General features: G+C 40.7%; 2 protein-coding genes and 1 long non-coding RNA gene across 5 annotated transcripts in view; 1 reads left to right on the top strand and 2 right to left on the bottom strand.

Annotated features, from left to right (window-relative positions):
• Positions 1-2,498, bottom strand: part of LOC139630683 (uncharacterized) — a 7,780-nt gene extending 5,282 nt beyond the window's left edge. The window contains exon 1 of the long non-coding RNA XR_011693204.1: positions 1,763-2,498. This is a non-coding gene — a long non-coding RNA (uncharacterized lncRNA). The remainder of the gene's footprint in view (positions 1-1,762) is intronic.
• Positions 2,499-64,813: 62,315 nt separating this feature from the next.
• Positions 64,814-73,910, bottom strand: LOC139630108 (eIF5-mimic protein 2-A-like). Its single transcript, XM_071493268.1, has 12 exons — positions 73,771-73,910; positions 72,987-73,060; positions 72,320-72,496; positions 70,896-70,990; positions 70,724-70,789; positions 70,424-70,559; positions 67,334-67,443; positions 66,946-67,116; positions 66,474-66,620; positions 66,070-66,208; positions 65,768-65,890; positions 64,814-65,531 (listed from the first exon to the last, which is right to left on the bottom strand). Exons 2-12 carry the CDS (start codon positions 73,048-73,050, stop codon positions 65,500-65,502), a joined length of 1,260 nt encoding a protein of 419 aa, XP_071349369.1. The 5' UTR covers positions 73,051-73,060; positions 73,771-73,910; the 3' UTR covers positions 64,814-65,499.
• Positions 73,911-74,773: 863 nt separating this feature from the next.
• myo1b (myosin IB) lies at positions 74,774-133,830 on the top strand. Of its 3 annotated transcripts, XM_071492959.1 has the most exons (32): positions 74,774-75,052; positions 83,912-84,060; positions 87,307-87,422; positions 102,696-102,790; positions 105,749-105,853; positions 107,320-107,366; positions 109,138-109,201; positions 111,626-111,724; positions 112,805-112,908; positions 114,412-114,559; positions 115,602-115,720; positions 116,213-116,299; positions 116,441-116,506; positions 119,026-119,130; positions 120,823-120,885; positions 121,042-121,242; positions 121,381-121,607; positions 122,158-122,358; positions 123,309-123,402; positions 124,450-124,599; positions 124,700-124,768; positions 124,889-124,975; positions 125,328-125,414; positions 126,384-126,470; positions 127,403-127,489; positions 128,901-128,975; positions 129,147-129,281; positions 129,484-129,590; positions 129,769-129,901; positions 130,242-130,394; positions 131,358-131,488; positions 131,589-133,830. In XM_071492959.1, the coding sequence occupies exons 2-32, from the start codon at positions 83,935-83,937 to the stop codon at positions 131,719-131,721; spliced, it is 3,501 nt and encodes a 1,166-aa protein (XP_071349060.1). In that variant the 5' UTR covers positions 74,774-75,052; positions 83,912-83,934; the 3' UTR covers positions 131,722-133,830. The 3 variants fall into 3 exon arrangements, with proteins under 3 accessions (XP_071349060.1, XP_071349247.1, XP_071349156.1); XM_071493055.1 differs by lacking the exons at positions 125,328-125,414; positions 126,384-126,470 and having other exon boundaries at positions 74,913-75,052; XM_071493146.1 differs by lacking the exons at positions 125,328-125,414; positions 126,384-126,470; positions 127,403-127,489 and having other exon boundaries at positions 74,794-75,052.
• Positions 133,831-144,179: the final 10,349 nt, after the last annotated feature.

The following is a 144,179-nucleotide window of genomic DNA, read 5'->3' as shown; positions in this document are numbered from 1 at the left end:
ACTGTCTATAATGCCTTCCTAGCTGTAGCTTTCCAGCTCCCCCCCCCCCCCCCCCCCCCCCCCCCATTTGCATTCCGCCTGTTTTTTCCCTGCCTGCCAGTTTTTGATCTCCTGCCCATGTTTGGACTTTGCCTTTTTCCTGTCCCCTTTGTCTTGCTCTCCTGGTTTGGTTGCCTGCCTGTTGCTGACCTCCATCCTTTTGCTGACTTTGCCCCCTGCCATTCCTCTCTTCCTGACTTTCTGCATCTCAGTAAATAAAAGTGAATTGTTATACAGTGTCACTAAGTCATGCAGTGTTTTTCTGAGCTGTGACATTTTCTGGGTGTGTGCAGTATTGTACTAAGTGTAGTCCTTAGTACTTCTGCCAAGGTCTCCTACTGCACTGCAGCTTTAGTGATGTCCCTCACTTGTAAGCTGCTTTGGGTAAAGTAGTGGTAAGTAATGTATGTAAATATACATGTGTGCACATGTGAATAGTTAATCAGCAAAATCACAGCTGTGAATTCCAGTACATTAACCTAACTCATGTTTAACCATCCATATTCTCTGTTAGGGTGTCCGTAGCAGCCTTAGCATGCTAGCATTAGCATGTTAACATTCTTATAATGGCAATGACAACATGCTGATGATTAAGCAATTGTGTTGTGAACATATTCACCCAATTATGCATGTTAGCTTTCTAACATTTGCTTATTAGCATAAAACCTACAGCTGGGATTGGAATCTCATTAGTTTTGCACGTGTCCGGTCCTAAACAAATACCGAACAAACGGGCATTGTGATGTTAGCCAGGGGGCATAATAAATCATTCTGTGTTCTTCTCTGTGCTTGTGTTCTTGTGGACTTGTGAAGCGTCATCAGTCACAGACCAAGTACTGTTCCAATTCAAAGTCTGCATCCAGCCAAGTACAGATCAAATATCCCGAAGTATTCTTGCTCCTTCCATCTTATTAAGGTTACTTTGCTATCTCACGCTGGTGTTTGCTCTGTTGTCTGTAGCATTGTGATACATTATAAACATTCCTTTTGGAAAAGGAAATTTGGAGAATGAATGGTGAATTGTTATATTTATTGATGCTAGTTAGTTTGAGAAGATGAAGTTAAATAAATAGGTGATTTGCTTGACAGTTTAACAACAGCGCTGCCTCTGTGGCTTTCTTATAGCTACAGATATACCGTCACAATTCAATCAAAATAAATAAACAAAAATGAACGGAGGCAACGTCCACATTAAATTTTGTTCGATTTAAAAAAAAAATATTAGATCGGATATGTTTATAAGTGTATCTTTTACTGCACTCACTGTCATTTCTGTTTTTTCCCTGAGAAAGTTTGTTTGTGGAGATTATTTACTCACACGACAGTCAGGTACAGTGGTGTTGAAGTGTAACCTGTGCCTAGCTGAGCTGCTGATATACAGAAGAACGGTGCTGTTCCAGTTGCAAATAGTCCTCCCATCCCTGGGAGTCTAAACTACTGAGTTGAACTAGTGAAGTTCAAACTCCCAAGTGCAGGGCTCCGAATTTGGTGTAATCTGCATTAATGAAATGACTCAGGACTTAGTACATGCGCACAAATGCTTAAATCCAGAAGCACAAATTAAGTAATTTGAGAGTGCAGATCTTTTTTCTTTTCTTCCTGAGACATGCAGCACCACAGTGTCTCAGCAGCATTTTTCAGTCATCCATCTCACCTCCATCTAAACAAATACGCTCATGTTTTAATCAATCCAGTTGTCTACGCAGGCAGTGTAGCTTCTCACCTTTTTCCTGATTTGTCTCTGGGCGCTCTTGTTCCCTCCTCTTGACCTGCTTTTCCCTCCAGCACAGTCACCTGGCTCTCCCTGCCTATCTGCACGCCTGCTCTCACTCTGCTAATTGCCCCTGACAGTCACAGCTGTTTGTGATCTACAATCAGCCATCGAATCTACATACCTGCCCCCTGCCCACAGTCATTTGGTTTCGTGTCTCTGCCACTCCTGCGTGCATGTGTTTCCCTGAGGTTCTGGACTTTGTTGTTCTGTTCCTGCCGGTTTCCCCTCTGGTTCATGTGCTCTTTGCTTGCCTTCTTCCCTGCACTGCCTGTATCCTGTGACACCTGCAAGTTTGAAGTCTCACTATTAAATCACTTGACTGTTCCTGCCTGCCTCTGTCCTTAAATTTGGGTCCTCCTGCCTGCCTCTGCCGCCCCTGGGCGGGAAGCTTGCGCTGCACAGCCGTAAAAATGTTTTACACTCTAAGGCTGTTTTGCTGCTATTTAGGTGTGTGTATGATTGTGTATTGGGCTCTGAATGCTTCCAAAACGCATGTGACTTACGACTTACAACACATCTTCTGGAGACAGAGACTGAGCACTAGAGTGGGTGCTGATGTTCTGCTAACATACTGCTGCACTACACTGAATTTCAATAGGAAACCTTCCATGTAAAATACATGTGTGCTGTGTGAGAATGAAAAGCCTGACAGGCGTAGTAGGGCTTAGCAGAGGATTATCTTGGTTATCAAGACATTTACACTGACATTTCACACTATGAAATATTCTGACTTATTGTCGGACGTGACCTCCCCAGACCAGCCACAACATGAGATATGAGTATATGCAGTTGGACTTTGAAGTGATGTAAACATCATCTTGCATGACCTCTCCTTCATATTTATTAATAAATAAATTATCTATCTATCTATGGATTGAGATATATATATATATATATATATATATATATATATATATATATATATATATATATAAATTTTATTTTTCTGCCCTTTCTACCCTCTGAGCCACCTCATTCCTGCCTTTCAGTCTCAATTATCAGTCATTCGATGCGGGAAGTGTTGACAAAATCCCCCTTGTGCTGTCTATCTATTAAACTCGAGCCACCGGCAAATCCTCAGCCTCTCCCACCTCCTGTCTCAGTGTGGGCTGGAGTCTGACTGACTGGTAACAAATGATCATCCTCCTGGCTGCTCTCTGCACCCAGCTAAAACAGCCCACAGTGGCTGGCTACTGCTCCCGTGCAGACATAATGGAGGGGGGTGACAACTGGAGATGGATTCCCTCTGTCATTTTCCAATTGGGCATGTTTTGTCGACTTGCCATGTAGAGAGGAAAAAAGGAGACTTTGCAGAATTAAATCTGTAACCCCAGTAATTGGTTTGCCCAGAATCTACTGGGGCTGTATATAGCAATGTCTTTCTTTTCTCTCTTTTGTACAGTTTGAACATGAAATGCAAAATCACCATTGCAGATGGTGCATGAAGTAACTGGATTTAATTGTATGATTTTCAGAGCCATTACATCATGTAGTTAGGGTTCCACAAAGATGCTTTTTAACAAAAATGGTGACACACACACTCTCTCTCTCTCTCTCTCTCTCTCTCTCTCTCTCTCTGTCTCTCTCTCTCTCTCTCTCTCTCTCTCTCTCTCTCTCTCTCTCTCTCTCTCTCTCTCTCTCTCTGTGGAACAGATGTCTGCTGTTATTTAGTCATGTATATTAAGATGCTCTGCCAGTGTCTGATGCTCAAGCCACAAAGCAAATTAAATTTAATTAAATCAAATTTAAATCTTTGTATCACATCGTCATCATTCACAATGTCCAAAACTTACTAATTTAAACACGTGATTTCTAGCAAATGTAAACGATCTATAATTAAAAAATGATACCCTAGTACACAGTTGCCAACTACCATTCAGTGCCCACTGGCATCGGTTTCATTTGAGTGATATTGTCAGTGCCAGTCTTTTTCAAAATTAGGAACTAAGCTATTAAAATTAAGAACTTTACTGAACATGTAAACATTGTCCATTCCTTCCCTCCACCACCTCCAAAACCTGTGAAAGCTTTACTGCCTCTCTTCCTTTTTGTGCTGCAGAGGACATTTTCTCTTCCTGGGTGCATTCATTGTGGCGCTGGGCAACAAATTTTGTCATGTAAGCTGTCACACAAGAACATTTGTCACATAAATTAGCTTTAAGTGTTTGAGTTATAGTCACTCAGCTGTGCCCATGGCCGGTGACCCCTGCACACCTTCTCAGTGCGAGGTGAGCGAGCTGCGGTGAGAGAAATGCTAGAAAACTGGGTCCCTGATGATTAAGTGCTGCCTTTCTCCCGAGGCGTCTTTGCCTCTAGAGACACATCATCTTCCTGACAGTTCCTAGACTGAGCTTTGGCCCTTCAACAGATGACAGAGGGAGAAGCCCAGCCACTCTTCCAGACGGCGATTTATTGTTTTAGTAATCTCACGTACATACAACTTCATCAGCGGGTGTCGATGTTTCATGTCACAGCTGGTACTAGTGATTGTAGCAGCTGAGCACCAGATATTTTCTTACCATTTGGTTTTCTAAATATAAATCTTTTTTTTTTTTTTTTCTCTTTTTTTAATTTCAATTCATTGCCATTGGCCATCAAGCGCTCACTTTGGCATGGCAAAGTGATGGCATGAACCCTTTAACTCTGAATAAATCCAGTCAGCTCCTGTAGGCTCATCAGTGTCAGGTGGCAAGCTAAGGCGCTACATGTAAATAAAACAACTTTAGCTCGACTCCAAATGGCTAGCACTGTTAGCATGTTGCCCATGCTGCAAGATACCGTGCTCCAGACCAGTGTCTCCACTACACAATAAATGGAACGAATTAGATATTAATCGTGCCATAAAATTCAAGTCCTGCTGGGCCAGAAAACAAACCACCCAAAGTGTCGAAATGACAAAGTAACTGTGCTGATTACTGAGTTTAAAAGTTTACTCCATATTCTGCTAATTACTGTATCTAGTCACATTACTGTATGATTTACTTTGTCTTGTCTTACTGCCGAACACTGTGTGTACATTTTGGCAAGACTGAGCTAATGTGGCAATAATGTTCTCCAGCAGCCTGCACTAGGGTTCCTCTGCGAACAGCTGGAAAGCCTTTAAGATACAATATGTTCACAAAAACAAATCCAAAAAAGAAAATGGATCAGACAAGTAAATGTCACCATCCATCTCCTACATGTCAAAGAACAGAAACACCAGCAATAGTGTCACAGCTGTGAAGCACTTTCAAAATTTTGGATTTCATTTTGTTCACAACGGAGAGACAAAAAGGAGCAACATGAAAAATTTTCCCTGACTGCCTTCTTCACCAAAAAGAGAAACTATAAAGGGAAAGAGGGCACTATTGTTTCATGTCCATGTGGGAAGGAGAAGTGAGTGAGGGGAGGCGTAACTAGCTGGACACTGACAACCTGGCCAAAACATTCACATTTCCCTTTGCAAGAACTGATCACTGCCATGAAACCGGCCATCTGCAAAAAACAGTATCTCTGACACTAAAGTCAAACAATTCCTAAAGGGGATATTTTTCAACATAACCCACTCCAACAAGGTTATCTAACCTTACAGCACAATAGGAGAGAGCCTTGACCTGCCTCAGTATCAGCCTGAGTAAAGATGAACAGCGTTGTTGAGGAATATAAGCCTCCTAGAATATGCCCAGGAATCCACTTAACTCAACTAAACACTGAAACAATGTTGCACCAGTACCTATAAAAAAGATGGTTATTTATAAGGTTAATTGAGGTTAGTTGTTATTCAGAGCAAAAACAGAAACCCTTCATAGCACACTTAGATGCACTTGAATTTATAGTTGTTCCTGCTATTTCAAATGTCAGGTTCAAGTGGGAAAAGCACAAATTTCCCAATTAGGAGTTTACAACTCATGTATGAAAAGCTCAGCATCATTAAAGATCAGAGAAACTGCAAGGTTACAGCTCTAAACTTCTGAGACCAGTATGGCTGATCTCACAACTGAGGCGGGGTATCAAGAAAGTGCTGCAGTGTGATGCTCCAAGTCCAACATGACGCCTAAAGGGATGTCGAGAGTTACACTGATTTCTATACATTTTTCATCACGCTTCTCTCTGTTTCATCTCAGTTAAGCTGACAGTAACTGCTGTGGGGGTAACACAGCAATTCAACTGCAAAATAAGTTTTAAATTCCATCGCTTAAGTGGTATGTGTGAGACCGGAGAACGCTCTTCTTCATTTGTGACATGATTTTCCAACTCACCGCTGCTCTCCCATAATCCTGCCACAATGATGACTTTTTTTTTTTTTTTACGTGTGGGAGACTTGATGGTGACTGAAAGAAAACACCAACAGCTCTTCCTATTGTTGATATTTTCAAATATGCCCTTAATATCATTATCTCTGCCCCCGTACAAAGTATAAAGTATAAAACCATCAAATTAGAGTCTCAAGACCTACTTGGTGACTACTCAGAAATCCATTACTGCTTTGATGTCTGTGCTTCAAATGACTCTATTCCCACGAGCTGAGCCCCCTGTCTTTTGGATGCTCCATTAAAAGCTTCCTTTGCATTATGGAGAATAACGCACACCTCTCTGACATATGATAAAGAGCCTTCCCCTCGTTACTGTGTACATGTAAAAGGAAGAAGAAAGGTTTAAGTATTTCCTGCTCTCAGATGGATCACCTGCGTATTGTTTCATAATTAATTAGCCCATAAACAGACTGAACAAAAGAAAAGGAAAAGGCAGCATCTTGTGTATCCACTAAGGTAATTAACATCCCTTCCTCAACCTGTAACATTGCAGCTTTCTCCAAATAATTGCTTCTTGAACCCACAGGGGCTCGGTGGTCCTGTGTTTGCCTGTTTACACAAAGAAAGGTAAGACTGAGTGAGATATATTTAGATCAGGACTTCATTTCAAAGACTTGGCTGTATAACCACCTTGTGAAAAAGGTGTGTAAAGATTCTGCTTGTATTTCTCTTTTTTTTTTTTTTTTTGTTTTTTTTTTGTTTTTAAGTGGCTACCAAACAACAAGGGAATGAGACAACTGTACAACTTCATCATATATACACCATTCCAAAAACACTTAAGAGCTTTCTTGTCCAATATGTGCATGTACAGTATACAGCTATCCAGCTTCTGAAATTTGTATTTGTCAGCAGCCCAGGGAGAGTTGTCAGAATGAAATGGTTTAATGCAAAATAGATGCATCCCCCATGGTTTGTTTAAAATAGCTGCAACCATTACCACGTAGGATTCAGCCGTAGAGCCAAGCAAAGATCAAGGGAGTTAGCAAGTTGCAATCATCCTTGCAATGCATTCTCCATTTGGATACACATGGGGCCCCACCCACTGAAATATGGCATACCAAATTTGATCAAAAAATATGGGCTCCAAAGGCAAATTTGATGTGGACAAATTAAATATTGATGGGTCATTGAAAGAGCTTTGCTTAATGTCACAGGGTGTGATTTCTGTATGAATGATGGGACACAAAATGCATTAAATAATGTATTTACCTATTTTTTTTTTGATGGGGAGCTCCATTAATATTAAGGGTTTCAAAAAACCCAAGTGTAAGTGACTCAGCTTTTATATCTTTGGAGTCATATAGGCACTTATATCTAAGAATAGAAATAACACTTTGCTGTCAGACGCAGACAGGCTAGTGAATCAGGGCCTTATCAGGGGATAGTTAGATATTTTGGGTTACTTTTGACTTATTCACTTATTCATTTTGTGCCGAGAGTTAAATGACATGGTCAATAACACTCTCATGTAAACATGAAGCTACCACCAGCAGCTGATAAGCTGAGCACAAAGGCTTGAAGTGGTGGAAAACAGCTACAGCCTGAATCTGTCAAACTCTCACAAAATCTACCAGTGCCTCTGAAGCTCAGTAATTAACATCTCATTTGTTTAATCTGTACAAAAAATAAAACCTAAAAATGACAATTTCTGCAAATTTTTGCAGGGTTTATGTATTTATAGCTGGTTCAGCAGTAGCTTCAGATTTACTATAATGTCCAGATATTGCAAAAAAACAAAACAACAACAACAACAACAAATGTAGAGATAATAGTCTTTCATATTCAATGTAAAATTATGCATAAGACATATTCAGCCGGCTTGAATTACATATTGGCCTCTGCATATTACCTAACCCAACACCTGGACTGTCTCAATCTGACTTTTAATGGGCATTCATGTTTCTTGCCTCAATCCCCAGCCACCCTTTGCCATGCACAAGTGAGAGTGAACAGTCAAGGTCAACAGCTGATAACACTCTTAACCTGAGACTGACCTCATGGCGGCTTGTTTCACTTGAGGGACCTCGCTGTGGTGGAGGCAATTTGTCATCTTCTCAATGTAACCGGCAATTACCCTGCATCCTTATAGGCATCATGTATCATTGACTCTCAGCAACTATCTGTGGACCTCACAAATCCCAGCTGATCCAAACAGGACAAACATAGCCACCACATTAGAGTTTGACCTTAAATATGGAGTTTTTTTCCTCCTCTGGAAAATGTAAAAACACACCAGACTGGAAGAAGGGTATTGAGGAGCATACCGTACCCTGACAGTGGCTGTCAGAGAGTTTTAAAAAAAGTCTAATACTGAGTCTTTGTTATTTGCAACCACGGGGCTCAGTTTTTGGTCAATAATTCATTGCTGTAAGTCATTACATTTTTAATATTTTATTACTATCATTAAACCACATCTCCCACTCTTTCTTGATGTGCTACAATCCCAAGAAAAAGCACAACCATCCGTTTATTGAGCTGCTCTTGATTAAGAAAGAAAGAGGATGATGTGCCCGACATGATAATTTTCTGCTGGCGTTAAACTTGAACAATAAAATCTTGGAGGGAAATCCAGGCAGTTTTTCTTCTCTTTCACAGCTCACAGTGCCTCATTCCTTGCTCCCCAACATCATCCATACATCACCTTCACACATGGGTCTAAAGTGGGTCAGCCCCTGCTTTCCTTGTTCAGTGGAAAAGAGCATCCACATTCATCATTGTGCTGTAAGCTCTTTGTTTCTGGACACAATTATCCCCAAACAATGGCACTTGCACACAGATGTATTTTGTTTCGAAACATTTACCAGGTTATATAAATGTCTGGGTCAGTGTGAACTACCTTTGACTTTTGTACAGATCCAAGTTGCAAGTTTTGTGATCCCTAAATTCTACATTTCTGTATTTAGTCCTGGCCGGGTCACTGGAGCATTCAGTCATTTGACACAATATCATAAACACTCGCCATAATGAAACACGGGATATTTATTCCTAAATTACCATAGTGTTGAATCAACACGTCTCTCACACATTCTCAACAGCTGTCAAACAGTTTAAATGTCCTCAAGCTAGTGTTTTGTATTTCATGATATCATGTCCAACCAAACCAGAGAGCCGCTGGAGTTTATTATTTGGGTTTTTAGACATTTGTCATGAATAATTAATGTCGACACCACTGGTTGGATTTTGAAGATACCTGCAGAAATTGTGCCTCTCACAACTGTGCCAAACGGTAGCACTGCAACTTCAGGTTTAAAGACGGAAACATAAAACTCTACCCTACAAACGCAAAAATGCAGCAACTACATATTTGGTCAGAATTCAGCTATAACCTGTATGTGACTTTCTGACATCTGTTTTAAAATGAAAAAAAAAAAACAAAAAAAAAACTTTCATTAATAATCATCTATCTAATAATAGGTTATTTTTCTTTATCACACTAGTTTCAGTGGATTAGAAAGCTGAGAGAACACAGTTTGTTTGAAGATGCTGCAGTTTCTCTGAGCATTCCCTGAGGACTATGCAAAGGCAGAGTGCAGTTTCTGAAAAATGACATAAAGACATAAAACAAAAGCATTGCAACCTTTGTATCTGTATTACACTTTGCTATCCAGCCTGAAAACTTCAAACCCTCTTTCCTCAGATTCACTGCTTCAGTAGTGACTGCACTCTGCCTGAACGCTAAGCGTGACTTGGTTAGTGAACGTCTTGTCTGTTTCTACATAATATAATATAATGTTTGCTGAGCGGCGTGCTAAAAATCAACTTCACCCTCTGCTCACTGCTGTGACACAGTACAACCAACCAGACTGACACTTATTATACCAAACAAACTAAGCATTTAAAATCCCGATTTAAATATGGTTTTGTCAGCATCTTCGGAAGACATCTCCAGCCAAAACCACAGATTACAATATACATAAGGAAAGGAAATAGACTTGTCTCCTCAGTTTCATCAGAGCTGAGCTCGCAGGCTGTTCTCTGTGTTCCCTGTGCTGTCGTCATGCCTTGCTGCGAGGGAACATTTCCTCCCAGATAGAGATCCAGTCTGAACCGCAGGGGAAGAGGCAGTCACCCTAAGGCTACCGCAGGCAAGACACAAAATGGCAAGTGTGCCTCCACAGTCTAGAGACAGTGTTCTCCATTTTTGAGAACAAATCATACAAGTATGTAATGACCAGCAGGCGTTCCAGCTCACTCTGTGGGCTCCCTGGCGTTGTGTTTTCTTCATTTCCGCCATGGCCTGTCAGTGGCCCCTTTCTGCAACACAGGGCTGAGCAGTTTTTCTTTTCACTTAAATGTCTGACATTTAGGCCAAGAGTATTTTGAACATAAATGTGTGGAAAAAAAAGCTGTTCTGACAGCTTCCACTTCATGTGTCCCTGCTAAGTAAAGGGTTAGTCAAGGTAAGCCTTTCTGAATAAGGACATAGTTCTTAGTATTAAACTGAATTATTCTGCTTCAATATGACGGCAGAGTTTCTGAGATCTCTGAATCTTTCAACATGCATTACAGAGTTTTTGTGACATTTATTGGAGCTATAAATATCCTTTTTTTTTACTGTATACATTTTCATTATATAATGTATAATTATATACATTTGAACATTAAAACTTCTGCTGAAGTTCATACTGTAGTTTTGTAGACGCTTTCTTTCTGTGTACATTTTTCATTTACACAGTAATATCATACAGTACATATGGTATTATTATAATAGTAATACCAGCTAACATAATTGGTATGATGAACTGTTAACATGTGTCAGAAGTGTGCTACAGAAAATGATGCTTTGCTTCTGTTTCTGCTGGGAAACATGTTTAAATACAGTGGATTTTCACATGTTCTATATTTGTGATCAGTGGGCTTTGGACTTACCTTTCTGGGGCCTAACTGTTCATGCACATATACACAATATATTATATTCAATATATATACTACATATATTTTATGATGCCCATGACTTTTTAACATTTCAAATGGGTAAGAAGAAAAAGAAGGGAACATTTGAAGGGGGAAAAAACCTGATTATTATTATGATTTATTTATTTATTTATTTTTTAATTATTATCATTATTACACTTAACATAATTACTTCTGCAGGACCTCAAACAATGAGGAAGTGAATGCAAAGTCAAGAAAACTAAATCAACTTGCCACTTTGCTGCAGTGTTTGTAATGTAAGGCAGACACAAGCTAACAAACACTGAACCACTGGCATCATCCAGTCACTCACTGTTTTACTGAGTCCTTCCTTATACAAACAGCAGCAGCACCTCAGTGTATGAATTAGTGGAGGCAATAAAAGCACCTGTAGCGAGGTTGAAAGTCAATATACATTGTGGAAAACATTGTCAGGAGAGGAGAAACTGCAATAAACCATACTGAGTGTAGTTTCTCAGAGAACCATCAAAAACTACAGTAAGATAAGCTGAGCTAAGGCAATTGGAACAAGGACAGACTCTTCTGATGGCGAAGAGATGAATAACTGTTAAAGTAAAATTAAAAGCATGCAGTAAAATGGATGACAGTTTAGTAATAAAATTTGATGTTAATTGTTTAGGAAACAATAGAGGACAAAAAAAGTAAGCCACCTTAAGGCATTCTCAGGCAAACAGGGAACGATAATGAGGCCTGGCAGGTATTTAAAGTCACTTAATTATTCAGAGCCATTAAAAGTTTAGTAGAAAATCATTTTCAAGGAGCCTTCTAATAATTCTTCATCATATTTGCAGCAGGTTGCATCAGACCTTGAGTGACACCTTCTACAGTCTTCCACAACACTCACACATTTCATTTATTCCAAGAAGTCCCCCATCTAAAACAGACAATGCAGCTTGGGAAATATATATATATTTTTTAAATATTCAGGTAGTGGAGTTTGGTGACATGAAAGGCTTGCAGTGACAGCTTAGTCAGTCTGTATGGTGTGTAAAAGGCTCAGATACAAAACCAAAACTGTATTAAATCCAAAAATTGGAAAATAAGTTCTTAATAGAGTCACACATTATTGTGAACGGCTGCAGTTCCTGAACAGCCCTGTACACCTAGAATGAAATTTATTCACACCGTCTCATTCAGTGCACATCAATTTGACGCAACACTGCAGCAATCATCCCTCATTGACATTCAGATGGTTTCACGTCTCCATCTTTAACATCATTGGCTCTGACATTTCAAGCCTATTTATGTAACAGATGACATCATATGACACAGATGACTTTACTCCCCAACTAGGGGAGTTGAGCATGCTGCCACTGCGCTAACACATTTATACCCACAATATCGGCTTATTCCTGTCCATTCATTCCAACTCTAAGCTCTAAGTGAAATTCTGTCCTACTGGCATTTTATGGCATGTCAGTCAGAGCCTGACATAGCAACAAATTCTCATGGCAACTAAACGTGTTCATCCAAATGACTGAAGTTGCCATCAGTGCGGCCCATTGTAGACAGAGATGCCTCAGAATATAATTGCAGGGTTATTGACAGACTGACACCCACTTATCACATTTAGCGACATACAAATATAAGATAATCAGCAATGTTCTTGTCATTTATGAATCATCAGCAGCATTTGCAAAAATGCTTTTTATCCTTTATTAAATTTTGTAGTTAACAGACCTTGATTTATATTCAATTATCCATTGCACTAAAAGTATTTGTGTATTATAAGTTCACAAAGTTTAAGTCCCAAATCTTCTGAAGCTGGAACTGTACTGAGGCGTAACAGTGGTGTTACTGTACCAGTATAAACTCACTGCTGAGTCCGTTCGGTACTACGAATCTGTACAGTACTACATATCTGTGCAAACAATATACTCAACACAGCTCGGCTATTTACTGCCCTTGGCACTAACTGTGCGGACTGCAGCCTGTACACTGAAGAGAGTCAGTTTTAGCACTTGCCAGGTTCATTTGCTTATTAGCCTGTTAGCTTGTTAGCCTGTGGATATTATTCCCAGATGTCTGCCAACTTGGATGATGCTTGTTGCTGCAGTTTGGTTGTTAGACTACTTTTAGTGCCTGTTACTGTTTTGCATTTTGATGGAAATTGTTTTATCATCTCCTTTTCTGCTACTGTGATGTAACATACACATATGTTTCTGTGTTTATTTACCACACAAATAATAAACATGCAGCACTACGGTGGTAGGTGGTGGTGGCTGGCAGGTGTATGAAGTGCATGATTGTCACACCACAGACCAGGGTTTCCTGTCTGTAGTTAGGTCTAAGCAACAAAGCACTTTGGTGAAGGCTAGGGAAAGATTGTGGTTGTGTCTAAAGCTCTATGCACTTTCAGTGCACTCACCTGGTCTCCTTGCACTTCTTGAATAGTATTCAGTACTTACACCAAGGTCTCCCACTGCACTGAAGCTTTACAGTTGTCCCTCACAAGTCGCTCTCTACAGAAGCGTATTGCTGCCACGCCAGAAAAAAAGAAAAAAAAAAAACTCAGTATAATGTGAAAGGTTTATTGCTAAAACAAGACGTTTTTCCACATCAGGACACATTGTCACATTACAACAATATATTGTCACGTTATTACGACATGCATACTTATCAGGGTATAACAACAAACTTTTGACTTATGACTGATATTGTTATTACATGAAAAATCTCATGTTAAAACATGATAACTTCAAATTCACGTTTGAATTACAAAACATTGTGGGGAGAATAAATTCAGAAATATGGCTCATTTAAAGGATTTTTCATGCTTGGGTTGAGAGACATGGGGAGATTCTGTCGTTATGACATCAACAACCCCTCTTTCCTGCTGTAGTAAGGTAGACAACAAGCTACAACCTAGTTTTCATCAAAGGAGTGTGCAGGCACTATCTACTAAATACAACACTGAAAACAGACAGGCCTACTACAAAAATATTTTATATCTTCCTTCTGATACGCTGTGGTGTCACGGAAATCAGCTCACACATCAATGGTCTCCTCTTGGTTGTACTTGAACACTCAATTTGGAAAAATGTGCTTTCACATAATTTTGGGTATTCTTTATTAGGAATAGTATTTAATAACTTAATTCTTTTTCTTTGCTACGCTGGGGTCTGTGTTTGGCACAGCCAGGGAGGCTGGGTTAGAAACTGTTCTGCAGGTTCGATAGGCCAATGATGCTAAATTGTAGTCATTGCTTTAAAGTTTCACTTAACCGATGTAATTGTCTGAATGAACAGTTGGAAGATTTTCAGTCAAGGATGACAAAAAAATCCAGATAGAGGCACTCAGTAGGTTCAAAAAAGTTAAAAAGCCTTTATTTGTAGGGGCTAAGCATTAAAAGACCAACATCTACACCTATCGGCTCACAGCCTTCATCAGGGTGTGGGGAAACAGAAGAAGCCAGCAGGTAATTGTAGCTGCAACTCAGAACAGGTGTGTATGCATTGCATTTCTTTGACCACTGGGGGCAACAATCAGAACTGTAACATCCTTGTGGCCTTGAGAGACATTAAAAGCAGATAAAGCATATACAGGTATCCAGGTAGGTATCCATTGTTGTCATGTTGTCCAAAACTTTCCATATCTTTACTGTGAACTGTGATATGTGGATAATGTATTCATATTTATTGACATTATGTGCGCTCAGTATACTTAATTAGTTATATTTATTCCATGTTTATTTTTTGTGGAACATTTATCTATTGTGTAATCTATCTTTTTGTAACTAACTTTTCCCTTCCAAGAGCACCAGTGGTTTCAGGGACACGAGCAGTGCTCCAGTTCACTTTTCTTTCTGAGGTAATTTTCTGTTGATACAATTTCTGTGAGTGAGAATTTATTGAAAAGAGAAGTTGCTGGGTAGTTTGGATGAATTGACGAGTGAATTCTTAATTCACTTCAATATACGCTTCTAGATTTTTTTTTTTTTTTTTTTTCAAAATGAGTCAGAGCAGAACATAGGGGCTCAACTCTCACATTGTTTGCAGTTTAGACTAAAATGTTTGTAAGTAATCCAAATAAAAAACATCTTACCTGTTTGGACAGGTAAATGTTCATTCTGTTATGTGCAAACACCACAGTGGAATAATTCTTAAAGTCACAGCATTCAGTATTTATGTAAATCCATTAGCGATGTCCATTTCTGAGATAATATCATACAGTTGGGTTCCTGCTTATTTACTGTATGGATTGATGAGTGCTACAGTGGGAGGCCCTCCGTCTGATCTACTCGTGGAACCACACAAGTATGAGCAAGACAGAGGACAAAAACAAAGTGCCATTTGTGGAGCGTCCCTCTTTTCTCACACCAGCGATCTATGAGCATCAGGGACTTAAATCTTTATTCATATACCCCCTCAGGCTGACTCTGCGGGCTAGCTGGTTAACCTACAGGGCTTCTGCTTATTCATAAAGGGCACAAATATTTAGGAGCTCAGTCAAAAAAAAAAAAAGTCAATGCCTGTGAAAAGTCTTTTGAACATCTTTATTGATTTTATTGAACATCTTTGTATAATAATACAAGTATGTAAAGATGAGAAAGCTGTGACATTTCATGTAATTGAACCTTACACATTAACACCATGCAGAGTGCGAAAGCAGAACAGAACAAAATACAGCAGGATTTATTTTTTTATTTTTTATTTTTTATTTTTTCATGTAGCCTGAATGTAGCTGAATACCTTTAATGTACATGCACACTGTGTTCTACTGCAGGCTTTATATCACACCATGGTCTACAAATTCAAGTTCTTCACTCATCCATTAAGTTCTCATTAACCAAGACAAGGTTCATCTTCAGCCTCATGGGGTGTGAGTAGGGAGCTGTTACTTTGCTGCAGGTTTCATGTTTATACAGTAGACCAATATGTCCTAATACACAAGTGGATGGGAGCAGACTTGCTCTCAGCTCTGATCACATGGTGCATCAGCAGGAGTGAAATGTGTATTTTGAGGCTGACTGAGAGCATCAACTGTGAAGTGCAGGGAACACAATGTGCTTAGCAGTTCTTTTTACCTCATTGGGTCATTAATTAACAGTTCGTCGTGGTGCTGCCAACGTTGCTGTTCTCTCTTCATTTGGGTGTAATCAGCTCTGCTTTCTGGGTGTTTTTTTTTTTTGTTTGTTTTTTTTTTTTGTTTTTCTGGGCACTCCTGGTAGCAAATTGTATCTTATTAGTGAAGTAACTGGAATTGTTTGAAAAAGAAATTATAATTATCTGAGGAAAATTAATCATCAGAGGTCATTTTTTTTAATACTGTAATCATTCTATCACTTAAACACCTGCATTTAACTCATATTGCATTTGAAAAAAACAATCCTCAAAATATAATGTGTAATATGGCAACAAGGCAGTCGTATTGAGCTCAGAAAAGCCTTCAACAGAGATGATGGAATAAATAACTGAAATTACAGCTCACTTTGAAAGGAGGCGGAGGAATTAATTCAATTTTGATACGAATCAATTATGTTTTTGCAAATTAATTCCTGGTGCAAAGGCAGTCACCACAATTGCCCACAACCGAGACATGAAGTTTGTCCCTATCTTAAATGGCTCCTGACCCCAGGAAAAAATAGTCTTTGTAAATTAAAACACATAAACACACACACGTACATACACCCCACCCACAGACCCTTTTTAATATCCAATTATTGCTCTCGCTCTCTTGCCTATCTCAGTTCTAAAGGCTTTTTTTGTTTTTTACAACAGCTATCAACAACAGTCCTGTAATTTCCTGTTGAAAACAAGGCTGCGTATCTCCATCATTCTTCACACTTCTGTCTAATCTAAGCTCTATCTGAAAAACATTCTAACCGTACACAGAAAAAGTCCGCATCCTGGAGCAGTTTTGAAATGGCAAAATGGAGGCATAACAGTATCAAGGAACCTCACTGTGACTCCAGACATGCAGCGCAATCTTCCCTCACAACACAATTCAATTCCATATCACCACAGGACAGGGCACCCAGGGCGTAATCTGACAGCCATGAAAGGTTGGCAGGGTGGCAAGCATGAGGACGCCTTAAATAAAGGCAAACTGTTGCTTATAGATTCTCATAGCAGCATGATTATCATTATTATTTTCTGTAAATGAAATGACAGAAATATACATGGAACAAAATGCAAAATACTAGTGAATTAGTATGAGTTCAAAATGAGCAGTGAACCGAAAACAAAGATCACGCCAATGACATGTAGCAAGAATAAATGATTTTTTTTTTTCAACACAGCTGTTGCCAGTCAAACCTCCTCAGGCAGGACTTTCCCAGATGCTCTGACTGTTGCAGCTCAGACACCTCTGATGTTTCTCTGTTTCATCCAGACCGAACTTGCCAGCAGCCACCTTTAGGACTGTGAGCTGGCCCATGATGTAACTGGGAGCTACAGTACAACATGCACTAACCTTTCACCTTAAAATCCAAAGGAAAATGCACATATATTCAGTGTCAGGGGGATGGAGGATGATAGTATGTTTCTGAGGATGCTCACCATGTTGCTTTCATCCTGCAAACCAGCCTTTGATCAACGCACCGGACAGCAGCGGTGTCCGGTAGTGTCAAATTTACCTACTCTACTCTAACAGCCTGTGCTGGGCTCAGACCACCACAGAAACTGTCAAACATGTGAAATAACTTTTTTCCAGCCAACACTAACAAATCAACACAAAGTTAGCTTACACAGTGTGTCAGTAAGCATAGAACAAATAGCCATCAAGAAAAGCACAACAACCCATTATAGGTCTACACAGTGTGAAAGAATGGGTGACAGCACCTCATCTCACAATCTCTTGCATTTCTAAAATTCAGCACTGTTTGCACTGATCATTGCTAATGCTGTTATTTTTCCAGAAAGGTCAGTTTTCAGTTTAACATTAATAAAATCAATGAGTGCAAATAAGTCACATTCATAGTGTTGCTATTCACAATCTTTTGCTCAAGTCCAACTTTAAGTTGCCTAATGCAATCAATACCTCAGCAGATTGCTGTTGGCATGAGTGGAGGTCTAATCAAGGTCTCATTCATGAAAAAATATTGAGCTTGGCAGAATCATTCTGGATCAATGTTCTTTTCTCAGAAATACCCAATACACAATCATTGTCTTAAACAACTATCTCCCAGCTCATTTTTGATAAAACACAAGACAGTTCATACATTTTGGAATCTGGGGCGAATATTAACTGCTATAACACAACCGGATAATGTATCGGACTGTCTGTTTTTATGAATTATAGTTTGACCTATACAGAACAAGAAGTACCTTAAGAAGCAGTGGCCCACGAGCGGGTCGGCTAATTATTGCACACACTCTCAGAATTGTATTTTATGTATTTTATACTCTAGTGACGATCCCAAAGTTTTCACAGATATGAATTTTGGTGAAATGTGTATAAAATGATGCACATAAACACAGACTTAGGTTTGGTTGTGTTGTTCATCATCAACTACTGCGATGCCATGATACACTGCATATAAAATATTGTCAGACAATAAATTTGAACCTCAAATAGAGCTGCAAATTGTATATTCCATACCATATGTGTGTTGAGATTCTCACCAAGTATAATAGGACCTCTCGGAGATCACCTGTCAATCATACAGTGCTCTATGGTGACTTTCCAGTGCTAACAGCAACTATGCAGTTCATTTTTTATTTCATCCAGACAAACCACTTTTCAATTTTCTGCATTTTTCTGCCAACTTGAGATCTACTTGATTCTTCATGTAAAATAGATCATAGGTTTATAAATTGTATTATATAAATCATATTAAAATATATCACACTTATACTTTAAATGTAAATACATTTATTCACAATAATTTCCATTTTTATGGTGTATGAGGATTGAAGAAATAGGCCTATTCTGTTCATATTTGTTCAGTTGGAAGATTGCTGATGCAAGCAACATCCCAAACTGTCAAAAGTTTCTTCTTTAATAAAAAGCTGATCTATTTCAACTCAGCACATTCCAATTTATATTTTTCCTCCACATTATGTCATGTCTCCCCTGCTGTCACTCTGCTGACCGTCTTGCAGTGCTTTTGAGCTGCTCATCCCTATCGTAATGACCTCCTCGGGGACCCAGAGGCGTTGTCTACAATGCCCCGGCTGTTTGGTGAAGGACTTCACCACTTCATGTGAGACAATAAAGAGTGGTGACAGAGCGTGGTGGCGACTGTCCTCTTGTTAAAAGCTCCGAAAGCAGAGTGCATACAAAACCCGCACGCTGAGATGAAAAGAACAGTAAGTTGCAGGGTGAAGCCCCCTCTCTTGGTGTGATGATGGGGTGGGATGGAGAGCAAAAACTGTCTGTGGCAGGAATTCTCTTTGACAGTTACTCATGTTAGCCTATGAAATATGTCTGCTAAACATATATACTGTGATTAAAAAAGAAACTATACAGTTATGAATACTATTATATTCAAAGTCTCATTGATGTTTTGAATGCAGCTTTTAAATCCATCATTAATTACTTGACTATTAAGGGTCCCATATTGTGTAAAATGAGATATCCATGTCTTTTCTGATTCATATGGTTATAAATGTTTTGTATACAATAATCTAGAAGATGCAGAGACAACACAAATGCTTTCAAGCAGACTGTAGGTATCTATTGTATATGGAAGTGCTCAAAAAACAAAGTTGTTCACTCAAGCAAATTTTTAGACTAATATTTCAGTGTGCTGGCCTTGCACTCTGCAGAGATCACTAAAACATGGCGCGTCTGCTAGAAGCTGACTTTATGCAAGAATGGTGTGGGTTTTTTTTTTTTTTTTTTCAATTTATCATATGTACGGCAACCTCGACTCTGCTGCACTTAGATAACCACTTTGGATGCAAATATTTCCTCAAGTCTGAGACTTTGTCCCACAGCTGTGCCCTGACTTTCCAAAAGTGGCAACTCTAGCAAGAAAAACACACATTTGTTCCTTCCTTTCACAGCACTTCTGTGGCGATTAAAATCCAACAGAATCATTGAAATCAATTAGAATCACATCCCGGCTGTCATGTGGCAACCCCCCTCTGGCTTCAGCTCCAGATTGACTGGTCTCTATTATGGTAATAAAACTGTCTATTTTGGGATAAGGTTGTGACAGTAACTCTTCTTGCGATTCTGACATCAGTCTGCTAGTTTGGCATTAAGCGGTTAGGAAAACAACGATGGTGGTTCAAGTGTCTTGTATGAAGTATTGCTGGTGATAGCTTCCCCTGTGGATGCGCTTATTTGTACTTGTATTTGACATATTTCAGGGCGATGTGGAAACACGGGAAGACTTGTTAGGATAGCTGAGTTATTATTTGACATAAACAATGCCTAACAACTGCATTATTTCATGCTGTGTCCTAAAACTATACATCAGCTATGATAAGAAGAAGAATAGATAACATAAAGTTAAAAAGTGCTCTATGGAATTCAGTCTAAGGCAGGGTATTGTACCGTCAGAATTAGGTCTGCAGTTAGTGAATTAGCATACGGTGCAGTACAATAAAAATCCAATTTTTAGGGTCACCTGATAGCTGAGTGTTTGGGGTGCCTACCACATGAGTGCCAATGCCCTGAGCAGTGAGTCCTCGGTAGTTCCTGGTCTGAGTCCTGGGTGGCTGGCGTCTCTGCTGCATGTTGTTCCCCTTCTGTCCATCCCCACATTTCCTGTCTCTCTACACTGCACCACTAGACCGGTTTCTACAACCAAACATTCTGCGATCTAGATGTTCCTCCTTTGGTTCTTAGAACAAAACAGGTATCATGAAATATGCATAAGAAGGAGGAGGAGAGCAACCCCTCCAGGCCTCATAAACAGCAGTATTAAGCTCTCCCAATTAGCCTGACTCTCTTTCCGTCTGAACAACCACCATGACTTTGGGGACATGAGCGAGCCCACTTTCAGCCTTTGCACCAGCTCCTCTGCTAAAAACACTGCAGGCTGCAACAATCAATAAAGAGCTACTTCATGAATAGAGAATATTTACTCCGTTAGCAACAGATACTATGTTAAACAGGCTGGCCATAGTGGAATGCCTTGATTTGAATGCACTGAATGAAGAATGACAGTGTAGCTTCCAGCTGGTAAAGGTAATCTGTAATTCTCTGCAATGGCCCGGAGAAAAGAGACAACGTAATGTTTCCTGTTTTCTCAAGATGCTGCTTGTTTTCCCTTTACCTTGTGTTCTGTTTTGTCGCTGTGAAGGAGAAATCAACCCAAATGATTGATAATGTACCATATGAAAAACAAAACACTTTGCAGTGAGGTCAATCAGTTTTGCCAGTCATTTTTTCTTCTTTCTAGACAGTGTAAAGAGACCTGCTTTGTGTCTGTCCCACTCATAAATACATGTCAATACTAATAAACTGCTGGTAAAGCCAAAGCACACAAAAGATGGCACCATTAGAAGCTGCATGAGAAATAATCACTCCTAAAAGCACTATGCACTCCACTTTCTCCAAATAACTATCCAGTCTCTTCATGAGGTAGATCAAGTTTTGTGAATTTTTATGGGGGGGAACATAAAGTGCAGAGGTTGCCAGTGTTCTGCACATGGATTCACACATGGAGTAGTTCTTATCGGGGCAAAAACAAAAACAAAAAAACATCACAGACACAAAATAGTAATGTAAGGCTACATGTTTTGATAACATAACATTTTAATGTTATAAAGCTTCCATATTTATGAAACAACAAACACTGCTCATGGTGACGCACACTACAGTGACGATAATGAGCCACACGGCCAAGTTGAGATATGATCAGACAAGAACAAACACTGCATGACAGAGAGCCCAAGTGTGTGTGTTTACTTGATGACAATAATTGTGAAGAAATTGTGCCAGAGGCACCATTTGTTCTTTGTGATGCTTAGTAAGTGTTTTTTTAACCTTTAATGCACAAAAGTAAAAAAATAAAATAAATAAATGGAATAAAACAAAATAAAAACGATGTAATTTGAGAGCGTATTCAACTCTGTTGCACAATTCATTTCATACGAAAGGATTCTGCCAGATGCCTCGATATTGTTTTAATAAAGAAATGAATAATTCGACATTGAGTTACAGTACAGCTTTAATGAACCAGAAGACTTAAATGAATCATTTCATAACTCTGTATCTAGCTCTCCTCTCTTTCTCTCATCATTATTGAACATCACCCCACCTCATCATTATCTAGTGTTACTCTTTCCTCATTTTTAATTCACTGTTAGGAGTTAACTAAAGGCAAATTAGCAGTACCCCCCTGATGTTGTAATTGTTCAGTTCTTGGTAAAAAAAATTTAATAAAAAAAAAAAAAAAAAAAAAAAAAAAAGTCATTTCATGTTCCTTATTGCCATGTGCTATGGTGGGAGATAAGCGCACCACAGCAGCACTAAAGCAGCTTTAACAGGATGGCACAGAGACAAAGTGAGGTATTATTGCTGGGTCAGTCCAAACATTTATTAACACACAGAAAGCAGCACGGCAGAAGAAAACCAACCCATCTCTGTCTCCAGCTAGTGCTCAAGCCATAACTTAGATCGGCTTCTTTCTTTTCACTTATTGATCTTTTTGGTCATTTTAATGTGGAGCACTTTGCGTCGTAACCTCGCACGAAAAAGAGCTATAAATAAGGTTAGCCGAGATGATTCGATTCTACAACATGCAGCTAAGTACATGTTGTAACATAAAATATTTCTTATGTCCTCCTCTACAGAAGCTGCTCCCTATTCTCCCTGTGCTGAGTTGGCGATCACTGAAACTTTCCTGTATAATACAGCTCGCAAATGCACTGCATCGCTGGGCCTGTGTCACTAAGGAACACAGGTTGTTTTAAACTTTGGCTGCTGTCTGGACTGTTCACAACCAAATGCTTCAGAGCTAAGGGTTTTGGTTAAAGCTGATCCCGGTCTTTACCACTACATGTGTTTTATTCATATGCAGAATGTAGCTGCTGGTTAAAAGGTTAATATCAAATATAGATACTTTGTGTTTGATTGGATTTGGATATAAATATAAACGATGTTGTCATGTTCTCCGTTCAGAATAGCAGTTAGAGATTCCTCATGTAAACAGCTGATGATCCAATGTACAGCGTTTTTGTCAGCTACTTAAGATCGTGTCGTCTGCAACTCATCCACTTTAGACATATCTGTGGGAATAATCATACCTTGCTAAATTCTGTTGCACAGATGTGTAACATAGATAAAAAGTGACATAATATTATTGAAGTGCTAATGAAGCACGAGGCTGGCAGTCATTACTGCTTCAGCAACAGTCTGACGTGTTGAAATTGCATCATCTTCCATTCTGGTCGTACCTCAGGTTCCAAATGAAAAAAAAAAAACTAATCACACTCAGTATCAACCTTCTCTCATGGTGTGTGTCAGTTGATGTGGATGATGCAGACTTCTGTAAAGAGAGAGAACAGTGACAGCGTAGAAAACAGCTCAGACTACTGGCAAACAAACATTGATCACAGCTGTAACAAATAAAGACAAGTGAAATTACGTTTCTCCCAGCACTGATATCCTTATTACTGATATTAGTCCAACAAACCAGACACTTCTCTGTTTGGTCAGGTTTCTCCACCAGCACCTAATTACCTTCTGTGATTGTTTATGTTGCCTGGACTATACTTCTGGCAGATAATGAATGAAGGTGGGAAAGACCTTATGTTTAATAAAGACCACAAAGTGATTATGTCCCCTGTTGAGGGACTGCATGACTTTTGTCCCTAAGTCTGACTGTGCAATTTGATACATGGCCAACCACCTCCCACGTGAGAATCCCAAGACCCAAACCTGTAATCTGGGTGTTTAATAAGATGCACGGACTGCAGAGGCTCCATCAGCTTGATTTAGTTTACAGAAAGGTCTGTAAACACATGGGCTTTAATGTTTAACTGTATTTTCTCCCATCTTATTGGTGGACCCTTTTACCTTTAGTGTCTCTTTGTGTGTAAAGAGGATCTATGTCTGATGCTGGGTATAGCTATGTTTAGTTTTCCATTAGTTTGAGCTTCCCAGGGTTTTATTCCTGGTATTGTTAAAATTATTATTATTTGGGGCTTTTTTATGCCTTCATTATAGCTTAGTGGAGACTGACAGGAAAGGGGCTAGAGAGAGGGGAATGACATGCAGGAAAGAGTCAGACCGGTCGGGAGTCGAACCGGTGACTGCCTGCTAAGAGCATCTTGCACTCAACATGGTACGCGCCCTAACCACTTGTCTACCGGGCCGCCCCTGGTATTGTTGAAATTAATAAAAGATTACTGGTGAGATGTTTTGACATTAAACTCAGCCCTCTTCTTGCTACAGTTGGGGAGCATTCACTTAATGAAAAAGAGGTTCGGTGGGTCAAGGCAAAATTTATGTGCAACCTGGGAATTCAGTGGCTAAAGCAACCAAGGTTATCACCATCACCTTTCCTTTAGACACGCTTATCTCACCCTGTTGCCTTGCATCAGCTGCCAACAGCATTTCACTGTGAAGAAGGGATTTCTAACTATTCCCATTGCTGATTATATTACTGGATGTTTATCTGGCAAAATTGAATTATTTTAGAAGTTTGACGCATAATATCAAATTATGAATTCTCACCTACAGTTATTTCTATGTATGGAACCAGGTTCCTACCTAATTAGGGCAGAATAATTACTTTGTGAAGTTATTTTGACGCTGGATCCAAGTCCTCTGCTCAGGGCTCATTAAGAGCTGTGTCTCTTCATGTGAGGAGACAATGATAGCACACTAATCAAAACAAAGTGTGTCAACAGTTTCACTTTTCATCACTTTCAGAACTTTTGCCATAATTGAATTGTAAGTCAGACAAGGATATAACAGGTATAGACTACAGTACAGCTACTTCACATAGCACTAGCACAATTGCCCTCTTACGCCAACTGCTGCGTTCAATTTTCACCAGACTATGGGCATAATTAAAGTTGCACTAATCGATATTTTATAACAATCGACCGAATAATGTGGACTGAAAAAGGGGTCACTTGTGTTGATGCATTGTTTTCAGATGCAATGGGCAGCAAAAACAGTGTGACTACCTAACCAGCACCAAAATGCAAAGTTAGCAATTAGGTGAACGTTGTGAAGCAAGCTGAAGATTCCTGTCTTCTTCTCAGGAGCTGAACAAAACAGACGTAAATGAACAGTGAATACTGGAACTATTTGTCAGGTGGGCAGAAACAGGCCACCAAATAAATGCTAATGCTGCTCTGTTTCTGCTGTAACTGTATTAATAACTTGTTTGCTAACACATTAACCATGATAACTAAGGACCATGGTAATTTGTCAGTATATTGTATTCACAGCTTATAACACTGGCCCCACATGGCGAAACACAGTAACAAAAAACTAATGCAGCTTTAAAGATGAGTTGGCCTCATCAATGCATATCATTTGACAACACACTCACCCACAATGATTACACGTAGGCACTTGGATAAAACAACACAATACAAAGAGCTAGTTTTAACAGCATGACAGCTAATTAATGGTAAATAATATATAGCCTGTAATCTAACAGACCACACAACAGCAAGCGAAAAAGCTATGCCACATTACCAACAGTATACACCAATACAACATAGGCCTCTGTGTTCATCACTACATCACTGAATCTGCGTAGATAGTTTACATTCTGAAACTGTTTCATAACATTTGACTTGTTAATATTAATCTCTGAGTAGCAGAGTTGCAACTAATAAAATTAATAGTTAATCGGTTACCACTCTTTCTGTGTACTATGTGTCCCCCTGACTCATCTGTGATTCAAACAATAGGTGAGTAGTTCTGTTGTGTGTAAAGGGGAAGTGTTATTAAACAATAATAACGTGGATAATAAAATGGATAAACAAAACACCGGCACTCACAGATAAATGATCTTCTTGTTTATTGTGGAGTAAAAACTGAGTCTACCCCTTCTGAACCTAGCGCACCTATGTTTGGCCTTAATTTAAAATCTAATAGTAAATTTAAGTACATTTATTGAACTTTCTGTAGGATAGTAAACCAGTAGCCCAGGAGACATCCTCTTTATTCCAAAGTGATAAAAAGAAAGATTTTTCGTATTTATCCTTGAAAAATCATCAGTTTAATGCCAACATGGAAACTGTGATTTTTACAGACCTCTAAAATGCGACCCCAGTTTTCAGTTTTCTCAAGAGATGAATAGTTCTCTTACTAAAGATTTACAGGAGCAGCTCATATAAAAAACACTAATGATAAAGTTTGATTTTATGTTGCAACAACACCCAACATTATCCTATTTTTATATACACCCTAAACTTCCCAAATCGTGTATATAACCTGTATAACCTCTGTTTGCAGGAAACACAACTCAGAACCCATTTCACAATTTATATATAAACAATTTATATATAAAGGAATTGGTACATCAGCCTCCCACTTACCTTAAACACCCCACTGACTGCCTCAATAAAATTTCTTTGATTCAAGATCTTCAGCAGACAGACTACCATGGAGACAAGCCTCTAACATTGCATATAAAGAATGGTGAGGAGCATTGCTCATCCTATTACATTTGAGAGATAATCGAACTCCCACACAGTTTTTTTTTTTTTTTTTTTGTAGAACTTAAACTTATCCTCAATGTCAAGAAGTCAGCATGGACAGTGCATGTTCAGCAGCTACTGGCAGCTGCGGGTGGGTGTTAGGTGTTAGGACAGTGAGAAGCTATTGTCCGTTAACAACAATGACAGCTCCTAAAGAGGTTAGCGTTGTTGCTAATATAGCATCGGTTATATCAGTTTGGAAAGTTTTGGAATTTGGAAAGTTTCTTTATTGAAAGAAGAGCAAATAACAGAACTGGATGGAAATTTCTTGGTGGAAAAGATGTTCACGCTCTTTGGTAAGAGTTGGATTTACCATCTGGCTCCACCAGTAGTGAAAAACATGGGAAAGATGCAGAATGTGATTGGATGAAGTTAGCCCATGATAGATGATGATAGACAGATGGTTCATCCACCTGCCAAGTATTCTTTGAAAGCACCTGCCCTTTTTCGAAAAGTTTGCAATTCCCACATAGTTCTGTGTAGCAAACCATCTGGCACATTTGCTTCACAGTGATGAGGTGGTCACGAGCATCTTTGATTGAAAAATGTGGACAGAAATAATTAATTCCCCTTCAGCCTTCCTCGAAGAGAGAATCAAAAATTTAATTGTGTCGCCTGGTATGTTTCCCCTGTTATCCAATGAAATTTTAAATTCTTTTTAAGATATGCCAATATTTGACAATAGCTGCTGATGATGGCCTATCGCTCAAACGCTCAAAAGGTTTGGCGCTGCGCATGCTGCTACTCTCTACAGTAACAGAAAGCACATCGACCTTAAGGGAAGATTAAATCCTACAGTGATGTAGTGTACTTGTACATCAAGTACTTCAAATTTTCATTTCAGCCTGTACTGTACTTTGTTGTCTCTGAAGGACAATATGTGCAGTGTGAGGGATGTGCAGCTAAAGATGAAGCGAGGGGGCACACTTGGCTACCAATGCACGAGTCGCTTTTTGCATAAATATAGGCAAAAATAAAGGCATCAGTGGGCGGAAATGTGTTTAATTCAATTCAGTTCAATTTTATTTGTATAGCGCCAGATCATAATACACATTATCTCAAGGCACTTTACAGGGTAAGGCTGAGACCTTACTTTGTTATAGAGGAAAAACCCAACAGTTCCCAAAAAATTCCCTTTTAACAGTAAGAAACCTCCAACAGAAGGGCGGCCGTCTGCCTCAACCACTCCATAACCCTACAATCTTAAAGAAGTTACTCCATATAGCACAACGTGTTTTTAGTTCAAACCCAAATAAAATTCCTTATTAGAAAGAAAATGTGATTTGTGCGTCACAAAAAAAACGACCGTTGCTAAACATTAGAAAACATGGGTGTGCATACAAATCAAACATGCATCATCCTTACAAAAAAAAAAATGCATGAGGTATCAAAACAGAGATCTCATTGAAATGAATGAAGATGCAGCACTTTTTGCATGCTGTACTTATCATGGTCATAGACGTGCATGCACTTACTGCATCCTCTGCCCACGCTTCTATTGTAGATACATTCTTTTGTACAGCACAGTTAGGAGGGATGCATAATGGACTATATTTCACTGGCACAGGAATCACAGAAAGCACTAAGTCTTGGGCTCACCTGATGCTTTTGTTGTTATGGGCAGAACAAGGTAAATCAAAAGGGGTTAGGTGAATCATCAAAATACATATACTGTATTTTGATACTACAGAACCAACTTTCATTTTCAGTATTGACTTGCAACAGAATCTCAGAATCATTTCTGGGAATCTCGCTCAAATTTAACCTAGAAGTAAAAATCACTCCTGCCTCAGACCAGGGCTTCAGTCATTTATGAAGCATCTTTCACGTCCTGACAGAGAGTGCGATATCAATGTTTTACTACACTCAGAGCCACAAAGTAGAAATTATGATGACGTGCTGTCGTGTTCTCCAGCACATATGCCATTTAAACTGTCAGTAAACATTGCCAAGCCACTTTCATGGCTTCAAAAATACCTGTAAATTAAGATTGTAGGTAATAAGACTCAGCTTTTATCCTATCAGCCCTATCATGTTATATTGTTTTACAGCCTAATAGTGCAGCATCTTACACATATGTATACGTTGCACAGGCACAGGCAGCCATGATGTTGAAAACTCTCTGGCTGGCTATATCCAAATCTTCTCTGTCATTATCCAATTTCTCTTTCTACACCATATTTATGTTCCCTTCATGGAAGCAATCTTTTTTTTTTTTTTTTTTCTGTAATGTCATCCAGTCTTGGGAAATGCACTGTAGCAGGACCCTATATCTCACATATTGTAACCCCACTATAATGTAAAATAAATAGAATAACTGGGTAACTAAGACTCGATAGTAAATTTTACCTATACTGCAATAAATATGCTGGTGATGTAATCTGTTTTCACTGAGGAACCTCTTTGCACACATTAACCTTTAGACCTCATGTGTTCTCCTCTTCAATCCATACAGTCAGTTATTCCGTTTTTGTCAAAACAATCTCAACAGGCATGTTGTCATCAAGCATTTCAACACATCTCTCTTCCTTTTGACGAACTCTGCCTGAAAGACATCTCCTGGCAACTCCTAACAGGTAAGAAGTCCTGTGGATCTTTCCTAAATTTGGTTGGAGATAACTGATTTTCTAAGGAAAGCTGATGAAAAGATTTTATTTCTAGTCCTACAAGTAGGACAAAAAACAAAACAAAACATGTCACTCTGAGAATTTGTAGTCCAGTCAGGAGTGATTTCCTAATGTGAGACGCTGTTTGTGCAAACAACTTCTAAGACCACACCAAAACACCAACAACTTGCTTTGCACAGGTTCATTTGAATTGAATTTTAATATCCAAACCAAGTTTGATGAAACAAGTTGACAAATGCCTAGGTATAAACAGGTTTTTTTTGAACCTGCTAAAAAAGGCTATTAACTCCTTTTACACTGTTAGCCGAGTTTGCCGGAGAGGACACACACAATGTCACCACATGCAGTTAAAGAGCACATACACACACCAACAGACACAGACACAGGGGAGACAGAGTGAGCTGTTAGCCACTGTGCAAACTGGTAAAATGGATACATCGCTTCTCATCCCCGGATTGGAGCTCCTGTAGGTGTCAGAGCCTCAGTGATCGATTGTGTGTTTTGAAAACTTATTTCGGGGCGGCAGCTCACTCCTTCATCCCTGAGCACACTGTAGCTGAGGTGTCTCTGGTGTAACAGCACCATGCTGGGCAGGTGACAGGTCTGTTGACAGGTCTGTTGACTGTGTTTGTGTTCTTAAAGATGTCACAGCTCAGAAAAGGAGCAACAATTAGCGTGTTCACCCGGGCATTGGGTTTGCATCACTGCCAATCAGAACTGGAGCCAATAAATATCTGCGTCTACTGCAGAGTCATTTGACTCAGGTTCTGAATGCCAATTGTACCATTTTCCACTGCTGACAAAAACTTGTTGGCGGGTCTCTGTGGATTTTTTGACAAGTGGAGAGGGGGCTAAATTGACCCCTCATTCATCTAAAGCCTCAACACTATCTCAGCATCTGAAACGACTTGTTCTGCTTAAAGCCCAAGCGGTAGGTTGTTAAACTAAGGTACTCATCTGACTTCCAACAGTGGTTCCAAAATGTGATCCAGTGATGTGGGAGCACTGTCCTCTCCTAACAGTGGTCTGGCCCCTGTCTCACCCCAAACTTGATTGACTACCTATCTGTGACTCAGTCAGAAGAGGGCATGACCAGATCTTTTCACAGGCCAAATTATTGACGACGTCACTATCTTTTTGCCCTTAATATGAACCCATACGTATTCGATCAAATTGCTACTCTAGTCTCTACCCCGACACTGAAAAACCATTCAGATATGACAATGTCTGCACTTGTTCTGATTGCAGTAATATCCATGACCTCTAAAACTGAGGTCTTTCCTTTCCTGCACTTTTTTTTTTTTTTTTTACATAATGAAAGTTTCCACAGAAAAGTTTTAATTCAGTAGCTGCTGAAACGTGTTTTTATGTGACACAGACTTCCTCTGGCTGGGGTCTGTGTTCAAAAATAAAGTAAATGATAAATGTTTTGATGACTGTAATGGATCTAACATGCTGCTCCTCTAAACTAAGCCATGAGAAAACATCCCATCCATTGTTCCTCTCTTGAATGGCTGCAATATTTAGGATTTCACTGTAATTGTACTAATAACTTTTAAGGGTGTTCATGGCTGTGTTTCCTGCTGGATATATTAGTCCCCTGTGTGCCAGAGTCCACCCTGAGCTCAAAATATGATTCATGGCACCATTGTGAAGGAACAGTCCGCATTAGTTACAGCTTTTACATGTGACAGGCTCTATATTACACCGTATGAGCAGATAGATAGAATAGATAGATAGAACTGTTATGTACCACTTTAACAAGGCTGATGAGCATCAGTGCAGTACCCTGCACACACACACACACACACACACACACACACACATACACACACACATATATATTTACCAGGGTCAGTCTGTGATCATCACAACCACATCCTTGCAGTCAGTGGTTTCTCGGTACTGTATTAAACATGTCAAAAATGCCCTGGTCCCTTCAGAATTAACTCTGAAGTGTAATAAGAAATGGAAAAGCTCCTCTAATATAACTTAAATGTTCATATAAAATCAAAATTGTGATGGTGCAAATACGTGAGATGAATTCAGGTTTGTATAGATGGTTGGATATGATATGCTTTCTGAGTTCCCACATAATTTCAGTTTTATTCTACTGAGTTATCTACAGACTGAGCAAGAGGAATCTAGAAGTGACTCATAAAGCGTTTAAGAATCACTCCCTTCAAACTGTCTGATGGTCTCTGTCATGCTCTTTCGTCTCTCTTTTCCCCTGGTGACCATTTGCATGTTGGGCTCTTCAAGTCTAAGTTAAATGTAAAACCTGAAGGAACTCTTTTATTCCCCCTCTGAGTGCAGAAATGTCACCCTGTAGTTCTTGTAACACTTTGGATTCAGGACACTCTGACTTTCTGGTGAAAAAATAAATGGCAAGTCTCTTCCCTAAAGACTACAAGCGTGCCTTTAATGTGGAAGTGTGAGTCTAAATCCTGCCGTTAATCCAACTTAATCCCACGTTATAATCAATACTTTGCAACTGGTTGTTTCCATGCCAGTTCTCTCCTATTGTATGATAATCTTTTAATTCAGTTTTACTATCTCAGCTGTGTTCAACCTTTCTTCCCTCCCATGTTGACAAAATGAGTCATAAACTTTAAATTTACACATTAGTAACTGTATCCTGTGCTGCATTTCAGATAATGATTTAAAGTATGAGGAATAGTCTAAATGTTATTCTAATTACATCCCCTAAAAATGAAAATAGGATGCCTTAAAGTTCCTCTCCAGACATGTTTTAATCTATGTAAAAACGCTATGATTAACATTTTGTTTAACATGGTTTTCCCACATAAAAAGTGGAAAAGTGGAGAAAAAAAAAAGCAAAACTGGGGCATGATGCACAACTACACTTATTTCTTCATTGAGAAATTCTGGATCAGGCCTTGTGCTCCGCTCACCACCACTGGTGGCACTAGGCTGACAGGTGAAAGAGCACTGCATATCAAGATGGTTAGAGGAGGAAATATTGAAGAGACTCAGCAACATGTTTGAGCCTCAGTCAGACCCAGACTCAGGAGTTTGTTGAGGAGTTTATCGTGCACCAAAATCGGCGAAGAGAAGATGTATCAGAATGGTAAGAGTTGTTATTTGTTTATGTTGTTTGTTAGCTTGTAACTGGCAGTGGCTGACACAGTGTTAGTGGTTGTGCTAATGCAAACTCTCACTCTCTGTACTGACAAGGTTTTGAGTTTATTTTGCCCACCCCATATAGCCGAAAGTTGACAGGATTGGTTCCTTAGATTGTATGACATATGAATCCTTGGCTGCCTGAGTTGATTTTTATGAGACTGTCAATGGTTCACTGCAGTTCAATATGCAGTTATGGCATTGACTCCTTATTTTTCTCATGATATGTGTTAAGCATTATATGAAAAACATCATATCGACATGTCAACAAGGAAAAAAACTGGAGGAGGTCTTTAATGCAGGCGTTGTTATCAAATTTAAAGCCTCAGGTATCCACAGGAATTACACATTATAGTCAGAAGCACACAGCCTGAGCACTATTGTGATGAATAAGCTAAACTGCAGAGTTACCTCAAGTAGTTCTCTGAGGAAACTGCTGTCTCCCCCTGGACTGGTTGGCTCTATACAGAGCACACAAGTTGCATAGTGCTCCATGCTCCCCTCTGTAAAGTGACACAGCCTGACAGTATGAATTCCGCACATCGACTTTTCTCAGCCGTGCATAGGAAAAAAAGAAAAAATGTTCTGAGGATGAACTACCAGCAAGCAGGTCAGCTTGTTTGCTTTCTTCTATTAGAATAATGCTGCCTAGCTTTTTCTGAATAACTGAACAAGAACCACCGATTTCAAAATGGTTCTTTGATTTTTCTCACCTAGAAATGTTCACCAGCCAAGATTGGCCTCAATAATATACTGTAACATATCTTTTCGATTGACTGACATTATTTTGGAGGGATGCAGTTTACTAGAAGAAAGCAAATTCACATTGATGTTTAAGTTCCTTCATGATAGCTGCTTATACTTGTAATACTTATAATGTTATACCATGTTAGTCCTGTAAGCTTCTCTCATCAGAATTAGAGTAAATTACTCAGCACTTGCAATGTTGGGATACACATGATCGAGACCGCTTACACCAGGGGAATGACAGCTGTCGTCAAACACATAAAATGCCCCACTTATAAGTTACCTCTTGTCGCCTCAAAAATAATAACTGCACTCTCCAGACGAATGACAAGTGTCAGTCATTTGTTCAGATATAGTATGTTTACATTGAGAAGCAGAAAAAGTGGAAATGATGTGACATTGGCATTCTAACAGAAAAAGCCTCACACCCTGAACACAAAGGCCACTGTACAAAAACAGCACGTCAGCAGAGCAGCAGCAGCAGGATGCCTTCCTACACAGGATGGATCCAGTCACATTACTGCTGTGTGCTCATCCGCATTTTGCCAGCTCTCAGGACCCAATACACAATCACTGCAGTCATGTGCATAAAACAGAAGTGTGTGCAAAAGGTGTGACTTTGACGCTGGAGTCAACTGTGTGGATTCCATCTCACACTAACAGACAACATTGGTTTCTTTTAACCACAACCACGATCTTTCAGTTATCTTTAGTTAATCAAATCATTTTAATTGCTTACTTCACCACACCTCAAAGCTGCGGGAATCAGTATTTCTATAGTAGCATGTCAGTTCAGTGTTTGAGTTGTTCGCTATCGTTGCCTTGAACACTGTCATTGATGCCCCTGCATGCTACCAGACTGGACCAAACAGCAGACATAAACAGTTAGCAACTAGCTGGTCTTAGCATTTATATTTGCATAGAGGGCTGTCAATCATGCACTGTCAGGTGGGTTGATATTAGCATCAAAAAATGAGCTTCTCAAATGATAAGCTCACAACAGCAAACAAATCCAACAGTACCAGTTAAATCAAGCTCTGTGCATTTGTATGCATTGCATTGTGGACCTCACATCAGCACAGTGGCATGGGGTGCGGCTGTTGACAAATAGTTTAACATGCACTGAATGGTGTGGCGCCTCTGGCAAAATTTAGCTGAGGGCCCCCGAGAGATCTGCATTTGTCTCCACAGAGAACAGATTAAAACCATATTAAAAGCCCAGTTTACATCCATCATTCAGTCCCCCTACTGCCTTATTTTTTTGGCAAAAATTAGGCGGTTGTTCACATCCTTTTAAAGACTGAAATCCTGTTATCAGGAAACAAGGGTAATATTAGATTATGGCTCAGAAGTGAACAGCATGCCAAAGACGCGACTACAGACTGTGGTGACTCAGTTTTCCGGCTGTGTGCGAGCTCTTCATTTGCATTCACAGTGGAGCACATTCTTTGCCAACCAACTTGCACAGCGAGGCCAAGGTCAGGTATTGTCTTGCTCATACACATCAGACTTCCCCAGTCCAGCCCCTCACACCTGACTGCCTCTACAGCTAAACGTCTTTGAACACTGCCGGTGCACTGGCCATGACAGATCAACAAGTCTCGGGTGGGACTCACACACCTTATCAGTGCGAAAGAAAAGCAAGTGAAGTCACTCTACAGAGGATGAGGAAAAAATTTAAATTTCAGTCTAATTTTCCACAGTCTGCTTACAGCACAACCTCTTTACAATACCAGCCAATTACAGAGGTCTGCAAAACGGAAAAGAAATTGCCTACAAAAATAACTATACATCCAGACTCTTTATCATTCTGGCAGTATGAAATAAATATCTTAACAAATGAAGCCATCACTTTGCAGCATATAAAGCAATTAAGACACCATCATGTCTTCAGGAGTATAGCTGATCAATTATGAAACAGGTTTTTGCCAAGAAATGACACCTTACCGTGCTGAGGACTGTTTTTCTGATGTCTACTGTCAACACCATGATAAAGTGATACCCCTGAAAGTTTCCGAAACTTCAGAATGACCTTTGCACAAAGCTTTTCCAGGCATATATTGTCAGGTAAGTTTTCCATGGCATATAAATGGCACATTTAGAGTGAATTAACGTCTTGAGCTGTTTTTAATGTCACATTTGCTTCGCTGTGACCTTGCATGAAACATTTCCTTCTCATCCCACTTTGATGATAGACTGCTGCATTTTTGGTTTATGAGGATTTCAAGCTCATTTCCTGCCTCGTATGTTATACCAGGTGGCAATCTGACAACTCAACGATTTTATCCCCATTTTTCTGACACGCCGTCGGTACAGCTTTCAGCAAATACTTGCCAACATCCTTTCCCTTCCTCCATAAAACTGCATTTGCTTTACTGTCTGTTTCTCAGACCTTCAACAATAACTTTGACCAGTGGATAAAGTCAGAGCCTGTGATGCAGTGGAATGCAGGGATGTGTTACTGTATGAATATGTTGCAGTGTTATTTTGCATATATTACAACTGGCTTTTGTGCTGGCATATGCCACCTACTTTAAATGAAATAAGCAAGTGATCCAGATGAGTTACAAAGTAAAACGAGAACAGAGGGATTGTCAAAGGCTGGGACGCATACAATTCTGAATGCAGTATGCCTCTCACTCGCCTGTTATGCCATCTGGAGTTGTTTGGGGAAATGCTGCAAGGCACATATTTTCTAAGCAGTAAGTGAGAATGAAAATTTTGTGTGTTTGTGCGAATCTTTAGTACTTGTACTGTGTGGTGCTCGTGCAACTGTGTGCCCCACAGCACACAACGCTTCTGCTCTCACTGTTTATACGGTTTCAAAGGTGCTGTGTTGCAGAAAAGAATCTCACAGGTACTGGACATTGTGGTTTATTAAAAATGAAATTGAAATTAAAATTAATTGCCAAGTGAACCTCTACAAATATAATAAATGGTAATAGCTTTAGAGTAGCTCAAACAGACAAAACAAAACTGCATAATGTGGATCTGCTTTAAATATGCATCTGACACACGCTCCTGTCAGTAAAGTAAAATTACAGCGCATTTTTTGGTAAGACTGTTCCATCATTATTCATCTGTTACAAAGCACAACAGCACGGACAAGGGAGGCTTCCTGCATACTGATTGTTAATAACTTGCAATTTAATAGGCTGCTAGTGTAACAAACAAAAGACATCAAAGAATAGTTTCATCTAAAACATGACTTGTCTATATACTTTTATGTATTTCAGGTCTGAGGATATTTTCCATTGTCCAGTCTATTGTAGAAGATATTGACCGGCCTGCACAGAGCCCTGACCATAACACCATCCGGCACCTTTGGGATGAAGTGAAATGTCAGCTGTGAGCCGCACCTTATCACCTGCCATCAGTGGCTGCCTGCACAGATGCTAATTGTGGCTGAATGGGAGCAAATCCCTGCAGCCGGGTTCCAGAGACTCTGAGAAAATACCATGGGTCTGGAACAAGCAAGTGAGTGAACCTCGAGTTTACAATATTTTACCAAAAATAATACTTCTGTTTCAGGAAACAACAGTCATGAGTGAAACAAATGTAGTTACACTGACAAAAACACAGACAAGTTCATTAGTACATATCCAGCTTCATCTTTACATTATGTTTTTTTTTTTGGTTGTTATTTAAAATATCAAGAAAATCCTTTTCATGCATTTGTGCTTGCTTACCTTTGTACAAATACAACTGATGTTATACTTCCTGATATGCATCATCTACATGTGCTGTTCATGAACATCTCATTATACTGTATGAAATTCAAATCATCTGCACGACCTTTAAAATAGCGAGAGTAACAACTACGCTACGCAGCAGCCCCACTTTATTCATTCTCTGGGTTAATATAAACTGTACTTTTGATATACTGATCCTATATCTGCATGCTTGAATTGCCTTAAATTTATGGCAGCCATAAGATGCTTTGAATCCTACGTGGCTGCACAGTCGGAAACAACTTTTTGCTTTATGGTGATGTCCCCTGCTGCTGTTTCACTACATGTGCATTCACACTCACATTTGTAGCTCTGTAATCTGCTTGGCTCCATTATGCTGTATTATGCAGTTATGGCCCAGGTCTGCAGGGTCTCTGGAGCAGCAGGGGGAAGATGTTAATCATTGTCACCACAGACGACACACATTTATTTACATTTACATACAGTAGCACAGAGACACACAAACATATTATTGAAAATAGGGCTCGAAAATCCCAAATCCATTGGCAGCTAAACACAGAACATGCTTGGTGAACTTAGTTCCTTACAAATACAGAGCAGTGACATTAAGTGAATGCACTTGATATTCTTGAACATGAACAGCTTTGCACTCATCAGCTTTAAAATGAATTCATCAGAAATTCACTTTATCTCTCTGAAACTTCATCCTCATGTGTCAAGGCTGCTGGTATAATGGTGGTATGGTACAATGGATACAACTGTCAGTGGCAATCGATACAAAGAAAGTTATTTGTACAGTCTCGTGTCAGAAATATTGCTTGGTTGACCTTTAATTTTATTCAGTGTGTGTGGGAGGATAATTCCTGTTTTGAATCATGACACCTACTTCATTTGAGAGTATCACTGAAAATTGTACAATTCTGCTACCAGTGCAACTAAAAGGTTTACTGCCACAGGGACTGGTCTATGTGATGTGCAGCCGTTTTAATTAAGTATTATTCCTGTTGGTCTCAAGAGCATTTACATACTCCCCGTTAAGAGCACAAGACAAGAACGACTGCACAATAAAAGGTCAGCATGTCTGGAGCTCCTAAATTTTGTCCATGTGTGGTTTGGAGCTTTGATTAAAATGAGCAGCATGGCCTCTCTGTGGGGATCACTGGGATCAGCGGTTTGTATTTCTGGGCAGTTTCGGTAACAGGAGAGATCATCTATTTCCCAGCCTCATATCTGGAATCACAGACGAAGAAAATCTGACATTGGACTGGATAAAATGTCTGAATATAGAAGCTCATTCATTCGTACCAAAGCTGCTCACTCATTGCATTCAAATAGAAAACTCCTATCACTTTCAGTTTTCATGCTCATAACCATTCTGCTTCCACGTAATTTAAAGAGCTGTATGTTTGTGGTGTTCAGAAAATTGTCTTCACGGTTTTGCTACAGTTTATTTGCAAAAATCTTGTAAATAAAACAAAAAAAAAAGAAACAATAGTTAGATCTGATGTCATATGTCATTGCACCATAATTACTCTTATTTTGTCTGTTGCTGCTATATCTTAAAAAGATAAATACTGTGTACTGTATAGTCATACCACCGACATGAAATGAAAGAAAATGTTAAACTGAAAAGTGAGTATGAAGTCAAACTCTAACAGCAGAACTGTGGCTTTTTAAGACGCTGTCAGCATCGTGGATGTCAGAGGAGCTCCACTTTTATCTCCATCTAGTGCCAGTAAATGAGAGTGAACAATAGATAACAATGATCCCTGCAGATCAAAAGCTGTGCCGAGCTCTGGGAAGTTTCCTACATATTTCCCTGGAGTATCTCACCTTTGCTGTAGCTGTCTCGCTCTGCAGCCAGGAGTGAAAGTCGTCACTAATGAACATGTCAGAGCAGCTTCCTGCCATATGCACGGCAAGACGCTGATTGACTCATGGCCTCAGGCCTCTGACATGAACTATTCGGAATACAATCCGACACGTCTTCAGGCAGAGACAACAATGCCACAAGGACTTATGTACTATTTATACTACTTGAGTTATCCCTGTGTGTTGTTGGTGACTGCCGTTTTGTTGTAGTACAAGTCTGGCCACAGTAGTTGAATTGGGGGGGTCAGATAAAATAAGAAGGATTACAGCACAAGTGCTGCATGGTGATGTCAGTGGAAATATGGCTTATGTGCATCCAATCCTTTACCTTAGATTTGCTTGCGCTGCACATCTCCAGGTCATTTCCATTTAAATGGGCAGAGTTTTTGGTGGTGAACTCTCTGAGACACAAGACATGAGTGGATTAGCTCCACGCACTGTTTTCTTGCTCTCACTTAAGGATGGTAATGTGAGGGACACACGTCTGCTACCCCCATCCCAGCACATCATCTGCACACATTTAACACAGCCCCGATGAACCCCCTGTGTAACAATTCTGCACCCTCACTGCTTGTGTCTGCAACACCTGGCTCGTGTGAGCAGGCAAAGTCCTCTCAGCTCCCCGAGCAGAGAAATCAACAAATTAATAAGTATTAGAGGTTCAGCTGCTTTATTTGATTACTTTATAAAGAACCATAAAGCCGTCACAGAAAGCCATTGAAAAATATTCGACTGCTTTGTTGAGTATGAGGTGATAAACGGCGGCGCTCTGTGCAGCTCTGTGCAGCTCTGTGCAGTACAATATGTGGTCGTGTCCAGCTGCTGGAAAAATGTTTGGATTTCTGTTCACACCTTTAAAATTCTCTGTTCCTAAATGGTCTGCACAGAGCCCTGGGTTTTTTTGTTTTGTTTTGTTTTGTTTTTAGTATTTATAAATTGTGCATGTGAATAACTATAATTTTTTATGACAAACTACTAATATGTACCCTTCAACAATTCACACCCCCAAACCCTGCACATACAGGCTACACAGCCTGCTGCTTTAGGGTATTAGAATAAAGGTCTGGTACCTTTATTACACCATAAGCATAACTTACTTATATTTATCTCTGTGTGTTTTACAAGAATCCAATATCAGGAGTCAGAATATGAGAGCAAAATAACCATAATAAACAAATTACCCTCGACCATTTTTCTGCTGGTGGGAAAGACCCCCACACCAGCAACAATGGGGGAAAATATGCCCATGGCCATTTCTTCTATTAGACATACTGTGCTGTAGGTATTCATGTTTCATTCATAATTAGCAAGAAACTATTGCATTACCAAACAACCACCAACAAGTTTAGCACAACTGCTACATGAAAGTCATTTGCAATACAAGGCACACGGACTGTATAAAAACAAATCCAGCACCATTAATGAAGCGAATGTAAAGCAGGAAGCGGCAGCACTACACTTTACAGTATGTGAGACAGTAGTAAAACCCCAGCACTTCATGCCTGTAATTAAACAAACCTCGAGTGATACCAGCAACAACCACAGCACAATAACTAAAGCCAAGGAAATAGCCGGCAGCAACAGAAGCCTTATTATTTGCTTATTGATATTCAACCAGGTAAAGCGAAGACATCACTAACAAAGTATGACAAACATGATGTTAATAATCCTGTTCACTGCTAACATTATCATACTGACTGCATTCATATTTCTACTAGATACAGTATATATGAGTTTAGCCCAACATTATGCTACCTGTTATTGGCTTTCACATTGACTGACGAATTAGAAAATGCTAGTGGGTACTGCAGATACTAATCATATCCAGGAATCCAGCTCTATTCCACAATGTTTTGTTTTGTCATGAATTGTGTTGTGTTTTGTGGGCTGTACAAATCAGAACCCAGGTGTATGTATAGAATATTAATAGCAAAAGCATCCCATAGATATACTATAGATAGATATAACAGGCAACTAAGACTATCCTACAGCTGCATATTTTGATACAGGTCACAAAGTCATTTGAATAAAAATAACCCAGAAAATGACACCCAGCTGAAAACATCTTGTAGAGTTTATATGCATATGTATAGGTTTATTTAATTCATTCTGATCAAATACAAATCCAAGGGCTATTTCAAGGTTATTTTACAGCCAACCAGCCAAGGGCATTTTTAGGCTTTGAGTGCCTTGCCGTGTTTTTTCGATCTCCTGGGTGTATTGTTCTGCCAGTCTGTAACTGCTGTATCTTGACTGCCAAAGAAAGCCCAGACACAGTTTCTCAATTTAATGTCAGACCTCGTCAGATGCTAAAGGACTAATTCTTCTTTTTTTTTTTTTTATGCCCAAGAAAGTTTTTTTTTTTCCAAGTATTCATATTCACCCTGATGTGACTGGAACAGAAACAGCAGTGATTGTGAAGGTTATCCAGTGAGGCTGTGCACATATTAATGACCCACAGTCATCGCTAATGGAGCTACAGTAATAAATATTGACACTATTGAATCATTACGATGAACCCCAGGTCTCGTGGCGGCTATGTACTTGGTCAAGTTCATTTTTCCTCATCTGTTACTTTTCATTTTCTCCACTTTCACACTCCATTACAACACATCTAGGTCTGGCACACAAGCAATATCAGATCAATGTGAATCCTGTGTTTGCACCTCCCCACCACTGTTCCTCTTCTTTACACCCCTGCAATCAATCAAACATGGACCCAAGTTAGCCATCAATGCATGTACCAAGTTTAGAGTAAAGAAAGCCCCTACAGGGAAACAATGGAAAGAACAATAGTTTTTATTGCAGTAGATTTGATTATGTATATAACCATTACAGCAAATCTTATCTCAACATCATTTTGGTACAGTAATGATTTCCCAATAAAATGTGTTGTACTCTGCTCCCAATGCTTACACAATCAAGGTAAATCTATACATCAGTACAACCTAATTACATACTCACATCATAAACTCTCTTAAAAAAAAAAAGGAAAAAAGAAAAAAAAAACAGCATTACAAATAATAAGTGGTGGGTCTGCAATGAACTGACAAATGCTCTATTTCTACAACAGTCACCATATGGCTGACCCATATACTGCTATAACATTTATAGCTCATAACATCAGTAAAGGGACTTCTTTGATTAAGCCTGAGTAATGGACAAGTCAGTAATGCATTGTAAAGCACTATCGTGCTGGCTCCTAATTGCCTGATGGCTTTAATTAAACTTCAGGCTCTTATTCTTGACTAATCACACAGCCTCACAGTTCCCAACCCTCCTTTAAATGGTACACGCATAACTTTTTGCAGATGTCAGCATTCTGTTAATAGGAGGGTGGTTCAGGGAAGTGGCACTTAAAGAGACCCATCACTGTACACAGATGAAACACAAAATGTAGTCAGATAAGAAAATTTGTCAGTGGTGTCCTATAGTATGTCACCAAGCAGTTACAATAAAGTATAAATCAATATGCTCTCAAACTGCATTTCATTTCTCAAATAAAGAATCCGTTAATCGCCCATTACACTCATGTTCTCTCAGTAAAAGCTTTCTTCTCTGTACAACTCCAACAGTGTGACACATACCAGGCCACCTATATTTACCACACCTTCAAATGTTCTCTATATTGTTTTAATGATTCAAATTAAAAAAGAAATAAATAAATTGCTCCCTGCAGAAGCAGAGAAGGCACTCTGAGGAGAAGCTTTTTATTTGCAGGGATCCAGGAGTTAATGCCTTACTTATATATTTTCTAACCTTTAAAATGATGCCAGCTTTGTCACAATTCTGCACACAAATGCACCTGCTCTGCCTGTAACCTTTAGAAAATTGCAGACTCTGGGCTGAAATAATTCAAATTATTCATCAAGTATTGCGTGGATATTACTGTACTGGAGAAAAATACACAAAATGCATGAGGTGCATTATATAAAAAAGCACTTGGACAATCTTCTCCACATTAAATTATTATTTTTTTTTACTTTATCTATATTTTGCCAAATGTATTACAGGTCTACATGCATGTCAACACACAGTAAAGTACAGGGAATTGGAACGAAGTGAAATAAATTGTTCTCACTTCCAGTTATAATGACACTGAGGAAATGTGTCTATTTAACAGGAAAAGCTATTTAACTACACCAGCAATCTCAGGCTTTAAAAAATAGGAAATGTACTAAGATGAACTACATTGAAATAAGTGGGGTAGATTGTCTGCTCACTGCTGCGTATCAATTACATTTCAGGAAACATCTCACAGTCATGGAAAAAGCAGGGAAATCACATAAATACTACTGGTTAAGTGAATTAACCAATCAAGTTTGTCGGATGATCATAAGTAGTGATATCTATATGATCTTAACTTTTACAAATATACTTCGGTTTTCAGTGGGTGAATACGAATGTGATGTTTCCTCATCAGTAAATGTTTTTCATTTGTAATGTCATTAGCATCCAAAGCAAATCAGCCTTGAAAAGCTCCAGCACGCATTTATGTGATTCTAAGTGCTTTGGCACTGCTTACTGCGTTTAATTGAAAGAGATCAAGTTGAGATGAATAACAAAACTCGGTTTGAATTTAAAATACAGAAAACAAATGCACCCTCGGCTTAGGGACAGGACCCTCTCTGGGAAGTGAAAGGAGATTTGAAAGAGCATCGTCCCAGCTGAGAGTGTACAGTAAAGCTCAAGCACAAGGTTATAGGAAAGGTGTCACGTTTTCCACCAGAGACAAAGTTCTGTTTAAAGAACAACATCCACTTGCTGACTGGCTCGTTGAACTCAGGAGGATAACTGCAAGATCACATATAGTGATGAGGCTTTGTGCTGTGGCTGTATGAAGGAGATGCCTGAGCTGACTGCAGGGAGAGCTGAGGAGAATAAGTGAAAACTTGCCAACAAATGGAGGGGTGAAATGTGAGAGGAAGTGTCTAACTCAACAGGCTCTAATAGAAAAGATGATTGTGCTGTGAGAGACATATTCGAGGCAGCGAGCACAGGGCACCACAGTGCCTTATCTCCTCATACAAGACTGAAATGAATTGGAAGATTTATTTTGGTGCAAGAGGCTTTGTCTCCATGTTTACAGGTCATGCACAACCAAGCACTGACAAGAATGGTAATACCATTTGTGTTCTGAATGTTAAATGTGATGTACCATACATGCATCTGTTTGCATGTGTGTGCAGTTTCTGTGTATTCTCTGTGTGATTGTTTGGTTTTGATTTCATATATCAGAGAGCAAAGATAAAACTTACTGGGCTTTTTAACATGCAGTCCATATTTTTCTTGACATTAGGTCAACCACACACTGGAGTTGTGTATCCAGCCTGCTGGCCCCGTCCATGCAGCCCTGATAATATGGCTTTTCTAATGTTGTTTGTTGAGGAGTGGCCACTCTGTCTTGTCAGTCCTACTTTTTCAAGCACATTCCCAGAGTTAAAAGAGACATTTTCATGTTGTGATCTGTTGACAGCTTATTCAGGGGTGACGTCATATGAATGTCCTTTGTTAAAATATTCCCCTGTTATTTCAATCTTTTCTTCCATCTGCAGCTTAAAATTTGCAGACATGATAACAGGAAATAGAAATGATGTTGACCTTCTTGTATTTTGTTTTCTGTTTTGATGTGTTTTCAGAGTTCTTGCTATTATTATTTCAATTGTTGTAGTTTTGAACACAAAATACAAGGAAAATACAAAGCAAACTAATATTCATTAAAAAAATTTCTCCACTGTGTGGACAAAATTGTCATTCAGGTGGCATTGTGATTCTCTTTAAAAATATATTTGTCATACAAAAACATAATCTTTAGGAGACAGGGCTGAAATCCCTTCTGCTTCCACAATCGCAGTACTTCAGGTCACTCCCTGATATACTCTGAGATACAATGTCCTACACTGCTGATTCAAATTCTCTGATGAACATTTTCTCTCCTTGGGTCTCAGATAAAGTGTGTTATACTGGTGCTAAAAGCTGATTCTCCAACACTGCTGTACCAATTTCCCCCTATTTCAGTGTGAGCGCAGAAAAACACATCATTTACATTGGATGTTGCTGGATTGGTCACAGGGTAATGCCACAAATATAATGAATGAGTTGCTGATGTGTTTCTCTCCATATATAGCTATAATAGCGGGAAGGCTGAAAGTCACGTTGGAAATGATGTAAAGTAAAACCTTTCAACGTGGCTCAGCAGAGGGCTTTGTGATTCTGTCAAGCTGCTGGACCCCTAGAGGCACGCAGCAGCAGATCCGTATGGAAGGTAAAAATGAACATTTTCCAAAGCCAGGTGATTATTCTCAGCTAGCCAGACTTTACTAGTCAGCCTAAAGAAGAATGAAGCACATTGATTATTTAGTGCCACTTCACAGCATCTCGGAGAAATATATTCAGAATATATATATCTTGCAGCTAATACTGAACACACTGGCAGACAGGGCACACATTCGGTGTATGAAGTCGCCTGTCATGCTGAATCTGACAGATGGTTCAGGTTATTGATATCAAGAGAGGGGGCTTGGTGGGAGATATCACCAGGTGCCATCAGAGACCAAAGAATCTCCCACTGTTTAACATTTATAGGTTCACTAACTCTCTGAAACTTCCTGTGGTCTTTTCTCTGTTCAGACTGTAGAGTACTGTATGAAAAATCAATAAAAGACTTGGGGGAAGATTTTAAAGCTTCCATCATAGCTGAGCAGTTTTGAACCCATGAACCTAATGAGCAGCCTGATAAAAGAATACAATTCTCATTGATGGTGCTTATTGCATAATTAGGACTATTTCAATAAAACAAAACCAATATTGTTGTACATCCTTGGCAGCAATAGACAAAGGTTATCATTCAGACAGGAAAATTTAGTTCAAAAAGCGTGTACAAGCAACATAGTCAAATGACATTATTCATACTATTATATATATATATATATTCAAAAACTTTAATTACCATTATTTATAAATGTATTCACAAAAAGGTCGACACCATTATCATCTTCACTGATGTGCACAGCCAATATGATATTCCTTGTAATTCATGTTTGTCAGGTTTTTACCTCAGGCTACTTCAGTCCATCTAAATCAAGACTGTAAGTGTAGGATCAAGACTCGGCTGTCACGCTCCATAAGGCCGATGTGAGGTCCATTTTCCCATCGACTTCCAGGGGGAATCTGCAGGTGAGAATCTCATCCCAGAGTGCCTTTGAGCTGTTTTATGTGCACACAGTGGACACAGTATATCAACTTTTCTTTATATTTTCCTCCCCCATATCCTTACATCTTAGTCTCTGAACAATATTTTACAATTCCACATTATTATACTATACATTTTTAAAGCCCTCCTCTTAAATAATTCCACTCACTTCAAGATTAAAATCTATATCAGATCATTGTGTTCCTCCTTCGGTAAACTAGTATGCAGCAATTCAGTCAAGCTTATCTTTATTTATTCACATGTTCATAAGGGATTATTTGAATACTGAGGGAAATGGACATACAGCCGGGTCCACTGGACTTCAGACCAAAGTACATTCAGAAATCAACGATTTATGCACTCTGGAGTACCAGGGGGTGGAGCAGGAAGAGAGAGAGACATTTCAGTTATGCAGGATCACAGGGGCGGGAGGTGGCTTGCAATCACAGATCCAGACTCTTCAACTCCATGAGGCAGAGGTGCCTGCCTAACATGTATTAATGGGATATGAATGCATACAGATGGAGAGGGAGAGTGCATCATGGGAAGTCCCACTCCAGTCTAGGCCTATAGTAGCATAACTAGGGGAAGGGTCGAGGCAAGCCTGAGCCAGCCCTAAGTATAAGATTTATCAAGAAAGTTTTAAGGCTACTCTTATATGTGGAGAGTGTGTGTGCCTCCTGGACACAAACTGGAAGCTGGTTCCACAGGAGAGGAGCCTGATAGCTGAAGGCTGTAGGAACCACAAGTAAGCCTGCATTCTGGGAGCGCAGCATTCTAGTGGGTTAATAGGGGACTATGAGCTCTTTGAGATATGATGGTGTCTGACCTTTGAGGGTTTTGAAGGTGCAGAGGGGGATTTAAATTATATTCTGGATTTTACAGAGAGCCAGTGCAGAGTGGGAGAAATATAACATATTTTCCTAGTTCTTGTCAGTGCACATGCAGCAGCATTCTGGATCAGCTGGAGTGTCTTTAGAGACTTGTTGGGGCCGCATTTTTTGAGACAGGATGTGTCTGGTTATGTAGTTTTAAAAAGGCGGCCCTTCAAGTTTGTTTTATGTGGGAGTGAAAGCACCAATCTCAAAGATTTTCATTTCATGAAATGCCTTTTCAGTCACTATCTATCACTGAATGAGGTAAAAGTGGTAACTGAGCCTATGGCCCACTGATGATAGTCATATTTATACATTTGCAGTTTTACGAACTGGATGTCTGTGGCAACATTCCTGGGAAAAATGCATTGAAAATACATTGTGTTTGTCAGTGAGCTTAGCACTAAGCACCGCCATTGTTCATCAAATATGTGTCTACAAAACAAGACTACAATCATTTTCACCTTTTTTAGCAGTTTGAAATATTGCAGGGAGTAATAGAACAAGAGCCACAGTGAGCTGTTAGAGGAAGAGCTGCAGGCGACAGGCTGCATATCTCCAACTTCTCAGCAAGGTTACCAACTCCCTGCTGTTCAGGGACTCATGCCGTGTGCAGCATAAAATCAGATCACGGTTGCACACAGACTGATGGAAAAAGGCCAATTAATGTCCAACTTCTTTATTAAACTATTACTTTATTAAATCATTATTATTTATTAAATCAACCTTCTTCATTAAATAGTTCAAGATTGTCATTGACATATCCTGATCAAAGATAAATCTGAGATTCCTTACTGGAGGTCCTGGAGGCATGTAACCTAGAGTTATTGTGTGTCTGAGGTGCTTGTGGCCAAATACAATAACTTCAGTTTTGTCTGAGTTTAATAACTGAAAATTGCAAGGTCCATCCAGGTCTTTATGTCCTTGAAGCTTAGCTCATTGATTGGTTTCATCTGGTTCATTGTTAAACATAATTAGGAATTATCTAACAATTAATCTTTTGGAGGGTTTCCTAATAATACTGTCTAAAAGAAGCATAAGGTGAATAGAACTGGTCCAAGCACAGAACCTTGTGGAACTCTGCGTCTAACTTTATCTTTAACATGTACAAACTGAGCTCATCAATAGGACTTAAACCAGCTTAGTCTGGTTCCTTTAATGCCAATTAAATGTTCCAGCCTGTAATAGGATGTGGTGGTCAGTGGTATCAAATGTAGCAATAAGATCTAACAAGACAAGTACAGAGACAATTATAATGTTATTTGTAACTTTCACCTGTGCGGTCGCTGTGCTGTGATGCACAATAATTCCTGACTGAAAATCATCCTCCAAACTATTGTCATGTAGAAAGTCACACAACTGATTGGCGACTGCTTTCTCAAGGGATCTTAGTGAGAAAGGTAAGGTTCTATATACAGTAGTTCTATAGTTGGCTAAAACACCTTGATCAAGAATGAGCTGTTTAAGACAAGGTTTAATAACAGCTACTTTAAGGGACTGCTGCGCCTGCCTTCTTAATGAAGACAGACTTATCATAAAAAGAAGTGCTACCTAAGGGTAAAAACCTCCTTAAGCAACCTAGTGGGGGTCAGATCTAAGAGAAATATATATCAGGCTATCTATAGGGTTTTACAGCTGTTTTTAAGGGCAGGAGACGGTGAAGTTTGACTGAAGAGTTTTATCATTAAAGAAGATCATGAAGTCATTACTAGTGCGAGCTGTAGGAATACGTGGAACAGCAGAGCTATGACTCTTTCTCAACCTGGCCAAAGTGCTGAAAAGAAACACCACATGGTGCTTTCATGAATGTTTTAAGAGTATCTGGTCAGATTCAGCAAAATTGGTGAGACGCCACTTCCTTTCAGGTTTTTATCATGTTTGCAGTAATTTTCAAGTTTGGGAGTTATACAGTGGAGCTGCCTGTAGAGTTGAGGGTCATTTGCACTGATCCTCCAGCACTATCAACATGATGGCCAATTTGGGAGGTACTGAAGTTAGCGTGTTGGTGCCTTTTGGAGGATTTTTCATGCAAATATCCGACAAATAATAGAACAGAACACGAGGAAGTCGGTCCTCCAGTTTTCTTGAGGTTAGTGAAATTCTAGTGTTATATGATTTATAGGTTAGCACTAATTAGCAGGTATCAGTGTCTGCACTTCCATACCTGGCTTGTTAGCTTAGGTCGTTAACTAGCTTATTAGCCAACATATGAATTAGCCTTGGGGTAGCCTTCGAGCAAGTTGCTGCCCGGTAGCTCATGCCCAGAGGCCAGTTAGCTGTGCTGCTGATGCTACCGGGAGCGCACACTTGCCGAAGTTGAACCAGCAAACACCTAAGTCTCTCCTCAAAACCACTCTTCAGAAATCTAAGGAAGTCCATCTTGATTTACATTCCATGGTTTTGATGTCATATGCCAGAACAATCTCGAGGGTGTGGTTAAAATAATTAGTGGGTTTAATTACACTCTGAGAGAAGCCAATTGAGTCCAGTAATGAGATAAACGAAGTGCTAGGGATATCAGTGTTGACGTCCATGTGAGTGAAATTACGCACTATAATTACTTTATCTGTACTAAGGACTAGACTTGATAAAAACTTTAAGAACTCAGATAAAAATTCAGAGGGCGGGCCAGGAGCACGGTACACTATGACTAAGAGAATTGGCTGTAGTGTTTTCCAGGTTGGGTGTCAAAGACTAAGAATGAGGCTTTTGAATGAGTTATGACTGAGGTTAGGTTTAGGGTTGATTAATAGGCTTGTGTCGAAAATGGCTGCAACTCCACCTCCTTGGCGGGTGCCTCAAGGAATGTGAGTATTAATAAGTCTGGGGGGAGTGGATTCATTTAGGCCAACACATTCTTCATGACTCAGCCAGGTTTCAGTGGGAGAAGATAAATCATTATGATGATCTGATATTAGATTGTTTACTAATACAGCTATAGACGACAGAGATCTAATGTTTAAGAGCCCACATTTAATTGTCCTATTTTTGGGTCTGTTATTGGAGTTAATGTTATTGTAGTAATGTTATTGTTAGTTTTTTTATTAGGTTTTATGTATAAGTTCTCTACTGTTTAGTTTTGATCTAATTAATTTAAGTGGCGGTGGTTGTGGTGATGGTGGTGGTGGTGGTGGTGGTGGTGGGGGGACACAGTCTCTGCGGGGTTTTGGGTGGGTGAAAGTTCTAATGGAAGTGCGGAGACTGCAAATCTGCGTCATATTCTCAACTCTGGGTTGTCATGTGTTTGTAATAATAAACTCTTCCAGATTTCTTGATATGAGAGCCGCTCCATCCAAGGTGGGATGTCTGCCGTCTCTCCTAATCAGAGCAGGTCTTCCCCAGAGAGTCAGCCAATTATCTACAAAGCTTATGTGATTTTCTGGACACCACCACTGATTCAGCATTTAGGGACTTCCAATTTGTGTAATCGGGTGTTGTCATGGCCAAAGTTTACAATTTTGCTATACAAAAGTTTACCTTTAGTCAGCAGTTTTAAATAGGAGCTGGTTTCCTAGCAGGTGTGTTCCTGTTTGGACCCTGTTCCGAGCAGGAACTGGTCAGTGGTGAACCATGGGCTTCTGCTCAAACCTCAACATATATTGTAAGCCTGTATCCTGTCAGTGATGGCTGTCGTTGACATGGATACTCTTATATTTACTTAACAAGGCAGACGTTTCTCCTCTGTTGGTGTATGAACAGCGGGCTCACAGGCACAGGAGGCCTCACAAGCCTGCTAACAGTCAAATGTCATGATTTCAATGTCATCAATGTACTCTCTCTCTCTCTCTCTCTCTTTACCACACACTAAAAAGAGATGGTCAGTGATTCTTCAGTGGAGATGACTGAAAGAAACCTCACCAACAATGGTTGAAATACTCACAGATTAAGATTATTATTAGTGATAGTAGTTGTTTTACCACTGTTTTACAACATGGACCTCTACCAAATACTAAAATTGAGAGATGGTGATAAAATTCTTCAGACCTTCTGCATTTGGGGCCATTAAAGTGTAAAGCTGCCTAGCACAGATTTAACACTGGAATTAAAAACCTGTGGTCACCCAGTGCAGTGGCATTTTCACCACATCTATTTTTATTCTTTAATACTTTGAGTTTTACTGCCACCCTCATAGAAAAACACTGGCTAAGTTGATGGTGGTCAGCTTGTGGGCTTGATGTCACTGGCATCAAGCTGCTATAAATTATCAAAAGTTTGGCTGCATAGTGCACTGTGGTTTCTTGGCTGGAGTGCTCAAATGTGCTCTGAAAGCAGTGACAGAGTGATAATCTGAAAATATAAACAGGACTTGTGGCAGTCCACTGAATTTATAAGCCGGAGCTTTTAGCAGAGTGGTGCCAAGAGATGCCCTGCCACTCACACTTTTACTAACTTTGTGCTAAGAGGTTTAAAAATATAATAAAATTAAACCATAATGCTGTCAGCTACAGGGGGAGGGAGGGCAAAATAATATAAACATATCATGAAAAAGGAACTGTTAAGGAAATAGTGTATGTGTGTGTGTGTGTGTGTGTGTGTGTGTGTGTGTGTATTTATTTTGTTCTCACAGAACCATTTCAGCGTTTTGGGAAACTGGTTATTTTTTATTTCATGTCTGTGCTTTAAGTGTAGAACTGGTGTGAGGATGTGGTGAGCGTAGCTTCGCATAATGACTGGCAGCAACTGCCCTGGTTCTCTCTAAAGTGAAAAATACCCACCAACACCTGTAACCCTGACTAATACACGTGCTGTTTGGAGGAGTAAGATGGTACTTACTCCTTGGCAGAACAACTGGATGCAGCTTCCCAGAATCTTGTCATCATAGTGAGATTGCCATGTTTGTGTGGAGGGATAGTGGATGGATGGAGAATCTATTGTTCATTCTGAAATTATTACAGCTCATAACCCTCAGCGCCTCTATCAATCATGTCTTAGTTTGAATATTGGCAAGACAAAAGGGATGTTCTTTTCCAAAGCCAACGTACGACCTCTTTAGTGTTGGCATTCTCATTGAGGGGAAACAGACTGACATAGTTACTGAACTTAAACATCTTGGTGTAATAATGGATCCAAACCTTAATTTCAAAACTTAAATATTCAAGATAAAAAGCCATTTTAATATCATCAGTGCAGTATATTGGAAAAACATCATTTTCGGAGCTTTGGAAATGATGATTTATAAATGATTTACATAATATTCAAATTTTGCTTTGCGTATAAAATTTTAAATGGCTTGGCCTGAATTTGTTTACATGCATTCAGAGGACTGAAGATCTTCAAAAATATCTTCTATAGCACATCGTACTGTACACTTTTGTCACATTGCAGTCAGGCAGTCAGCATTTTCTGTGAAAGCCACAGCTCATTGAAACGCCCTCATCGATACTGTTGTAATTACTCAATTTAATATCTAATATTTATTTTTGGTGGACTTCTGCTGGAACAACTTGATCCACTGAAATATATGCTTGATATATTAATTGATGCTAGTCCAAGTGCACACTTTGGAAATGTAATGTTATAAAAAAACAGTTATAGAAGCTGGCTGATGAGGGTATTCACTGCATCTTTTGTATCTCCACCTCATTCTTCATCCTTATGCATAATATTCTTCTCTTCTATTCACATCGCCCACCTTCCAGGCTCTCAGATAAAAGAATAACTTCTCTAGTGCCAGTGATGACATGATTACCCAGACCCTCACACCAGTCTCAGCATTAGCTTGCTCTGCTGCCCTTATGGTCTTGAACTTAGAAGTTCACTTTTCAACTCATTATACCTCCATACACATCAATGTGACTTAGGTTACACTTATAGATGTTTTAAAAGGTATTTCTATCTTACAAGCCAATGACATTCAAAAACAACATTTTGAATGTGTCATCTTCAGAATTCAAAGCAAAAACTCCTTCAAAGCACTTGAATAAAATGTCCATATTCTTGTGAAGTGTAGTTTTTGTGTAGTGTGGCTCAACTGGACAGAAAGGCCAACTCTCACTTCTGCAATAACATAAATGAGACAAATGTTTGTTTTACAAGAAACATTTCTAGTTAAAAAGCCTAATATTATGTCAGCTCTGTAAATGATTAACTTCGCCGTTGAGTGTAATGCTTGCACATCCAAGCATATTTGTGTGATAGACTTAAGGTTCTTAAGTCTGTCCCCTTCTCCCTCTCTGGCCTTGGTACTTCACCTTCAAGCTGTCTTTTATTTGGTGCAGACAATAGGGAAGAGAAAGCTTATGCATAGGACAGACGAGTAGCCAGATATACAATGTGGTTTTATTTCAAGTTTACAAATCTTTTCTCCTTTTATTCATTTTTTATGTATTTTATTCTGTATGATACAGGGTGTAAGAACATTTGATGGTGTGGACATGGTGTGTGACTTAAGAAAGTATTTTATCTGAGTTGTGTTAAACATTTGGCTTGGGCACAGTGCATGGTTGCTACATAAAACATTACAAAACATAAAATGTTTTGATTTAACAACATTGCAGCGGGGCACTAAGCAGGCAACACCAACTGTTTACAGGTAAGATAGCCAGCTGCTGGTGGTAGTTTTATATTTACAATACTTGCATTAGAGTGGTGTTAACCTTCTCATCTCACTCAAGCCAAAATAAGCCAATTAGTGTATTTCCCAAAATTTCAAACTTTCCTTTAAGGTGTGACAGACTGTGATCATACATCATTTCCTTCCTAAAAATCTCCAAGTAAAGCGAAAAACAACTTTTACATGCTGCCAACCCTCACAGACACCAGTTCACGGGAATCATGTAAATTGCACTCAGGTTGTGCCCGTAATTCATGCAAGGTATCATGGGACTATAGGAGTAAGATGGACACTACCAGAATAGTAAATTCAACACTAACCAAATGCATATCTCTCATCACAATATTGGACTGACAGTTCCACATTTAGCTATAATGTCCAAGTAGAGGATCTAGCCACACATGAGGAATCCTTCTTTTACTTTTATCCATGTTGAGAGTGAATGACAGACACAAACAATCACGCAACAGGCCAGGGGCTGCACTGTCAGTTGGACAGCACCTAGTGTTAAGATAGATCTCCATCATGGCAGCAACAGTTGCTCACAGAATCACTTCCTCTTTGGAGGTTTTGCCCAGAATTTATTTATTTATTTATTTTTTGCAGCAATTCTTTATTTCAAGCTATTGCAAGCTTTTATTCTGAAATGTTCTGACAATAAGTCCCAAATGTTCTGATACTTGCTTGACAGACCTCTGAAAGAGCAGACACACCTTGTGTGATATGAAAAAAAATAACACCAGTTCAGTAAATCAGTCCAACCTATAATATGTGACTGTGGGCAACAGTGCCACATGTCAACAGTAACAAAGCATATTCCACTTGCACTTTTATCAATCAGTGTCTTAATGTAGCCTTTGATTATGTTTTGGCCACCATCTAATGGATTAGAAAAAAACTGGCCCAGGGCCAAACTGGCTTGCCGACCCTCTGCCATACACCATAAGTTACAGTATAATTATAGCAACCCATATTCAAACAGAATGTAACATGGAATCTTACCACACACTGCATACAAACATACTATACAGTGAAGTATAGTACACAGAAAGTTGGCACTTGATTTTTGTTCACCTGCATTCAGAGCCAGACAGAGAGAGAGAGAGAGAGAGAGAGAGAGAGAGAGAGAGAGACCTTTAACTAGTTATTTAATAGCCAATAGTCAATGTCTTATTATAAACATTCCATTGAATTGTCCATTAAAAAAAGTTACAAAATGTTTGTGTAGTTGTCATTAAAGTTCTAATTAAAAATCAGAATCAGCCAAGAAAATTGAACTCGGTGCATCTCTAATACTCTCTCTAATACATTGATTATCATCTATTAAACATCACAGGGTGGCATTAATTTTGCCAATCAGTGCACAGGATTGGGTATTATTCTGACCTCCAAACCAACAATTCAACCGGAGACCTATTGCTTTTAATTAAGTCTGGCTATTTGCCAGAACCACTGCAATCAGGATCACTATTAAACTTATGCTGCATAACTTCATACAGAGCGCAGGGTATGGCGCGGCACACACACACACACACACACACACACACACACACACACACACACACACACACAGTCATGTCTCCATATTTTCAGAGAACATTAAACTGACTTAAATTAATTTCCTGCAGTGTTAATCAAACCTTAACCATAACTACTACTAGCCTAACCCCTCACCCTAACCCTAACCTTAACCTAAAGATAACCTGTCCGTGGTATCCCAGGTACGTTGTAACTGCAACGGGTATCTCACTAATGACCTCAGGTGAAAGGTCATTATGTGACATAAAGTGGATGACAGCAGCGAGGTCGTTTTAATTATCACTAAATTATTATTAATTGTTAAGGCCACCAGTAAGCTTTCACGAAAACATTAATAGATCATGCCAGTGAGAGCCCATGTGCCACCCCACAATGGATTAGTAATGTTTACCACAACAAGGCTTCAGAATGCCATGTAGTTTTTATGGATATGGAATAATGAATGAATAGTTCAAAATGTCCATTGGTGCTCCTTAATGAATAGCCTCTAAGGGGCCTTGTGAGTATTCAGCAGTGACAGCCTCCCTGAATTATGAATTATTTGAGTACAGGCCTGTCAACCTTGAAGAAAGTCTTGGAGTACCACCTAAAAAAATGTGTGCTTGTAGCTTGTAGCTTGCAAATACATATGTAATGTTATGCTAACATTAACTTAATACACAATCTCAAACTTCCACAGTCTCCGCAGTGCGTTTACCTTTGGAAAGGAGTTTAAAGAACGGCCCTCACTTGAAGAACCAGCCACCCAGAGTGAGGAGAGGGAACAAGAGATAGAAAATCAGAAGCAAAAACTATAGGGTCTGAGAAACAATAGTATGGTCAAATCAGTGTGAAATAAGTCCTGGTTGTGATTACAAATGCATTATGTATCCTAATCAAAGCATTTTCACTTGGATAACCCTGGGATAATCAAATATTAAAGGTGAGATATACTATTGGATCAAGACCTAAAGTTTGAAACCTGCTTCCTCTACTCTGGCAGCTCTGTAGAATTAGTAGCTGCAATAAAAGAAACATGTTACAGTTTTATTGCCATAAGTAATTACTTCTGCCATAAAACATATCTACTCAAACATTTTAGATGTCAGCATGAAGCTGGTTTAATTGGAATCATTTTGACCTGTGGTGTGCAATGATGCACTGATAAGAGAGTACCTCCTGTATGTACTGTATTTCATGTGTGCTGCAGGAATAGTCTGTGAAAACATGCTGCAATACCTTTTTTATTTTATCCAGTAACAGGCCCAACACCTATCAGTCCAGTTTGAGGACCACAGCATGTACAGTCATGACTTTGTAGAGTTGAGGAAAGTGTATGTTTTTATTCACTAAATAAAACCATATATTGACTCTCTGGATCCAGTTCAATAAATGTACACGCTGAATTTTATGTGCTGCACAAAATCTCATGTGCTAAAATGCTCTGAATCTACACGATATTGTGGACATGCTCCAGCTATTGAACTGCAGCCCACAGTCTCGCTTGTCTCTTAAAAATCTCTCTTTGCCTGTTTATTTCTCTTCAGTTCCTGCTTTGAAAGGGGAAATCAATAAAACATGATGGCTTTCACCTCTTTCATCTCCTCAGTGACAAAGACAAAATGTCCTTATTGTCTACATGCTGTGCAGTATCAAACAATAACACAAACCTGGAGCATCACATAGAATCAGGCATTAATACCAGATTTTAGCAAAAGAATGAAAAATGCGTGGACAGTATAGAGATGTTTTATCAGTTCATTTTATACACTTCTCCGCCTCAGAGCAAATTGATTTTGGTGTGTTTTGAACATGCGTTTTCTTCACCATACCACCAGATATTACAGAATAACAGTGTATTATACAGAACTGATCAAACAAATTACTTTTTCCCCATTCAAGATATCTTTCTTTAAAGTAAAAACTGTGTTTATGCCTAATCTGGTACTGGTTTTCAGCACACACTATGATTAAAACTTAGGCTCTTTCTTGTCTGTAAAGCCCTGAGTGCCCTTGGTCCAAAATATGTGCTGTTGCCACGGAACTCATATTCCTGCCTTTCAAGGGTCAGTTCAAAATCTGGTCAAGTTTTTATACTCACCTGAAATGAGAACTGCCTCCCTGCTAGACCTCAACCTGAACTACAGATGCGCTGTTTGTTATAATACATTAAATCATACCCAATTGATTGAAAAACATCACACACCATCTTTAAGTTAGACTAGACTGTCACTCAACAAATACATGCCCCATATAGATGAAGGCTAAGTGCTACATTTCAGGCACAAACCACTGATTATTTAACAGAGGTGTGAGGCAGTAAAGTCAGGCTGTGGCAAACATCTCTCAGTACATGGAGACAACTGGGACTTCACTGCTCTGTTATCTAACGCTGTGCAATAACATCTTTTCCCTAGAATTTCACACCTCATAATTCTACATGACTCAAACAACACTCACACGAGGATGTGACTTCCACAGGTTTAAATGCTTCAGGATTACAGAAAAACAAGATGCAGTTGTTTAATGTTCCATGATTAAGTGATTTGCTATTGCTCATCACATGTTTGCCGGTTTTTAATTGGGTTTTAATATAAGTCTTGGCACATGACATCAGTTTAGCAGAATCTATCATTTGTTTTTATTTTGCTTGTGAATCCAGCTAACTACTTTAAACATTAAATACAAGTAAAGATTCCAATCAACTGTCAGAGGTTGATGTTGACAAGTTGAATGAATTCACACGATTCTCTGAGGTTGCCTGTTATCCCTAAAATAACTAGGCTTCCATATTTGGTCAAAAGTGAATTAAGACTGAGATCTTAGTTACCAACATTTTTTTTTTACCATATAAAAACAAGACAAATACAAGACTGAGTGGAAAACATTCAAACAGGTACAGCAAGAAAGCTGATTACAGCTAATTAAATTCATGGCCTTATATAGGCTTTTAGAAATAGTGAGGTTGAAAAACAAAGTTTTATCGGCAGGTTTGATTGTATGCGCCCTGAAAAGATTTGATTTCCCTGATAAACATGTGCATTTTAAAACAATTGAAGGGCAAAAAAAGGATAAGAACCAGGGGGTGACTCACTCTACCTTCAACAGTCCAGAAGCCCTATTCTCTGTCCATTCCTCCATTATTTATAATCCATTACACAGGAACACAGGTCACAAAAATAAAAGTGTCTTTTCATAAAAGCATTCAGAGTTATTAATATAATCACGAGGAGTCCATAACTGTAATCCTTTGCACGTGCACATTTCATTGATGTCTCTCCTTCCTGTTGTATCAGCTGTGTCTGAGCGGATGGGTTTGTTCGTTAGCTTTCTGCGTACAAAGTGGGAGCCTCCCTGTAAAGATCCGATCAGCTTTCACTCCAGGAGGAGAAACCGAGTTTACCGAGTGAAAATGTGATGATCTGTTTCTTTGTGTCAGAGACACGCTGCTATTGATTTCTGCCTTTGGCAAGATTCTACTTTGAAGACAGATGTCTTATGTTTCCAATGAGACCAAACAAGGACAAACGGGCACTTCTTGGCCAATGCAAATGCGCCCTAACATACCTCCAGAGTGTGTGACATGGAGGAGGATCAGCTGTGTTTTGAATAGTTTCAAAACATTTTTTTAGGTATCAATATGCTTCAGTAGGCCTATGTTTTCAATAGTTTCTTATTAAAGAGTTAAAGCACATTTTCCCACAGTTTTCCTTTTAGAGAGGTTTATAGGTGCCTGTAAAAAAAATGAACTAAAAAGCCCACTGCAATATCGTCGAGGACTAAAAAACACTGTGTATGAGCTGATGTAGTTTAGGTTGGGTTTTAGTCACATGCAAAACAAACACATTTTCAGAAACAAGAAGATGTTACCTTTGAAAATGATGTCTCATAAATGAATTTTAGCCTTACAGTTCTTCTGTTATAAGCTTAGTACTTTTAAATAGACAAATGTGTGCAGTTGTGTGGTTAAAAGCTGGTGGCTAGAAAACTAACTAGTCTGCATAGTGATGGATGGCCACTGTTGAACATACTGTGACCGCACAGGAGCTAAGGTCATGTGATGTCTGGGGATGAAAACAGATGAAAGTTACCTGTATGACGCTTAGGTGGACTCATCTGCTTGTCCTGTTTGTTGACATAATCAAAGAGCCACTGTGTGGAGTAAAGTGTTGCAACTACAAGATCATTCAGCCACTGATTAGATGAGAAAGTCAAGGTCTTGGCGTCTTACAATATCTTTGCAGCACCAAAGCAGAGAAGGAGAGCAGGCAGTTCTTTCATGACTTTAACGATATACACCTTGACCTCAATGGTGCCATGCCTATATCAAGTGAAAACTAGCTGTTGCAAGTGTTATGGCAAGCTTAGGTTAAAGCAAAAATAAATAAATAAGTAAATGAATAAATATAGAATAATAATTTTGCGAATTTAGCAAATTTACTGTTATTTGCATCTTGGTGGATCAGTTTGTTGTACCACATAATTAAACAATAAATAATCACAATAAATAATAATAATAATAACAAATAATCACATTTCAATTAAAATACTGTAGTATGAATCATGTAATGATTAGCGAGAAAAAAACTGATGAAAAAAATGGACATAGCTTAAAAAACAGCATATGCATATTTTCCTAAAAACCTGAACATCTAACTAGCACTTTTTGATGCACGTCCTTATACAATCTCCCAGCACTTATTGAAAGGATGTTCTACCTAGAACTTACACGAAGGTTTCCCACGGCAGTGTAGCTTTACTATTGTCTTTCACTTTTAAGTCACTTTGGATAAAAGCATCTGCCAAATGAGTAAATGTAAATGAAAATGTAAGTACTCCTATTTCATAAAAATGCCCTTGTACTCAAAAGTCAGCTACTTGCAAGTGCATGTTTGTGGATTCTGACAATGGGTCTTTTAAAATTAATTTGTCTGCCCTTCATTTAGTCCATGTATCGTTAATCTGCCTGATGAGCTGATTTAAATGGCCATATTGACCAAATGAGTAATCTTTTACTCATGTGTCCAATGCTGATTACATCAAAGCACGTCACAGTTTTAAATTACCATACTATACTCAAATCTACACTTATAGCTTTTTCCTGTCTTTTGCTGATTCTGTCTGGCCTTGTTAGGTGATTATGAAATTGGAAAATGGCAATTTGAAAAGAAGTACACCTTTCAATGTCACTTTCAATATGAGCTATTACTCTTCACAGGAAGCACCATTTTCATCAGTTTTGTATTGAGAGAAAAAATGATTAAAACATCTATTGCTGCAAAATTTAATTCACAGGTTTAATATGTAGGTTTTATATGTTTAATATGCTAAGTGCAAAAGAAGAATCTTGAAAATACTCTTGTAAAAAGCTTTTTTGTTGCTTACCTACTCTGTGCTAGGTGAGATTTTGCTAATTCAATTTTTTGAAAAAAAAAAAAAAAGAAGTATTCTTTATGTTTGGGTGGTTTCTGAATAATTGCGAGGATACTTGAAAAATATAGTTATTTAATATGAAGTGGAAATTCCTCCTCCCTACGCTGCCATTCCTTACTAAAACAAACAGTTTTGTAGAGTCTTTTTCATGTCTTTCCACAGCCTGTCTGGGTCCCCAGAGCTGCTGGTGCATAAATGGGCGAAAGAAAGCTGAGAGTTGCATGCAGACCAAACACTCATTCTCTTTCTCTCTCTCTCTCTCTCTCTCTCTATACCAGAGTTACAGTCATTATGCCACACTTCAGGGAGACTCGTTAAAAAACATTCTGGAGATGCAGACTTTCATTCCATTTGCAAGTTATCAGTGCGGTTTGTCACAGCCAAAGTGCTGTGATGTAGTTGTGGTATTCCCATGAGGGCTCTGTCAAAGTGCCCACCCCTTCCCTTTCACAGCTGCAACTGAATGCAGTCACTGTACCTCCAGCAGTGGCCTGTCAACAGTGGAAACGAATAAGCGGTGCGAGGTGCAGTAGGTGAGATGGTAATATCATCTGCACTACAACACACCTCTAAACCTTTTTTTCCTCTGGAAATGGACCCAGAGACAAGCACGTACCCAGTAAATAGCGGCCCTTTAGTCGATCATTCTTTATCAAACTAGGCCATCCATCCCTTTGTTCCCACTCGTCTGTACATAGCTATCAGACCTCGGCCACTGAAGAGGGAAAGGGACAAGCCAAGGGAAAGTAATGATGTTTGTGATGAGCCTCAGTGTTGACTCAAGTCTAGCTGCTAAATCCCTGGACTCTCACAGCTAGGCCATTACACACACTCAGTGTGGTCCCCATAAGCTGGAAGAGGAGCTTATAAGGAGTGAAGACGCTCTTATTTGAGGCTGTGGTGACCACCAGATCACTGAATCCTGCCTGCACACCTGGCACTTTTCACCCTTTTCATTACAGCTCCCTTCACCCAATTTTGTACTCACCTCTGTGAGTGTTTAGCCGCCTAGTTAGACTTTTTTTTTTTTTTTTTTTAAAGACCCGCCGCAAGCGATGATCCTGCTGCATCTCCGCCTTCACCCCTCAGTTCTTAATAGCATGTGCACAACCTATTGTAGGAGCACAATAGCCACAGTCCTATTATTAGTCGATTCAAAGAAACACAGTTGGATCTTCTAAAAGAATTTTTTAAAAAATGCAACTCTTTGTATTTCTCTGAAATTACTGAGTTCAGCAGATAGCTTTTCATAACAGAAAAATGAAATACAAATAAAAAGCAGTGATATTGTCAAGACTCTCAGTTGAGGTATTCAGGTGGTTGAAATACAAAGTGCTGGCATTTGCAATGTACTACGACACAACAATCCTAGCAGTTGAACCTATACATCTTTCGCCCTGTGCTGTCTTTACCCACCCTCTCTTATTTAACACGTTGCTTTCTTGCCTGTTTGAGCTAAAGGATGTGATTCTAACTCACAGTCTGTGGAGAGGTTTGATTAAAATCAGTCTTGCCAGCATTGCCTGCCAAATCATCATTATAACCGTGTCATATTTGTCTGTTTAAGCGTTGAGTTGATGATCAATTAAAGAAAAACACTTGTGTAAATAAATGGTTTGTAGAAGCAACTGTGCTTTTTTCATATATACGTTCTTATCACACCATCGTCATTAGGTAGCTGTTATAATCACATGTTTATCTTGGATTAGCTTTAGATATCCAGGAGCTTTACCTAGGCAAAATATCCACTATACTGCCTGTGCATTAAATATAATTATAGTGCATTAGTTGGCATTCTTAAAAATTACCCCCTTAATTTCACAAGGTTTTTTTTTTGCTAATTAAAGTCATATCAAATCAGGCCTGAGACTGATGAGAGACAAAGAATAAGCCCAAAGAATGCACAAGACTTTTAGCAGCAGCCAAGGTCTAAAAGGTTCAAACCAAGCTGTCGTCTGTAATTAAGCTGCCTCTGAAACAGGAGTACAATACACGATGAATAACTGAGAATAAAGGTTCCAGTCCACAACATTAAAAAGCAGCTACGTGAAGTCTCCCTCTTGGAGACAAAGCCGGTGAGGATGGCTGCGTTACCTCCGGGGACAGACACCAACATGAGCCGAGATGGGTACTGCTGACAGACAACAGTAGCTGTCAGCCTATAACCCCAAAACGCTTAAGCCCTTTGGAGCTTAGCGGCTATTTCCTGTTATAGAGGTGCTCAGTTGTCCATAATATGACTACATCAGGGTTGTAAGGCTGCACTGCTTTAGGATGTTTGGCAAAAGTTGATCCAAGGACAAATTGGCAGCATTTAGTGAGTCAACATGCTGATCCTCATTTCCATATTTCACCTGGGTGCTAAGCCCAGCATTAGAGTGGTCCTCCGTAAATACAAAAGCAGCAGAGCAAAAAAGAAAAACTGGCCAGCAACACAATGCTGCTTGAAATGCAAAGTAAACACATATCACTTACAATATGCCCAAAACAAAAACAGTGCATCTTTTGTGTTCAGCACGGTCAGCAGGGGGTAGTATTTTTTTGTTGAAAACCGAGTAATTATCTCAAGTCTCTCTCCACATATTCAAAAGAATCATTGCCCCGTCTCTGTGTTTTCTGACAGCATTATTCAGATGAGTTCTGCATTGCAGTCTGAGCCATGTTTACTGACCAAAGCCGCAGTGTGAAATCCAGTATAATTGCTCTCCACAACTCCCCTGGCATTCCCTGGCACACTGTGCTGCTATGCTCAGTTCAAGCTGGAAGTCCAACTGAGAAACTTCCAAAAATAAGTCAAGTCAGTGTTCTGCTGTTTTTTTCCTGACACATTTGTTGTTGTTGTCATTGAAAAATTAAAGAGATTACAATGTCATTTTTTGCTGTGAATGCTGCAGTTTGTAGATATGGAAACAAGTATAGGAAGTCATGTGAGAATGCAGACACCCCTGCCCTCCCCCTCACTAACAGAAATGATTTAAGTCTGTCTTGTACAGGATGTCTACCACCAAAATCTTTAATACCTTGGCATACCTAAAGATACAATACCTTGAACAAAACAAGAACAAAACCTTAGGATACCCAACAGCGTATGTAATTGCTTAAAAATGGCTCATAAGCAAAACAAACAGATGTGTCAGGGCACGGTGTGCACAGCTCATTATAAGAGAGCAGTCTTCAGTGTGCAGCTCTGCTCAGTGACTGTTCAAAATGACACGGGGAGGAGCTCTCTGTGTGGTGTGAAGTGAGGCAGCACTGGTAACAAGCAGAGAACAGTCCCACCAAGATGGTATTACCAATGCTTTGCTCAGAAACAGGTGGGGTGGGAGTCGGTGGTGGGGGGCATCATGCCATCCAGTGCTACCCACATGCAAAGTTGCACGCAGGCTCACACACTAAACCTAAAGCAGCCGTGTTTCCCCCTGCTGGCATGTCACTCTCCAAATTGTTCTTATGAGTGACTAAATAAAACCAAAAGGCAAACAAATCCTCCCGAGACTGGTAGGCAGAGAAAATACTTGTGTCGGATACTTTGTAGTTCTGCCTGCGTCTAATACTTTCTAGTCTGGTTTCTTCAAAATGGCATTTTCTATTTGAGCTCAACTCAGTCTCTGGAGGGCTTTAATAAGAGAAGGAAGATTCTCTTAAGGACTTACTGCCATCTGTTGGCACTGACTGAAACTGATTATCAGTCGATAATGCTTTTTGGGTCCTGCTGTACTATACAGTACTTTCAGCTGAAATATACATGCTGACTTGTACTCGTGTGAATCATCCATTCTATTCAGAGTCATTCACCTTCCTCTCTCTTCATGTACTGTAATTCTTAACAAAACCGCTCCAGTGCATTCAAGGTCTGGGTGACTGTATCATAGCTAAATAATTTTCCTTTGGAAAACACTCAAGAATAAATGAGTGGATCCTCTCCAGGCAGAGCGATGGTGGTTCTGTTTGAGGTTCAGGTCTATAGATGCCAAAAGTATCAAATGTATACATTTTTTTTGTTTGGGAAATCTAAATTAAGTTAGCTGACAATTTTTTTTTTTTTTAAACATCACAGGCCAGGAATGGGGTTAAATACACACTCAAAATTCAGTTTGTTTGCGGCATGCCATTAAAATGAGCAGCCTGTTTTTAGACTTTGTAAAATGACTTGTCCTAATGAATGTGCATGGACCTCTGTTTTCATAACATCTTGAATCACCATCTCACTCTCATTTTTGCATGCTTGACTGAACCATAATTACCATTTAAAGTGGGATAGGACTGAAGTGAATGAGATCGCTGTTTGCACCTCAGGTCACGCAACCCAGGCTGCCTTTCTTGATTACTTGATTAGGTGAGGCTACAGATCAACCAATGGAAAATTTCGAGGGAACCTAAGTTGATCTGGAACACAACAAATGGATTTCCCTGAGTTTTTACAAGAACCTCTCCATATGATTGGCTGTGTCTGTATGAATGCAAATGTATAGGATTTTTTCCCTTGTCCTTTACATTATATTATTTGATGTTCCTAAACTGTATGTACCCAGTAATAATAAATACAGCAGAAAATGAAAACCATGAATTTCCATTTATTTTAAAAAGTTGAACTGTATGGTCAAGGAAAAACCCTACAAAGCTAGCATGGTTCTGTTACAGAAGATGTCTGAAGCAATTAAATTTCATTTTATGGGGCATTGCCACCGTCGCCTGTTTGAAAAAGTACAGCTCCATCAACAATAATGGAGACAGTATCTAAAAACTGGCAATAAATTCAGAGTTGTCTTACAATTAGCAGAGATGTAAAATGAAATTACAAAAACAGTTTGTCTTTCAGAGCACCAAGATGTCATGGCTACACAGACAGACCTCTGGTGAGTAAGAGTTCCATGACTAAATACAATAACTGTGAAATATGCCTTCAAACTAGCTAATTTTAAAAGGAACTCTCTTTCCAAAAAAAGCCCCTCTTTTTGTTACGTGAAAGGGGTTTCAATCAATTTCTCTAACTGTGGCACTGTGACCGCCTCCTGGAGAGTATAAAGGACAGTACAAGTATTGATTCAGACCCAAAACATATAGAAAAGAAAAACAGTATTAAAGCCCTTCCATTAAGGTTGAACTAGATATGAGGAGGTAGAGAATAGGAAAGGATAAAAAGAAACACAGACAGACTTCTGTAACAAATCCTTGTACTGCATTTGGTGCTGTGTTTATGTAAAAATAAAAATCAAGATGGTAGTTAGAGCCAGTGGTGCTCAGTCTGCCTCCTCTTCCTCAGATTCAGACTCTGGAAAAAAGAAACCATTGGTCATCTCCATGCTCAAACATCTGCACAAGAAGAATTACTACCAATATAATTGGGACAGAGAGAAAGACACTGAATAGAGTGTACACATCAATTACATAGTTTGTTAGTCGGCATAAATGAGATAAAGCACAAACCCCATGCCATGTTTTTTTGGGTTATTTGGCAGCTCTGGGAGGTAGAACCCAGAGAAAAAAAACAAACATTGATGTGCTTACCTTCCTCTGCATTCTTCAGCCATTCAACAAACTTTTTCATCTGTTCAAGGAAAACACTCTTTCCTTTGGCTAGGTGGGCTTCATTGTACCACTTCAGAATTGCTTCCTCACTCAAGACATCCGCTTTAAAGAAAATACAAAAAAAAGAAAAAAGATTAAACACGACTAACAGCACAGATGTGTCAGCAGGTGCTTGTTGCCAAGAAGGTTGATGGGTCATTCACGCAATTTCCAACATGAACTTTTTCCCCTAATTGTGAGGATGGAAAAAGGAGCCTTATCTACACAACAGAAGAACTTACCTTTGTAAAGTAGTACAACAATTTTCTGGAAGGCTTTCATGAAGTGGATGTTGTCATAACAGTACTCCTGGATCTTTAGCAGTAGAGTAAGTTCAGAGAGGCCCTGGGAGGTAAAAGCCTTCAACAGTGGGCTGTATTGCTGAGAATGTAAAATTGGGGAAAATTCAGACAACAAGTGGGAGATGGGTTCAAGATATGTTTCTGATTTTTTACATTACTTCTGCTTTACTTGTGGAATGCTTTTAGGTTAGTCAAAGATTTCAGCAGTCCCGGATTTGAAACATCTCGGAGCCACAGTGTAAGAGTGACACCTGGAAGTTTCTTTAGATCTCCCGTTTCCAAGTACGTTGCCATGACTGCAACGGAATCAAGGAACGGCAGAGCCGTATAACATTAAGTGTCACCTTTAAATGTTTGATGGCTTGCTCTGTGACCAGCTCCTCCTTCTTGTTCCACTCCACGGAGCTCATTACACTGGACCAAATTAGTCCAATCATCGTCTGCTCGGAGATGTTGTTCTTCTTGATTTCCTCTCGGGTGTAGGTGATGATCTGTTAGGCCCAAGACCAGAGATGTAATATTTATCATTAGCAAAGCAGGCAAACCAATGTCAGCATATGATGATATTGCTTATCAAATCCTGCAGAAGTCTCAGGTATGAGAACCCTGCCAAGATACAGGGGCTTGCAAAAGCAGATAACATGTTCAGGTTGAGTGGATTTCAGCAACTTGTCACTGATTTCCCTGTATCGTTTTCTTCAGCACTCCTCAAAAGAAAGGGGGCAGAGGTGAGGTATAAAGGAATCTTAAGTGGTATCCTCAGTGTTGTCGTACAAAAAGAGGTGCATAAGAAGCTAAAAACGTAACAAGGCTTACGTCTTTGAGGGGGTCCCCACGTGACATCTGCTCCTGAAGCTCTTTCTGCAGCTCCTTGCGAGCGCCTATGGACTGCTGGTTTCTGGCAAAGTCCGAAAGCTCCTTGAGCCCAGCGTCTGTGAAGTACTTTGAGAAGTGCTCACAACTGCGCTTATTTGCAGGGAACAACTCCTGAAAGGGCACACAATCAGATATTGAAGCAGACCCTTTTCAGCAAACAAGCCTTGTTCATTCAGTGAGTACTGGATGTCACAGTAGTTTGGAACTTATTCATTTTATTTTCATTAGTCTTAATCATAGAGCACAGACATAATATCAACTCTTTTTGTATTGGTAAGCACAGCGCCTAAACCTTGTAAAGATTCTGTATTTAAGATATCATGCTCACCATGAGCCTGTTGTCCATGCCAACCTTTCGGAGACTGGCAGCGACAGAGTTGATGTCCTTCTCAGAAAGCCAGGATTTGAAGAGTTTCACAGCAAAGCATGCAGAAACACCTGAACAAATGCATAAAAATGGGAGTCAGCTGCTGGTAACAGACCTGCCAGGATAATGTTTAGGCCTGACTAACACATTGGTAAACACAGCTCCACAGGATGCGATTATACAGGTTTAAACTGGATCAGTGCCTCAAAAGAACAACAATGCAGTCAACAAAATAAGTTTTAGGCACAGGTATATTAAATACACATCTATGTTTACACTGGCTGAGTGTTAGTTTGCTAATTGGTCACCAGTAATACTCTGGAGGCAAGAGACACACCTCTCTCTGCATCTACTCTGTTCAGTGAGTGGCAGTGAGATGGAAGCTGTGTGAAAGACAAAATAAAAAAGATATTCTGTCACTTCTGACTTTTCTCTCTGAGTGATCATTTGACAACTAATATAGCCAGAAGCACAAACTCCAAGCTGACTCTCAAATGCCTTTTTCTCAAAGTGGTTTCCATCTAGCCACTCTACAATAAAGGCCTGATTGATGGAGTGCTGCTGAGAAGGTCCTCCTTCCGCCAGGTTCTCCCATTTCTGCAGAGGACTTCTGAAGATCTGTAGAGTGACTGTTACTCAAATGTTCAGCTGTAGGAAGAATCCTGGTGGTTCCTTACTTCTTCCATTTGAAAATTGACACCACTGTGCTCCTGGGAACACTCTAAGCTTTAAAAAAAAGAAATGGCTTTATACCCTTTCCCTGATCTATTTCTGACCTCAGTTTTATTGTGGAGGTCTACAGGGAGTTCCTTGGACTTCATGACTTACTTTTTGTCCTGATAAGGACGAGGATAATTAAAGCAAACAGAATGCACCTGAGAGATTTCAGTTTTTTTTTTTTTAAAAGACTTGCAAACATTTATAAAAATGTGCTTTCACTTTGTCATTTTAAGTTATTAAGTATAGATTTATGGGCAAAAAAGGCAATCAATTTAAAATTACATCTACTACACAATAAAGTGTGCAAAAAGTGAAGGGGCCTAAATGGTTGAGGGTAACCTGTTATGATATGGCTGTATGACAGTTTCCATATCTGCCTATAGAATAAACTTAACAATAGCTAGAATGGTTTATGGAGATTTCCCTGAATGTGTAGCTTGTGTATTTAATCACTTCAAATACTCTTGTCACTGGAATTCCAAAGAATAATCTTTATGTTGAGATTCGGGGGAAACAGTAAAGGTACGGCGCTGCCATAACATGTCGTTGCCCTGCCTGATCTTCCTCCATCTACTTCAAGGGATGACTTGGTGGAGAGCCACAGGGCTGCTCCATCTCTGTCTGCTTTGTGGGAGCAGGTTTTGTCAGTGGACGAGATTGATTGATTTTCTTGTTAAGATAGACCTGCAGGTGCAGAAGTGGGTGCCCTGTGATGGCGACTTTGGTGAGGCAGTGTTTCTGGTGGTTGTTCTGGTGCTTTCAGGGCCTGATGTTCTTTTCACAAAAATCCTCTCTTGGCCCTGCTGGCTGGGCTTTGTGTGTGTGTGTGTGTAACTGGCTGAGCCGCCAGGTCCTCCAGCTACTGCTTAGCCTGTTTGTCCCAGCTGGGGTTGGTTAACCAGCCTTAGCAGGTTCATTTTGTTTTAACTTTGGGGTCTCCATTAGTGCCTGTTTCTGCTTTATATGCTCCCATCCTTAATTTGCTTCTTGAATTCAGTTGCTGATGTGTGTGGAGGGTGGTGGGGGGCTCTTGGGGGTTTGGGACCCTTTTGCTGACCTGTCTTTGTCTGCAGCTTGTTAGTACATCTGTACACCTTCTGCTCCTCTCCACAGGTACACCACAGTTTGGTTATGTTGTCTTGGTTTCATCCTTATGTTTAGTTCTGCACCATACAACACCTGCACTCACATACCTCACCTATGCACGACCTACACTTCATACTTACAAGATCTCATTTGGCATAATAAAAATATTCTTTTTTGATCTTTGCCATATGTCTCCCTTTTGTTGTGGCCACTTCAGGCAGGGTCGTAACACTATATTCATCTTTGAGAAAAATACAGTAATGCAAGGACAAGTACTGATTTCAAGTATTTGTAGGAGAGCAAACAGACAAAAAAAGAAAAAGGCACCAACAAACCTCTAACCATCATAAATATACAGCACGACTGAGGAAGTCTGCAAGTGGTGTCATAAGGGACCCTTCACATTTACCATTGAGCAACATATAAGGAAGAGTAAGAATGTAATATCAGTGTTCATCCCAGTGGAGGAACCATTCAATTTCCTAAATCAAATGATTCCCAAAACCTGACATTTAAGTACCACTGACATCAGACCTGACTATAGACATGAATGACTTTTCCATACTGTCTGGTTAAAACAAAAACCTTCATACTCTCATTTATGCAGGCATGAGAATGTAAACGTATATTAATGTGCATATTTGTTCTTCAAATATTAGGAAATCATTGAAAATATGATAAACTAGGGTTGCGTGATCCATAGACCGATCGTCCTAGTGTCACTGCCGGTGGGTGCTCTAGCTCTGAACAGCTGAATGCATTTTTTTGGTATTTTGTATCTGCCTTTTGGTGATCACTTCATCATCTGCTCACTTAACTATTCACAGTAACAGACATTTTAAGCAAGGGTGCCCAAACTTTTGCATGCCACTGTACATTAGTGGGAGAACAAGGCAAATATCGTCTTGGCGTTGGCTGAGGCATGAGCTGTCAGCGATTGCTCTGATGATTATCTCACCAAAGATCCCCATCCTTTGGCACAACCCTATGATAAACTATGCATTTTTTGAAAAGACAGATGTGGGAACTAGGAGTGAGAGGAAAAAGACAAGAGCGACAGAGGATAGTGTTTTAACAACAAAAAATTAAATATATATGAAGAGGTACTAAAGATGGAAAGAAAATAAAACACACAAGAAGAAATTACATTATAGTTCTCTTCCAACTACGTCCACCTTCGGACCTCGTCAGCTTAACAACCAAAAACACAACTAAGCACACCTAGGGAGGCAGAGAAGTATGTACCTTCTTTGACCAGGTTCTCATTGAAGAGGCTGCTGAGAATGGATGCAGAGATATTGCCGTTGGCAAGCAGAATTCCTGTTAGCATGGCCAGCTTGTTGCGCTCAGACTCTGTGAAGCCCTTGAGAAACAACAGCAGCTGCCACAGAGCAAACATATAAACACAGTCCTTTAGGCTGATTCTGAGTCAGACATAAATGTATAAATATTGGTTTGAGGTAATAATGGTCATGAATTCAGAAAACCTGACCTAAACAGGTACTGTATGTTTTTGCAAAGAAACTTTTAAAAAAAAAAACAAACCTTTTTAATCTCCTCCTCAAATCCTTTCTCCAAGTATTTGTAACGCCTGATGAGCTTGTTAAAGACCTGAAAAGAAACACAAATCGAGTTTCATTATTTGCTCCGATTTAAAACTTGGATTTTCAACTCTTTTTTGATAACACTGCACAACGAGCAACACTTTGGTATTCACCTGTGCATATGCCTGCATGGTCTCCATGTCTTCTTGTGCTTTGAAGAGACAGAAGTCTGTGCATGTCATGTCATCTGACAAGGTACCCCCTGGGGCTGTAAAGAAACACATTTTCTTAATTTTATGAGTTTTATGCCTCAGATGAGTAGCTTTTTTTTCACAATTTATGTCTACAGTTGCAGGAATCTTAATGTTTCAATTGTGGTATTTATGGTATCAGAGTCAAGACACCACTGCAGGCACTTGTTTGCTCTTATCTTGGCTGGTTTTAGCCTGATGACACATACATTAGCTGTATAACTGCCAAATCTCATCGCCTTCATCGGAAATATGATCTCAAATCAATATCATAATTATTTCAAACTAGAGTTAAGCAATTAACTGAAGGATCAAGTACTGTCAAAACTGACATTTAGAAGCTCTCTATGAGTTAATCTTGCTCCTTTTGGTTCAATTATTACTTTCCCCATAGAGTATGTTCACTTAAAAAAAAAATACTAAAACTAGTGCTCAGTCACGTCCCTCCGCACTGTACAACTAACATTAGTCTGTGTTTACTCAAGGAGAAGCTGATGATATGGATGACATAAGCACAAGCACTGAGCCTCAGGCTACATCCACACTTAGTTTTGCTTAAATTTTTAAAACGCATCACTTTTGCTATGTTTATGCCGGGCGTCCACACAACTCGCCTCCTGATTGGGTCTTATAAGTCACAAATCCCAGACAGTGACAGACATGGATAACGACCAAAGGTAACACCACCAATTTGTTTTATTCAATTGGAGCAAAATCACATGGCCAAATATGAAGAGTGCATGGCTCAAAAGAAAAAAAGTGCCAGTTCAGTTTTAAAATAAAAAGCAAGTTCATCTTCTGCAAACAAAGTAAATCATTTTAAATAATGCTACGTGATTTAAAAAAAAAAAAAAAAACTGGTGGTGTTACTTTTGGTCGCTGAAATTGTTTTTGAGCAGTGTTTTCATTTGACTTGTTCTTGTCCTGTGTCATCTTCATTGATGCCAAAATGTGCTCAAACATCGGACACGGCATTCTTCTTTGGTAAAAAGGCGGCTCACATTGTGGGTTGAGTGTTTGCACTTGTGTCATCCATATCGTCAGTAGTATGAATAGTAGTATAGTAGAAAGTTGGATGGGGTGGAGATGCTTGACTGAATATGAGGAAGTTTTATTTATTTATTTATTTTTAGATGGGACAGTTGATGCATTCGTTGGTATTAACAAATGCAAATTAACCAACAGCAAGTTTAAGTTAGTTAGGGTTCCTAAATGTTGGTTTTGAAACTTTTTGACTTAATTGCCCAGCCCTTACTATAATCACATTCAAAAGCCAATGATAGGCAGAGCACTTTTAAAATGTTTTTGTAAAGACAGAAAAAATCTAAAAGTGTGCTGCCACTTACCCAGCATTCCACCAGCCACCAGGATGTCAAACAGTGTCTCAGCATAGCGTCGGTAGTCAAGTTTGGCGCCAGAGGCATCGAGGAACTTAGCGACAGCTTCCAAGTCAGTGCCAGTTTGGTTCAGACCTTGTACGATACTTTCCTGAAACTGGGAAGGGTCAAACCTCTCCTTTTCATCTGTTGAAAAGACAGATATTAATTTCAGTTTACCATTTACCTGCCATTTACTTATGATCTTATGATTCTAAAAGACGCATCTAAAGACATACTCGGGTCATAAACATACACAGATTCAAATATTCTCTTTTTTGCACAGGTTAAGTCATACAGATCCCACACACTTATGTGAGGTTGCTGTGTGAGCTTAGTCTTCAGTGGCAGTGAAGAAAGAATACTCATTTATTTGCCACACAAAAGTTTTGGGCCAGGTACCCATTTTTGGTGTGCAAAGAGGCAATTCAAATGTGTTGAACATTTAGTCAGTGATCAAATGGGCACGGTCTTCAGTGATCAAACCTTATGATCATGTTCCAGTGTTGCTGATTATAAGCAGGTGATAGGTGAGGTGTTTCTCATTGAACCCGATGGAAACTGATAAAGACTATCCTAACAAAACATTCAGTTCCAGTCAGCTGCGCTGTGTGATTGTTGCCTTGAAGCTTCTTACCTCTTTTTCGTGTTTTAAAACGCTGGCCTGTTAGCGTAGGCTTCTGCTGCCTTTGATTACTCATAAAAGACACTCTGGGGGGAAAAAAAGGAAACAGGAAATATGAACATGATTAGGACATTAAAATGAAAATCATTTTTCCATCCTAAACAAGACTGAAAAACTGCATTGTTAGGCGAAGCACATGGCTGAAAACTATTCCTGCCACCCCTTCATTTTATTATAGAGGTGAGGACATAATGACTAATAATAATAATAATAATAATAATAATAATATTCTAGAATAAAATATTCTAAGGTTTTAAAAATTGGAATTAATCACAAATATATCCATAATGGAAACAAACAAGGGAACAGGCCTAGATAAAGCATGTGATGCGTGTATAATCGGTGCAGTGTGAGTTAAAACAAGCCAGGGCCATGTAATGATCCCTGACTGCTGCTGGTTAACGTTATAAACGTCACTTAGTTAAACGGGATCTGGCGTAATCATGGCGAGGAAGTTACACGTCTGTGTATCAGCGTCCACTGTTATGATGCGTTACATATTTTCTCAAATACTGGATTTAGCCAGATTTGAAAATACGCCATAAATCTGTGCTTTAAGAGAAAAAAAAAGCTATTTGCAGGCAGGCAGAGCCAGCCCTGGTGTCTGACTTCCGACAACACCTGGTAGCGTTCAGACCGCTCCAGCCCGGTTTATCCTCCTGACGCAGTGCCACGGTGAGCTCAAATGTACGACCACCCACTCAGTTACATCAACCAGAAACACACCCAAACTCACCGAAATCCTCTTTATGAGCAAAAACAGTCCGTGAAGTAAAAACTAACACCACCGGACTCCAGTTCCGTCGGCTCCAGAGAAAGGAAATCGCGGACGCCACCGCGCATGCGCCTTAACACCGACTCTATCTGGGTCACTTCACTTGTTTGGGGAGATGAGAGTTCACAGACTGCGTAAAAACGGAGGAAAGGTTGTCTGAGTGAAATAACCCTGGTGCATTTACTACCCAGAGTGGTGTTTAATACAATATTGTTATGCAGGATGGACTAAAATAAAGACAGGGCTAGTAATTACACCCCCCAACCCCCCGTAGAGAGAGAGAGAGAGAGAGAGAGAGAGAGAGAGAGAGAGAGAGATAGGCCTATATACAAAACTTGAACGGTCAGTTTCTTGATCATTAGAAATACATTAGAGCCTCTCTATTGACACATGAAACTAACACAGTTGCTGTTTAGACTGAAGACACAGGAGGGGGGTGTTGTGCTGTCGGGTGGACCGCGGATGCGTCTGTGGGTTGAACCGAGAGCTTTATGAGGCGTTAACGTTCACCACGTAAATCTCCAACTCCAGGGACTTCTTTGGTCAAATATTCATCTTATTTTAAGAAAACATAGAATTTCGACCCCAATAATTCTTATTATTTTCGTAATACTAGACTGAATATTGTAAAGCACATTACTTCCATCCTGCATCAATCATTCATTCATTCATTTTCCAGAGTCAATCTCATATTGAAACGCACCCTCATCATCATAAAAGCATAAGATGTGAAATATTTAGCCATGCGTTTAGATGAAGGTGGGTGGTGTTTGGTAGCCTATATGTTTGGCATGGCTGAGGTTTTCGAAAGCTTGTGTCTCCATAATATAATCATGACTAGATTCATTAAGAGCATTTCATGTAAACAAAAAAAAAAAAAAAACACGAAATGGCAATCGTTCCGGCAACATTTGAAGGCATCACAGCCCAGTTCACCGCCCCCCCCCCCGCACTGGAGGTGATTAGGGGACGCTGGACCAGCCCAGTGACGCCGCTCCAGCCGCTCCCTCCGCCCGGCGGACCCTTCAGTCTCAGGTCCGCCCAGAGCCCCATTCAAAGTGCTGAGGTCCGGATGAGAGCCACGTCCAGCTTCATCCAGCACAGCAGACGCGAGCTGAGGTAAAAAGCAGCGGGGAAGGGCTTCAGGAGCCACTCCAGACTTGGAGAATCACTTCTGGGATCCTACTTTTGTCCGCAGAGTGGATTTAGGACAAGAGGGAGCAAGTCCCGCAGAGATAAAGAGGCAAGTTTGACATCTTCTGTTTCTTGGCGAGATGCTGAAAATGTTACAACTGCGAGCTCTGCCTTTCTGTCTGGGGCTGTTTTGATCCACTGTTGCACCAGAGGCAACTTTTCTCCAAAAAGTTAACTTTGCATGAGACCGTCTGCTCCCCAGCTCATTCATTCCTCCTCACTTCGAGCAGGAGGGGGTTGGGATTTCTTTTTTGTTTATCTTTCTTTTTTCTCTGTGAACGAATTGTAGTGGTTGAAGGATACGAACTGGCAGGACAGATTATGTCCGAGTCCAGTTTGGCTGTTTGTCTCTTTCTTAATCCAAACCAAAGCTCATTAAGCAATGTGAATAAAAAATGTGGCCGCTAATTGCCTACATCTGCGGGCTGAAGCACCATCTTTGTCATGCAAGAGTAAAACCCCTGCAGACCCCGGTGTAAAAGACAGTAGCAGATGCTCTTTAAGTCATTGCCAGTTCAGTCTTTTCATGTGCTGCAATACCTGTAAATATTAGTATCATCAAATATTCGTATGATCAGTGTGGGGATATAAACTCTCCTCTCCACTTTGGGATCACTCAGCAAAACAGCCACTATTCTTCCATCATTAAAATTATATCCTTGAATTACCGACACTATGATCTGTGGATACACTTGGATCTACAGTGTACAGGGAAAAAAAAAATCAATGTCAGCCGTGGCTGAAGTGACTGGAGATGGAGGAGGTCCAGTACTCCCCTAAGATCATAATGCCGCTGACTGGAATGAATTACTGCATGAATAAAACTGTCCACCTCTCTGAGAAACATCCCGAAGTTCCCCCTTGTCAAAGTTAACTTGCCTTCTTTCTGCTGGGCTCCCCCGTGGGATCCAGTCTGGAACTCATAGAGTCAAACAAAGAGGGGAATACCATATGGGAAGGAAGCTGTGGTGGCTTCAGAAAAAAAAGCTAACACTGTGTGTAATATTAAATACACTGCTATTCATCATGAGGGAAAAAGATGACTGAACCCACAGGTCATTAATACCATAGGAAAAATTCTATAAAGTCATCTTGGAATGCAACAAAAAGCATTTACGTGTTCCAGGATGGTTGCTTTCACTATTGGTTTTACTCCATGTACATTATTTGTTAATGCATAAATTAAACTGCATTTCTAACCGGTACCGTTTCAGATCTAAGTCATGGCTTACAGAAACTGCTGATTGTACTCAGTCTAAACATGAATTAGTCCTTGACTTTGACTCTGATTTTTTTTCCCCTCTAGACTATGAGCTCTTACAGTCTAAAATATTTATGTTTCAGAAATATGCGGCCATAACTGATCCAAAACATGAATTTAGTGGAAACTGAATTCACTGAACTCAGGCTTGTTCTGCTTTAAATGTTCTAGTTTGTGGCTTGATTGATTCCATTTGTGAACGTGAAATCCCAAGAGAATCAGATAAAACCTTTTTTTTTTTTTTTGTAAGGATTGTGTCTCTCTCTTTGTGGTTTTCCACAAATATGTCCCGCCTCTGTTGGCCAGAGTCTCAGTTGGGAAACCAGATGGGAACTTTATTACCCGCACTGATCAAACAAACAGTGATGTAAGATGACTGTGAAAGGTAGTGGTAAGCCTTGAGAGATACAGAGACTCCTGGAAAAAGTAACAACCGTTTAGCTCAGACTTGGATGATGGCAGTGTGTGGGACTGTTGGCCGTTCTAGTAGCTCTACTCAGAATGAGCCTGTGGGCCAGTGTGTTTAAAGTTGCAACTGCTTCCTCTAATGTGCCAAAAGCCTCTTCATGAACACCGTGGGGTGAGATGCTATGGTCTAATGTGGTGTGTGTGTCGAGGACCAAAGTCCCTCAGCCGGTGCCATGGTGATGAATAGTGTTTGCACTTGTCTGCCCGTGCAGCTTAGTGTAGTGAGGCGTGTGTCTTGCGTTTGCCCTACATCAACAGAGACAGACGGGAGCACACATATGCAGATCCACTGACTGGACCTGGAAAAACCTTTAGCATATCTTACAGGATGATCTTCTGGATCCAGGAAGCATGAAAATCTGAATGATATATAATTACCTTCTCTGATTTTTTTTTTTTATTTTTATTTTTTTTATGTTACTTTGGAGTTGAAAGGGTAAAACTCACACATTCTCTTTAAATACTCCATCCTAACAAAGTACTTTTCCCTGTGCTGTCGACTCCACATTGAACATTTTCCACCCATTCAGCTTAACTGCCTAAACTTTATATCCATCGTCTCCCTAAGTGACCGGTGTAATAGTGCTGTACATTTTGACTCGGCTCACTGTTGCTTTGTTCAGTCCAGTCCAGCTGCTTTCTCCATTCACATGTGTGAAACCAAGCCAGACCAAGCGCTTGACTGCCTGTTGTGCAGACACACTGAAGCTGCTCACTAGCTGGAACATGAGTGTTTTCATGTAATACAGTGAAAAATATTGCAACCTTGCAGGGTTCTCCTGTGTGCTTTTATTAAAAAGCCAAAAAGTAAGTAAAGTGAAGTCACTTTAAAGCTGTTGTTATTGGTGAAGTTAAACATTTTGAATGTTGAAGAACATGAAAGAAAAGCACTGATCACATTAATTGTAAAAAGTAGGAAGCCTGCAAGTGTAGAGTAGCAACAGTGTCTCATTACAGTGGTGAGAAACTTGGACCTGTCATTGTTTAGATCTTTTGCCTCGCTAATCCTTTCAAAGCACTGACTGTGTGGATGAATGTGGACGTGCTTTATGTTCTGTGGCTAATGGGACATTGCTTCACACTGCAGTTTGGAGCAGCCAGTGTGACAACGTGTCTAGTACAATGTTAGCTTCCACCTGTTTTGTGATGCAATTTGAAATCAGCAGTAAAGGCTCATAGCTATCAATTGTGTTTAAATCACTCTCAGCTCCTTGAGTGTGTTTAAGGAACATCCTGGCACACTTAACCAGGGCTGTCCCATTGCTCATGAAGAGGGGGGGCGGCAAACATTAATCTGCTCCATTTGTGAAAATACATAAACATTAAACCCCTGAAAACATGATTTCAAGGTTTTCATGATTGCATTATTAAATATTCATAATGAAATAATCCATTGAAGTATAGGTGTAAGTAATACAATGAAATTCCATTTAGCTGCTTCGCATTTATGGGCCTGGTGTTGTGCATGCTGACTCACTGTCTCACTTGAGTAAAACAGGGCCTTCGCTTGATTTAAACTGCCTCACTTTGTGGCTAATTCAGTTCGTTCCAGTGCCACAATAGGTGGATTCAATTGTGGGGGTTAAGTAAGTCCATGGACAATTTTCACATTTAGCTCAACTTTGTGGTAAGTTCGACCTGTGAATCTGCACCACTGAATAACGCAAGCTGTCTTGACAGCACTGACCTTTGAGGAGATGGTGAATCAGAGAGTCCAAAACAGAGTAAGTTATTGTAGCTTATTAGCTCTGTTGCACCTTCCACTTTTATTTAACCTCTTCTTTCAGAGTATAAGCTGCTCCACAAAAGAGTCATGGTTAAGACAGGAGTCGGTGATTAAAAAAAAATTGTGTTTTTGTGTGAACTTTTTGTATAATTAGCAACCAAGCTGAGCTAATTAGCTTGCCAACTGACCATTAGCGAGTTTATTATCCATGAGAGGTTTATTTCCATTAGTTTTTATTTAACAAATGGTGTACAGTGGGCACCAAATGTCAGAGGTTGGAGCAGCACATTACAGAGACAACAGAGAGAGGCTCTGGGAGCCACTGTGCCCAGCTAGAGCTAAACCAGTGGGATAGCGTGTTAACTGTTAGCTTGCCAGATACAGCAGTTAAGCAACTAGCAGAGCCAGTAGCAGCTACGTCATGAAGCTTCTGGAAGCAAACATTTCTCACAGCGATTTGGAACCAGACACACCACTTTCCGGTGCGTCTGGTCACAAATCATAATGTCTGCTGTGAGAAAAGCCGCCCATCATCACATTTTGATTCAAAGGATGCTAAAACATAATTGGTGTGTCACCTTTTTCCAACTGAGCACCGCCCACTTCAGATCGACCCAAATGCATAAACTGCCCATGTGACATTGCCAGAATTGTTCCATTTTCGGCAGATAATTGTGCGATCATGTTGTACCTAATCTCTCATAGTAAGAGGCTGAGGAAAATATTTTTTCAGGGTCTTTCAAGCTGACACATCAGGCTGTTACTGCTATAGGTCAGCTGGTCTCTTTTCAATGAAGATTGTATGTACTCAGTGGATTTATTATGGTGTGGTTGTTTGATCCTTGGTCATCTTGACTGCCAGCTGTAGGCTCATACGTTGGATATCTACTAGTTTTAATGTGTCCTTGCTGTTTGAGCCGAATTGTAAATAAAGAGCAGTGTTTGTTTGGGTTGCAGGTTTATTTTTAACCAGACCCTATAATTGTGTGGCATGAAAACACAACTTGACTCACTCACTACTGAGCTAATGAAGAACAACTCTTAGCCTTATCAAAGTGTATGTCTAAATTTTAAGTTATCAGATGTGTTCAGTTCAGACAGGCATAAATCGCCAGTTCGCAGTCATTAAGTGGAAGATGTTCAAAAATTTTCTCAGTTTGTTCAGTCTGTTGTGTGCCAGCATGTGGAGTGATTGCCAGTCTTTTAATGTGCCAGACTTTGCTCACGCTCACTCACACAGATCTGCACCTGGAGCGATTTTGAGGTCTCTGGATTCCAGGTCACTTTCTCAGGCAGCTGCTCGCTCTCTGCCCCTCTAAACCTCTGTCCTCTCTGCCCTGGCCTGTTCTTTGGCACAGCCCCCTGCCCTGCTGCTGCTCCATTAGGGAGGGCTTTAATCTCCATCACTGCCAGCAGCCTGTGATGTAGTGACTCTTCTGCCCCGTGACAATGCCAGCCTGATCTGTTCTGGGAATTTACAGACTATTACACTGTATAATAGATTTTATCATCATTTGTTTGCACATAGACGGCACTGTCTTCTCAAACAGCTGCTCCCAAGATAGAGTGACACCAATCATTTCTCAGTGCAGCTCACACAAAACCCATTTGCTTTCCTACAGACCACAAGTCATTGCAGACTGGCAGCTTGCTTTGTTGACCATGATGAAAATTTTGGCCATTTCAAAATTGATAAACACTCTGAGCTATTTTTTTTTTAACTTTTAAGCAAGTACATGCATCCTAACAAATAACAGCTGTTTTATTGGCTCTTTCACCAGTTATGCATTGTGCATATTTTTGCATGCGAGTGCCTGCACGGTTGTTGACCTTTGGCTGAGTGACTTTCCTCCTTGCTGAAGGACAGAAAAGAACACATAGCCTCAGCCGAGGGCGTGTAAATAATATATGTACATTTAATGGTGTTTTTTCGTAATTTTCCCCAATAGCTTGATCTTGCTGGGAGATCTAGGTCAGAGTCAGAGGCAGGAAGCAAAGCATGTAGGTCCTATCATTATATTATTGGTGACATGCACTGAAATCCTGGGTCCAGCCCACCCATCAATAATAGACTCAAGATGATAAAAACACAACATGTGGGGAACTTAGCTCCTCTAAATACAGCACTTTAATCTGTGATCAAATCCCAATTTAATATTAAGTGTGTAACTCGGACTGAATGTCGTATGTAGGATCAAAGCAGTGACTCAGAAGTGACCTTCTCCTCACAGTCAGTCTGCTCTGTGTGATCTTGTCAGCTGCATATTGTGTGACACCAGTGGGGGGTGGGGTGGGGGAGGGTGGGGGTGGGGGTGGGGGCTGCTTGGTTGAGTGCCAGTGGCAGGTATTAACACTGAAGTTATCTTGCTGATGGGTGCCAGTTGTACTAGGAAGTAATAATTAAGGAATTGCTTTGAAAAACTTCCCATTTTGCCACTACATGCATCCATCATTCTTGCAACAGTTAAAGTACAATTAAGTCTCCATTTAGGTTCAGCCATATGAAAGGTGTTTGTCTTTCTTAACAGAATCTGTTTTCAGTTCTCCCTTAATTGTCACATTAAGTCAGCATTTAATGTGCCAGATTTCAATTATGTAAACCACTGCTATCGGCCATACATGGTCTCTGTGCCCGTTAGTTTTGGAGAGCATGCTCAGTTAAGGTGACATGCATCCAGACCAAGGGCATTTGGCCATAAGTTTTGCTACATCAGATTTAGATTTGAGATTAATAGCAGCTAAACCATGTGGGCGCATGTGATACTTGCTTCCTAGACATCCATCAGACAGATTGATTAAATCTCTCTGATACATTTTGCATCAGAGAGATTGATAAAGCAGGACACTTCTAATCCAGTTTCTGAGTATTTTGCCTAAGGTTCAGACTAAGGTCATTTTTGATTTAGACTGATAAAAATAGTGTTTTGGTTTTTTTTTTTCACAAATAGTCAAAATTAAAGGCTGGGAGTATTTTGTCCTTTGTGTGTGACAAATCACTAAAATCAGTGTTTTAAACATTTACCAGATGACTGGGTTATATTCCTCATCACCCTACCACTCAGCAGTGAGGATAATCCTCTGAGTTTAATCAAGGCTGTCAGGTTTTCTCTCATTCTCCCACTTTGGATCCAGCACAGTTAGCAGCAGGCAGCAACTCTTATTAACGGGACAGTGTCAGTGGCTGCCTGGAAGCTAGTACCAAATCTGGGGTAGTGGGTTATCAGCAGAGGAGCTAAGGGCATCCGGTGTCCAGGCTGCAGACAGATGCAATATGTTGTTGGTCAGAATGGCACACGCACTCAGGCGACAGTGTTCTCCCCCAGGCTTCAGCATCTGTTTTCTGTTTAAACTCTTGTCTAGTCATACCAGAAACTAGACTCAGCACTGTCAGTGTTGCATGTCTATGCACTTACCGGCAGGCAGTAAGTTTGCAGTAGCTGGGTAGTTAATAGGTTTATACTGGGAAAGAAATTCAGCCATGATATCATCTGCTAGGGTTGGCGGGGGAAACTTGGTTGTGATTGGCCAGTGAAAGCAACCAAAATGACATTCAATTTGAAGGAAGCAGAATAATAATAATTATGAAAAAAAAAAAAAAACACTCAGTGCCGCCAGAGCTACAAAAACATCTGGAATGCAGTAGCAAAGCAGCAGCATGGTGAAGCTCTAGTGAATGATGGCATATGGCATGAGAGCACAGAGGTGAATGCTGTTTCATCTCTCCAGAGTATCAGTGACCTCAGTGACCGTGTTTAGGGGAAATAACTTGATTTAAAACTGCATTGAGGACGACAAAAGCAGCTGGTGGACATGAGCCATCACTGGGAATGTTTTGGCACGGTGCCATCAGACCAACACACTGCAGCAGGCAGTGGGCACAGTGTAACAGAGCTCAGTGGACCATGGATTGACAAGTAAGCAAATATTTCTCCCTCTGTTTAATACATCCGTCTGAGGCAAGATCAAGCTCTTGGCAGCTTTGGAGCATTAAAGTCATTTGAAACGTCTTTATTGCAAATGAGCAGAAATCATTTTTCAACATTCTTCCTCATCTGTTAAAAGTTTTGTGGGAGTGAGTGGCTTTGGAACTTATGTCTTTCCTCCAACTAAGAGCCTGGCAGCTTCTTTATGGGCCAATAACACTGTGCCCTGCGGGGAAACAGAGGCCAGAGGAAAAAGTGAAATGAAAGCCTACACTGGGAATCTATTTTTTCAGGAATGGCATGCTGCTCCTAAGTTGCCTCTAAGAGCTGGTTTGACAGCTGATGGAGAATTCTGCTTTTGAAACAAAGTGAAGGGTTTCTTCTTAAATGTTGGCGCTTCATGTCTTCTTCTTGTGGCTGTCCACCGATTGTTTCAGAGTTAGTCATTGAAACAAGTATTGTGCATTACAAATATTTTCATTTGGTGCAAACCAGTGTCTGTTTCTGGCTATGCTAAGAGAGACATCTGTACTACAAGAGCAGCGAACAATAGATGACTACATGGCTTCAGCCACTGGCCTGGTGTGGACAGTCTGTCACAACAGCAGACTCTGGGTTTTTGCTGCAGCAAATCCCTGTGTCAAGGCCCTGAATGTATCCTAGGCCCCTCTTTTATCTCCGGCCCTATAGCGTTGGGATTACTGGCCCAAAGGAGATGCGAGGCAACACTAGACTGAAAACTGCCACCCCCAGCACTGTTTTTGTCATGGTGCACTCCAGCCGAGATCCTCTACTGCCCCCAAATATTATATTGCTGCAACAAGCAAGTCAGGCGACAAAGAACTATGAAGTAGTTTACATTTTTCGGGGAGGGGGGGCATATCTTTGATTTATAAGATGTCCTGAAACAGGAGCCTATTCCAGCTGAGCCGACACTCGAAGGTCAGGAGCAAAGTTCTTCAGTTATGTAATTGCCTATGGGATGTTCTCACATGCCAGAGGAAAAGACTGAATAGCCAATCAAAAGGGGCCCCCCTCCTCTCCCTGGAGTCAAACTGCTGCTGTACAAACATGTCCACCCCAAAGTTTATTTGTATTGGCTAAGTTTAGGACTGTTTATTTTCTGATCAGAGAATATGTCTTAAAAACACTGCCAGAGACCTCACAAATAATGGACAACACGCATAAAATAACGGCCCAATAGTTGTAATAAAGTTATACATTTCTTAAACCAGTATTTCTCACCGTGTTTGTCGGTATCCTCGAGGTCCAACAAACAAGTGAAGCTCATTTTCTTCCTCACAAGGCATACGCAAAACGGATAAAGTAAAAACAATTTCAAATGATGTATTATTTACATCTGCATTTGCTCGTTGGCAATTTCCTGTTCACCGACTGTTTTGGCTCATTGTGACATGATAAAAACACAACGGGGGCTGACTCATAAGGTGGGCCAAAACCTCCACAGGATTCATTTTTAATTTGCAATATATGTAATGTATCTCTTCCTTCCACTGTTTTTCTGTGCAGGGGGGGACACACCTGCAGCCAAAATGGAGGTGAAGACATCACTTCTAGACAACATGATCGGGGTGGGCGACATGGTCCTCCTAGAGCCCCTGAATGAAGACTCATTCCTCGAAAACCTGAAGAAACGCTTTGACCACAATGAGATCTACGTAAGTCCACAGTTTTAATATTCAAATGATAATTGTATTAACGTCACTGAATGTCATTTGAGCGGCAGTGTAACTTGACTCCCCTGAGTCTCAGGGGAGTCAGATGGAGTGACTCCTCTGCTTCACCAAGAAAACATGCAGATACATTTTTCACAACTCCATTGTCCTTCCATTCCCTCACTCGTTTTTAGTCTTGGCTACAGAAGTGGCACAGATACAGAGACCGCAGTAACCAGCCAATCAGTAAATCACATCACCAACGAATGTAGACGATGCCTTTAAATGAGGCATGAAATCCAGAGCTCAGAGACGAGGAGAGGCTGGCAGTCTGGCCGGGTTGTATATCTAGAAAAAGGGGGGGGGTTGTTAAACTATCGTCCTTGCATCAGACAATTGGTTCTGGGTTTAGAGCTGTGGCACTCCACGACTCTTCTGCTCTGCAGGTCGGCTGCTGTAGATGCCAGCCGAGATGATTACAGCTCTGCTCTGGCTGCTGTTGGCTCACAGGGCCCGAGGGATGATGTCACCTCATATAGCGATGATTTGCCTTAGTGGTGGTCTAGATATTTTGCTGAGATGCAGCCCACATCCTGCTTAGGATTTGGAAAGGTTTTTTTTTTTTTTTTTTTTTTTACTTTTTAGATGCCCTCAGAGCTCAGAGCTTTTTATTTCCTACGTGGCGCTGACCTAAATGTCGTGGAATACTTAAACACGTACGTTTGTGCTTTTTAAAGTAATTTATGTAATGTATGCTCCTCTAAGAGATGTTTTAGACATCCCTTTTTACTTCGGTACTAACTAGCATATGAAGTGAAAATAAAAAATAACATTCATGGAGAGGTAAATCACATGATTCTGGGTCCATAATGGAAGCTTTTTGGTGGCATAAACTGCACCTCAAGATTGATGACCAAGAAAAGCTCCGAATCCTATACTTATCCAATAAATCTGTGGTGTACAATCCCTGCATGTGAATGGATTTTTCCCTCTGTGGCATCATTCCTTACAAATGGGCCCCAACCCCCACCCCAAACTATCATATGACAGCTCACGGCAGAAGAAACATGGCTTTGTTTTCCAGAGGGACAGCGCATCGTGTATCCAATAACTTAAGTGGAAAATCAAAGGGAATGAAAATCGCCCTGCTAACTGCTTGTTATGTCCCACTGAGCAAGAGGAATCGCTGAGAATGTCTGTGTTTTTTTAAGTTTATTTAACTTGTAAAGGCCTCTCCATTTTAACCACCAGCTCTGCATTGTGAGTTCCACGATCAGGTGTATTTTTCACACCAAAACTGTAGCAGGATGATCAGTGTCACCTCATTAATTGGTATTGACTTAAATGGATTCTCTCAGAGTTGTAATTAACAAATGTCCTGTTTAGTGTTATAAAGTGGCTTTTTGGATCAGATCAAAAGATCCTGATCCACCTAATTTTTTTTTTTTTACGTAGCAGCTGATCTGTCAGCCCGAGCCATTTTTAATTAATCATGACTTCAGACTCTAAGTGACTTGTCACACCCAACTCCTAGGTTTTCACTTGATAAGCAGTTATAATTTTTTGTAAACAATCAGATGAATAGGGTCGTTGTCTCGCACACAGATCCTGAACTCATTATGCTTTTTGTGGTTTAAAAGCTGAGTGACAAATAGGGGGAAAAAAAAGAGATTAATTTATGTAGCTGCTGGGCTTGTGATGTGTCATCCAAGCAGCTGTGATACTGATGTAACAGATGGAGTTTTATAACAGGCAGGAAGGCAGGTGTACAGATGCAAAAGAAAGAAAACACAGAGCAGCATGCATGGTGGCAGTGCTGATGAGACATGACGCTCCTTTCAGTTTTAACTGTAGCCTACAGCGGCAGTGCAGCCTTTTTACTGCAGTGCAGGAGGTCAAAAGATTGCTGAGAAACCTTCATCAGGAAAGAGAGCTATACAATACTACCAGCAGACAGGTGGCAGAAATGGAAAAAAAACAATAGAAATGTAGAAAGACTGGGGCTTTTTGACCCCATCAGAGCACACAGTTTCACTTTTTCCCTTGCTCCAAATGTGACAGAAAATTGCTCCACATTTGGTAGCAAAAGGTTAATATGCATGAAAGTCATATTTTTTCTTCTTTTTATTTATTTTTTTGGTCTCACACTACTTGCTTTGGATTTGGTGTAAATAGGCTTAAAAGCCCTCAATTCATAGCTGTTTGAACCTTTTTGATACCAGTTTTATGACCTGTCAGAGGATTCGTGGTTCTTGATGATCTGCATAGTTGGTGAAAACTGCTTTGCTTTCTTCTTTTGGTCAAGAGAACCCTCCATTAACACAGGATACTTTGTTTACATTGCACACACACTCTTTTCCCTTTGTACACCTCCCCTGCACTTGAAAAGGCCTCATTCTGCCTCTGGTGTGCTATTGAACGAAAGGCTGTGGGAGGTTGTGGTGTTGCCACAGGGAAGGCCATGCTCCACTCTTTTGAGAGTGGGTTATGCAACAGCCATTACCATGGAAAGCAAAGAAAATGTTTCAGGTTGATGTTTGAAAGTGCTATCTGGGCTCTGTTTTGAGTGTAGGAGGATGATGAGGATGATTGCTGGTTACATTCGCTTTCAAAAATATCTGACAAGTGTTATCTGCTGAACAGCGCTTGTGTGAGTGTTACATAAAGGTGGTCTTTTATGTGAAAATGAGAAACAGAGAAAGCAATGCTTGAATACTTACCAATTTTATTTTGATTAAAAACCCATTGACAAGTTGAATAGCTTGCATTTCTATCACATATTGTGTAACTGACTGATGCTCCAGTCTTTCTTAATGGGAAACACTTCACTGAAATTCTGATATTCTTTTGAAAGATGTTCATTTTAAATGCTAATATCAGCCCTGTACTGGTATGGCAGCATGAATACTTGCACACACGCACACATAGACTCACTAAAACCCTCCTTTAGCACCATGACCTCTTTGCACTCTGTGTTTACTGCCCGGCCCACAGATTCCACAAACCTTTCATTTTACATGTCTTCAGTTTCACTTCAGGCATTGCATGTCTCAGCAATGCATTACGAATACCCAGCTGAGAGACGCTGACAGCAGCAGGATTCCTCCCACCTCGACTCAGCAATTAACGCCCAGGTGGACAGAGGGGAGGAAAAGCTGCTGTGAACCGTGCTCCTGTCAGTCAGTGCAAAGCTGAGAAAATGCCATGTGGATTCACACTCACTGTTCCCCCTTTTTCTTCTCCCTCCAGACGTACATCGGCAGTGTGGTGATCTCCATGAACCCCTACAGGTCCCTGCCCATCTTCACACCTGAGAAAGTGGAGGAGTACCGCAACAGAAACTTCTATGAACTTAGTCCACACATGTGAGTTCACCTCCCAGGTCCTCTCCAAAGCCAACTTGTATTCAATACCCTGCTCAAGGCTGAAGCACTTGAGGTTTTGAATTTGATTATGTTCATGGAAAGTCTTTTTTTTTTTTTTTGTTGCTGTATCAAAGAACCAGTGAAGATGGTACTTCAGAAGAGTGGTTTTTCAAGGTGCTGTTAATTCAAATGTGTTGAGTAGGAGCTGTAATATGTTAAATCTGTTGAGGATAGAGCAAATTGCAAACCTCTGTAAGGATTGTCAGTGTGGACCCAGTGACTAATGTGGATGGCTAGGGGCGGACTGAGATCAGAGGGACACTAGCTCTTGTGTGGAGAGTCCGTCGGCAGCTTCTGCCGGCCATTCGGCACCGTGGCACGCCATCTGTCCATTGGCAACATGAAGTCAGCGTTGCTGCGAGGCTGCCAAGATAAAACAAAGCCCAGCACTCGTCAATTAGCCTGCTGTGTCTCTAGGCTGCAGCAAAACCCCTCAGAGACACAGACTGAAAGAGCGAGAGTGCCCTTCTCCCAGAACAGACATACTCCCTGCAGACAAAAGCAAGCTCCTTGGCTCTACTTTACAACCAGCTATACACAACTGACACGACACAGTTTCACACTGTATTGCTCCTTCTTTTCCCTCCCTTTTGTTTTTCAGTGCCTGTCTCTTCCATCTTTTCTTCGATTAACTGGTAGGGACTACGGGTGCAGGCCATGAGTTTTTCTCATGGCCAGTTAGTCGGAGCATTGTTTTAGAGTCCTGATTTACCTGCTGAGTGACTTTAATCACAGCAAACACAGCTCACAGGAAAGATCAACAGAGAAGTGAACAGAGAATGTTAACTGTCATTGTTTACTTTAAAATATTTTACTGAACTTGTTCCCAACCAATTATTCACATCTGTGCTCCACTATTTTGAGTGATTGTGTTGAAGATAGACTGCATTGCAAACATTTATATGGATTATCAATCTGGATCCAACCGCCTTTTACAGGCCTCACCATTAAACTCAATCACCAAACATACACATTGCTAGAGGGAAGCTCTAAGGATGGTGAAGAGCATTTAAACATGTTGTTGTTTGGCAGTGAGCGAGCATTTTTAAAAATGGTCTCTGCTCTTAACTGCATTACCACAAGATAATTTAGGCAGTTAGCCGACCATTTGTCACAGTCTTTGCAAGATCATTTTCATACCATACTGACATGAGCTGGAACCAGTGCCTGCCTTTTAAAGGCAATTCATGTAAAGCATGAAATATTTGTATGATAGAATATGCAAAGATGCTGCTATGGTTGTTTTTAAGCTGCTAACTTTAACCTGCAATAGAATACACAACCTGATCATTTCTGTCCAAACTAAAAGCCCTGTCAGACAGGTGAAGAAAAGTGCGCAACATCAAGCTCTGCTCAAAATCATCTGTTACTGCATCTCTTGAGATTTATGAAAAATAAATTTCATCTACTGAGTGAAATGTACACCCTCTAAACATGTTAAACATCACCTTATCATTAGTCTTTAAATAAAGAAGATTAAGCCCTGTTTGATAGGGCAGGCTCTTGTAGAGGACCTAAAATGCCAGTCAAAGGCAGATTGTTTCAACATGCTACAGAAATTCATCTTAATCCCCCGGTCTGACCATCTGCACCAAGCTTTGTGGCTTTGCATTGATCGTACTCAAGTAATGTTAAACCCCAAGTCTGGTCAAATGCTTCAGCCCCGTTATTCTCCACTCATTTCATTTTGGGCCAGCCTTACATTATACCGTCAAGTGTTATTTATTGCATTTATTTATGTAGAAACCCATATTTATGGCAATGATGGTCACTGATTTTTTTTTTTTACCAAACAATGAGAGGCGCTATAGCAATTTAATTACAAACACACTGAAGACAGACCTTAGTTTTATTTAGTTGCAAAATATAGTAACATTAAGCTGGCAACTTCTCTACAGGGACAAAACCTTTTCAGGTGCTGTTTAAGCTAACAAAGTCTCTTGTATTTGTACTCAAGTTAAATACACACACTAAATAAGACATTATTGCACATGTTAGAAATAACACAACAAAGTGGCGTTAATTGTTTCCACCTGCTTCCACACTTTGTGACAAGCTAATGCAAAGCTAACAGAGATGTCTCAGAGCAAGAGAGGAAGCTGAGACTGAACATATCGAACTCCTGGTAAGAAAAGAATATTTCCCAAAATGAGTATTCCATAAACAACATACTGTGTCTTCCGTATGTTGTGTACTTTTCATCCAGACTGTAAATAAAAACATGAGCACATGCATTTTTAGTATGATTTCCCCCACTATAGACTGAACCTCTAACCCTACACTGTTAGTGGAGCTTTTACAGACAATTTTGAGTTTAGATTTATTTTTTATTTTTATTTTTTTTTACATTCAAGTCTATGAACTTAGAGGCAGCTGGATAGTTGTGGTTTGGAAACACATTTGGATATTGTAATTTGAATACATTTGACTTGACTGGTAATCAAAGCAGAGCAGCGTGTATTCATCACTGCATGTGATTGAAATGCATGGTTTTCCATACCTTGAACACAAAGCAGCAATTCTTTTTTAAATAATTTCCCCATTAGAGTTTTCACTTACCACCACTTTAATTTGTGTAAAGTCTACTCTTTAAGACAACAGGAAAGACAAAAGGAGAATTTGCAAACATTTATGAGACAATACAACAGGCTTCTGTAACAGATTATGCAGAATCATGATGAGATTACTCCCAATTCCCCATCATGACCCCAAACCAGAAAAAAAGTTCCTGTTTTTCATGACCCTGTTTTTGCATGACTGAGTCGCATCTCGCTGAAGGGCATTATTGCCACAGTGACCAGCAAGTGCTGAAGGGGATCAATGTTGGGCTTTAATTAAGGTAACAACGGGAGGTCCGAGGAATCTTCCTCTTCCTGTCTTTGATCCTCATTAGACACCTGAACGCTATAAAATCAGAAGCTCAGAACAGGTTGCAGCAGACAGTGCCAGACTACCTTGTATAGATTTTGGATGGGTATAAGAAGCCCCATCGACCTATTGTTGTGTGGAAAAAAAAATTATATATACACCCTGTGTTATGTTAAAGTGGCTGGTAACTGAAGGCATCAACAGTCATCAAAGCATAGTTTTGTTCTGATGTAGGGCTGCAAGGTAAAGTAAAATTCAAGGTCTTGATTGTATGATGTTTTATTTTTGAAACTTTTCAAAGCAGATGCACTGATGGTGTCAAATGCTGCTGGAAGTGAGTTGGACAGAAAGCATGAGGGACCGAATTAGCATGAAGCTATTGGCTTGACTAGATTTCTCACCTTAGTGCCACTGCAGAGATACTCCAGAGAACAAATAACAAGCAGCAGATACCTGCTCAACCCTTAGACTCCCTTTCACACCTCTGTACACACAAACACAGTGGAAATAACACTGCCGTGTCGATCAGCAGCACCCATTTAAGGTTTAAGATTTGTACACAACCTTGTCACTGACGGTACAGTGTGAGAAAGTCACAAACCTGTTTTCTGTGACTTTCTGACAGAACAATGTGCTTATATAGTCAGTCCCACTGTAAAAAAAAAAAAAAAAAAAAAAAAGCCATGCACACAGTGACAAAATGTCAGCTGGTGCTCTCTAAAACAGTCACTGGCCCTCTGTCCACAGAACACACAGCACTGTCTGTGTATGAAAGATCATTCGTTGTCTAACTTCATGATGTGGGTGATCTTTAGTTCTGGAGTCTGTTCAGATGAGGTGAACAATGTATGTGGTTTCATGTTTATTAACAGACAGGAAAAGACTTAGTTTTGTTAAACACGTTGCTTTTGATTCATGGTGTTGCATCATCATTGGCTCATTTGGTGTGTGGGTGTGTTTGTGTGTCTGTGCATGTCCGAGGATGTTTTTAATTACCTTGTGTATGTGTGGTAATGCTTTTCGGTCTTTTGTATGAGAAGCAATGAATGTACGCAGGTGCTCATGTATTTCACACCTGATCTTGTACTCCCAGACAAATAAGTCAGAGTGTGTGTGTGTGTGTGTGTGTGTGTGTGTGTGTGTGTGTGTGTGTGTGTGTGTGTGTGTGTGTGTGTGCGCGCGCGCGCGCTTTTCAGCTGGAGAGAGAACTGCAGCTGGTCCCTTATCTGTTGTTACTAGACTAATTGCCTGTTAAATTCCATTTTAATTAGTATTATTGCAATGAACCAGTGGCCCATGCCCAGGTCAGAGACCAGTACAGTACATACAGTACACTACATACAGAATTTTACCAAGATTTAAAAATGTCACAACATGCAAGATGTGATTCAGGAACATTTTCATTGTCTGATAGGAAACCAACATCACAGCAAGCTTGGTTATAAACATAGATGGCAATATAATCTCATTTCTAGAGATTGAGACAGAAGTATTATACCATTTTCAAATCATGGCAGGGAATTCTACATTTATCAGGCCAGTCCAACAACTTTGCAATATAGAAACATTTTGAGAAGTTAGCTTTTTATTTTTGCTTTTAAATTTATAGCTCTATTACAATTAACAAAACTACCTGATCATAAACCCAGCTGGAGAGTGTATTTACATTACCACAGACCTGCCATCGTCTCTCATCTGTCCATCACTTCCTCTGCTGCCCAATTTAGCAAAATGCTCTTTGCCCAGATGAGGCACCTCATAATTAACTGGCAGGTGTTTTCCTCCCTTCCACACACATTAGAGATGAACTAATCAGAGACCTTTCTCCATGCACAGCAGCACTGCAGATGGCCTGGTGTCGTCTTTTGTGTGTCCCTAGCTGCCCAAGCCAGACACTGATTTAGAGAAGTGTGTGTGTGTGTGTGTGTGTGTGTGTGTGTGTGTGTGTGTGTGTGTGTGTGTGTGTGTGTGTGTGTGTGTGTGTGTGTGTGTGTGTGTGTGTGTGTGTGTGTGTGTGTGTGTGTGTATATGTCTCTAGGGTAAGATCATATTCCCCAATGTTTAATGAGGTATTTAGACCCCCGATGCTCTCAGCACTCAATACCCATCACCACTAGAGCATTGGTTACAGGGGGCATCACGACTGGCTAATGGAGCAAAGAGGCCCCATGCAAGGCATATGTCTGGGCTTTCAGCTGTCAAGCACATGGTTATGACAGTTTGGCTGTGAAATGTACTTGGTTACTGAGTTTTGACATTCGGAAATATCTTCTTCCTGTAGGGAGTGTTTTTTTTTTTTTGGGTATTTTTTGGTGATGTGAGGTGTGGTGTGTCCTTAAAATGTCTAATTATAGCATGCTGTCTGATGATACCCAAGTCATTCAGTCCTTCACTGAGTTTAGTGAAGATTTTTCCACTAAACAAGTTTATTATCTCTCTAGAAAGTTGAGTGTGGCTTTACAACCCTGGGTTGGCCTAACCCATAATAAACACAAGATGAAGAAACTGGAGTGTATACACATGTTTGGCTAAGAGCACAAAAGCGCTGATTACAATAAATCATCCACTGCTGCGACTGAAGTTTCCAGGGAAAGGCCTGTATCCTCCGTGTGGAAGGCACTGACGAGGAGCAGAGATCACATGTGGGAGTAGGCTAATAGTACTGAGTGCCTGCATGACAAGCATCTCGATGGAGGCATTCCCTCTGTAGTATGAATGTGTATGTACACTATGTCCATGTGATCTTTTTTTTCTCTCCAGTAGTCCTGTATGTAGCTTCAGAACAACCATGTTTGAATAAGCAGTTGCGCTTTGAATATGTTAGTCATGGATGTTTGGCTAATTCCTGGCCTCTCAAATTGCTGCAAAAACCTCTGAGAGTAAATTGAAGCTATATGATGCAACACAAAATTCCCAACTCTCCATTTGTGTTGTGTTGAGTGTGATCTGTACACATAAGGAAGGATGCTGTTTTACATGCAGGATGTTGGATTAAGATAAAAGACCCAACTTAACCGCTCTATCTGTGGGGAGGATGGACTTCGGAGCCATTTGCTGCATCATGGCATCAAACCTGTGTTTGTCTTTCCAGTGTTGTCAGCGGTAACACTGATTGAAAGACAGTGAGTACACGTTGTAAATTTCCAATAATACAGGATTCATTTGGGCAGTGCACCCAAATACATTTGCCCTGTTGTGTGAACATGGTGTTGCTTTACAGACTTAAGACTCAAGTGTCAGGGTTTGCACAGTAGACCCCTCATAAGACATATGGATGATATAAGAAAGTCTCATTGATTCCTACTGTCGAGTGAAATATATGAACCATGAACAGACATCTCTGTAAAATGTCTTCTATTGATCTGCGCATTGAAACATCTTTATTGATCTGTGCATTCCTCCCAATTCTGTCTGTCACAGCTGCAGTTTTGAAGCTTACATCATGTGCGCACTGTTCTGATATTATATAAAACAGACTAGGCAGGCCTAGACAAGTTGCAGCACAGAACCTCTATGTAGGTAGGTTTAAGTGGGCACTTGTTGAAATGGCATTTTGACTCAGGTGGGCAGAGCGAGTCCTCTCCAGCATGTGTGTTGGCGTGACGTTGAGCACGGTGAACCTAGAGAGAGATGACAAGGAAAGTGTGTGTGTGTGTGTGTGTGTGTGTGTGTGTGGGGGGGGTGGGGGGGGTGGGGGGGATCCTTTTTCCACCCACTTCTTCACCCCACGAACAAAATGCAAATGTATTAAATTGGATAATGCAACCATTTATAATCACTTGGTACATTTGTGCACACAGGCAGCACTCTCTTACCTATTTATCTGAAAAACACAGCACTTTATATAAACTGTTTTCCTCCCCTACAGCTTGCAGATCCCAGGAAGTTCTGGGTGTCACGTTTTGAAAATTTACTTAAACGGACATTTAAAGTCATTGACCAAACTAATTATCTTTCCATAGTATTTTTCATAGTATTTTGGTAATAATCTTTTCCTCTCCATAGGGTGAATAAAGGGCAAAATGAACACATGTTCATGACAGTGCTGCATTTATTATAATACAAGCTTAAAGTTGCTAATAGAGGGCCCTGATACTACTTTAGAAAAAGGTTAGTTTGTACTAAATAAAATCACCATTACTATTTATGCTTGGCTTATTTCTACTTTAATAGTTGTGTCATTTGTGTGTATTGAACTTCTCATTGTGCAAAGCGTTTGGTAGCAGTATCTGAAATTACCAAGCCCAGTGGCAATCATTTATAGAGCACGGTTATGCATTCCTTCTTTGTTTCAGTGATAATGCATCTACCTGACTGATTAAACATTGAACTGTCATTTCTTGCCTCTGTGAGCATAATATTTTATTTTATAGACTTTCTTTTGTCTGTGACTGTCCAAAGAAATGGCTGTAAACGTTCCATTTATAGTCAGAACAATGGGCATTGAGCTTTTTATCTGTGTCCACAGCTTGCATAAGTACCTATGAGAAAGTGGAGGCGAATAGATAAGACTCCTATCAACTGTGTAAAAGTTTGTTCCACCATAGGAACTTATCTTATAACTATAAAAGGATATTTTTTTTATTTTTTTTTTGTTGCAATCATAAAGAGGCACTCACACACTTCTTTGCCGGTGCCATTTTTATTCACAGCAGGACTGTAGTTGAAGTCATCCTTTATAGAAATTGATGGAGTGCTGCCGTTGTATTACCGTGCTGCTGCTTTGGCCCTGCAGCTGGTCTACAGTCATGGAGGGGCAGCATGTGATCGGTCGCATGAAATCAAACAAGCTGTCAAACAGATTTGAAAGTGATTTGTGTGGATTGAGGATTCCGTTGGCTGTGGAAATTTGGCCATGGGTAGATAAATTTCTCTCTGCCAGGCCCCCCAAGGGGCCTGACAAAGGGGCTCAGGGTCAGGCTGGCATTACACAGAGACTGCTCATGCTAATGGAAATGTCATTTGCCAGCCATCGGAGCTAGGATAATTTATATTTGAGATAAAGTTGATATATGAGGTTAAAAATTATCACATTTTTTTTCACTCAAGGCTGATGTTTCACCATGATGAAAGCGTAGTCATTTTTTCTGGAGGTGGTCTTTATTTGGCCTCTGCTACAAAATGCTGCTGTGATGCCAGTGCTTTGATTTGCTGTTGCATTAATCCAGCTGCAAGAAGTCAGAGCCTTTGAACTCTCTTGTATCTGAGCTAGATGCAATGCTTTAGGTAATCATTGGTGATGCACCACACAGCTCTGAAAATCACTTGTATTCAACCAGCTTAGAAGTGTTACAGCAATCCACCGTGTATGAGGCAGTGCCATTTCTCTGTTACCTTTGATCTGTAATATTTCATTGAGATGCACTGTTTGTTTTGGCTCAGGGAAAAGAACATTTTGACAGCTTTACTCCCTCCTCTTTAAAACGCTCATGCTTCCTCGTTTTTGCTGGTGTGGCGCACGAGGAGGTGTCAGTGTCAGTCAGACCCACAGTGACTCTGTCTGTTGTCTGAATGGGCTCAGTGGGTCACGCGTCTTCACCCTGAGGCCTTTGCTTCTTTGAAGACATGCTTGTACCAAATTAGACATAACAGTTTATTTCTGTGAAGCCTTTGTGTGCGAGTGTATGTACAGGGCATACTGCAATGCCTATGTCAACCTCAAAGATTACACTTTTTTTAATTTAAAAAAACAAAACAAAACAAACACAATGCATATAGCAGATAAGATTTGATCCACCTTTCTCATAGGTCATAGGTCATCCACAAACATATGTAGCCTAATGTAATTTTAACACTGTTATTGTGCGAATAGAGTTAAACAGAATAGCAATCATCCACAATCTACTATAGCAGCGAGGTCAAAGACATCAAAACTTCTTATGGCGTCACTGATCAGAATCTCATTCAAGGAGACATTGTCATACAAGTCTAGTGCAGTTTGTTTCGCTTCAGTTCAGTTGTTCTCAGTGGCAGCTGGTGACTCAAAAAATTCTCTCAGACAGGAGGAAAACCAACTCATGGCATCATGATATTTTACACTAACTGACTGCATATGTCTAATTTCTTATGTTAAACAAAACAGATTAATCTGATGTTAATAAATGCATGGCACACATACAGTTCAAGCTAGAAATGAGAATCTATCAGTGAGGTTAAATGGCAAAGAATTCATGATGGCTGTGCCCTGAGGGGGAAACCAGGAGATGAAGTCCTCCACAATAAAGTCTTCTTCAGAGTCTTTGGCAGCTCGCTAAATTTGGCATTAAATTAATATAAGAGATCCCGCTTATGCCCTAAGGAGGAGAGTAGGGGGCCCTCTCCCTCCACTTCCAGTTCACACAGACTACCCTTTCCCTTCATACCTGCCCTGCAGGTGTTGCTGCTGAAACACTTCAATCAGAATTTCAATAATTTTTTAATTATGGGTTTTTTTTTTCCAAAGAAGAGAGAAAAATGATTTTATAAGTGATACTGAGATTTGGTAATGCTTTATTTCAACCAACTACTCTTAGTTCATATTTGGATCTCCCTCTTGCCATTGAAAAATAGAGGAGGAGCCTCCTCTGGCCCTATGGACCGGCCCTCCCTGGTTTTACTCCAGTGTTAGGATGCGCCTCTTTGAGACAGTGGAAGGCTGAGGCATGGAGAGCAGGATAAAGAGAGGAACTCCTCAAACCTGATAGAGCCAGTGCTTTTGCAGCTATAAGAAGACGTCTTGCTCTTCTGTTTCCATAAGCCTGTCTGTGGCTGTGCACATGTGGTTATGTATGTTTTTTTCCTTAAGTGTGTTTTTCTACATCTCGTTGCCAAAGGCACAAAGATCAGAATCAGAATCAGAATCAGTTTTATTGCCAAGTATGTTTTCACATACAAGGAATTTTTTCTGGTGATTGGTGCAATTGATCAGCAACAGTGGGGCTCTCTAGCCTTGTTGATGAGGCTAATAGCAGATGGGAAGAAGCTATTTTTGTGGCGAGAGGTTTTGGTCCTGAAGGACCGCAGCCTCCTGCCAGAGGGGAGTGTCTCAAAGAGTTTGTGTCCAGGGTGGGAGGAGTCAGCTACAATTTTCCCTGCACGCCTCAGAGTCCTTGAGGCGTACAGGTCCTGGAGGGACGGAAGATTGCAGCCAATCACCTTCTCAGCAGAGTGGATGATACGCTGCAGTCTGTTATTGTCCCTCTCCGTGGCAGCAGCGTACCAGATGGTGATGGAGGAGGTGAGGATGGACTCAATGATGGAGGTGTAGAAGTTCACCATCATAGTCCTTGGCAGGTTGAACTTCTTCAATTGCCTCAGGAAATACATCCTCTGCTGAGCTTTTTTGATGAGGGAGCTGATGTTTAGCTCCCATTTGAGATCCTGTGTGATGGTGGTTCCCAAGAAGCGAAAATGCTCCACGGTAGCCACGGGGGAGTCACACAGGGAGATGGGGGTGGGTGGGGCTGGGCTCTTCCTGAAGTCCACTATCATTTCCACTGTCTTCAGAGCGTTAAGCTCTAGGTTGTTCTGCCTGCACCAGATGTATGGTTTCATCCATGGCGTCTGTCATTTATCATTGTATGAAATCTCATGGCTCAGACAATTCAGTCAACTCATTTAGCCCATTTTAATGCCTAATAATTCAGTCTCTTTAAAATAAATAAAAAAAAAAAAATCTGTTGCATACGGATTCATACAAACCTGCTGAAAGAGCTTCTGAAGAGTCTTTGTTTGAGAACGGCTCTGAGGATGTTTTGCTACCTTACTCAGCATGCTTATTTCCTGCTTTTCCAAGGATCACACAAACAACTTGGACCTGTGTTTTCCCCTGCTGTAGGAACACTAAATTGCTGTGCAGTAAAGTAAATTAAAGCCCTGGAACCCCCGTCCCAAAAAAAAAAAAAGAAAAAGTTTGATGTATGAGTTGGGGAGTATCAATGGGTAATTTAACAGAGGTCCCAGACAACCTCTAGTGAGTGTTGAATAAATTAGAGATGTGTGGCAGCAGCTCTTCACACTGAGCTTTTAATTTAGAGATTTAGAGGAATTCTTTATTGCACCTTTGAAGCTGCACATTGAGAATGCTCCTTTGGACATAAGACTCTCTCTGTTGCCCTGTGTGCTGATCTTCTCCTTACCACCTGTTTTTACTGCAACACATTGTCATAACCAGTCTACAGATGGGCCACATCTGTCAGGACCAAAGTCTTTCGTGTGTATGTGTGCATCCGCTCCCTGCCCACCCACCGCAGCAGGTTTGCCATCAATCTCTGAAAGTGTCTGAATGTGTGCCACTGTACTTGTGTGTATATGTGTTTCTTGCACCAGCCACCCACTCGTCCACCTGGTCAGAAGGCAGACGGAAAGAGTTGCTTCCTTGGTTGTTTCATCAGACCCAGGCGGATTTCCTGTAGCCTTTAGAGGAGCCGGATCAAGCTGAGATCTCAGGCTACTGTACTGCCCCCACTCCACCCCCCAATGCATAAGCACACACGGCAGAAACATAGCAAATGTAGCATTATAGTAGTGAACAGGGGACATCCATTTAAAAAGGCCTGTCATCTGCCAGTAGCTGGGTGGGCTGAGCCCCAGCCCATACATTACAGCTTCATTACCATCTACAAATCGCAACTTTAAAGTGTGATGACTCTGCCCTCAAAGCACTCCACCATTTTAAGATTCAGGTCACACATCATCCCCTCCTGTGCCCCAATTACCAGGGGTTGGTAGTAAAAAGAACTGACTAGACTATTTTCTGCTGCTTACCTCATGCCAGTGCGGCTTTGTGTTCACCGCTGCCACGTGCAAGTCCAAATTACAGCCTGCAGGCAGATGTGAAGGGGAGGTGCCAAGCAGTACTTATGGTCCCAGGCCTTATCCCAGCCTAACCCCCACACACCCAGCACTACATGCTGATCAGGGAGGCCCTTGGGATTTTGATGCCTCATTCACTGCTTCCTCTGCCTTTGATGGTGACCTTGGTGCTTCTTCATCTGTTTGACTCGACCACATTCGTCAAGTGGTTTATTCAGTCGGTGTTCACGCTGCTTTCATGGTCCTAATGATAGCATAATTCTGTAGCCACAGGGGTGTAGGTTATTTCTAATTCTGCCTTGTTTTTCTTGCGTCTCTGTGTCCACAGTTGAAGTAAAAATACAGATCAGTCGCTCGTGTATGTGGCTTGGTTCTTTTTTCTTTTTAATTTTAAGATTTAAACATATGGATATCATCTGCGCTCGCTCAGTTTTGGGTGTGGCCTCTTGTTTCTGCTGACCTCCATTCATATAGTGATTATGCGATGGCTATTCATATTCATATGACCAGCTCTGCGTGTGTGTGTGTCTCATTGGGAGAAGAACGTCCCACTCCGATTTTTCCACCCCTCGCCTTCTCCTGGTACAGTCCCCATGTCGGCCTCCTCCGGGGGCGAGACAATTGTGTGATGGTGTGCTCATTGTCAGGATCAGGTCAGGCAACAGGAGTGTTTTCACAAAGCAGACATCTGCTGCGCTGTGCTGCCCCTTTCAGCAGTGACGTAATGTCCTGTGGTGAGTCTCATCTATACAAAAGTGGTGTAGAGGAGAGGGCGAGGGCTGGGCAGCGATCAGAGATTTTCATGGTGGGGAATGAGTGAGAAGCTTATGCTTTGTTGGACAGAGGGGGAAAAAAAGTTTTACATTAAAAGGTTTCTTGTAAAGTTTTTTAATAAACACTATTTTTATATTCTGCGTTTCTCAGCAGAACTCATTGTGTGTTTCCCTGAGGCCCAATAAACATGTTGAATGCATTTCTTTCCTTATAAACATTTGCAAAGAGTTTGATTTATTTATTTATTTTACATTTTGAAACCTCATTGTTGACATGAACGTTAACATTGGGTAGCAGTCCTCAGCCGTGCAACTTGCTGGGGCATTGTTTACTTTTTTACCTATTGTTTATCAGTGTTCGAAATACATTATTTACATGCAGTACGCATTTGCATTATTGATTTGTTTTGCTTTATATATTCATTTACGTATTCTCTCTATATAAGAATACCTTTAAATGTTTAAACCAGCTTGACTCAAAGGCACGTTGACAGAGTGAATTGCTGCATTAGTGTACCCCTTCACTTCAGGGTTTGTTGGTGGAAGGTTCACGCTGGGGGCTGACGAGGCAGAGTACTGATGGTGGGGCTGCATGGGCTCCGGTCCAAAACGATGTGTGATGGTGCAGAACCCTGAGGTCCATTAGCCCGCCTGAGCTTTAGCTTTGTGTTGTGGCCTGGAATGCATTCATCTGGCTGTCCATCTCTGCCCTCTCTCTGTCCTGGCTTCTTACAAGCAATCAGCTTCTTTTCAAATTGGAGGTCAGTGTTAGTTCAGCGTGTGATTATATACTCCCACCGCACTGACTCCACTAATTCATTTGTTGCTGTACTCGAAATTAGATTTAGATATTTATAGACATTAGTTTCTTTTTCCATGTCTTGGTGTATTTATGGAAGTTGGAGTGGATGGTAAAGAAATGATCTCTCTTAGAAGACACTTTGAAACCTGTCTAACAAGTCCTGCTTGTTGTTGCCACACTATATTTTGATGTGCTTGAATCTTACAACAACTTTGTCTTGCAAGTAAATGGGATCTTACCAACCATGCTCAGTTACATACCGCTGTCCAGACCAAGCTTCACAGCCCATTGGTAGAGCTGAATGGAAATCCTTACCAGCATCTGTGAATGTCAGACATTCCTCCCTGCATTCATGTCCACTAAACATAGGGCATATAAATACTTGATTAATGATATCACTCAGACCTGGGGGACTTGGGCCAAATTGGACACTGGGGAGAGACTATTTAGATGCATTCCTCCATAGTTACCTCCAGCTGTATTTACTCTCTACTCAATGTGAAATGTAAGACTTAAAGATATTGATCTTAGCTTGATATTTAAGTGGGACATTAAGCCAATGATGTGTTCAAAGCTATGGGCATTGAGTTGAGTTATTACCTAACACACCTGTAGAGCTGCTAGGGATTCATCGTCTTGCTCAGAAGGGTGGATCCATCCTTTTGATAAGAGCTTGAAATGACATTTTCTGACCAGCTAGCTGACCTTAAGCCCCAGTTTACCATCCCTCCTCTAATGGTCCACCAGTGCAGACAGATTCCAAGAGTTCATCATGGAGGTCTTGGTTGATACAGTATTCCACATCCACTGTACCTTGTCTCAAACTAACTCACCAAACTTCTGAACAGCTAAGATATTTTGAGTGTGTCTTAAGGCAAAAAGGGAGACGCTACATGCAACATTTCCCCCCACAATCACAGCTATTACCAGACGTGGCTTTGGAAAAAATTCCAGAGTAATGAAAGCCAAAGTACGGGGGTACTGGGAGACCTAACGGGCTAATTTGCAGTCTCGTGTCCTGCTGGAGGAGAAAGTTGGAACACGTTCCTGCAGCACCATGCATGACTGTTTGCTTGCCAAAGAGAAGCTGTAAAAAGCTATTGCTGCAGCCTCACCCTTTGGTGTTTCTTCTTTTGTGGGCGTGTCACATTGAAATTACAGACGACTGTGCCACACAAGATAAAAAGTTGTCATTGTGATATGGCCCTCACACCATCCACACCCTACTTTCAAACCATCATAAGGGATTGTCTGCATAAAGAGAACAAATGATATATTGTTCAGGAATTCAGTGGGGGGTGAAACTGCAATAATCAGTCCTACTTTCCTTTTGTAGCGGCTGTCCTGGAATGTGTGACAATAGGCTTCATGCTATAATAGACACTCCCCTTTTATCATTCAGTAATCCTCCAAGGTTTTTTTTTGTTTGTTTTTTTACATTGCCATTGACTAATTGCATTATTCGCACAGCTGCCAGGGTATGATTACACTAGATTTAATTTCCAATTAAATATTTTTCTAGTAACAGGAAAAATCCAGAAAGTTGATTACGGGACAGTTAAAACAATCAGTTTACATGTGCAACCACTGGCTTCTAAGCATATAAACTGCTCTTTTTTGTATTTAAGGAAGAACATTAGTGCAGTAGTTAAGTTTAGGAATCAGGAGCAGGAAATGGTCAGCTATCGAAGCCAAATCCCAAACACAAACCAGCCAGTGTTGCTAAATAAAGCTAAATCATTCCAGTCCTGTGGCTGCCTGACAGATGCGGCCTAATTTCCAATGAAGCCACATGCTGTTGATTAGGGTAGATGCCATGTTGGCCAACACAAAGGTATACCATTTCTCTGAACTTATTTCACCCCAGTACCCCCCCCCCCCAAGATATGCTAGAGAACGTTTGAAGTGTGTTATGCAAACTGAGGGCCAAGTGATTGTGATGTGAGAGCTCACACCATTGCGCCTTTTGTCTTCCAGCTATGCTTTGGCAGATGAAGCCTACCGTTCACTGAGGGACCAGGACAAGGACCAGTGCATCCTCATCACAGGGGAGAGTGGGGCTGGGAAAACCGGTAAGTGTCCAAATGTTTGTTTGTTTTTTTTTCATCACAGGATAAATTCAAATGGCAGTGTCTGGTCCAGCATCACCCTGTTTCGCATACACAGCTTTCCACATTCGTACATGGGATCTCCTTGGTACAAACATGCATTAAGACTAGTGAGTAACGGTGGTATATACATAGTATATATAATATAATAACAGTATCAGTAACACATCTGTTCCAAGCATGAACGTGAAAAGTTCAAAACACACACTTAAATAATCAAAAGCAGTGTCTTAATGAAGAAGTCACTCAGTAGTTAACCAGTAGATCCCGGGGAGGCGGGGTTTGAAATGAACCGTTTTGTCTGCTCAGCTCTCCTTGTTTGTTGTGCTTTGTTCAAAGTGTAGTCAAAACATATTTCTAAAGGCCACTGTCAGATAAGGGTTGTTATGTATAAAGCCACAGTGCAGATTTATATCAGATCTAGCTTAAAGGGGAGCTCGATGCAGTTTTGTTTTGAGAACATCATGGTAGGACATGAAACGTGACAGAAACTGTGTGACGACCTGTACATGGAGTGCATGTAAAGTGATGGAGGTAGACAAATCAAAGTAGACCAGTAGCAGACAGATGGTGTCCCGGTTTGATGACACTCCCTGCCTACAGTCAACATCTACACTTATCCGTAGGGAAACTTCAAAATGCTAAATGGAGCCTATGTTTGAGGCAGCTGTGTTTACACCCGCAAGGCTTTTATTTCTGTTGGTTTTCATAATAGTTTGGCAATGTTCTGGAGCATTTTCACATACCTTACAGAAATCCAAGAGGAATGGAATTTCCTGGTCTCTGCTGGCAGTGCTGTATCACAGGTAAAAGCCATATTGAGTTGGCACAGCACAGAGTGTGGGGAGAGTAGCCCCACTGTGCTCATAAAATATCTTCCTGTACTGTAGAGACACAGATATACATTCATACTTAGAATTGTAAATCTTCTTGAATGAATTGCTCCCTTTCCTTTATTTTTCCCAGCTGCACTAGTGCCTTGGCTTAGTGTTGGTGGGGATTTCACTGTCAACTTCAAACTCAGCAAATTGTAATCTGCCACATTAGACTTGCGTGTGTTTGACTCTAGTGTGGGAGTGATTCGTAATCACAGTTTCCATTTGGTTCAAATTAAAACTCTCCATGTGGCTTTAATGAGAGGTTAGGCAATATGGGAAAATAATTATATCAACAGAAACTGCCACAGCATTATCTATGTTGGAATATTTACTAAAACTTCAAACTTATGCTTGTCATATGTTCTCAAATGTTCAGGTATTTATGTTTTAAATATTGGTGAAGCCTCACTTGTCAGTCCTGCAGACACCAGAACTGATCCATGATATCTTAACTATCTGCACTTAACTATCTTATGAGGAAATGACAAGTGATGGTATTGCGCTATCATAATATTGAAGCCAGGAAAATGTTGATTCATAGATAAAACTCCCTCCCAACATAATGAACTTAATTTTAAATTGCTACTCATGAGACGATGGTAGGACTGAGTGACAGATGTGCTACAGCACTGATCCCTTATCCATAGCCTGCATTGATAATGTGACTCTGTTTTCAAGCTGCCAGTGGTTTTGGACTGTTGGTACCTTGATCTCAGGCTGCAGCTCAGATTCAACAACAGCACTTCACTCTGTAGCACTTTGACTACAAACATCCAGAGCCGTGAAGCCACCCGATCATTTTAACAAAAGCCACTGTCAACACCATGTAAGACTGTCAGTTATTCATGATAATAATAATAACAATAAAACAGACCTGGGACAGAGCAATAAATAGTGCAGTACAGTGTGACGGATCACTTTTTTGCATGATAGGCGAGCCTTTATTTGAGTGTTTGCTATCTCTTGTGGATATTAAACACCCCTCTCCAAGTAGCTGCTCAGCCAAGTGTAGGAGATAAATTAGGATTTCAATAATTTTATTGGCCCCAAGCTTCGTAGTGGAATAAGGCCATCAAAATCGTGCCCTCCCCATCGATATGAGCCATTCACACTCCCGTCTGGCTGTGGGTTTTCTTGTGCCTCTGTCTCGCTGTGGCTTCTGTAGGAGTGAGGAGCTGTGACAAAACATTATCAGATGCCAGCGTAGCATACAGGAGACATAACATGGTTTTATTGAGAGAGATGACTGGTGTTTATTTTTTTTAAGTTTATTTTTCTATGCTGCGAGATAAAAATCTGAAGATGAGGCAGTGTATACCTCGTTACGGTGAAGGAGCGACTCCTCATCTCTCTGCTCAACTTCCTCTACCTTAGCGAAATGTATGAGCAGTGTTTGGAGGTGTTTGTGTGCCAGGCTCATCAGCAGTCTACACCAGCAGCTACTGTCAAGCTCTTTTCTATCCTCGCTTGGCACACCACACACATCATCAGTTCTGGATCGCTGTCATTTCACTGGACGGGAGAGATGATTCTGATGCCAGCAGTCATCCTAAAAGGATGTCACTTGTCCCAGACAAGTACAAGATGCCTTTTGAGCCCCGTGTCACGTTCCTCATGCAGAAAATTATTTTTGGGAACATGCCTCAGTCACAGCACACTCTCTCTCTCTCAGGACATCTCAGATCAGCTTCTGACAAGAGAAGTGGATAAACAGGGATCATCTCTGTAGACCCGAATAAAGTTTCTCCAGTGCATCCCCTTTGTTCCCAGTGAAGTCAGTAGTTTGAATGATGACAAGATGATGCAACAACGGTCATCATCAAGTTAAACAGAGGCATTTCTCTAACACAGGGCCTCCTCCTCTGCTCTGTACCCCAGACTGATGAATGATCACGCCCTGTCCCGATGAGTGTCAAGGGGGATGATGTAAGGGGGATTTTACGGGGTGTGGGTGGGCATGTTGCACTTGCTCCTCAGTCATGTCTAGCAAAGGCTTTAACCTAATATTTATATATATGTGTGTGTGTGTGTGTGTGTGTTCCAGAGGCCAGTAAGCTGGTGATGTCATATGTGGCAGCGGTGTGTGGGAAGGGCCAGGAGGTGAATAAGGTCAAGGAACAGCTGCTGCAGTCCAATCCCGTGCTGGAGGGTGAGTGAAGCGCCATGCACACTCAAGCTGCACCACAATTCAGGGGGTTGGATTGTCTGAAGTTCATGTTTGGAGATTGAATTTGAGTTAACGAGTGGTTACGACTGTTCCAAATCAAAGGCTCCACCAAAAAGCAGCTGAGAAAAGGAGCCTTCTTTTTAAGTTTTGTGATAATCTTTGATATTTTTGCATGTCTTCTGAATACATTTAATCACTGTGAAACTCCTGATAAGTAGCTCTCCAACACAATAATCCAGTACACTGCAAAGCAAATCTTTTAGGAACTGATCAGCAAAAAAAAAAAAAAACTTGAGGAGTTCAAGATACTGTGTAGCACAAAATTTTCTTAGCTAACTCCCTGTACAACACATACACACTCACACACACACACACACAGATACACACACACACGCCGTCTCATTCCCACATTTCATTGGTGGCACAGGAACAGCTGTATTTTAATTGGGGGCATTGGACAGGAAATGCCCATGAGAGATGAAGCTCTATGCCCGGGTTGGGCCGCTGTAGGACCCCTGCACATCTGCAAGAGTTTAACTCCTGCCGATCTAATTGCCCTAATGCTAGGAAGGAGGGCGAGGGGAGCACCCTTATTCTGCTACACACAGTGTATCTGTGTCATGCTTGCTCTCTTTGATTCTCCGCTTCGCTTTCTTTCAATAGCTTTATTGGTTTCAGTCTTTGTCACCCTCTATTTCTTTTCATTCCTTGCTCGGGTGCCTCTTCCCCTTGTGCCTTTTATCTTCCTCTTGCTCTTTTATTCTCTGTCTTCTTGCCCTCCAGCTGCCGTCGTGCCAGACCAACAGCCCACACATTCACATTAACCATAGACTTAAACACACATTAATCTGCTGTTATCAGCAATTAAGCAGTCAGGCTAATAGCGCTTTGATGCATGACACATTAATAGCATTTTAATGTAGAAATGTGGTTAGAAGCAAATGAAAAGTGCCCGTGATTGGATAATACGGTTCTAAAAGGCTCTCTTATGCACCTAACACAAGGCCTACTGTACATATTCACGTGTGCCTGTGAGTCATTTACCGTGGTCACGCACAAAAATTCATACCCCACAACAGTGTGTTTGAACACCATGTTTGTTATTGTTTATCTATGAGCATGGACACATATTGAAGCACTTTGATTTGAATGTGGCGTGACAGCAAGGTTTAGCCCTTCCTAAGCCTGGAAAGCCCTGGTGCTTTGCTTAATCCATACAGAATTATGGGGTTTCATCAGTACAAATGGCTTTGACATCCAGCCCCTGTATGATTGACAGCTAGCTGGAGAGAGGGCACAATGTTAAGGATCATCAATAAAGTTTGGGATATTTGTAGACAGGCTTTGCTCTGTCTTCAGTGTATTGGCTAAACTTTATATGTGGTGGATTTCTATAAGTGATGCATTGTTTACAATGTGCTCTTTTGATGATTTTCCTCCTTTTTCAGCATTTGGAAATGCCAAAACAGTGAGGAATGATAACTCATCCAGATTTGTAAGTATCCTCTACAATACTACTGTTATTTGATTAGATGATTCATTTGCTGGTTAATATGCAGAGTTTGGATGTTTTCATTCAGGCTTTTCCTCTGATTTTTTTCTCCCTATCTATATTTCGTCTCATTATGTTTTTTTTTTTTTTTTTAATGGCTTGATGGTCCAAGCAAAAGTCTAAATCTGTTTATACATATAAACTGGTTTTAAGCTCACAAGATGCCAAGGTCAATTTTTCCTGCAGACACATGTCCTTGATAAATGATGCATGTTAGTGCGTGGATCTGTACAGTATGCCAGCTCTCGCACAGCCTCAGCTACAGCAGTGGGACAAGGCCTTTGACCTACACTCCTGTTCATCAACAACATGACTGTGTGATAAACACCAGTGCAGACTGTTAGTTCATCTCTTGCAAACTTTCACACAGTTCCACACAGTTTTTTTTAATTATTTCAGCTCATTTCTCAGTAAAAAAAAAATTGCACTTGTTTCAAATTTGACAGATTGCTCTCATGACCTGCAGCGGTTTGGGTATGAGGAAACTGAAGGAATCTAATGCTAATCTCTATTTAAGACAGAGTTGTCATCACAAGAATGATTCAGTGTCTACGTCGCACTTTGTATAGACAGACGCAAATCCAGAAAACGAGTTATTTCCAGGCAGTGGCAGTATGAGGAGAGACGGGCGTGTTTTAGTTTTGCTTTCCCAACAGAGCGTGCTCACACTTTCTGGCTCGGTATTTTCATGGAGGCCCAAAAGCCGCAGCGGCTTTCTTTCGTTTCAGCCCTTATTACATGACATTACATCAGATCACCCCTATCACACTACCACTTGTGTTGATGTTAGGTTTTTCAACAGAAATGTTTGTTTACCTGTGAATTCTTCATAAAATGAGTCAGTTTATCTGAAGAACCTCCAGTATATCAGTATACCCATGATGTAATACCACAAGACTGAGGATGTTTTTTTGTTTTGTTTTTTTTTTACACTATAATGGAAACTGGTTATTCCAGCCAGTAGCGGCTAGCAGGCTAGCTGCCAATGTACTTTTCCTGTCCCAATTCTAGCTTTCCCACTATATTCAATCTTCTACCTACACTGGTGCACTCAAACACATGTCACTGCTTGGACCTGCACTTGTAACAGGGAGTATTATAAAGGATTATGCCCCTGATCTGTTTATATTTAGGTAACCTTGGCATAAACCTCTAGACAAGGACCTCAGGCCTCCCCACCAGATACCAGTTCATCAGAGCTCCATCAGTTTATCAGAAAACTATGAATCAGACTGTCACTTCATTTTGCAACAGGCTTATTGAGTTTGGCAGGAGCACACTCACCAGTTGAGCTCGGCCTGTTCTGAGGACCTGCCTGCTATTAATACATCAGAGGAGGAAAAAAAAATCAAACACACAGGACTCTCTGTTTTAACTTCCAAGTTTCAGACAGAAGGAGGAGAGGGGGTCTGGGATGGTTTATTTTAGGCCTCCAGTAGAAAGGAATTGGCAGTGTGGGGGCTTTCCCTCCGCAGAGGCCAGTTATTTCATAGCAGTCGTGTTTATGATTGGCAGCTGGGGCAATAGTTGTAACTTGAATGGGCGTGTGCATAGATCCTCACTGTGAACTGGACAGAATTCATGAGCTGGGTTTGAGACACAGTTCATTGTAATGGTCTTTGATATATGTATGAACCAGCTTCCAGCTACATACACCTATGCAGAGTGATATACAGTAATGGTTCAGTTGTAACTACTGTGCTCTTATCCACAGGGAAAGTACATGGACATTGAGTTTGACTTCAAAGGAGATCCTCTGGGTGGAGTCATCAGCAACTGTGAGTAGTATTACAATGAATATGCCCTTTAAATAAAAAAAAAAAAATGGAAGAAAAAAAATGGAAATGTTTATGAAGGGTTAGAGCACATCACATATTTCCCGCTTAGTCGTTATCATATCATTCAAATTTGTTCTTCCTCTTGACTTGTCCGTCATCAACCCAGTCTCCCAGCAACACTAACTCAATTAAACATAACAGGGTCAAAGTATCCCAGTCGGAGGTTGGCTTATCATATATTCTACATGGTCAGTCAGTGCAATGAGAGCAATTTAGCGGAGTGAATGTGCAAGAAGCTTAATGCGCTTTAAATATCAATAAATTTCATTATCTTGTTAGGCTCTGTTTGAATTAGTTGTTAAGCTCATTTTAGTTATGAAGCCTAATTTTTTTTTTTCCCTCAAAGGGCTTTATAATCTGTACAGTATATGACACTTCTGTCTCTAGAGCCTTGATTCAGATAAAGAACTTCCCCTAGAAACACCTGCTAACAGGCAAGAAAAGGAAGAACTCTCAGTAAGAGCTAAAGAGGAGGGATCCTTCCTCCAGTGGTCTCTCTGTAAAGGCTGGGGCTTTAGGAGAGTGTGCATCTGCAGTATGATCAATTTTGATTATACTGCAGATATATCATCAGTTGCAACTTCTCAGTTTCCTTTTTTTCCCACTGTTTATTTTCAGTAGTTTAAGAAGCTGTTCACATTTTCAAATTTATGAGGCACAGTTGCACATTTTAGGAAACCCCCGTAGAACAGCTTTTTGCTTAATTGAAACCAATCTCAGATCCTCAGACTGAACGAAAGGCACCTTTCCACATACCAACTTTCTCCCATTTGCTCTTTTCTCTTTTTGGTTTTGGTTTGATCTTTGCCTGCGTTCACATTGTTTTGTCTGTGCTGGTTTCCCAGCCAGAGGTCACAGAAACAAAGAGAGGAGCTGATGGCCAAGGCACAAGTGAACCTCTGTCTGTTGGCCTGAGTCAGCCCAACACAAGGGACTGTCTGTGAAGAAGCACCCGTGACATGTGACTGCTGCAGACAGAGCTGGCTGGCTAGACAGATGGATGAGGATGTTCTTGCAGGGCAGGCCTGGAAGCTCATTATTCTCTCCTCGATGTACATCCCTGGAGCCCTCAGACCCTCTTACAGAACACAGATAACTATAAAGCTGATTCTCAGTAGCTCTGGTAGTTATAGAGTGCAAAGACATTTTTGACTGAAGCCTGAAGTCAGAACATAACAGGATGTTGTCCTCGTGTTGACACTTTAATGAGTGTTTGTTTATCTAAAGCAGAGAGACCAGAGTAGGCAATAAATGCTGTTCCGGATGAAAATGGGAAGCTGTGGTCTTTAAAAGCAAACGCGGGATTAATGAATGATTCGGCTGGATACAAGGTGTAAGGTCACTTCAGTCCCTTTATGATGAGAGTAATCCTAGGCTCTGTAATGCCTTCTCCTTGTGTTCCTTACAGAATGGCATCAATCTATCTACATAAAGGTTAAAAAAAAGTGGGATTAAGGAGATGGTTCTTCAGTTGTATTTTTTCTGCCTTCCCTGTGTCTTTGGTCATAGCTCTGTATTGCTGCTGCCAGCCGCTCAGTCATGGATGCTGTATTATTGATGTGCTTGCTCTTATAGAGCCACTTATGTGATTCATGGCTAGTGGGTGTCACAGATTCACATTAAGCCTGATCCACTGCTCACTCCTGACAGCCCCAGGTCTCTGTGTAGGGCTCTCCAGTTAGATACTTGGTGCAGCACTTCTGTCCTCTCAGCACCCACCAACTAGTGAGTCAGAGTTTGAGAAGTCTCAAACTCTGACTCTGAAGATTGACAGCTGGCTGGAAATGGGATCATGGATGAAAAAGGAAGTTTATGTGGATTTTTTTTTTTTCTTCAGTATAACATAAACTCTAAAATCTCCTAAAATAAGGTATTTTCTAACCAGGCAAATTGAATGCTATTATCCGCCAGGCTGGCAGTGAAGAGGCTCTCAAGCGGCCTCAGATGCTGCTGAGCTCTGTAGTCGGTCTTTAATTAAATCATACTCGGTCTAATGCGGTGAGGGGATGATGGGTCTCCTTTTAATCAGGTACTGTTGCACTTGGTCTGGAGCCCGGGAGAAAGGGCTGACGTTCGATATCCTCGTGTGGTTTCTTCTCTGTGCACTTCCTGAAGTGTTTATACACAAAACATTTGTCTGGTCACCTTGGCAACTTAAGCACATCACTGAACTGGAAACCCATTTGAGCTCCATATAGATGCAGCCTGCCCATCCTTAATACTTACAGGTCAGCGCCATATTTACAACTGCAGGACACGTCTGTGAACCACTGCAGAAACATTTCCTCTGAAGACTGTTGTTGGGAAATGACTTTTTGTCATCATGTGTCATTGTTTCCTTTTGTTGTCCTTTTGCTGTTTTAGATCTGCTGGAGAAGTCACGTGTGGTGAAACAGCCAAGAGGAGAGAGGAACTTCCACGTCTTTTATCAGCTCTTGTCTGGAGCCTCCGACGACACGCTCAGTAAGTCATAAAAATGTTGGAACTGGGAGCTGAATGGAAGCATCGGTGTATTTTTAGATGGTGTGCGTTGGGTCAGACTTGAAGATTAAAGGGCTCATTGATCTGAGAGAAATGGAAATAATGGAAACCTGAAATTCACCCTTCTTATCAGCCCAAACCACAAACTGGGGTTGTGATATATTTAGCCTGTTTGCCTAGAATAATTTCTGGCCTCTGAGTGTACACATCTCTGCTCACAGGAAGTAATGAATCAAAACTTCACAGCAGCTAGCAAGCAGTCTTGTCCAGAGGAAACTAGACTCACCATTGTTGGATCTTCTGCCACAATGTTTTAATTTAATCATCATACACCGGACTTGGTGTTTCACTTGCTTCTTAAATGTCATCTGGAGTCACCAGCACACCAGTCCTTATGTTAAAATCTTATGTAAAGCATTTTTCAGTAGGATTGCAGCTGCACGAACACATGGCCAATACATTAATGACCCAGTCTTCCTGCCTAACAAACACTACAGAGAACAAAGACAGGCCATGAAACCTGTTCCCTCTATTTGCTTTTCTGTGGGCAGAGGCTATTGTTTTATGTCCTGAACACAGGAGAACAATGTAATGGTCATTGACTCCAGAGCACACACATCAGAGAGGCTTGATTCAGCTGTAGTTAATGCAAAAACTAATGAAACCTGACACATGCACCCACAAGGGGTATAGATTTCTTTGCCACTAGATAGGAGGGCTTTTAAGAGGTCTATTTGATCTTCCAGAATAATGTTCACGGCAGTAACTCATTGTGTGTGTGCATTGTGTAGAAGTTGTGTTCGGAGCGACAAATAGGTTGGAGATGTCACCCACTTGAATTTTGCACCGTCAGGTGTATTTTAGAAGACTGCAGCTTGTAACCATGACTACAAAATTGTGTTGTTGTTTTTTTGTTTTTTGGGGTTTTTTTCCAAAAAGGTACTTTGCAGGTGTGAGTGTGTGTAACCTGCATTTAATGTAAATAAGGCTTTATTTATCTTTAGCCAACGTGCTTTAAACAGGCCTAATTTAAATGGCAACCACATGGTTTGTGTGTCACAGAGAAGCTGAAGCTGCACCGTGACTTCAGCAAGTACAACTACCTGAGCCTGGACTCAGCCGTGGTCACTGGGCTGGATGATGCAGCCAACTTCAGGACAGTCAGAGTGAGTAGTACACACACACACACACACACACACACACACACACACACACACACACACACACACACACACACACACACACACACACACACATATATTTGTTGTAGATGTATTAAACCTTGTCCTAATTTAGACATAATCCCAGCTGATTTTTAAAGAGTGTGCCCAGAAACACCAGGGCACCCTGAGAAATTCTCTCACTTTTCTGAAGAGGTCCTGATTATAGTTCTGATCCTTAACCACAGACAGGCCCTCACAAGAACCAGTTGAACAACAACACACACTCATTACAAGCAGCGTCATACTCTCCAGCGGCGTTCAGCACTGACTTTCCTTTGTTGCGTCATGCCGAGTTAATCTAAGTCCAGCGCGGAGGGTAGAGACCGTCTGACTTCTCCTTATCACCTGGACATGACAAACTAACAGAGTGTAGAGGGGGTTATAAAACTCAGTCCACTCAGATTGTGAAAACGTTCCACACCAGATTCCCTCCCAGCTGTTGCAAAACCCATGTGAACTTTGAACTGAACCTGAACTTGAAAGTGAACTAAAACCTGAACCACCAGCCTGTATTGATTAACACGGGGAAAATCCACGTGTATCCACGCTACGGCTTGTAGCAGCACAGTGTAGCATGTGCAGTGCCACCACTTCTCGTCCGTGCTGATGGTGACACATAGGATGTTGTGTCTGTTTCCACTGCACTCTATTGTTATCCGTCATGCTGCAGCACGCTCTGCTCAAGCCGTTTCAGTGTGTTCTGTCACATTCTACTGTACTTGTTTCACATCCTGCTTCTCTTCAGCCCTCTCGTTGAGTTTTCACAGTATTCCCCGTACAGCTGCATTTCACCACAGGAAACACAAGAGCACATTCCCACTAAACAATGAGTCTCTCCATGTGGCCTTCGCTCTGACAATAAAAGTAGAGTTTTTAACTCAAGCACAGTAATAAATTTAACCTCAACAACCATGGAAGTAGATCATATGTTATATTATATGTATTTGTTCATAGCATAGAACTCTCAAGCAGGAATTCAGTTTATTCAGTTGTGTAAATGCAGGTTTGTTTGTAGGTTGATCTTATATTTTTGCTTTTCTCCTCCTTTCCTGACTTCCTTCTTTTTTTTGATATGCTGGATTATGTGAATTAAATACACTCTTAGTTTGGCCTGGACTCGCTTTAAAAAGAAAGACCTCAGTCTGACATCAGAGAATGTCGTGAAGAATTAAAGGGTGAAAACACCAGCAGTTCTCGTTCAATCTTCTCTGTTCTAAAGTGTGTAAATGCAGCTTTTGGGGGTGATGTCTAAAATAAGATGGAATTGGGGTTTTCAGAAGACATTTGTGTTAAGGTCGTTTTGACCATCACCAGTTACAGTGCTTACAGGCTGCAACAGTAATATTCCAGTCTTACATAACTGGTGTTTGCGCAGTCACAAACACCGTCACATCACACTGTATTTATATCTTAGTTCCCATTTTTAAATTATTTTTGCCCTCCCAGAATGCCATGCAGATCGTGGGCTTCATGGAGGACGAGGTGCTGTCGGTGCTGGAGCTGGTGGCTGCCGTGCTGAAGCTCGGCAACATTGAGTTCAAGCCAGAGTCGCGCTGTAACGGGACAGACGAGAGTCGCATCAAAGACAAAAACGGTGAGTTCACAGATGGAAAAACAGGAGGCAAAGAGTCATGAAAACCTCTGAGCCTTTTACAGTTGACCTTCATCTGAATGATTCTGCTGGATGATGCACTGAGCTGCTCAGGTTGATTAGATATATGTCAGACAAGCTGAAGAATTGTATTCATGTTTTCAGTGTATTTTTATGCTGATCATTTTATTGTTTTGAATTTATACACACAACTGTTTTAACCAGCATACCCAGTTGGCCTGATGTTGAACCACTGCCCCCTGTTGGCAGTTTCACTCTCCTCTGTAGTCCTCCTCACCAAATATTTGTGTTTTATGATTTGCATAACAAGAGCTCTGTGTGTGTGTGTGTGTGTGTGTGTGTGTGTGTGTGTGTGTTGTCCCGCCTACAACTTTTCTCTTTAGGCAAATATTTCATTTACATATTTCCCCTCCATGACACTGGCATGATCCATCTGACTGCCAAGAAAATTACATTATTTTATCCCACATGAATCAAAGACTGGACTGTTGTGATCATATTGCAACGTGTTGCTCATATCTGAGTCAGTTTTTCAAAATTACTTTTTAGCCGTCCTCCAGTTCTACCAGTGTGATAACTGTATCATCAGAGCCATATTTATTTAATCTGTGGACTTGTAACAAAGATAGTGTTTTCGCATAGCTCTTGAAATCTTCCTGCAGCAGCTTCCCTTCATTAAGATAAAACCAGATGAGATGAATTTGGGAAAGTTTGATGTTGATTGTAGTAACACGAAAGCATCACGTAACCACCCTCAACGAAACTTTCCATAAAAGCGAGTTATCAAAATTACAGTGAAATACACAGGTGGTTTTTCAAAAACCTGCCTGAGCGTTAACTTCTCTGAGGAAGAGGTTGGTGATAAAAACAAGATGACATCTTTTATCATTGCCTCACTACTAGCTGCATGTTTAAGATATATAATCAAAGCAATGATCACAAGATTACCCCCACCCCCCTACCCTATGAGCCTTGTACAAGTTCTCTCTTTATTGTCTCTGTGTTTTCTTTGTCCACTTTGCAGATTTGAAGGAGATGTGTGAGCTGCTGGGGATCGAACAGTCGGTGCTGGAGAGGGCCTTCAGCTACCGAACAGTGGAGGCCAAGATGGAGAAAGTCTCTACTACCCTGAACGTGGCCCAGGTCAGAGAGAAAGTTCCAAATCTGCCTCGCACCAGTCACACCAATGCATTTCTGCCCTATTTGTGTTGACATGAACATACATTTACACACACACACACACACACACACACTCACAAAAAGATAACAGGCCACTTCTTCCCCTTGACTTGCTCCACTGGCTGCCGACTCTGATCCATGTCAATGCTACATGACCTCTCCATTATAGATGAGCAGAATTCCTCCTGCAAATACAAATGTAGGTCATATTTTAGAGGTTAGTGAGTTCACTCAGACTGTTAATATGACATGGATGCACCAAACAGGGGTCTCTGTGTCTACAAGCAGCAGAGGAAATGGTTCGGAGAATTAACCTCACCTCAGATGCCACAAGTATTAGCTCTTAGGAATTTTGCTCTCTGAGACTCTGATGTGTTGAGTCTGCAGTGATGTAGTGAAAATGAATCCATTGCTTTGTCGTCACTTCATCAGGAATAATGTGTTATTCGTTAACAGGCCTACTATGCCAGAGACGCCCTTGCCAAAAATCTCTACAGTCGTCTGTTTAGCTGGCTAGTGACCAGGATCAACGAAAGCATTAAAGTGAGTAATGACTTCAATACATTTTATTTATCTCAGTGGATTCAATCAATTATGGTGCTTTCATTTTTCATGCTAAGTTAAACTGGCAGACCACCGCTGTCACAAAGTATTGCTGATATTGACAATATTGTCTCCCTGCAGGCGCAAGCTAAAACTCGGCATAAGGTCATGGGTGTGCTGGACATCTATGGCTTTGAGATATTTGAGGTAAGACAAATGGCAGATTAAAGCCACTCTTTGTTCTGATAAGCCACAAGGACAGAATCGGACCACACAAGCATTTTATTGCATTTAAAAGGATTTTGCCCCGGGGCTGTTTGCGTGCGTGTTTTGGTACCTGTGAGTAGCTTATCAACAATAGCTGAGGGTTGATAAAACAACTTTCAGATCAGATTAGTTCAGCATTATTGCCTGGGGGGGGGTGAAACGATTTTGTGGCGAGGTGATTTCAACGCTAAAATCAGCATTTCACAGTAGAGAAATGGCCACAACCTCAATGCACTGCTCAGTATACAGGAAAATACAGGAAAATCACATACATGTAGTGGTTGCACTGTAAAAGGTATTGCACAGTAAAGTATTATGTAGGAGTCATTTCGCTATCAGTGTGCATGTCAATAAGCATGTGCTTGCAAACACGTGAGACAGTTTGAGTGCTCTGGAGGAGTAAATACAGATGGCATAAAATGTTCTTGCCTTGTTGCCTGATCCCTTTACCCCCCCAAATCCCCAAATGTTCATGTCTTTTTCATATCCCTGCTTGTTCACCCCACTCACTCTCAAGTTCTCCCTCTCCTCTGCCTGTTGTGTTGTGTCTGGGTCACCAGAATGGAGTAAGTAACGCCTGCACCGGCCTGTTTGCTGTGCCCTGCTGTGATCTCTCGACTTAATTCAGCTCCTCATTAAAGACAATTCAGGGCTCCTGGTGTGCAGCATAGCCACACGGCTGAAAGGACGCTTAAGAGGCTTTGAATCACGAAATCATTTGACTCACGACATGCACTCAGTTGCCAGTTTATTCAGTACACCCAGATAGTAGGTGCTGCTGAACTGTGTTGTGTTATAGTGAGAGGTGTTTCTGATATTTTGTGTGCCCTATTTATATCAGTGTGTGCAGACTAGCTAGTGTCTTGGAAGGATTGATTTATCTGAAGGCTGTTGTATAAGAAGAAGATGAGGAAGAAGGAAGTCCTCCTGTAAAACTATAACACACAGGGGTGGTGTCAGTCCTTTATCAAACACTTTTAAAGAGCGCAAACAAGCATGTTGGCCAAAAAGGTGAACTGTTCCTTTAACAGGTACAGATTGGGTTAATGCTTTGGTTTGGTTGTCCAGAGGTAATTTAAATAACCGAATCATACTGAGAAGATTACAGGTGTCACTTTATTATGAGGTTTTGGGTGTATGGAAATTTCATTATCTTGAATTTGTGCCGTAATGGACAGGGAAGGTTTAACAAAACATATTAGAAATGCCGAAGATATTTAAATAATAAATGGTAAAGATTCGGGGCCGGTGATCCCCATAAGTATTTATTCCTAGAAATGTGGTTGCTTTTAACTTGTAACAGATAATATTAAATGCGAGGACTTTCCCCTACCTTGGGACAAGTGATGAAACACCTCTGAGAAACAAGCACATCGACATGAAACACAGCTTTAAGATGGATTCTTCCTCCTCCTCCTGCTATAAACCGCTTGTTATAAAACATCAAAGTTGCAGGTGAAATATGTTAGGGTTACAGTACAAGTCTGTCATATTTCAGCCTGGTGTCTGCTGCCACTTAGGTGTAAATATGCTATTGTGTGTGTGTTTCCCAGTCACAGAGAAACCTTGCTGCGTCCTTCACTCTGAGCTCTAAAACTAAACATGCTGCTCTAACCTCCGCTGTGTCCTTAGGAAATCAGTTTTAAACTAACCCAACTCACAATAAGGCCATCTGCAAAGCAATGGTCGTGATTGACAACAATCATAATACAGGAGGTAAAAAATGGTTGAAGCTCCATCAATGTTTAATGAAGCCTGTGACAATTACTGGAACTTTTTCTGATAAGGCTTTATCTTCATAAGTGCAAGATTTATCAGTTGTTTACTGCCCAGATTGATTAAGCATTTGAAGCTTGTCAAAGTGATGAGGTAGCAAATGGAAAGAGAAGGAGAGGGCTGCAGGTTCAACTTTGGTCAAGCTGATTATTACTAGTTAATCTATCAGGTGTACTGCTCTTTTTAAAATTTTGAGTCAGACCCCCATAAACTTCAAAATGAAGATGTGAGAGTATGCAAGTAGATGTTATCAAGGTTTCATTGTAAAGAGACTTTTTTCCTTACTACATCTAAATTCTGAGAGCCTTCTGTAATCAAGGAAAATGTGTCTAAACATAGAATAAGCTCTGCTCATCAGTACGTGTTGGTACGACCATCCTCTTTAAAAAAGCACTGCAGGGAATTAATAGAAAAGGCAGAATTTTTGATTTGATTTTGTTTATATAAGCTTTGAGAAGTGTTACAGAAAGCTGAGCAATAAGAAGAAACAGCCCATGACTGTCACGAATGAAGTATAGCAAGAGAAGTATTTCTGATGCATTTCCTTATTTTCAAACTAACAAAAACCTACATGATATCTGAGACATAAACAGAGAAGGACAATGAGTTCAGGCACCTTCAGGATTTAACATATTCATTAAAAGGTGAAGCTAATTATTTTTCATGTGTCGCTGCTCTCACAGGACAACAGCTTTGAGCAGTTTATCATCAACTACTGCAACGAGAAGCTGCAGCAGATCTTCATCGAGCTGACCCTACGCGAGGAGCAGGAAGAATATGTCAGAGAGGTAAGTTTGTACACACATTCTCTCTCTCTCTCTTTCTCACATACACACACACACACACTGGGGAGTGGACACTTGGATAAATGACCCATCAAGCCCAGTCTGTGGCCCTTGGAGCCCTCTCTCACCTGCAGCTGTACATCTACATCGTTCAACATGTCAGCAGTCAATTTGCTGCGCTGACAGTTCATCATGGCAGGCCCCCGCAGCAAGATCTCAGCCTGGTCATGTCACTCATCTGTTGAACCTCTTGTGCTACTTCAGCTAAATCTGCATTCATGCCCTTGACCCAAATGCATTTCGGCGACATTTATGTCTTCTGTCCCTCTCTCTGTCGTCCATCACTCTCTCGGTTTATTCCCTCCCTGTCCCCCCTCAGTGGACTTTCTGGGACGAATGATCCTTCACTCCAATGAGAGTAAACACTCCCTGTTGTGGGCCTTTAAGCTCTGTTTGTTTTCAAAGCTCTATGTATGTGAGGGCTGCAGCGTTGACCCCCACACCCTTTCCCCCACTAACACCGCCACCAATGATATTCCACTCCTGGCCACTGTCCAGTATACTGCATGGGAAAATACCACGGCACTGGAAAATGGAGGGAGGTCCACCAATCAGGAGTTTGGCCAGTCACCCATCAGTTTAAGCCACACCTTCTTTGCGCCCTCCCCCTCGAAATATCTGTCACATTGCTTACATCAACTGAAGCTATGTTCCCAACCCATTAGGAGCTGTGAATTAAAGTGGGCTTTTCAGGGGCCAGTGGCAAGATGGAAAATGTTTTCTTTTCCCTGTTGAGAAAGGATGTGTGCTCTGTCCTTACTCAGACGAATAGAAGACTGAGATGGAGACAGAGCAAGAGAGAAGGTCTTAGTAGAACATAGGACCGAACAAGGATAAATGTGGCAATAAAGACCGGCCAAGTTCCTGATCAAAGAATCCTTAATTAACAAATATGAACTGTAACTTTAAGAGGCCTTGCCCATTAATTGCCTCTCCCAACCCCCAAAATATGTGTCCCCATTAGGCCTCACTTCCCCTTGTAAATATTAAGTGTTACAGTATGTGTCTAGATGCTCTATAACCTCAGCTTATAACCTCAGGAAACAAAAACTGTAAGGTTTTAGACCAGAGTGAGAAACACATTAGAGATGAATGAAATTCAAGACTCTTCAGTTGTCCAGACAAAACAACATCCCCCTTTGCCTCTTCACCACAGAGCGTTAAGCGTCTTACTGTAGGTGGCTTTGTGGCTTTGGTTACTTAATACAGTGTACTTTTTTTCAACCCATCATCAGAACAGAAATACAAAAAAGTGATTTATGTCTTTCATTATCATGGCTACTAAGCATTATAAAATTTGTCAGACTACCACAAATATGCCCTTTTCTATGAGGTGGAATCTTAGTTATACTATATTGTGTGTTGTGTTGTGCTACATCCATTACATTTCAGTTCTGAACAAAAAACTGTCAGTAGATCAATACTGTGAAGACATACGGAGTACATATTGAGCCATGGTGGGATCAGCATTGGTTGGATGTTTTCTATAGGTACTTGACTAAGTGCTCAGTGTTGTGTTGAAACACAGGCAGGTTCAAGAGTGTTGTTTCATCAGCTACAGAAAAAACATCTTATTAGTCCTGCTTAAAGCTAGAAAAGCCATTTTATCTTTGACCGTCATGTCTTTTGTCACAGGGCATCGAATGGACCAATATTGAGTATTTCAACAACGCTGTTATCTGCGACCTCATTGAGAAGGTAAGTCAGTCTCCCAGTCCTCAGAGACCACACAAACCAATTCAGTGTGAATTCACATTTCAAGTTTGACTTGGTAAAGAAACTAGCTTCACTAGAAGGTTTTAAATTTCTATTATACACATTAACCTTTACTACCTTTCACCTTATGATGGCCAGAACCAAAATGGCATCTTGGCCATGTTGGATGAGGAGTGCCTGAGGCCTGGGACAGTCACAGACGAGACCTTCCTGGACAAACTGAACACTGTCTGTGCTGATCACCAGCACTTTGAGAGTCGCCTCAGCAAGAATTCAAAGTTTCTCACCGACCACAGCCTGCCACACAATTGCTTCCGCATCCAGCACTATGCCGGCAAGGTACTATAAATTTTAATCTGTGCACAGAACAGTAAGAAATCTGCAGAAAACAAAATGCAGGATGTGTGTTGAAGTGCTGTAAGGGGATTATAGATAACACTGGAGAGATGTTTTATGGTGTGTATTCCTTTTATCAAGGTGCTGTACCGTGTCGAGGGATTTGTAGACAAGAACAACGACCTGTTATACCGAGACCTGTCACAGGCCATGTACAAGGCCAACCACAGCCTCATCAAACAGCTGTTCCCTGAGGGCAACCCTGCCAAAGTCAACCTGAAGAGACCACCAACTGCTGGATTCCAGTTCAAAGCATCAGTAGGCACACTGATGAGGAACCTGCAGACCAAGAACCCAAACTATATCCGGTTAGTCCTTGTCATTTACACTGAGCATATTAGCTATTACTGTGTCCAGTCAAGATACTGCATATCTTGGTCTATCTTTGTATTGTTAGTTGTTTGTTTGTGACATTTGCAGACTTTGACAGGTTTTTTTTTTTTTTTATGTTTGGCGTAAACAAATGACTTGCTTGGAAATGACCCAGCCTTATATCTAATATGAATTTGAATCTTTGTAGTATCATGTTGACTGAGTGGAAAAATATTAAAAATCTTTTTCATCTTAATATTGGTATCAGCATTAGTTGTTGTACCACTGCCACACTCTGACATAGTAACAGTCTTGAAACTGCTGCTTCTAATAGTGTTAATATTGAGGAATTCAGAATAGAATAAAAAACTTCTCCAGAATCCATTTAGGCAAATGTTCACCTGTAGACAAACAGTGTAGCATTTAAAAAATGAAACCAAAAACATGCTGTCAATCTAAGCCATTATGTTCCTCATATCAAAGCAAAACGATGGACAACCCATATCTTGTTTTTCTAAAAACAACCCTCTCTTCTTGCCTCCAAAGGTGCATCAAGCCCAACGACAAGAAGGCATCCCACATCTTCACTGAGTCTCTGGTCCGCCATCAGGTGCGCTACCTGGGCCTGATGGAGAACGTACGCGTGAGGAGAGCAGGCTACGCCTTCCGCCAGACCTATGAGCCCTGCCTGGAACGCTACAAAATGCTCTGCAAACGGACTTGGCCCCACTGGAGAGGGCCTGCCAGGTAATGGTTTTGTTCATTCTGAAGCAGTAACTGGTTGTGGGGCAGGTGAGGGGACTAGAGAAGTGGCCTTGTTGCTGGATAGTTGCCAAAACAAATCCCTCCAAGGTTTGTGTGAGCGTGGAAACTGTGAAACGCTCCCAGGTGCCTATAACTAAGGTACTGAACCTCAGACTGCTCCCAGTGGAGCGACTGTGACCAGCACTAATAGACTGTAGTTGGAGTGGTCAGCTCCCAGGTGTGACTGTGTGGAGCTGTGTGAATGTGAAGCAGGTTATTGCTGGAAAAGGGCTCAGATGACTTTACCTGGATAAACGAAAGCTCGAAAGGGGGAAATGAGTTGAACACTTTACCCAGCAGACTGTAATATATCTTTAAGCATGTTGTAAATGTAAACACAGCATTTTGAAGGACATTTACATCTTTATTTATGGAAATCTAGTTTAGAATTATTGGTGGCCGTGTGTCTTTATTATAACTATCCAACTTTGTTATCACATATACAGATTGATTTCATTGTCACGCCACATGAAACCCCTCATAATGTCCTCTCAGGAACTAACAGCAGCCTTGTCACATACCAGTTGCTCACTGTTGAGAAGAAATGAACCATTCCCCTTCTGAGCCACAACATGCTGAGACATTTTAACCTTATCTGTCTCCTCCATTCTGTATCAGCCAGACTTGCATGTTTCATCCACTGTGCAGATAAAAGCACTGATTCCTATCTGCTCTACCATACATCGCTATCTTGTTGTTCAGCCATCCCTCAGTGCTTTGTGAGGTTTTCTTATTTCCTCCATGCATTTCGTCCACATTATTTGAGCTATAATCGTCTGTTCTCTCTTGCGTCCTCTCAGTGCTTCTTTACAGTTGTGCTTATGTTGTTTGTGATCACCTGAAGTGTCAAGTGAACTTTGGCTGACCCCTGTGACTCTTCTGGCTTTCCACAGGGAAGGAGTGGAGGTGCTTATGACCGACCTCCAGGTTCCTGCAGAAGAGTTCTCCTATGGTCGCTCTAAGATCTTCATCCGGAACCCAAGAACGGTAGAAAACCACATTTATACGAAGTTAAAGTAGCCCTATATGTGTCGTTCCGGCCAGCTTAGACATGTACTGTGTACTCTAGTAGATGAAGATGTGTTTGTATGACTGAAGATTGAATCCAGTGTACTCAGCAGCCCTGTTTTCTCACAGTAAGATGTTTGTAAAGCAGGGTGGGCTGCACTTGGAGCCCCCACTTTGGCAATTAGCATGCAACCACCACTCTGAGAACACATGGTTTCACTTAGCCATCCCATCTAACATGGGAACCGAGCGTCTTTGCTCAGCGCTTGCAGGCTCTTCAACTGTTCAAGCCTGCAGCATTTGAATGGACCTTCTCCCCACCCTGCAAAAGACCAAACAAAGCTTGGAATAACATGATCTCATACAGATGGAATTTTTTTTCTTCTATAATCGCTTTTTCTATCTGATCAACTTATCTCCCTCATGTATCTGCAGCTGTGAAATCACTTACATATAGAGTCTAGTTAAGCAGATTTTGATCCAGGCTTCCAGACAGTATTTCTTTGGGTTGTTAATCCAACGTAGCTATGTCGCAAGATTAATTGTTACGAAGGTTTGGAGGAAACAAAAGCAAGACGTGGCTTCACTAAACACAGTTCTGAGTAAATAAGAGTTGTTATGCAAGCTTGCAAGGTACACTGAGAGTAAGATAAGCTCCGATTATAACATTTTTTTTCCCCACGTGTGATATCAAAATGCTGCACTGGCTTACAGCAGGACAATAAAATGTTGTGCTCACATCCCTGATGAAGATAAGTCGATTCACTTAGGTCATTTTTTATTGTATTGCTTTTCACCTGTGATAAGACTGGACTTTACTCTTGATATTACTGAATCTGCTCAGATAGAAAAAAAAAAACACTTTGTATTTATTACATCATAGTTTTTTTTTTCTTTTTCCTTCACACAAGGTTTAAAAGATTTTGTACCTTCCAAAATTAAATTAGTGTCAGCCTGTCAACTCTCAACAACAGACATCTCACTGTGTGTTGTCTTGTGTGGTTAATTCCCCTCTCTTTCCTGTAGCTCTTCTTCTTGGAGGAGAGGAGGAGGCAATGCCTGCAAGACCTGGCCACGCTCATTCAGAAGATCTACCGTGGCTGGAAGTGCCGCAGTCACTTCCTGCTGCTGAAAAAGAGTCAGATAGTGGTGGCAGCGTGGTACCGCCGATATGCAGTGAGGCTCTTTTGAGGAAAACACACTCAAAATTGCATACATACCAAAAAATAAATAAAAAAACGTTATTTACCTAATCTCTTCCTCCTCCATCTCGCAGCAACAAAAGAAGTACCAGAAGATCAAGAGCTCCACCACTGTGGTGCAGTCCTACACCAGAGGATGGCAGGTGTGTACCTTCTTATGAATTCACTGTTTAGGATGAAATGTAGCAGGATGCAGTAAAAAAAAAAAAAATTATGACAGAAACAACTTTAAAATGTCTGCTTGCTTGTTATATTTCCACCAGGCCCGCAAACTCCTGAGAGAGCTGAAATATCAGAAGAGATGTGAGGAGGCAGTGACCACCATTGCAGCCTACTGGCACGGCACCCAGGTACTGATGCACTGAAGTACAGAGGGATATCAGAGAGTGAGGTGTTTACCTCAGTGAAGCATCAGCCTGGTTTTGATGCAGACTTCTTATTTGTGTTAAAAATCCTACTCTTGCCTTTAAACACAGTGTTCCTGCCTAATCGCCCCGGTTTTACAAAAATCCAGTTCTTAACAAAAGCTCTCCTTGATGTTATTGCTGCTGTTTTCCTTTAATCCTGCTTCTTTTCCTGATCACACAATTGCAACTTCTCTTTTTTTTTCCCCCTACAATCCTCTTTCACTGCCCTTCCTTGATTCTCTTCCTTCTCACCCCTCAACCTGTCTTACCCACAACACCCACCGCATCCCACCAGGCTCGGATGGAGCTGAGACGTCTAAAACAAGAAGCGCGGAACAAACATGCTGTGACAGTAATTTGGGCATACTGGCAGGGAACCAAGGTATTTCCGCCCAGCTGTAGTGTGTCGCTGTCCCAGCTGTCTTGTCATCCTTGTTCACCACGTCCCGTCCCGTCCCATTTTCACTGTGAATCTAATAGTGTAGCAGTGCCTCTGAATGAAACCCAGTCCTCCTGTTATCCACTGACCTGAGTAATGTGCCTCATTGTTGCTTGTCCTTTTTTTTGCGATTGTAGATGTTACATGTAGGATTGTCTTAACATATTTTGGTTGTTGTTCTTGTCTTGTTGTTACAAACAAAATCTAGCTTTCTGGACAAATGTAACAAATCATGTCCCTCCTCTTCTACAATCTAATAATTACCTTAACCACACACTGCCCACCAAATGTGCCATTTACTCTAGCTCATGCTGGGAACCCTGTTTTTAATACACTGATGTCAATATGACAGCACAGATGTTGCTACTTTATAAAGCCTGAGTGTGTAGTGTTGTAGTTTTGATGCATTACATATCATTATCTTATCTGTGTTCATTCTACTTGGTGTTATCACTCTAGATATTCATGGTAGTTTTTAATAATCAATACTTTATTTCAAGGTCTAGCAGCCTGCTGATAACTATCAGTTCTGACTCATTACAGAGGCTGTTAACGATTATTCTGTGCTGTGTGTGAACTTTGTTCTTAGCAAACATGGTGGCGTCTCATTGGTCGGCATCTTTATGACGCTGTAGATAACGTAATAATAGTCCAGACTCCCCCCACTGCAGTAATGTGGCTCCGTCCAAAACCTGAACATATGCACAGTCACACAACGTGAGCGCCATTTATTGTTGCTCGCCTGTTGATGTTAACCACCCACTGTCCCATCTCCTGACATCTTTCGTTGTCTTTCGTCAGTGTTTCCTCATGATGCCTTTTTCGCTCCCACTCACTACCTCTCCTGAGACAATTAACTGATGAGTGTCACTGAAATTAACCTCCTCCACAACTGCCACCGCTTTTCATCAGGCCCGGAGAGAGCTGCGTCAGCTGAAGGAGGAGGCGAGGAATAAACATGCCGTATCGGTCATTTGGGCCGGCTGGCAGGGCACCAAGGTATTTGGGAAGCCTGTCGATTTGACTTGCCGTGACTCTGTGACTTGCCGCCTCCATCGACCCCCCCCACCCCCCCCCCCAAAAAAAAAAACCCCTCAACATATGCATCATTCAACCCATTCTAAACATTGTAATTTGCATTTTTAAGCAGTGCACCACGCTCTCCGATGCACACACAAACTGTCGTCCACTGGAGGTTGAAGTGAAAAAAGTGTCTTACTTGTGGGATCATAACAGACATTAGTCCTGAAGCCTGTTTTTGCAGCTCAGTCTGCCAGGTGATGATGTCATTTTGCTAAGGCAAGTACTAGTTAGTCACTCAAGCTTACGTGTTCATTCCATGAAATATACAGCCACACACGCACACGTACACACCAGGGACAGATGGGTCACATTTGGGGTTTATTTTCAGCTTCTTCCTCCGAGGTCCATGGCTCACCACTGCATGCTGCCTGCTCCTGCTGCATGACTTCTTCCTCCTCTTGTTCCTGATGCATGTTTACTCTTTGCATTGCAGTACTGTTTGTCCTTTTTAGATGGAACTGCTTGGATTCTTTGAGGTGACCTCTGCTGCCTGAGTTGTGACTTTTGCTATTCTCCTGTTACATTCACCCAAGTTCCACTAAAAAGCACCAACTCTGTTTCCCTTACAGAAGTTCCCCTGATAAAAGTTCATATGACCCACAGTGTCATAATCGTTTCTGGAGGCTGGAGGCTTTTACAGTCTCTTGATGGTCACACAGGACTTGTGTGCAGTGTGTGTGTGTGTGTGTGTGTGTGTGTGTGTGTGTGTGTGTGTGTGTGTGTGTGTGTGTATGTGTATTTGATGTTTGCTGACCTCAGGCAAAACAGTATCTCCCTCTTCTTCCTCTCATCTTCTCTTGCTTCATTTGTTCCCGCTCTCTTTCTCTTCCCGCCCACCCCCTGAACAGGCTCGCAGGGAGCTGAGGAGACTGAAGGAAGAGGCCAGGCGTAGGCACGCTGTCGCTGTGATTTGGGCCTACTGGCAGGGACTCAAGGTACCTACCAGCCCCACGGCGCAGCTCATCACCAAGTCTGCCACCTACCCATCACCCCTGACCTAACTCCTCCTCATCTCCTTCAACCATCTTTGCACTTCTCTTCAGGAAGCCAGTCTCTACCTAGTGTTGTGATCACACTTTATCCATTATCCTGGCATTGCTTCAAAACATGTGCAGCTTCATCTGCAAAGATCCAGGGGTTAAGCACATAGGGACAGAAGTAATTATGTGGTTATTGGTTTATATATTAAGTCAACTTTTGTTGGAAACTTACTCAATATTTCCACTATCAGAACAGTAATACAGTAATCTGCATAATCAGCTGTGTTCAACGAATGCAATTCAACCACAGTGTAGTGCTTTTTAAACCCAGTTCCCTTTGCAGAGAAGTCCTTGTGCAACTTGCAGGACTTGCAATCATTCAAAATTAGTCCTGTGCCACCCGTGTGGCCCAGAAATGTGTTTAACACAAATCTGATCTCATCTGAAAGGGGTATTTCACCCAAATGAAAAGACAGACAAACCAGTGTTTAACCCAGTGATTTCCAGCCATGCAGACTTTGGTGATTACAATGTCCATTATAATGAATGTAAAGACAATTTTATTTGATCGTTGGAAAAATTATTAAAAAAAAAAAAAAAGGCCCTGGTTACTCAAAATGATCCACGGCACTCATCAATAGTTTTCACTGGAATAATTTCTTTGGTAGGAATTGAGGAGGAATTGATGAAATGAGAAACAGTTTGAGATTAAACTTCCTCCACTAGTTCCATTGTTTTAGATAATTATTTAGGGACAGTTGCTTTTTGGTATTTAATGCTGAAAATGTAAACCAACAGAGGCTGGCTGACATGGCAGTAGCTGTCTGTTTGTCTCCCTGTTTCTCTGTCTGCTTCCTCTGTATCTGTGCAACTAACCCCATATAAACCACCTCTGTCTTGTGTAACAGTGTTTGTTTCACCTGTTTATTTCTTTGTCTTTAGGTGTGTGTCCCTAGGTTTTGGTGATTATCTGTTGCATCATCACACTCGTCATTTGTTGCACTGTTAATCTTTTCATCATGTTAATTGACAACTTTTCATCTCACAATGCACAATGCACCCGTTTACAACTCGATTTGTGCAATTAAGGTCAGCATGAAGGTAATTTGTCATAACCGTGACTGACTTCAGTATTTGCTTTGTAGCAGTCGCTGTCATTGTGGTTATTTCCAGCAGCTTGGAGTTGACTTTGTCTGTCTCAGTTGTTCATTGTTTGTGACTAACCGAATGTCTGTTATTTTAGTGTACTGTTTGTGTATACTGTCATCCCCCTATCAGTGTGCTCATTTTCTTTCCTGCTTCACATCAGGCTAACTTACAGGTGACTGACGGTTTATTTATTTTTAACTTTATTTTGCTGTAACAGGTCCGCAGAGAGTACAGAAAATTCTTCAGGGCAAATGCAGGCAAGAAGATCTACGACTTCACCATCCAGAGGATTGTACGTGTGGCTCGAAATATTTGCTTGAGTATTTACTTGAATAAATGTTATTGGTGTTGGTTTTGTTGCCAATAGATATTACTTAGAATTTAATTTAATGACTTTGTACATGCAAACAAATCAAACTGGATTCCTTTGCCTTACACTTCTCGTATGTGTCCATTTGTCCAGATGCAAAAATACTTCCTGGGTCTGAAGAGCACCATGCCTTCCATGTCACCTATAGACAAGAACTGGCCTGCTAGGCCTTATCTCTTCCTGGATGGAGTCCACACAGAGCTCCGGAGAATCTTCCATCTCTGGAGGGTCGGTCTCATATAACCAGAGTCTTTCTACTGAATCCATTCAGCCATTGAATTCTTGTGTTATTTCCTGATTTGTTGAAATAACATTAGCAAAATCCATAGAATGCAGCCTGAAAATGTTAATTACTGGATAGGTAATATAGTTCAATGTGAGTAACATTTAGCAACAAGAACTTTTGTTTTAACTTCTCTTATGTGTTCAGTGCAAGAAATACAGGAGCCAGTTCACTGAGGAGAGGAAGGCTGTGTACGAGGAGAAGCTGGAGGCAAGTGAGATCTTCAAGGATAAAAAGGCTCTCTACCCAAGCAGGTACCTGAAAGTCCCCAGAGCAGAGTGCTGTGTATTTCATCATAGAGAATGTATAAAAGCAATATCTATTGACATTTTTACTTTTTGATAGATAAGTAAAGTAGTGAATCTTAAGCACAAAGCCTCAAACATCTCATGCGCTACATACGATTGTCTTTGACTCTGTCTTTTGTCTCAGTGTGAGTCAGCCCTTCAAAGGAGACTACTTGGAGATCAGCAAGAACCCCAAGTATCAGAAACTCAGCAGTGCCATGGATGAAAAGGTTCTGCTGGCTGATGTAGTTAACAAGATTAACAGAGCTAATGGAAAGGTAAGATAGACAAATAAAAATATAACCTGTTATTGCAGTGTGACCCGCTCACCTTTCTACACAGGACTAGTGGAGCACAAAACCATTAAGTTGTTTTGGTGTGCATTTGACTTAGATGTGCAGCAGTCTTGTTTTTGACACCTTAACAGCAGTCATTATCTTTGTTCCAGCAAATAGCAGGCAGGTCTGGGCAGGTGTATGATGTTTTACTCTTTACCGTGTGCCAGTTTCAAGTTTATCAGATGTTTAAAAACCAAAAGAAAATTGAACTTGAAAACCTGTTTCACTGTGTGCATCTGCCTCCAACACTGGATTGATCTGTTTCTGCTCTGGGTTGCAGGGAACGGCTCGACTCTTCCTGCTGACTAAGAAGAGCGTGGTCCTGGCTGACCAGAAGACGGGCCAGGTGAAGGCCAGCGTCCCTCTGCCAGACCTCACTAGTGTGTCAGTCAGCACACAGAGTGACGGCTTCTTCGCCCTCAAACTCAAAGAGGTGAGGGAGATGTGCTGTGATGAGTAATTTCAGTGGAATTATGATTCACTTCTAGTTAGTCTAGGTTAGTTTAATCCACATTCTCTACATATATCAGTGGTGCCAATCTTCTCATCTAACTCTGTGCAAGAAAGCAAATAAAAACGTTGAGCTATTCCTTTAAAGCCCGCTGAGACACCAAAGGAGTTAAACAGTGGTCAGTTGTGCAGCTGTGGTTATTTTGAATATCTGCAGATGCAAACCATGAAGTTAGACTAAACTACTTTTGCACACACAGTGGAAGTGAGCCTGCAGTAAAATACCTCCCTCTAAGTGAAACAGATTTAGTCTATTTGCCTAAATGAAATTATACTGTTGGTTTAAAGACACATGGGAAATCTTAGCCACAGCAAGTGCTGATTCAAAACTTTTTTTTTTCTCTCCTCAATGGTTTTAGTTTTTTATTTAACTTAGAAACACGACAAGTAAACCTTTTACAAGAGTTCAGTTTTTCCTGTTAACCAAACCTCAGGCACCTAACTGACACAGAACACACAGACACACAGCTTACACCCACACATACAAACACAGAATAACAAACAAAGGTTGGAAACGAATATTGAGTAGCTGCAATACAAAGGACAAGAGATATGAGAAGAAAGTTATAATTACAACAAAATAAATTAACAAACAAGAAAAAAAAGACAACTGCCTCCATAAAAATAATGGACAAAATAATACTTTTCAGGCTCATTTCACTACAAAACAACAATGGTAAACAGCCCCACAATAATAGATACACATATAAAACTGGTTCCTTCAAAATATATAATTTATAATGTTAAGTATATTGTGTCTCTACTCTTTAGCTTTTTATGGTTGTTTGTAAATCACCACTTTCATTAGATTTTCGTAGCAGTTTACAGGGATCAGAGCTGAAGTTTTTTTTTTTTTTTTTTTTTTCATCGTGCTATGTTACATTAGGGGTCAGCTTCAGCCGTCAAAGGAGACTTCTTACTCAGCAGTGAGCACCTGATTGAGATCATCACCAAACTCCACCGCATCGGGGCCACGGCTGCAGACAGGGAGCAGCTCAGCATCGACATCTCAGACGAGTAAGTGAGCGAGCAGAGTGAAATCATTACGGTCGAAGGATGCGATACGTCTTCCGCCTGGGCGGCGTTTAATGATGTGGATAATGTTTCTGTGTGGCAGGTTTCTGGTGCAGTTCAAGCAGGACAAAGTGTGTGTGAAATTCATCCAGGGAGCCCCCAAGAACGGCAACAGCGTGTCCTGCAAGCGCAAGAACAACCGCCTGCTGGAGGTGTCGGTGCCCACAACGGCATAGTGCAGCCCCCTCTCTGCTTCCAGTGCTGCTCTTGAGTGCTCAGATTGGGGGCGATTCTAAACACAAGAACCACCACCACCCACTCCAAAACTCTGGTCTCAAGAACCGTCACCCCCAGTGCCCACCCTGAGCCCAAAAAAATGACAGTGCAGTTATTTGGCTTGTTGTGTTGTTGTTTTTCCTTCAGTCTCTTCTTAACAGATTTACTATGGCACCACTATAGCTGTAACCATGTGCCACTTTTTTGGCAAAGAAAGCCTTTATCTGGGTTGCATGCCACAGAAATTTGGTCAAATGTTTCACCGGTGTTTTTGTAAAGCTGGGGTCAAGAGTTGGAGATGGATTTAGAAAAAAAGATCTTGGTGGAGCACGAGAGACTTCTGTGATACAGTGGTGATGTTGATAATGATTGTTCTGCCTGTATGGTAAGTCAGTCTTCAGAGAAAATGTCATTATAAGAACGTTGTGACATGCTCCAGCCTCAACTGGCCCTGACTCATCATTTTTTAAGCGGCTCTGGCTTTTAAGCACATGGCTTAAAATTTGAGATGACCTGGGAACTTTTGGGCTTGGCCTGTCAGAGTCAGTTTCTCTGAAGAAAGTGAATACTGCACTTGTTTTCACCTTGGTGTAACCAAAAGAGGATGACCTGAAAATGAATTTGATTGTATGATGTATTGTTTTCTATATATTTTCTCTCTATGAAAAAAAGAAAAAAGCACAGTGGGCAGTTAAGAAGTCAAATGTAATTTGCTAGATTATTGTGAAACCACTTTTGTATCTGTAATTCCTATGTGCCATTGAACGGGTCCTACGACTTGTCACGTGTCAGTGTGCAAATACAAACCATGTAGGTGATTGACCCCATTCACTTGCCGTTATTGACAACATCAAAGCCAAAAGGTCTTGAACAGAGGGGCATGTCAACCTGTGGTGGCAATATTTTGTAAGTTTTGATAGCACTGCACATGTGATCAATCTCCACTTGGGCAAAGAGTTTTTGTAAACTGAATTCATATCCTTACCACACAGACTGTCACGTATGACTCACAGAAAACCCTCTCAATTCATGTGGGACTTGATTTAAGATACTGACAAAGACAGTACAGACATTCCAGTGGAGAGTGAAACCCTTGATACTGATATTTTTTTTGTGTGCAATAAATAAAACGCTTTGTCTTGATTATTCTCTTTCCGTCAAAACAGTAGTTAGAACCCACAAACAGTCGCCCTCACTGTACCATAAGCTGTACATAGGCTCTTTAGGCTGTAGCTCAGGCATGGACAAAGGGTTTCTTTAGTATCCTAAGTTTAATTGCTGTGTTTGTGAAATGGCAGTTTTTGCCACTGCAGCTTGAGTTATTGTAGTGCTTGACCCTCTCTGATCTAATGTGTATTTTTTTCCAAGGGGAAAGACCAAATATTAAGTGCACACGTGACCATAGTTTTTTGATGTATCTGAAGAAATCAACCAGTTACAACTTTTCTAGTACACTCATATAAAAACAATTGGTTTGCATATATTTACACAAAAGCCAAATAGACGCGAGAGTGCTATATTTTCTGGTATGTTGACTATAATAATCTGTATTTGGATGTACTGGTAGTGGGATTTGTACTGTTGATTTCTAAGTTAACCAGATGTTTGTTTGTTTTTTTTTTTTTCTGGTGACTGTGCGAGGGAATTACAAAGCCAAACGTGGTCTAGTCCTGTTTTGCAATCCAGAATATCTTGGTTTGTATGTTTTTGTATTTTTTAAATGCCAAACACAACGTAGGGACCTGAGAAATCAGTTGTTGCTGTCCCAATGCACGGGCACGATTGAGCTGAACGCCTGTTTTGATGTATTTGTTCCTTGGCTCTGCACTGCTTCCATGCAGTTTTGCTAAGGTGACATCTTCCTTCCCCCTTTTCACTCTCCTCTCTGTTTTGTATTTGAACAGTGGCTAAAACTGCAAAATGGTGTCTGCATTCTTGTGTGCCTAATGTTAACCTGTGCTGAGAGACACAACATGGGAATGTTTCAGTAGAACTCAATGTAACATTTACAAGTAATCTTTTTTAAATTAAATAAAAATCAGTAATAAATAAATGTTGTTATTCTGGGACACTCTTTCCATTGTTATTTTGTTAACATACAAGAAATGTGTTCCTGTATTTCTGCAAGTTGTGCACATCCACCTATGAATTATCCTTCTGACCCTAAATCAATATTGAATAAAGGATGTGCAGTGATTCAGGGCATTTTCCATTTTGTGCAGATCTAAACAGTCTTTCCACGCCAGTGTGCAGGCAACATTTGAAATCACACAGTAGTGCACCAGATTATTAAATTTCACATTATTTTAAAGGGGCCTAGGTTGCTATTTATCAGCAGTAAAGTCTGTGGTGAAATTATTGGCACTGCTGAATTTCAATGCAATAATTCACAATATCTTCAGAAATGCAAATGAACCAATTTTGTATAACCAGAACATTTTAATAAAATGTCCAAGGTTACTGAACAAAAGAAAAAAAAACGTACATCTTTGCATAATAGTGAAATAATACAATCACAAATTGAACCTCAGACACAGTCAGTCTGAGGCAGTCTTTTTAATGAATTTAAATTAGTCCCTCAAACTAGATAAAAAAACAAATAACACTCATCTGGGCTGAATTTTTGTGAACAATTCACATGAGCAGAATTAATCAATGGATGATGGTGTCACTGCATAAAAAGTGTCTTTTTGCCATTAAAGATGCCATTGCCAAAGAACATAAGGATTCCAGAGGCTACAAGGCAAACAACAAAGACCTCAAATCCCATCAGGAAGTTTCACAGTTATGAAGCCGTTCAGACACTTTCAGAACATGATGCTAAGAGCAAACTCAGTGAGAGAAGTGTGCGTAGGTCGGTGCGGATGGTGGCAGAAACACCACACAAGACATGTACAGAGCTTCAGGCTTCCCTGGAGCAACCTGGAGAGATGGGTTCAGCCTGTACCATACGCCACACATTAAACCATGATAGGCACAAAGAGGTATCTATGAAAAACCTTCATAGATGAGCCACAGTCTTTCTGGGACAGTGTTGTATGGACAGAAAAAACCAAAGTAGAGCTCTTTGGGGATGCAGTACATCTGTTTGTTTATAGGCGACAAAGTGAAGCCCATAAGGAAAAGAACACCGTACCTACAGTTAAAACATGGTGGAGGCTCTATCATGCTGTGCAGCTGCTGGGCAAAAAAAGCTGTGTGGCCCTGGTACTCGAGGCAATGAATGTATCAAAAAAAAGAGGAAATCAGAAGATTATGGAGGCATTTTAGAGAGAAATGTGTTATCCAGTCTCATTATCCATGATTTGAGGTTCTGAAGTGAAAGTCTTGGATCTTTTAGCAGGACAACTACCCAAAGCATACATACAGCAGCACAACAGAATAGTTGAAAGGGTAAAGATAGACTGTTTCAAATGGGCCAGGAATGAGTCCTGACCTCCCATTGAAAATCATTGAAAAAGGGCCCCTGAAGAAAGAAAGTTTTAGAGGCTGCCACTGTTGCCAAAGGGTCTGCAACCAAATTTTAGTGAAGGCTGCCAACAAGTGTGTCGGGGGTACATTTTGTTTTTTTATTATTTTACTATTATGTTAAGCTTTTTATCCTTTCCAGAAACTTTGGCCATTTTATTAAAACATTCTGGTTAGAAGATATTCTAAATTATGTACTTGAATTCAGGGATGCCAATAATTTTGAGCAGGACTGTATTAACAGGATGTTGGCTGGGACTGGGAGTCTCATGAGTTAATCGCATTGGGCCTGGACAGCCAGGCCCTGTAGTCAAGCAGCTGACCAGATGTTTTCCATCACATCTGGGGAGAGCAGTCCTAGGGTTAAATTCCGCGGCTTGGGGAAAGCTCCCGGCAACAGGTCTCCAGGGAGCAGCCCTCAGATTGAGCACAGAGTGGTAAAAATAGCAAACCATTTTGGGCTGCCCAGTACCCGGTTCCCACCGCTCGGCAGGCTGGGAAAGGAAGGAGGAGTCCCAGCCTCCCTGTGGATATTCAACCCACAGTGGGAGTGCAAAGGAACTATACAACACACAATCCCATCTCCTGAAAGGCCTGTGGGATTCAAACAGTGAAGCAGATCTGCATCAAACCAGCACAGCAGGAAGACCAGGGCTGCGGTGATACTTGTGCCAGATAATCGACAGCAAAAGTGTAATTTAATATCTAACACCAAATTATAACAAACATCATTCGAATCTCCTTTGTACATGTTTGATTTGATGGAAACAGAGATAGTAAGATGTAATTGTGTTCTTTCCTCTGAAACAGGAGGCTATCATTATCATTTTCTGAAAGGTGATTATTGTGTCACCTCACAGGCTGGTGGGTAATTGGAAGTGGATCAACTTCTGAGATTGAGTAGTCTTTGGCGACATCTCATGGACTTCAGATGACATTACAATAAAAACACTGCTGGATATCCAACAGAAAAGTTGTCCTTAGTGATTACTGATCCTTAATAAATGATTTATAACGTATTAGAAAAACATGATTTACCATTACTTGCAATCCTTATAATAATGCATGCCTTCTTAGAATATGAAAATTCTATGCATATGAATTCATTGGTATATTGCACTGTTTTGAAATGTTATATAATTGTTTCTCTATAACATTGTAAGCCGACCTTGCAGAAACTCTCATACTGTGTGTTGTATAGTGACCCAGGCAGATGCAGAGCCGGTAAACAACTAGACAACTCTCCTATGGGGATTTCACATCCTGCTCAAAATGATATCAGCTGCAGTGGACTGTGGTGCCGCTGACAATAAAATGGCAATGCATAACAACATATAAGTGTGCTGCAAATAAGGAATTCATTTCGACAGAAAGACGCTGGCTCCTGCTCAGGTTGTTGCACCAGCATCTGTCTGGAGCCGCATTAACATTCTGTCTACAACACTGTATAAGTGTGTGCTAGGATGAAAAATACAGCACAAAAGCTGACACATCACCACGGGTATGCAAAGGTGTACTGCAGTGTCGGATTCACCCACACTTCCTAATTCTGTTGTAGTGTTGTGACACTTCAAGCCTGTCGCACCTGTCTCACACATACAGACGCAATGGCTCCAATTTGTTCACAGTGAAATCATCCCTGTCAAGTGATTGGTGGAGAAAGTGGACATTAGTCAGGGTTCAGTCTCTCTCTCTCTCTCTCTCTCTCTCTCTCTGCTTTCTGAAAAGTGACGTGTGCCTCGATGCTTGCAACGGAGCTCACCTGATGGCAACAGTCAAGGTGAACGGTAGCCTGCAAGAGTACTGTCTGTGATAATGGCTTGTGCTCTCTCCCTGCACCTTTGTAGCATAGAGCTCTTCCAAGTGTGGCAGATCGCTATCTTTGTGGCCAGTTTAACAATTCTGTGAAGTCACCTCAGGTCAAACACACACAGCTTACCAAACCTCCATCAGAAAGACTTTAAACAGGGCACCCATACCGTAAACAGTGACTGGATGGTGGGTGGTTCTATTCTTCCTAAAATCAATAATCATCTCTTTGTTTTCACACAGATTCTTCTGTCAGTAATATAAATAGTACAAGTCACACTTTTTAAAAAAACTTTTAATCCGTATTTAATTCCTCAGTCAAATTATTTTGAAAAGTTTTTTATATCTTGGCATGTCTCCTTTACTTCAGGCTCAGATCTTGTGACTAAGGAGCTGCGGCACGCTTTGATGTTCAAACAGGCCTGACGTTGCTGACAGTGACCCCATTGGAATTTGATGTATTTGTGTAGTTACACAGCACAGGCACAAGGGGCAAGTCAAACCCAACTTGTGGACCCAACCATTGATTTTCAGAGGTAAGGTGTGAAAGGAGGAAACTCTCAGTTAAGTCGCTAATGACTCAGTGAAGAAGTTGCTTTGATCAACATCATTTAGGTGTAGTAAATGTTGATGTGACAGCCAATGCAATGCAAATATTGAATACATCATTTACTCATCAGTTAGTTTCTCATCAAGCTTTAATACTTTAACGTTTTTGCACCGCCAGAGGAAGTTTTCAGTTTTCATCTTTCACCTGTTTATCCCCCAAAAAACATTAAACTCAGGCAGCTAAAAATCTTTATGCCCCCAGACGATCACCATGGGCTTTTCCAAGTCCTGAATTTACTGCTGTCCAGAGTCAATAAGATCAAAGTTCAGTGTGAACTAATGAATCTGTAAATTCAACATGCAACCCCCCCTCCCACCTTTCTCCTTCTCCCAACCTTCCCTTCTTCTTGCCATTAATTTAATGTTGCACGTTATTAAAGGTGAAATCATCATAAGTAACCTCCTTTCTACATAAAGCGTTGGACCATGAGATATTATCATATTGTGGCTTTACTGTTGTAATTTAATTAGCATGTCGCCGCCTCATGGAGATACTTCTCCAGGGACGTGTAACATCTGAGGCATTTCTCAGACTGTCACACCATCTTCTCTGGTGCCATTTCACATTAGTGTTTGATTTGATTTTCAATTTTTTTTTCTTTTTTTTTTTATAACTTTGGTTGGCAGTGACTGTAATAACACTCAGCCCTCAATAGCAGGAGCTGGTGTCATTAATTTTCTGAAGCTGAGAAAAAAATCAATGGTTTTTTCATTGAAACACATCATGTCTTTTAAAATGTATTTGTCTATTACAGTAAAAAAAAAAAAAAAAAAGGCAAAAGGAAGTCATACATAACAAACACGCCCTGTGTATGCTGGAAGTTAGTTAACCATATTGACTGTATTGAGCCGTCACAGTGTCAAGGCTGATTTCATTATTGAGTGAGGGAGTTTAGGATGTAGATGTCAACACACTGGCCACCAGCCTGCTGATTTACTTTGCTGTGATTTAAATGAAAACCAGAAACAGGCAATCTGTCATTTGGAGGAAATGAATTTCCTTCACCTTCCATGCAGGACCAATAAGGTTAATTTCTATTTGTGGAGGTCATTCCTTCTGACTTCTTCTGAGTGTCTTTTTAACTTCATACCATGTTTTTTAACCCAACATAAGGTCAATATATAGCTGGTGAACATAACATCTTGCAGGTAATTTAATTTCTTTCCAAAAGCTTAATTAGTGATGTTTTTGGCATTTTTGTCTGTTTATCTTACAAACAAACAAATACTCATAGAAGACAAAGATACAGAGATTGAGACAGAAATAAAGACAGACAGGGACAGACACACAGCGTATTATATTTCTGCCCCTGGCAGTGTGTCAGGCAGTCTGGAGGGAGGGACGGGGGCTGGAGGAGGTCTGATTAATGAGTGTTACTGGGTGGTGGAGAGTTTGTGTCCCCGCTCACCCTCGTGTCACCAGCACACTCAATGGCTTCATCAATTTGTGGCCATTATCACGTCAATAGCCAAGAATGGAGGGAGGAGGGGACTTAAGTACTGAGGGTGGAAATGGGCTTCTGCTGCACCATCTGTGGATAGCTGCACATGGGTGAAGCAAGAAGTAATCACTTTATTCATCTGCTACGTCTACGTCCACAAACTGACAAAACAAGTGTGTGTTGAATGTGAACAAACGCTTTAACTGACATACAACATATATCAGCCAATTAAACTGATATACAGTATAGTACAGCTATGATTGATTAATGTCTTGCTAACATTTGCTAATTAGCTATAAGAACAAAGCTCAGCTCAGGTTGATGAGAGTGTGATTAGCTTTGCATGCACTTTGCACAATGGTGCCATATGAAAGGTTCAGTAAAGGGATCACTGAAGTTATTAACAATGTGTATGTGCTGCTTTTCTTGGTCATCCTTTCAATATTTCTGGGGCTTTCTCTGAAAAACAAATGTTTAAGCCTCGTGGAAAAGTGATAAAGATTTCCAAAGTCAAGAGGGGAGTCAGGAAACTATGACTGCCTGTGCAACATGTTGTGCCAATACAACTTGTATTCTTCTTCATACTGGACAGGTAAAGATTTTGACCTGCTGGTGGCCCAGCACAAAAGATGCAGGGGATTTACTACAATCGGTAGGATTAACCCTCTGAGCACCATAAATTTATGAACCAAATGACATGGAAATCCATCCACTATTTGTTGAGATGTTTAAGTCTGGATCAAAGTACTAAGGAATGCTTTAGTTTGAGAGATATGGAAAAAAAAATCCTGCAGCACCAGAGGGCTCACTCATATTGCTCTCTTATGCCCCTGTCTTGTAAAGAGACACAGTTCACTTGCATCACTAAATTTGAGCAAGCAAAGTAATAAATCATCGCTTTCTCTCTGCCCATTTGTCACTGTGCCTACAAAAGTCACCGTGTCTGAATGTGTCTGTGTATTTGAGAGAGTGTCTGCGTGTACGTGTGAACACAAGCAGCTGTGGAACTGATACGGATAAGCAAATAGCTGCACACACATCATTAGGCGCTCGTTTGCAGACATTAGGCAGGAGCACAGGCAGCTCAAGAACCAAACAGACATGTGTGTGAGCACTTAAATCATGTGCTCATCACACCTGTGAATTTGGGAATTGATGTAGGATCTTGGAAACAAACCGGAGTAAAAGCCACAGCTCTGCACTGTATAAACCCTCACTTACCTTGGAGGCTGAATAGCCAGTTCCTTTTTTCCCCTTTTATAGAGGCTGCTCACAGTGAAACAGTGAGGATAATGATTCATCAAGGAGTTCAGATGACGCTAATGAGTTCAACACCTGGTTTTTCATTGCATATTACTGCAGCTAATTAAATAGTTCAGACTGCTATTAGACAGGCAACATCTGGGGCGGAGAGAGGCAGAGGCAGAGTAGGAACGGAGGAGACACTGGCAGAAGGCAGACCAAAACAATAACCGGAGAAGGTGTAAAGTAAGGGCAAGGGGGGGTCAATTAGGGAAATGAAATCTCATCTTCAGTGCGGGACAACATACATCAAGCAATTGACAGCCCCTCCTCTAAGCCTGTCAGTCCCGCCTCTGTCAAAACGACCAATTAAGGCAAAGCTAATTCCCCTGTTAACCTCCAGATAGCCTCTGTCTGACACATCCTTCTCATGTAAACAAGAACAAGGACCGTGCGACAATAGTGTGTTCTTTCACACAGACAAGTGCATGAGTCTGAGCCCAGGACTCGAAACATACAGAGCAGAGAATGTTTCCGTTTTCCTCTCGGACATATTTTGATTTTTAAAAAGTGTTTTTTGTGAGGCTCTTTTACTATCCCGCTACCAGCAGCTGAACATTTTTATCTGTATTTTTTTTTATTCATTAGCCAGAAATACCCATATAACTGACTTATCTCATCTCTTATGGCTGACACATACAGATTTTTTTCCCCTTGGAAAAACATTTTTATTCAAATGGTTATAATCCATGGTTTAAATCAACAGACGCAGCCGGAACAATGTTGCAATCAACAAGGCAAACACACCATACAGTATATCTTTAAATGAAACGCATAGGAAAGCACGTCATTGTAGCTGCATGTCACCAATTCAAAGAAAAGGGTGCGAATCTCTTTAACCAAATTGCTTTTAAGTAATAAATCACCATGCATCTAAATCTACACTTACATCCAGACGGCAGTAACATGCCTACAGACAGCCATACACTGACTTTAGAAACCAGTAACCTTAACACATTACTGAGATTACCAGCCTCTCCCTCCAGCTGTTTTATTCAGTCCTCCTGAACGTGTTAGTGCTGGTGCTGCTGAGAGAGGAGAGCAGAAATAAACAACAGGAGAGGAGAGATGATATGGCAGTGTCAGGTGTGGTGATGATAAAGGATTATATGTGCATCTTTATCACCTCACCCTAAACCTTCACACACACACACACACACACACGCAAACACATGCATGCAACTGACCTGATTAAAACCAGCAAACATAGATTGGTGGGAGTGTCCATGGACCACAAGGCTAATTGAACTGTCTTTGTTCTGAGAAGATGGAGGGGTATGGAGAGAATGATGAGGACTAGATTCAACAAGCAGGGGTAATAGTTATAGAAAGATGCATGCAAAGAAAGAAGAGGGGGAGGAAAAGCAGCTGAGGAGGAAAGCAGTTCACTCCAGATTACCCAGCCTGTCCTTAACCAGTGTTCAAGTTTAAACAAAAAGGGAAAAGAGGAAAAATGAGTCATAAATGGATCTTTGTACCTTTCTTGTCCTTTTCTTTTGTAGAAATGTATTATCTTCTAGCATGGCAATGTCACTGGTCGAGTGGTCGAGCTGTCACTTTGGTCAAGGCTGAAACATCTCAGGAATCATTGGATGGTTTCAAATACAGATCTCCAAGGTCCCCAGAGGACGAATTTTGTTTTTCAGAGTGAAATGTCCACAGAAGTGATGGACTGCCACGAAACTGGACATTCACGATCCCCACAGAATTACTTGTAATAAATTTGGTGATATTTTAACTCTCATGCCATCATAGAAATTTTAGTGTTTCCAATACTTTGGTTTATGACCAAATATCTGCAAAACTTTTTTTTTTTTTTTTATGTACAGCAAAAACGGGTGCCAATTAAATACCCAGTGAACATCCAAGATATATGTGTAGATAAATCCAGATATCTAGGCGCTCATTTCCTGAAATCCCAGGGGCTGTAAGCATTTTTGGAGGCCTCATTCTGGTAAACTTTCTCTACATTGTGTAATAATTTAATCTAAACTCTTAGTTAACAGGAAAAAGATGATAAAACCTGTAGGAAACATATATTTGGGATTTTTCGCTTCTGTTGCATTCAGAACTCCCATAGAAAATCCCCCATTTTAGTTTCCATCCAGCTATGCTGCCATTCAGACAGGTTTGGACTAATAATAGTAGAATAATATTTGTATTTTTTTTCCTACCAGGTACTTTTTTTATTGGACTTATCCCATTACACAAGTGAAAATTACATAGATGACTTGCACTAAAATTCACACTATGCCCATCAATGATGGCACAAACATAAAAGTCAAGATGGGGAAACAAAAATATGTCCTTAAAACTGAATCTCCAACATTCATTACTAACCCAAATGTGTAGAGGACATATTAACAAATTCCAAGATTGTTAACAGTTTACGGCCTTTGTGGTTTTGTGTTAAAGGAAGGACATGTTTGAGTAACGAGTATTTTGGGAACCTGACCCTGCAGAGCGGTCTGGGTGTCCAACAGAGCAACAGATGTTTAACTGCTCTGTGCAGCCACCACTCTGCCGCCCTGTCACTGCCCCTGTCTTTGTGTATTAACCAGCTCTACGTGTGTCTGTCTCCTCCTCTTATTCACAGACCACTAATTAGCTATGTGCCTCCTCTCCTCTCTCCCTCCACTTCTACCCTGAAGCCTCATCTCATTCTACTGTCATCTCACTGTTTACTGTTCTAAGTAATAATCATCCAATCTCAGCTCTCCTCCTCCCACCTCCCCTTCTCTCCCTCCCCTTCTCCTCCTCCGCTCCTCCCTCTTGTCCTCCTCATTATGTCCCGGTCTGAGTTGTGACGGCCGTCATTAATCAACTCATTTTGAACGACGTTGAACCTTGCAACCCCGAACACCCACCCCTGCTCAACCAGGAAGTGTTCTATTCCTGCGGTCCATTAGGCCAAACAGACCAAAACTGAGGCATGACAATAGACACAACAATAGAAACTGAAGCAGATATTAGACTAGATTCCACAATAGGACACAGACAGAGGAGAACAACAGGCCTTATTATACCCTATCTGTTGGGGATTTGGGGGGATTTTCTTCTTGGCCTAATGTCTCACGGGATACATAGTCATATTTTACTTTGCTAATGCACTGGCCCATGTAATCTGCACCACTTACCTCTGTCAAGTGACCAGCAAAGCTCATTTGGGAAAAACAGAATATGAACCGAATAATTAGTATAAGCAGTACTACCCCTCAAGGCTGAAGAAAAAGATTGATATGACATTGCATTTCCAGTAAAATCAAATCATTTTTTAAATTTAAAATGTATTAAAAATTCACTCTTGCACCTCTGTGCACCATGCTGGAATGGTGTGAGCCTTTTTGCCTCCCAACTATGGTAGGTTGACAGACATCGCCCACTGGCTTAACCCCTTTTATATTTGTATATGAATAGAGGCAACATGAATGGTTCTTTTACAGCAAAGGGTAGAGCAGCCTGAGTAGTTGTGCTGTGTCTCCCAGCTTTGCTCTTGTCTATTCTGACTATGTATATGTGGCCTGTTTTTATTCTGCAGCATGAGACTATGATCTGTTTTATACTGGCCTAAACATCCACAGCGTATCCGGTCAAAACTGGATCACATTTAAAACCCCGGCTGACGTATCAGTATCAGTAACATATGGTGTTAACTAACATTTGAGGTTTCTCTAGGAATTCATATGTGGTGTGGTCGAGCCTTAAGCCGAAACTTTAAACCACATACTCTATTTAAATATGTAAAGTGTAAAATCTGGAATGTGAATCATCAAAATAAAGTCTATTTT

The sequence above is a fragment of the Trachinotus anak genome, unplaced genomic scaffold (assembly GCF_046630095.1).
Source record: "Trachinotus anak isolate AG129_WGS33_773 ecotype Australia unplaced genomic scaffold, CSIRO_AGI_Tana_v1 ptg000001l, whole genome shotgun sequence".
NCBI lineage: Eukaryota > Metazoa > Chordata > Actinopteri > Carangiformes > Carangidae > Trachinotus > Trachinotus anak.
This window is presented reverse-complemented; position numbering and strand designations above follow the sequence as displayed.

Coding starts and splice junctions, on each gene's coding strand:
- LOC139630108 (XM_071493268.1), bottom strand. CDS start 73,050: ATGAGTAATCAAAGGCAGCAGAAGCCTACGCTAACAGGCCAGCGTTTT. Junction 70,790..70,895: donor CCATGCAGGCATATGCACAG/GTGAATACCAAA, acceptor GTTTCTTTTCAG/GTCTTTAACAAGCTCATCAG. Junction 67,444..70,423: donor TGAGAACCTGGTCAAAGAAG/GTACATACTTCT, acceptor GCATTTGTTCAG/GTGTTTCTGCATGCTTTGCT.
- myo1b (XM_071492959.1), top strand. CDS start 83,935: ATGGAGGTGAAGACATCACTTCTAGACAACATGATCGGGGTGGGCGAC. Junction 109,202..111,625: donor GGGTGGAGTCATCAGCAACT/GTGAGTAGTATT, acceptor TTGCTGTTTTAG/ATCTGCTGGAGAAGTCACGT. Junction 121,243..121,380: donor TCCAGCACTATGCCGGCAAG/GTACTATAAATT, acceptor CCTTTTATCAAG/GTGCTGTACCGTGTCGAGGG.